The 144,179-nt window shown below is 41.7% G+C and overlaps 2 protein-coding genes across 2 annotated transcripts; one reads left to right on the top strand and one right to left on the bottom strand.

Annotated features, from left to right (window-relative positions):
* Positions 1 to 8,281: 8,281 nt before the first annotated feature.
* Positions 8,282 to 10,897, bottom strand: LOC131683876 (uncharacterized). Its single transcript, XM_058966251.1, has 2 exons — positions 10,669 to 10,897; positions 8,282 to 10,098 (listed from the first exon to the last, which is right to left on the bottom strand). Exons 1-2 carry the CDS (start codon positions 10,802 to 10,804, stop codon positions 8,354 to 8,356), a joined length of 1,881 nt encoding a protein of 626 aa, XP_058822234.1. The 5' UTR covers positions 10,805 to 10,897; the 3' UTR covers positions 8,282 to 8,353.
* Positions 10,898 to 30,197: 19,300 nt separating this feature from the next.
* On the top strand, positions 30,198 to 109,475 carry LOC131683892 (uncharacterized). Its single transcript, XM_058966277.1, has 6 exons — positions 30,198 to 31,360; positions 45,620 to 45,773; positions 45,996 to 46,210; positions 67,098 to 67,231; positions 67,305 to 67,560; positions 85,876 to 109,475. The coding sequence occupies exons 1-6, from the start codon at positions 31,315 to 31,317 to the stop codon at positions 85,977 to 85,979; spliced, it is 909 nt and encodes a 302-aa protein (XP_058822260.1). The 5' UTR covers positions 30,198 to 31,314; the 3' UTR covers positions 85,980 to 109,475.
* Positions 109,476 to 144,179: the final 34,704 nt, after the last annotated feature.

Here is a 144,179-nt window from a genome sequence, read left to right on the forward strand (position 1 = left end):
TTTGCTCTAGTTCCAATTACGGAAAAGATGTAGGGCGGTTAATACTTTGGAGTATTTTAAATACCTCTTCGAATGTTTTAGCAACTTTGGCCATTTTTGTCCTTTGGAGAGTTTTTGACATCTGTCAGTCGGTTCAACTAGCGAATCAAACAGTAATTCACAACTGTAAACAATTTAAAATCAAATGTATAATCGAGAAAAATCAAAACAGCGCCTATAAAAATTGATAAAAGAAAACAGGAAACAAGACAAATTGCAAAGATTAAAGAAGTCGAACATTATCGAACAAAAAGGGTGAAATTAATAAAACATCGGTAAAAGCAGACAAATTTTGAGAATCAAAGAAAACTACTGAAAAGAATAATATAAAAAAATGCATAAAACTGAAAAACTCGATAAATAAAAAATAATAAAATTTAAGAACAAGTAATATTTAAAGCAATAGTAAAAATGAACAAAACTTTAGGAATGAAGAAAATTAGAGGAATAGATATAAAAGACAAACATAAAATAACCATAGAGAAATAAAAAATGGATGAACTGGAAACTTTTGTAAAATTGGAATGATGAAAAGACCAAAAAATAAAGAAATTTGGTAGGTATGGATTGAACCAAAACCAAAATGGTGTATAGAAATACACAAAAAAGACAACAAAGAAAAAGACAACAAGAAGAAATTTAAAAAAAAATGGAATAAATTATTTAAAGATTGAAAAGATCATTAGAAATGAAATTTGAAGTAAATTAGAACTTGAAATGCTTGTAGAAATGCAAAGAATTAGAAGAAAAAAAGAAAATAGAAAAATGGTATGATAAAAATAAATGTAGCAAATAGATAAATTTTAAAAAACGGATACAATAACAAAAGCAATAAATAAAAAATCAGGGTTTTAAAACGTAAAAAATAGAAAAAATAAACCACCAAAAAATAGCAATTAAAATGGAATTCTAGAGAAAGATTAGAAATTAAAATAAATGGTAGATAAAAATGGCAGAATGCTGAAATATCAGAAAAACAAAAAAAAATCACAACTTTAAAAATTTCATATTAAAGTGATTACTCGACAGAATTTTGGAACGCTTCCATTGCTTTTTATTTTATAAAAAACTTAAAATCAAATAAATATGCTCTGCTTTATTTCTGGTGCAACTCGTAGCACAAGGAGGAAAAATATCATATTTTCTTCACATTCACCGTAGAGTGTAATGTTTTGAAAAAGCACACCACTTTTATGTACCGGTCACATTTGGGTGTATTTTTCGCATTTGTGAACAGTTTTGTTCAATTAGTTGGGTGTAGTATTTCGGTTCCTCGGAGATCGACAAAAAATCCAAAAGCACCAGCTACTCGCGCTGTGAAGGATTACCCGAACGAGCTTTGCTCTGCTCCACAGTAAACAAACACGGGGCGTGAATTAGCACTTCAGTGTTTTTCGTGAATCTTTGTCAAAGCGGGCAGGCATAGCGTAGTTGGTAAATGGCTTGCCTTGCACGCAGCTCTCCTGGGTTCGATTCCCAACCCCGCACATAAGGTTAGTGATTATTCCAAAAGAGATTTTCTCTAGCCCGAAAAGAGGCGAATAGCGCCAAGGTTAAATCCTCTATAATCAAAATATCTTTGTGAGGAGCATATAATCCGTTAATCCATGGAAGCGAAGGTCCTGTGGGGTAAAGTAAATCTGAACCCAAATGGTGGTGAACACTTTTTAAATATATTGGTCAACACCGACAATTCTCGATAAGGATGACTGTTTTCTGGACGATTTACAAAATGATGCTGAGAGTTCCTGTTGAAGAAAACGGACAACGCAAAATTGCAAAAAATATCCACTGGATTCTTCCGGGCGAAATCCGAATTATCTGAATGAAGACCTGCTGTTCCCTTTCAAAAACCGGTGTGGCAAACCCTAAACAGAAGGTTGAGAATTTTTCTTTTTTCTTTCTAATAATTACTTTCGATAATAATCCAGCAATTGCGAAGACAGGAAATTCAATAATTCAAAAAAATCTATTTGGTATTGGCGAAATTTGAAGACAACATCATGACTTCTAATCAAACCAATTATTTTTTAACTCGTGTAAGTCTGATCTTATTTTTGTTATGATTATAGAAATTATAATAGTATTTGTCAAAATTTCAGTTTCTGCTGAAAATCCGTGCCCCCTTCAGAACTCCGGGCCGGGGGGGAAACATCCCGTACCACCTCCCCTTTCGGTGGCCCTGCATGTATATATTCAACGCGAACTAGTTGTTTGGAAACACAAATAGTTTCATGAATGCGAGTTTTATTATTCATAATTTTAGAAAATTGGTTACGGGTTTCGTAAATCCTTCAGATCGCGAAATCGTGATCTTGTTTTCACGAATTTGTGAATGGATTTTTTTCCGTTTGGTCATCCTAACCACAATTATCTGATCTGTAATGTCGTGATTTTTGTTTGGTGCTTGAACATAATTGTTGGGCTCCATGGTTGGCTGCTCGTTATGATGTCCGAAAAAGCCACCTGCGTTTGTTAGCGCGTTGCTGCTAGGCAACGGTTGTTATTGCTGCTAGACCGCTGCACCGTTGCTCTGCTGGTAAGCTCCTGCTCTGCCGGTGGACTGCTGTTCTGCTGGTGGACTGCTTTCCTTGACGTCCGAGTATCCAATGAGTCCAAAACCAAAAGGACCCTTGGTTTTATAAGCGCGTTCGAACCTCTCGTTGCTGCTGCTAGGCAACGGTTGTTATTTCTGCTTTGCTGATAGACCGCTACTCTGCTGGTAGGCTACTGCTCTGCTAGTGGACTGCTGCTCTGCTGGTAGACTGCTCGTCTCGACGTCAGAGTTTAGAATGCGTTTCCAATCGAAACACATGTGCTTTTATAGATACGATCGTGTATCGGAAGACTCCACCCTTTTTTGTTATTACTAACGAATCGATACAACATGGGATTCAGCTTGCTAAGTTAATACGAATTATTTTATATTTGGGAATCACAATATTGGCTGTTTTATTATTATCCCATCCTAACTCTACATGTAACTCATCGGAGTTAGAAAAAAAGATCATTTCCCTTTTGTTACACGAATTGGGATACTCGTACCAAATACAAATTAAATACGCCAAGGTCCCATACAAAAGGGTCATCATTTTTTGGCTCACCAAGGAGGCGAATTAAATAACCCAATTCGTTTTAACAGGTAAAAGGCGCCGGAAAAAATGAAGCTGGCATCTCTACCTGATCAAAGTGCGCTTTTTGTTTTAATTTTTTTTTTTTCAGTTTATTTATGTGGCTAGTAAAGGATTCGCTCTAGGGGGAAATCGCTCTAAACTTAGTCTGATTCCGAACCCTACCAAAAAAGTTTAAGCGGGATTAGAAAAGTTTAATTCGGGATGTTTCAGGATTAAAATAGTTTAGCGAAATGTTTATGCGGGTGTTATTTTCAACTGACAGTAACAGCTCTTATAGTAAACAGCTGATCAATTTAGTAAACAAAGAGCGTAGAAAATGTCGTGTGATTTATTAAATCCTACGGAAACGATGAAGAAAACTATCGTAAGAAGCATCGACATGATTTTCCGGCATGGTTCTGGTTCCTTCTCATTATGTACGGCTTGATTCCTTCTCATTATGTACGGCTTGTGTTAATATATTTCAACATCAGCGAACAAGTGTGAAGATCGAGACTCCGGAATCCACACAGATGCAATCAGCTGATAATCACGATTTCGACAACAAAAGTCTGTTGGATAATATGTACAGGTATGCAATGATTCTTTTTAAAGACAAAAGCTTATCTTTTTCTTTTTAAAGCACTGGCGCTGATAGGATCCCATCATTATTGATGTCACAGTCGGAGTTTAGGTATCAGACAGACATTTCTTTGGAAGCAAATTGGCTGTAATGTATGCGGAGTTTCGTCAGTATCATCACATGGAGCGGCACGTTGCTCTTCACGGAAGTGAGCGGCCAAATAAATGCGAAATATGCAACAAAGTATTCTTTCAAGAGCGTAGCCATCAACAACAAATGTCATGTATGTGGTAAATCGGGTAAATCATTTAGCCAGCAGCGTCTCATAATGTTGCGCTGACAAACAATACATTCACAACGTTACCTGCAGGGACACGATGGATTCCATACTGGCGAGTGTTTGTGATATATGTGGCAAAGCATTTAACATTGCATAAACTTATTCATAGTAGTAAGCTGCCGCATAAGTGCGAGGTATGTGACGACAAATTCCTTCACAAGCGTTCCCTACAGCGACCCAGCATGTTCAAATGTAAAGTGTGTGACAAAGAATTCGGACTGATTAAACACGCACAGCAGCATGTTTTTATTCACAGTGATGAGCGACCGCACAATTGTGGTATATGTAACAAAGATTTCAAATTACAGCGTAACTTGATTTCGCACAGACAGGTTCACAGTAGTGAGCGACAGCATAAGTGTAGGATATGTGACAAAGAATCTATACACAAGGATAGCTTACAGGAGCACAGTTCAACTCATACTGGCGAGCGTAAAGAATACTTTCAGAAGTACGACCTGTTCCAATCCACACTGGCGAGCACCCGTTCAAACGCATGGTGTAACAAAGATTTTCGACGAAAGAAACACCTTAAGCACTGGGGAACAACGCTGCAAATGTGATGTAAGTGGTGATGCATTTAACTATCAGAGTAACTTGAACTCGCACCAACTCATTCACAATGGTAAACGGCGACATAAATGCGAGAGTTATACACACTGGCAAGCGTTCATAGGACCTACTAAACGAAAGTGTCAATGAAACAAATAATTCTGAGGAGCACATGTTTTGTAACCGTTGTTACATTAATGCCACAATCAGAATAGGTAGAATTACTCAAGGCGGAGCAAAAGTATTTTTTTATATTTCGTTTGTTTGACACGGCTAGGCGTTAACAGTCGCGGATCTTTTAATATTAACAATGTATAATAGAAATAAATAAATCGATTTTTTTATGTGTCCATCGGATCTCGTGTACGCGTTTTGTTACTTGACGTTAAGATCTTTCTCGTTGGAGATCCTGCATCAACTGCTGTTGCTTGGGGGTCACCATGTCTGCTCTCTCTTGATTTATCGTTTTCATCCATGCTTTGTTGGAACTACGAGTCACGATCGTATGTTTTTATCATTGATTTTATCGTTGGTGCTATTGGTTGTTGATTTGGAGGTAGTATGCGCATCACAATGACTCTTCACGCGCGCTAAGCTATCAAGCAAAATACGCTGTGTTATATAGCGGTACTTCCCTACCCCAGCACGAACGGAATGTCATATGGTGCGCTGGTCTTTAAAAAACCAGTCAAGAAAGCAAAGAGCGCAACAAATGTCATTCCGGCCGAGCAGGGGCTCGGAAAGTATCACTATGTAACTGTGTTGCCCGCAGTGCATGAACGGGGCGATTCTGAGATTAGATTTGACGATGATCCAAACTTCCTTAAAACCTACGGTAATCTGCTCAGAGAAATGCCTCGAAGGAGAAAAGTGCACCCAGAAGGACAAGTGCGAATGTACTAAGACTTACTACGGGTTGCTATGTGAGTTCTGTTAGTATACGGGGTTTCAATTGCTGTTGATTACTCTAGTTCTAACCGTTTACCATTTTCATCCAGCGAAGTGTGTCATCTTTTGTCTGCACGACGAAAGGTGTAAAGGAATAAATAAATGCCGTTGTAATTAGCCTGCAAAAGACCCTGCAAACATGGGACCTGTATGCCGGATCCCAAATGTAATTGCGATGGGGATGGTTCGGGAAATTTTATAATAGATGTGAGTTATGCTATTAAATGCAGTGGCGGATTTCGAATATATTATTTTAAATTTTAAGGAGAGAAGAAAAAACAAGCAACAGTTCCAAGCTACTGAAGATAATTGTTGATTTCCAAGAGAGATTAAAGTTGCATGTTTATATGTTTGTGATGAACAAAAAATTACAATTTCTTAGTATTCATCAAGTGCACTTCTAACTAGTCGCAACCACTTCTAACTTAATCGTATTTGTATTTGTATTGTATTTATACCCGTTCGGCTATATTCATTGCTGCACGTCGTTCCGTCATTTGGTCATGACCGCAAGCAGCTACTGTCCCTTTACAATTTGGACCCACCATTAGCTAACGCAGCTGGTCATTGTAGTGTCCAACGCTTGTCGATTGGACGGCCACTGTACAGGCCATGGCCGCTTTATCGCCTATCAGAGAGCTGCCGGCACCCAACGCGAATTCGGCCACGTTCCACAACGGGAGCAAATCTGTCGGGCGTCCCCGGTGTTTGCACATCACTTGATCGAATTCGGCTTTGTAGACCTTTTCCTGCTCCCACTTGTGCTCGATGGTACGACCCATCTTGGTGTGATCTGTATGTGCAACCGGGAAAGACATGCTGTTAATCACGGTTAACGGTCAATGTGGTGCGAAATCGCAAACTCAAATTTGTTTAACGAGACCAGCATTAAGTTTCAATATCTCACATTTTTTTATATATATATCAACTCCTCTGTCGTGCCATAGTGGCTACTGTCAGCGAAGAAACTTGTTATCTGATGCCATAATTGGCATACTCCATTATGACCATCATCTATGTTATCTGCAATGGTTTTAAATGTTCCAATAATAAGTTCTTCAGTGCCGATGGCTACCTGGCACTCTTATATACAAAACACTCCTCGGGGTCTGGCCGGTTTATTATGTCGGAACATATATGTTTCATGAGCTGGTGGATACCACATCCGCTGCTGATAGTTGACACCCGAAGATCTCGGTGTAGGAACGATATACTTTGACCATGGCGATAGTCGACCAACTAGCTGACCATCTTATTTGCACGCTATCACCTTTATTTTGGACAAGTGCTTTATAGCACAGGACTCATCAGCTGAGTTCCCATTTGCTAAATAGAAGTTTTTTGTAGCAATTTGTCCATTCAATCGCAACCGAACACTCGCATCAATTTTCTAATACCGCACGGAACGTTTAATTCATTAAATGCATTTCTATGGAAGCCTGTGCACCAGACATAGCGATCCAGGCAACATCCGGCTTTCCTGGACATTCTTTTAACGGACGGATTGATCATGAGTTTTTTTTTACCAGTACACATTATGGATTAGTGTAGATAGCACTTAAATCGACCTTTCGTACTACCTTACCTCGATGCAAAAACGGTGTTTTCATGTAAGACTAATAAGTTTTCAGCAGACAAAAAGTTATATTTTTTCAATTTTTCCAATACTAAACAGTATCTATGGTAACGTTCAAGATTTGTTTTTGTTCGACTCCAGCGATGCTAGTTTTTACAATATTTCATCGAAGTACGCTGTCAATCTGACAGTGTACCTTTATCGGTGTACCTGGGTTATAAAATGTGTCCACGAAAAATCATCAGAGCATTCCGTATTAACATATTTGTATTTGCTCGTACTGCAGACGGTCGTTGAAACTAATGACATCCCACCAATCGTCTCGTTACCCTCTTAATAGGATGATAAAGTCCTGCTTCCGTTTTTTTTCCAACCACCCTCCACTATTCCCTTCCATTCGATACCGGATCATAGTTCGTAGGAAATTAAACAAATGGCAGTTCGTTAGCTAGCCCGGAAAAGAGTACGACTGCGACGCTTCCAGAAGTAACCGAATCTCGGTTCCACACAGCACTATGTACAATCCAAAATGCCAGCTCTTCTCCATCATCCGCATAGTTATGATTGGTGACGGTGGACATATTTTAAAAATATCTGACATGGTGCAGCCGGGAAAGTGAGGTAAAATATTTGGAACTTTCGTCACCTTCCACCGGCGGGTGGGTGGCTGAACTAAAAACAACACCGAAGCTACATCCTGCGAAAAACACGATGATAAATATCCTTCCCCTTGTACCCGACATCAATCACCACGACCGAGAGGAAAATTTCCCGTCGAGTTCCGACTGGTTAAGCTCGGTTTATAGAAGAGGTTAATCACGTCTTTCAGCAGCGCATTCTGGTCGGGTGGCGTGCGCATACCGGAATGTTCCCGTGCATTGCGACTCGTCTGGCGTCTGGTTTTACCGAAAAGAAAAGTTCGTCCCATATTCCCTTGTCCTTTTTGCTAATTAATACCGACTTATGACAAGGGTCGGTGTTATTAATTTTGTCCGCAAAAACTTGTGATCCCTGTCGTCTGTTGGAATGCAAAGGTCGTTGTTGGACGAATCAAAAAAAAAAACATCGGTGTCGCGTTGCATAAGCGGTGACAGTTCTCAGGATAGAAAAAAAAAACAAACTTGTTATGGTTTTACATTGTGTATTGGACGCGTTTATTAAGCAGAATAGAACAAGATAGAAACATTCACCAGCAATTTAGGCTAATCCCAAAAGACATCATCTTCTAGGGTGATATCCAACTCCGCGTCTGTCGGCATTCGGATGTAATCCCTTCGTTTATATCTAGAGAACGTTATTGGCGGGACGGGCAAGCTGCGTACTACCGGAATTGGAAGTTTCCGTCCCCCAGGCGGATTCCACGGTTGATGCATAAACCTAGACGGGGGCCCAGATCTCGGCGGCGGACGCACAGTTCTCAACTCAGTCGTAAATCTCGGCGGATATGGATTCGATGGCGGACTCGTATTCTTCGGTGGTTGGGCCTTTTTCGGTGGAGATGCCTTCTTGGGTGGATTCCTTGGCGTAGGCGACCTGTTGCCCTTGAGTGCTTCATGTAACGTTAAAAACGGGCTACCGCTGCATACTGGAGGTGGTGGTAATGGTTCCAGTTGATCTCCCAGTAGTGCCTCATGCATCGACAAATCATACTCCCACAACTCTTTGTGCATGTTGCCTAGAACTTCTTCCCATTCTTCGGGGGTAAGTTTGTTTGGCCTTGAATCTTCGTTGTCTGACGACTCAAAGGTAAGGACTGCAAAGGAAGGAAGCTCCGATGGGGAATTCATCGGACTCTGAAGCATGGTCGGTCTGGGAGGCGAATCTGGTATGTGAATTGTCCGTGATTCCTCCAGGGCCGATATGTCGATTGAGGCATATTTTCGACGAGACAGATCTTCATCTGGATAACTTGGAGACATTGGTTGGAATTGTCGAAAATGGCTCACTGGTGGGCTAGGTGGCACGTATTGACGTGGCTTAGGAGGGGGGTCTGGTGATGGTGGTGTAAATGGAAGTGGCATGAATCTCGGCGGCGATATTACTCCACTATCTTCTCTTGGGGTCATCGGTGATGGTGGTGTAAACGGAGGTGTCATGATTCTCGGTAAGGATATGACTTCACTGTCTTCTGCGGGGGACATCACTGGAGATTTTATAGGCGTGCTATGTAAAGGCTGCCCCAACATAGTCGGTTCGTGTGATAGATCGAGGTTTGGTCTAACGGAATCTTGATCTGAAACAGGAGATTTGAACAAATGGGCTATTCGAAGAGACTCTTCTTCGTCACTGTCTTGATATATCTCGAAATTGGGCTGCTGTTGGTTGCTCATAGCCAGCTGTTCATTTTCCCTAATACTTTGGAGTTGCTGCCTACGAAAAAGTCCCAGCGGCGTCCTTGATCCGCCACTAGCAGATCGAGGGATTCCAGGTGCCGAAATTGGCGCAGCTTCGATATACGAACGGTCCACAACAGGAGTTCCCGGCGGACCATGTCGTCGTACTGGCACGGGAGGAGTTGTCGATCGACCCATCGATCTGATTCGAACTGGTTTTGGTGGTCCCTTTGGAGTGACGTACGAGGACTCCGGAAAATGTGTTGGCACAGGTGATCTTGGGGGACGGGCTATTCGAAAGGATTCCGCTTCGTCATTGTCTTGAGATATCACAATTTTGGGAACCTGTTGATCGTACATCATTCTTGGCTCACTGTGCCCAATCCGTTTCAGGTGTTGCTTGCGACGAACACCGAAAGGTGTCCTTATGCGGCCGCCAGCAGAATGAGGCGTTCCAGATATGACAGTCGGCATAGGTTCAAAATACGAACGATCCGCGTCAGGAGTGTCTGGCTGACCACGTCTTCGTACTGGCACGGAAGGACGTGACAATCGATAGGACTGTTCAGTTTTACCTAACGATCTGCTCATCTCTTCACGGAAGCTATCTGAAACTAATCGATATACTTGTATTAGTCTAAGTAGAATAGGGTTTGATTTTCGAATAATAACAGACTGTTCCGTCTGTTCGGGTTCTAACCCGAACTGCTGCTAAAATATTTGTAACGACAGTGCTAGCCCAGCTAAACCTATTCTGTAACTCCCAGGCCAAATACAAAAACCAATTCCGACTGAATCGGTTGTAGCACTTCGTTGTAATCCATGCTGAATTCATTTAGGGTCCCGAATCAAATTCCGAATGGTTTAACCGAGAGCGTTTTGAACCCGACTCAGTTCCGAAGTCAAGCAAAAACTGCATTACACTCTGATCTTGATCAGTCTCTTCTTACCGGAACCGGTTCGGATTTCTGAATGGAGTCAGTATGGTTTCCAACTCAAATGCGACAACCGATTGCGACTCAATCGGTTTCAGAATCGGTTGTTGCATTTGACTGACTCCATTCAGGACTCTTAACCAAATTCTGAATGATTTGACCGGGTACTGTATTCGGAACCGCTTAAGCCGATACTGTACGGGATTTTGAATATCAAATTCCGGATAGTTTAACAGCGTTGGAGCTTACCTTCATCAACCAGCGAATTGCTTGTTCTCTGCAAAAGTTCGTGCAATTCTTCACTTTCAGCCGACTGGTCGAGCAACAGGCTGGCAGCCATGGCTAGCACTGCCCTCGTAGCCGGTTCAAGGACTTCGTCGTTCATTTTGGCTATTGATAATTTCGATAACTGAAAATTTGGAAAACTTTCAGCGTCCGTTAAAAGAGTGAAATGAAATTAAATGTCTAACTAGCTAGTCATGGCTGACTACGATTGGGTCGGAGAACATAAAATCGCAAAAATGTGAGATTGTATCAAAAGTTATGGTTCCAGCAAATACACATAGTAATTGGCTCCAGTATCCACAGAAAAACTGAGGGAATAATTTGTAGTGCTGTCTGAGCACATTGCTAGGGCAAGGAGTACAAGGAGAGAATGCATTTCTATTTGCAAAGGATCGAATACAACTTACGAACGCTATCGGTTTACTTTATTCCAGACCTTAGACAGTTTCTGTGGGCTGACGTGAAAGGCACATTACCCTAAACACCATGCGATGGGAAAAATAACATTTTTTTTCCATTTTCCTAATTAGTTGATTCCTATAAAACAAATAAATATGTGATTCAATTTTCATTTATTTTTGCGGGATTCTCAAATAATAGTTAATGAAAATTATTATTGATTTTAATTCAAACCAAAAGACAGCAGACTAGCCAAGATGCACACAAGACAGGCACACAAATCAACACTATCTGGGTGCCCGAGCTTTCCGGTATTACTGGAAATGAATGTGTTGACGAATTGGAAGCGACTGACTTCGTTGGTCCTGAGCCCGCCCTCTAAGTAAGGTTGGTTTCAAAATCGTCCAATGAAGGATGTTCGTTGGACCAATTTGGACAACGTCCAAATAACCGTTCAACAAACGTCCATCGTTGGACCCGCGTTGAACGATTTTGAAACAATTTTTTGGACGTCTCAATTCAGACAAGTTGACAAGTTGGATAAGAGAAAAAATCCGGCCCTTGGTTTCGTCCAAGCACCGTAATTATTGGAGAATATCTACAAACATGTCGCCAAGCAAAGGAGTATCTAGAACAACCGTTCCACTGTGGCATGCTGACCGGGGTGTAGATTCGGACCATTACCTTGTTGCAGTATGCATGCGCTCAAAACTCTCGACAGTGTACAACACTCGTCGTAGTCGGACGCCAAGGCCAAACATCACACAATTTCGGGACGCCGGGATTGCACAGCGGCTGGAAGCAGCACTACCCACGGAAGAAAGTTGGGCGCAGCTACTCTTGAAGGTGGCTGGAGATCCGCTCCGCCATAGAAAGTACTGCTATATCGGCACTAGATACAGCGATTCCGATTCGATGAAACGACTGGTTCGATGACGAATATATGCAGTTATTAGAGGAGAAGAATGCAGCATGGGGGAGGATGCTGCAGCACGGAATGTGGAGCGATACAAACAAGCACGGAACAGGCAAACCTCGGTCCTCCGGATAAAGAAGCACCAACAGGAGGAACGAGGTCGCGAAGCGATGGAACAACTGCACCGCGTAAACGACATACAGAAGTTCTACGAAAAGCTGAACAGTTCGCGCAAAGGCTACGCTCCGCAAGCCGATACGTGCAGGAACTTAGACGGCAACCTTCTTACGAACGAGTGTGAGGTGATTGAGAGGTAGAAGCAGTACTATAACGAGCACCTCAACGGTGAAGCAGCAGGGGACAAAGGCAGTATGGCAACGGATCTTGGAGCACGTGCAGAAGATATAGGTTGCCGGCCCCTGAGAAGTCAAGGAGGAGATCGGAGTTATTAAAATACGGTGGTGAAATACTGGCAAGAGCGCTGCACTGGGTAATCGCCAAAATTTGGGAGGAGGAGACTCTTCCGGAGGAGTGGATGGAGGGTGTCAAGTTGGATTGCTGCAACTACCGCGCGATCACACTACTTAGCGCCGCTGGCACGATCTTCAGGAAGTCCGTCCAGCTTCTTGGTTTCGCCGACGACATTAACATAATGACACGGAACTTTGTGGCGATGTCGGAAACGTACATCAGACTGAAAGCTGAAGTCAGGAGAATCGGACTTGCCATTAACGTTTCGAAGACAAAATGCATGAGAGGAAGAGGTTCTAGAGACGACAATGTGAACCTCCCATCCCGAGTTCGGATTGACGGTAACGAAATCGAGATGGTCAACAAATTCTTGTATTTGGGCTCACTGGTAACCGCCGACAATGATACCAGCAGAGAAATTCAGAAACGGATCTCGGCGGGAAATCGTGCCTACTTTGAACTCCGGAGGACGCCGCACAAAGTTGATTATCACAAGATGCTGATTATACCTGGACTATGCTCGTGTGGCGTGCAGATGGAAGACGGAACGTGGCGCAGGTGAATGAACCATGAGTTGCATCAGCTGCTGGAAGAACTATCCATCGCGCATACCGAAAAAATAGGACGTTTGCGGTTGGCTGGATACGTCGTAAGAATGTCGGACGACGACACGGTGAAGATGGTTCTTGAGGCGCACGCGAGCACGGTGGATCGACCAGATAGGGGACGACCTGCGGACTTCGAAGACTGCGAGGCTGGCGACAAGCAGCAATGGACCGAGTGGAGTGGATACGGCTTCTGCATACAGTAAGAGGCAACAAGGCTCTAGTCTGAACGGTAGGATAAGTAAGTCAGCTTAGTGCATGCTGAGCTAATTGCAGCAGTCCTAATGATAGGATGACAACTAATGGGTGAGCGTAGAGGAACGTTACTAGCAGCCTCAGAAATTCGCTGGCTGGTTAAAATGTCATCAGAAAAAACTTGTTCTGAACTTGTACTGGAGGCGACGTTGGAAGGCATAGTGAAGTGTTTGTTCAACCGTTTGTATTGATTGTTTAGGTATAAGTGCTTGGTGAATTTTTTCAATGCTTGTCGCTTAGAGCATTTGTAGCGTTTTAAAATGAAGTTCTACTTTTGAAGCGATAATATTTCCGGTTGCCTTAGTTACAACATATCTGGATAAGTAGTAACCTGTGTCCGCATCTAGGGGCAGATCACTCTAAGAATGTATAACAAATTTGCATCAAATTAGAAAAAATGCATTTAATTTCCATTTTTGCATCAGCTTTGCACTCCCTCGCAGAAAAGTTTGTTTAACAAACGTCCTACGCGGATCCACTTTGTTCGACGTTTTGTTAAATGTAGGGCTAGTTTTTCTGTTGGGTTTTGACGTCTTACACGCAACGCAAACAATATTGCACGCAACGCAAAAACATTGCACGCAACGCAAAATACATTATGAATTTCTATTTTGATGGAAATAAATCTAGACAAACATATGATTACGGCCTAAAAGCCAACTGTCAAAATCCACTTTAAATGGAAATTCCGGAAAAACCGTTACACGCCAATCACAGATGTTGGTAGTAAACGAAAGAGAAAAGTTTTCTCTTTCATAAACTGTTGTGAACTGTGTTCGACTAACAACGGTTTGTCTGGAATTTCCATTCGAAGTGGACTTTGACAGCTGGCTTTTAGGCCGTAATCATATGTTTGTCGAGAAATGCATTTAATTTCGCTGATTTTTAAAAATGCATCACAAGTGATCTGCCCCTAGGTCCGCATACTAAATATCTTATCGAAAGATTCCCGCTACAGACGATGGTTTAAATGGGTCATATATTTGCTGGTACAGATGATCAGCATGACATAGTACTATTAAGTTTAGATGTTCAGCAAACTCGCTGTGCACGGTTAATGAAAATTCAACCAATGAATTTGAATAGTCGATTAATGATTCGTAACGTCCAACAAAATTCCGGTTCAGCATGAAACAAGTGAAATAATTTCACCTAATTGTTCTAATTCCAACTAAAATTTTGGTACAATTTCGTACACGAATACGAATATGTTCGAGAACTGAGCAAGGAGAATGTTTAGTGTCAGTAGAATTTAATCCATGAATGAATATCTATTGCACTCAAACTCGTGCAACTGACGAAGTAAACAAACCACCGAGAATTGTCAAACATGAACCTCATTCATTATGAGTTAATTCGTGTCGTCATCTTGTAGAACTCAATTGCGATTCACCACTTCATTAACGGTGTAGTCCTAACCTAAGAGAAGAGACGACAACCCGGTCAGCGTGGCAAGAAGAAAGTTAGCAAAAGTTGAGCAAAGCGAAATTGATGCTGGCAGAGTTTATTGTAGGTGATTACAACCTTCCCCATCTCAGATGGATATTCGACGATGATCTCAAATGTTACCTGCCTGAAAATGCCACAACCGAACAAGAGATAGCTATCACGGAAACGATAGTCGCTGGGGGACTGTGTCAAATCAACTCGCTCACTAACGCAAATGAACGGACGCTCGATCTGGCATTCGTGAACTACGACGATTTAGTCGAACTTCTCGAGCCTCCGACCTCTATACTCAATGTGGACGCTCACCATAAACCCTTCGTGCTGAGGTTTAACATGCAAGTTGAAACAGAAGACGCTTTTGCCGAATCCGTCGACGGTCTCAATTTTGACTTCAATCGCTGCAATTTTGAAGAAGTGTCTGCGGCCTTCGATGCTGTTGACTGGTTCGATCTGTTAAGTGGAAACGATCTGGATCATGCTGTCGCTGTGTTCTACGGAACTCTATACGAGATACTACGCCGCATAGTTCCTAAGAAACGTGTCAACAGAAAGACGGACTACAAGTATCCGTGGTGGGATTCCGAGCTTCGTCGTCTACGCAACATTCTCCGAAAACATCGCAAGCGTTACTTCCGTCATAAGACCGACGAAAACAAAGCTGTTCTTCGCCTAACCGAACTTCAATACGAAACAGCCCGGAATAGTGCATTCGGCGAGTATATAAGTCACGTCCAAAGCAACCTTCGGAACAACCCCTCGACGTTCTGGAACTTTGTGAACAGCAGAAAATGCGCTGGTGGCATTTCCGTAAATGTTTATCTTGGAGATGCCAGTGCGCAATCGACAGCCGAATCCGTAGACATTTTTGCAGAGCATTTTCGTGCGGTATTCACCAACCCAGCTATCTCTCCGTCACAAGAGTATATAGACACATTACCATCATACAATGTCAGTCTCCCTAGCTTGAATATGACTGAAGCAGACGTGTTGAAAGCTCTATCTAGTGTCGACCCATCGAAAGGACCAGGCCCGGATTGTTTGCCTCCGATATTCATAAAAGGATGTGCACGATCATTGTCATTGCCAGCATTATTTTTAACCGCTCAGTCACTGAAAGTGTCTTTCCGTGTGCATGGAAACAAGCGGCTATATTTCCAATTCACAAGACTGGAGACATTCATAATGTTGAAAATTACAGAGGAATCTCACTTTTAAACTTTTGGCTAAAGTCCTTGAAAAATTTGTTTACAATGAGAGTACGCTGCTACTTCTCACATCATCGACGAAAGTCAGCATGCATTTGTGAAGCAACGTTCTACAACTTCGAATTTGATGATGTACACTAGCATCCCCTCTGTTGAGAAGCGTCAACAAACCGATGCAATATACTGTGACTTCTCGAAAGCATTCGATAAAGTACCTCACAACATTGCTCTTCTGAAACTGCAAAGACTAGGATTTCCTGCGTGGTTAACTGGATGGTTGCAATCATATCTGTCTAGTCGGAGTGCTTTCGTTGAAATTGGTTCAACATGTTCTAGCTTGTTCGACATGCCAACCGGAGTCCCTCAAGGAAGTCACCTAGGGCCGCTAATTTTTATTTTATTTATAAACGACATTTGTGCTCTTATCAAATCTGGAAAACTATTCTTCGCCGACGATTTGAAGATTTTTCGTTCCATTGCTTCTGGACTTGACTCTGTTGCACTTCAAGATGATGTACTTAATATTGAACAATGGTGCCTGTTGAATGGTATGCAGATAAACGTTGACAAATGTAAAATGATAAGTTTCAGGCGATCATCCACTCTATCTCATTATGAGTACTTGCTCCAAGGCCGCGTCATCGAAAGAGTGGACTCCATTCGTGACTTGGGAGTGCTTTTTGATAGAAAGCTTAGCTTCTCGGATCACATCACCGCAACGACGGCGAAGGCATTCGCAATACTTGGTTTCCTGAAGCGAAATACCGCTGGCTTTAACGATTTCTACGCACTAAAATCTCTATATTGTGGATTGGTGCGAAGTATTTTGGAGTATGCTGTGCAAGTGTGGGCTCCACATCACAACGTTCAAATAAACCGATTAGAACGCGTACAAAGATGTTTCGTGCGATACGCTCCAAGAAATTTGCCGTAGAACGACCCTGCCCATCTACCACCTTACAACGATAGATGCATGCTGCTTGAGTTTCCGACGTTAGAGTTCCGCCGCACATTCTTGCAAAGAATGTTTATATTTGATATGTTGTGTAATAACATTAAGCCGTGTGGTGTCCGGCGGGCTGAAATCTTTTTGCACTATTTCAACCAAGAATAGAACCTCTGGGAACTGCTCCCATGTCGTAAGAGGCGACTAACAACATGCTAGGAGTTCCTAGGCCGACGTTTTGCTCCGTACCGAAGACTTAATCTGGACGGACCTTAAGGTTTTCCATATTACCCTCTTTCCAGTCTGTATTTAGTGAATCACTGACATATACTCACCTTTTCTGATTCGCCTTTCTTGATTGTGTACCAACGTTTTAAGTTTCTTCTGGCGGTTGTATATTAGCCGTAAATGACGAAATCTAATTCTACACTAAGTAACAGAATATATTAATATACCGGCACTTCCACGCCAAGGTTTAACTTCCAAAGCTTTGGTTTAAAAACCGTTTTTAAAAAATGGAAACTTTCATGTAGGAAATTTATTGAATTGGCCTAAGATGGAGCTGTCGAATTTCACAAAAAGCTTTTTATGTTGCAAGTGATCTGTAGTTGTGTTAAATTAGGTATTTTTCTATTATATTTGGAACCGTCTACTGACAAATCTACATTTACGAATACCTCCAAAAGTGACTCCTTGAGGTCTCATGAAGGCCTGACACTAGCTTTATGATACTTTTGCTTTTCTAAACAGTAATAAAAATCTCAACATTCAAGAACTTCACTTTGTCAGAAAATGTAGGGCCATCGGAAGCTAAAACTTCGTAAAATCGCACTCCTGGTCCTTTTTTCAGTGCAGTACTCTACGTCACTCGTTCAAATTTGCACCGCTCTTATGGTTGTCGGTATTTGCTAGTATTACTGTTCTCCCATCCATTCTGGTAGTCAAACGGTGGGATAGCAAAATTCTTACAAGTTTCCTATCTCATGCCTCCACGCGAGTCTAAGTCTATTGATGATATTTGGTCCTTAGACCGCAGAATGAGAGGGTGCGAACAGAATGAGAGGGTGCGAACAGATCTAGTCGAGAAAACATTGCCGTAAAAATGAATAGTTGATCGGAAATTAGCCCCAATACGACTAATCTGACTAGTATCTATGAACACGGGTCAATACGTATTGAAAATTCGCCGCGTCTGTTTTTATGAACCTAATTTAAAGCTCCGTTATTGCTAACAAGCCCGTGCATCAGGTTAACAATCCTTTATATTTCCCTTCAGTGTTCGGTATTATCGCTCGTATACTTGTATTCCACAAACAATCCGATATGGAAAATAAGAAATACTTTCCTTGATTTATAACATCTCGCGCTATTTTTGCCAGTATAATATGTTGTCACTTGGTAGTTTTCAAGCCAATAAATATATCGTAGAGAAGAAGTAGCAAGTTCTGTCCAAATACTGTTGCAATAAATAGTGATCCGGCCCATTACGCAGATAAGATTAGCTTTTCCAGGCAATACTCCCACGATCGGCTGTGTGGAGTTCAAATTGTTTTTGTTTAGGGAACATAGTATACTCTCGGTAGCCGGCTGCCCAGAGTTTAAAAATAACCAAAAACTAAACAAGGTCATCTCTTTTTCGAGTGATCGTGCACTCGAAGACTAACTAAACAACTACCTAATAAAATATGCTTTACAGGTCGCATCGTTTGCTTGGAGCGAATCCTAGACCTGATACCCTTCCAAACCACCAACTCCGCGACACCTATGGAAGAGTCTGATGAATCGTCGTCCTTCCGTTAAGTAGGTGGAGCATCAACACTTCCCGTCTACCTTATCCTTTATCCTTCCCCGTGAACGATGGAGATGGGGGCGGCCGGCAATGATGGCTATCATGCTGTTGAGGTTTTAATATGGGTCGGATTGGTATGAATTCCTACTTACCACTTCCTAAGCAACTCTTATTAGATAATCAGCAGTCAAACATGATGAAGTCAGTGTGCAATCCGCCAAAATCATCGTCACAACGCAACGCAACGCAACGCAACGATATGTTGTGTAATAACATTGACTGTCCAGATATTCTTGCACGGATTAATGTGTTTGTATCTCCTCGCGCTCTAAGGAACCGTCCTCTTTTGTGGATTCCTAGACATCGTACTGTTTACGGTCAAAACAATCCTGTGGATAGATGTTGCTACAAATTCAACGAAACTTCACATCTGTTCGATTTTAATGTTACCAAATCTAGTAATAAGTTAGCTATTAGGATTTTTTAATTAATTTAGAAAGTATGTTCTATTTTTTTTAATAATCTATACGGTATCTACCGAAGATCGAACAAATAAATAATAAATAAATAATAATAAATAATAAAAGTTTCTGCGAGCATTTTGCGCGATTTGTGCGAGAATTCTGGCAAAGAATTCGCTCAAATGCAACAACCGTTTCTGACAGAAGCGGTTAAACCAACCGATGCTGCTCAATTTTATCCAGAATCGAGCCAGAAATGTACGGCCAAGATCTCTGCACGGTTCCTGCCACATCTTTGTCAGATGTTTTGCTCGATTCGTGCTAAATTCTACCAGGTAGGAATTGTCAGGATTTTTGCACAGTTTATGTCCGAGTTATGCCAGGGTTTAGCTCGGTTCCTGTCAAAATCTGCCAGAAAACGCGAGCGAAACCGAGTTCGCCCTAGCTCAACTAACCCGACAGGATACGCGTAGAAATCTGATAGGGCTGCCAAACCAAGAATTATAGAAATCTAGCAGAGCGGTCTCTGCCAGAAAATTTGCTCACTGGGGAGAGTTATGGTACGAACAAGGTGGTGTCCATGTTGTACTGTACAGGATGTAACCCGCCAGGGTAACAATTTAGCACTGGGTGGAAATATACCTTTTTTGTGTATAAACTCCGTAGAGTGTATTTGTTTACGTAAAATTATGCTCACCGCTGTTCGGTACCGTTCACATTTAGTTGTAAATTTTTGTTCATTTTCGCGTTTGTGAACGGTTTTGTTCGTGCAGATAGGTTAGATAATTTTTGTTTTATGTTTGTGAAATAGTAGCATAGGGCCACAGCTCTCCTCTTGCGAAAATACATGTGCGCTTGTTATGTTGCTCATAGTTGACGGTTATGCGATGAGGCGGATTGTGTTTATGATAGTCGAGTGTGGAAAGCGGCCATCGAGTTTTGAGGAAAGAGTGACGGACCACGGCATCAAACAGACGTCGGGACAGTTCCCCGCCACTAGAAGCAAGGATTCAGTGCGCGCTTGCAACGGCGATATAAAACCGTCGAATGGTGCCGGCCCGTAGTTCGGGCACTAGTGCAGTGAGTGGTGTTGGTTCGCCGAAGTGCCACAGCTAATCGTAAATGAGCATTCTCGCGTCCCCAGGTAAAACCCAAGGAACCGAACACCGACCGTTTTCGCTATAGAGGATAAGTCAAACGAGCCTAGCTCTCCTCTATAGCTAAAAGCCAAGCAGAACGAAGCAGGGTGGAAAAGGTTCCCCTTGGAAGTGCACTGCGGTGACTTCCGGGATCGTTTACGGCGAGTAGACGATCCGGCAATTCGTCGTCAACGTCGCTAGGGAGGTTCCGACAAAGGAGCCAAGCTCTCCTCTCTAGCTAAACGCCAAAGACCGCTGCCGGAGCAGCCAACGACAATCCGGGAGGCCCGAATTTGATGAAAACTTCACATTAGGGTAATTTTGTGACGCTGAATTCATATTTGATGTTTATTTGTTGTTTTTTAAATCCTCAAAATTTTGGCACTTAGGGTGGTTCGAAAATTCAACATTTACGAATATAAAGTGCACTATTTCCGAAAATTCATTTTCAAAAAATTAGGTTCGGTGAATTTTTTAGCAGAATACACATTTTTTCAATTGTTGATACTGGTAAGACACATCTATAAATTATATTGCGAACCCTGGGTAGTCAAAGGCTACCATGCGTCTCCTTCAGACGTATCATGAAAAATCACCTTTTTTCATACCTCGGGGCAGAAAGGGGCAAAACAAGATATTCATTTTCGGAAAGTACACTAATTTTCAAGTATAATGAACAACAGGCGATCTTTCCGAACCGTTTCAAAAAAAGTACAGCCACTTTGAACATTATAACTTTAATCTATTGCTCGATTTATTATTTGTTTTTCATGTCTGAGCGAGAAGAAAGGCTTGTATCGACTAAATCGAATGGCAGCTATAAATCCAGCGAATAACCTTTCAAATGAAATCAGTTTGACCCCAATCAGAATCTTAACTAAAAAGATATATTCATTTGAATAACTTAGGTTTGAAAAGAGTTTTCCTCAGAATTCATCATCTATTTCACCTTAGAAGTTCTGTAAAAAATTGAACTCTCGTCTTCGGGACTTAATATTTTGAGAAGACTCTATTCAACCTGTTAAGAATAGAAGAGAAAAATGTTAAATCACGAAAAATCTAAAATAAAATTTTGAGGTTTTGTCCGGCTAGGCGACACTGTGGGCCGGTCGGACAAAACCGTCGGCTACCCGTCGTCAGCAGCAGCGGATTATTAGGAACGACCAGCATAGGAGAGTTTCTGTGGAAGAAGAATTTAATTTAGAAGTTAGAATTTTATTTGTTTGTTCACCTTTTATTTGTTGTGTTACGAAAGTCCGAAATTCCTGTATGAGCACCCCGCCGGGCAAACAAGAACCCGAGTAGTGGGCAAACCCCTACTTACATTGACTTACAAGAATTAGATATACACTCAGGTCGCGGGGGATACGTACCGCGTATAAAAACCGCGTAAAAAACCGCGTTAATTCGAAAATCCGCGCAAAAAAAAAACTCTCAGCAAAAGACTTAGAATATTTTTGAAATTTTTTTTGCGCGGATTCCGCAATTAACATGGTTTTTGCAAAAAAATATTCTAAGTCCTTTTGAATGCAAAAGACTTAGAAGATTTTCGGAAAGATGGAAGAGACGGGTCTGGAAGATTCCTTATGGCCTGCACCCCAACAATATGGGTATTTTCGGAATGGTCTTGAGGTAGGTGCCAGAAATTGATTTTTGACGCCATTTTGAAATCAAAGATGGCGACTTCCGGTTTACCGAAATTCTCGCATGAAAAATTTGGGCAATCATTTAAATCACCCTCAAATATAAGATCTAATCATAAACCAGCAAAATGCAAAATATTTTTATGTGTTCACCCAGGAAAGTGCGGTGAGAATGGAAGAGCGAGAAGAAAGAGACGTATGTGGTGTGAATTGCGGGTTTGAATTTATTCAAATTAAACATATTGCTTAAATTTAAGTAAATTCAACTGTTTTTTTTTTTTTTTTTTTTTACAATGGAGAAGACCTTTATGTCCTAGCCCAGTACACGTGCTAACGGTAGGGTCCAATCTACCACACGGGGTGCACTGGGGGCGTGTCGGACTCAAATGGTGACCAGCCATTAATACCGACTAAACTCCATTGGGCTCCGCCATCATTCCTCCCAGGAACTACCTCTCGGTATTACTTCTGGGGGGATGGCTGTACTGAATGTACTCATTCACTCTCACTCGCGCGATCATACATCCTGTATGAGGCTTACTTGGGTGCTCTCTAAATCACACTTTGATTCACTCTCAAACACTCCCACATGAGGCTGACTTTTGTGCTCACCTTTTACGTTCCATGCGAGGCTGACTTGTGTGCTCACCTTACTCATTCCTTGCTAGGCTTACTTTTGTGCTCGCCCTACCCATCCATGTGAGGCTGACTTGGGTGCTCACCCTATCACCTGATTCACTCTCAATCGTGCCACTCTATTGTACCTTTATCACTCCCTCTGGCATCCCATGTGGGACATTTTCCTTAGGCCCCACTTCTGACATACCATGCGAGGCTGACTTTTGTGCTCACCTTTTTCATTCCTTGCTAGGCTGACTTTTGTGCTAGCCTCTACCAACCTGTGAGGCTGACTTTTATGCTCACCCTTAACATGCAATGTGAGACTGACTTGGATGCTCACCCTTTCACTCCTCTGCCACGCCATGAGGCATCGATAGCTTAGTTCCAACATACTACGCTACGACCCTCCCGTCTTGGCATGAGGCAGTCCACTTATACGCCTATACACTCACTCTTCTGTCTTGCTTCGGGGTGGCTGGGTTTACCCCTTACGCGGTTGCCATTCGCTGCGCCAACCAACCTCGGCATGAACAGACCATTCACTCTCTTATTTTGCGCTTGGCCTTTTTCGCTCCAACTAACCAATCACTAGTTAGCCGTGCCCGCCGTCTGTTGCTCGGTTCGCCAGATTACCTGTAGCCTACTGGCAATCTGGATGGTAGCAGCCGAGACTGCGTTCCACTTCTCCACCGTTTGACACATCCGCTGGATAAGGGTATCCGGGGTTGTGTCCCAGCCACAGACGTCAAGCATTGCTCTTCTTTCGACGTCGAACCGATGACATACGAACAGTATGTGTTCGGCAGTTTCATCTACACCTGGGCAGTCCGGGCAGACTGGGACCTCCGCGTGTCCGAACCTGTGGAGGTACTGACGGAAACAGCCATGGCCTGACAGGAATTGTGTCAGGTGGAAGTGAACTTCCCCATGGGGTCTTCCCACCCAGCTCGATATGCTAGGTATCAGCCGGTGGGTCCACCTACCTTTCGAGGAGTTGTCCCACTCACGCTGCCATCTGGCGACCGAGGTCACCCTGGTGCGCTCGCGGGCTCCCCTATTTCCACGTAGCTCAAAGCACTCCTCATCTTCCCGAATGACCAGCCCGACTGGCATCATGCTCGCTATCACGCAGGATGCATCGTGTGATACCGTGCGGTAGGCAGATATCACTCTGAGGCACATCACGCGGTAGGTGCTCTCCAGTTTCTGTAGGTAACTGGTTACCCTCAGTGCTCTTGACCATGACGGGCCGCCGTACCTGAGGATAGATACGGCAACGCCTGCCAGTAACCTACGTCTACTGGCGCACACCTTTGAGCTGTTGGACATCATTCTCGATAGTGCCGCAACAGCAGTCGACGCTCTCTTGCACGTATAGTCGACATGGCTGCCGAAGGTCAGCTTGTCGTCTATGATGACTCCGAGAGACTTCAGACTTCGCTGTGAAGTGATCGCGACTTCTCCCACATGGATAACTGCATGTTGTGCCGACTTGCGGTTGTTGACGATAACTACCTCCGTCTTATGATGAGCGAGCTCCAGGCCTCTCGCGCTCATCCATTCCTCCACCGTGCTAATCGCGTGTTCTGCGGTTAGTTCTACCTCAGGAATTGACTCCCCGTAGACCTCCAAGGTTACGTCGTCGGCAAAGCCGACGATCTTGACCCCAGGAGGGAACTTCAGTCTCACAACCCCGTCATACATGAGGTTCCATAACACCGGGCCTAGGATCGAGCCCTGCGGGACTCCGGCGGTAATCGGAACCCTTTTCTGACCGGCATCGGTCTCGTATAGCAGTACGCGGTTTTGGAAGTAACTTTCCAGGATCCGGTACAGACCCACCGGTAGGCTAAGCCGGTGTAACGAGAGCGCGATGGCATCCCAGCTTGCGCTGTTGAATGCATTCTTCACGTCAAGTGTCACTAACGCACAGTATCGAATACCTCGCCTTTTTCGTTGGATCGCTATCTCGGCAGTATTTATCACTGAGTTGAGAGCGTCCACTGTGGACTTACCCTTCCGAAAGCCAAACTGGTTGCTTGACAGACCGTCCGTACCTTCCGCGTACGGGGTGAGCCTGTTGAGGATGATCCTCTCAAGCAGTTTGCCAGTCGTGTCTATCAGACAGATTGGTCTGTACGCCGATGGGTCGCCTGGCGGCTTCCCGGGCTTCGGCAACAGCACCAGTTTCTGCCTTTTCCATCTATCGGGGAAACGGCACTCGTCAAGGCATCTCTGCATAGCTAGCCTGAACATGTTCGGGTTCGCTATGATCGCTGCCTTGAGAGCGTTGTTCGGGACTCCATCCGGCCCTGGAGCTTTGTTCATTGCTAGGGATTTAGCCACTGCGAGTAGTTCTTCGTTCGTCACTGGAGCCACCATTTCGACCGTGCCCGCACTGTCTCGTAGTGCAGGTGGCCAGGGGCTTGTGGCTCGAGACGGGAAGAGTACTTCGATAATCGTTGCCAACCGGTCCGGAGACCGTTCAGGGGGTGAGGAGCCCCCTTTGGTCTTGGCCATCACAATCCGGTAGGCGTCACCCCACGGATTCGCGTTGGCACTCTCACACAGGTTGTCGAAACACGCTCTCTTGCTGCTTTTAATAGCCTTGTTAAGGGCTAATTTCGCAGCTCGAAACGCTTCACGGCGGTTCTCTCTTGCATCCTCGGTGCGAGCTCTTTGCATCCTACGTCTAGCTCTGAGACAGGCTGACCGTAGAGCTGCAATCTCGGCACTCCACCAGTATACCGGGCATCTACCGTTTCTTGGCAGTGTTTTTCTCGGCATAGTGGCGTCGCACGCGCGTGATAGAACAGCTACCAGCGCATCCCCGCTTAGACTGTCGGTGTTGGCCTCCAGTCCCAGGGCCGCGGTGAAAGCTTCGCTGTCGAAGTGATTGGACTTCCACCCGCGTACCTGACAGGGATCTCCCGCCCTCGGATGCTGCACACCATAGTTGATCTTAAAGCGGATTGCTAAATGATCGCTATGGGTGTAGCCTTCGTCTACCCTCCATTCCATGCCTGGAGCCAGACTCGGGCTGGCAAAGGTCAAATCAATCCACGCCTCCACTCCGTTTCTACGGAATGTAAAATTCAACTGTTTAATTAAAACTATTTGTACTACAACTTCAACTTCCAAAAATACCAATATTGGTTGGGTTATAGCGAATTTCGCGAAATCGGAAATCGCCATCTTGGATTTAATAATGGCGCCAAAAATCAATTTTTGGAACCTACTCGTTAAGATCATTCCAAAAACACTCATATTGTCTGGGTTATAGTGAATGTGGCTAACTCGGAAGTCGCCATCTTGGAATTCAAAATGGCGTCAAACATCGCTCTTTATCTACTACTCGTCAAGACCATTCCGAAAATATCCATATTGCATGGGTTGTAGGGAATTTCCGCTAAACCAGATGTCGCCATTGGATTTCAAAATGGCGTCAAACATAAATTTCTAGTACCTACTTGTCAATACCATTCCGAAAATACCCGTATTAATTGGGTTATAGCGAATTTCGCTAAACCGGAAGTCGCCATTTTTTATTTCAAAATGGCGTCAAAAATCAATTCCTACTACCTACTCTTCAAGACCATTCCGAAAATACCCATATTGTTGGGGTGCGGGCCATAAGGAATCTTCCAGACCCGTCTCTTCGATCTTTCCGAAATCTTCTAAGTCTTTTGCATTCAATATTTTTTTGCAAAAACCGTGTTAATTGCGAAATCCACGCAAAACAAAAACTGCCAAAATTCTTCTAAGTTGTTTGCATTTAAAAGCACTTAGAATTTTTTTCAGAAAAAAGTCTAAGTCTTTTACATTCAAAAGGACTTAGAATATTTTTGCAAAAACCGCGTTAATTGGAAAATCCGCGTAAAAAAACCTCGTAAAAAACCGCACAAAAAAACCGCGTAAAAAACCTGGGTGTACAACAAGCCTTGTGGTTATGATGCTTCGGAAATAACCACAACGGAGACGCATGGTTGCTATGGATGTAGTCACACGAAGGATTTCCTGAAATAATTTGCCCGTTCACATTTTTTTTAAATCTTAAAAAAATTAAGAAAATGCGTTAAAGTAGTTTTTAATAAGACAAAAGAATAACAACTGTTTTGAAATGAAAAAAATTATTTGCGAGCTTTTCTGATCTCAGAAGTGGCTTTTGATTTAAGTAACAAAACGTGATTTTATAAAATATTTTTACACCCGAAGATTTCTTAAAAATAAATATAAAAAATTAAGAAAGAAACCACCCCAAGGCTCGCTATAGAATAGCTAAAGGATTAAAATTTTGAAAAATTTCATGTTGCTTTGCGTTGCGTTGTGACGATGATTTTGGCGGATTGCACACTGACTTCATCATATTTGACTGCTGATTATCTAATAAGAGTTGCTTAGGAAATGGTAAGTAGGAATTCATACCAATCCGACCCACATTAAAACCTTAACATCATGATAGCCATCATTGCCGACCGCCCCCATCTTCATCGTTCACGGGAAAGGGTAAAGGATAAGGTAGACAGGAAGTGTTGATGCTCCACCTACTTAACGGAAGGACGACGATTCATCTTCCACTCTTCCATAGGTGTCGCGTAGTTGGTAGTTTGAAAGGGTATCAGGTCTAGGATTAACTTCAAGCAAGCGATGCGACCTATATATTTTATTAGGTAGTAGTTTAGTTAGTCTTCGAGTGCACGATGACTCGAAAAAGAAAAGATCTTTTTGGAGAGTTTTTGGTGCCTTTTAAACTCTGGGCAGCCGGCTACCGAGAGTATCCTATGTTCCCTAAACAAAAGCAATTTGAACTCCATACAGCCGACCGTGGGAGTATTGCCTAGGTAAGCTAATCTCATCTGCGTAATGGGCCGGATCACTATTTATTGAAACAGTATTTAGACGGAATTGGTTACTTCGCCTCTACGATATATTTATTGGCTTGAAAACTACCGAGTGATAACACATTACACAGGCAAAGATAGCGCGAGATGTTATAAATCATGGAAAGTATTTTTTATTTTCCATATCGGATTATTTTTGGAATACAAGTATACGAGCGATAATAACGAACACTGAAGGGAAATATAAAGGACTAGCTAATACCCATCGCGCGTTGCTGCGACTTTCAACGTAATTGTAGGAAAACACAATTTGTTCTGTAGCGCCATCTGGTGGTAAGATAATCCCCAACCAATAGCACACAAACACGCTCCATAACAAATGCCTACTGTATGTAAATTTTTACGAAAATCTGTTAAGCCGTTTCGGAGTCTATAAATCATATACATACAAACTTTGACTTTTATATATATAGACTAGCTATTACCCATCGCGCGTTGCTGCGACTTTCGTCGAAATATGAGGAAAACACAATTTGTTCAGAAGCGCCATCTGTCGGGCAGATAATCCCCAAGCAATAGCACATAAACACGCTCCATAACAAACGGCTACTATGTACAAATTCTTACGGTAATCGGTTAAGCCGTTTGGGAGTCTATAAATCATATACATACAAACATTGACTTTTATATAGATAGATATATAATATATATATAGATATAGATAGATAGATAGATATATAGATTGTTAACCTGATGCACGGGCTTGTTAGCAATAACGGAGCTTGAAATTAGGTTCATAAAAACAGACGCGGCGAATTTTCAATACGTATTGACCCGTGATCATAGATACTAGTCAGATTAGTCGTATTGGGGTTAATTTCCGATCAACTATTCATTTTTACGGCAATGTTTTCTCGACTAGATCTGTTCGCACCCTCTCATTCTGCTACTATCGGCAGAAGGCTGATAGCACCCAGTCGTCGCCGGTGTAAGGACCAAATGTCATCAATAGACTTAGACTCTCGTGGAGGCATGAGATAGGAAACCTGTGAGAATTTTGTTATCCCTACTAAAATCTTTACTAAAATCTAAAATAGAGCTCTAAAATGTTGAAAAAATTCATATTGGAGACAAACTGTTTCAAACAGTTATTTAAAATTTAATTTTTGATTAATGTCAACTTTGAAACGTTTTACCCGACCGGACCCTTTGGGAAAATGTGGCATCCTAACTGCACGACAGATGTTTCTAGGCGTCAACATGTTTCAAAAGAGTCTAAAATAATAAGTTTCAAAATTCAAAAAACTCTGATTTCGACTAGCTTATTCTGCTAAGAGTTGGGTAACAAACGTATAAACTGCCGAGTTATTAGCGAAAGAGAAAGTAAACAAAGAGAAACTACCATTTGCATTTGGGACCATTTGACATGTTTGGCTAGATGTATTTTTCACAAGGAAAAAAAATGGATGAAACAACTTGCGTATGAGGGCACAACAGCTAACTTAGAACAGAATGTTTCGTGTTCTACTTGTCAGTAACAGCAGTAAGTTGGTGTCAGTTACTGACGAGTGAATTACGAAACATTCGAATCCGACTTTTCTAAGTTAGGTGTTGTGCCCTCATGCGCTAGTTGGTTCATCCTATTTTTTTGTCGGGAAAATATAGGTTGCATATTTGTAGGCGTTTGACTGTCATGCCAAAAGTTCGTTCTCCTATGCTCGTCAGTGACCCAGAGCTTGGTTAACCGAGACATCACTCGGTGCAAGCCAGTTTCTTTAGACTTTACATATGTTGTGTGAACTGTTTGGATGTAGTGTATAACTGGCGCCGATTTGGTGTTAGTTTAGATATATAGTCTAATTAGCGGCAAGATTTTCCCTTACCGGGTCAACTTTGACTTTCGTCGGAATCTGATTGTAGGTTAGATTCTTTTCAGTTCAACAAGTGTGTAGACTATTTTAGTCTCGATTTCTGTCCGCAACAAATCGTTTAAAAGGCAAATAAGTATTCACCTAAATTTTAAAAATAATCAAAGCGACCTAATAATGCATTTATATGAGAATGATAAATGCCTTTTTATTTGAATGGGTGAATCATTTTTGAAAATCGATGCCACCGATTCGACAACGTGACAGACACAGAACCCACAATATGAATAAATTTATTTTTCGTAACCTTGATTACACACCCCTTCCAATGTGGCAACCATCATCAACATTATCCCATTAAGTCATAACTGGAAAGAACGTCGTAACACTCTTCAAGAACAATGCTTTACACCACGAGAAGAATTTTTACCAGTGACGGATGAGCCGTGAGTCGTGAGCAAATTGTTCTCGAACAGCATCAATTTCGAGACCTTCTCTCGCAGGAGAGAACAACACGGTACGAGATCCAGCGCAGACTCCCTTTCAAGCTGGGTCAGTTCTCTTCCAGATTCTCGCGCTACCGCTCGGTGATATGGTGACACACCAGACGATGATTGCATCTGGTCGTCATCGATGACTGTAAGCCATCTGGTCATCATCGAATCATTTCCCCCCCTGCGCCGGAGAGAATGTTGACAAGGATGCTGATGATGATGATGATGACAATGATGATAATGACAGGAGCATTTTCCACAGCATCCCTGCCCAGAACGTGAGAGAGAAAGAGAGTGCCAAGATACATCAGGATCCTATCTGCTACTGGGTGGCATCCCGAGCCATCGCTCGGTCAACTCGGTTTTCAGTTAATACTACGACTCGGGCGCGGATAGGCTAGAAGCAAAAATCGCGGTTGATCCGTTCGGTGGACTTTTCAGCATTAGCCTGTGGTTTCGCTTTTGTCCAGTGCGGGTGCGAGTTTGTCTGCCGTTTCGCCTGACGGCGGTGCGTGCGTGTATGCCCGAATCCCGTTACGGAATCCTGTCCTGGTACATGGTGTCCTAATTGATCCAAACCCCGACGACGACGACGACGACGGCGTGTGCGTTTGTGTGTTTGTTGGGTTTTTGTGGGTAAACTCGTAAAATTGTTTTGCAAACCAACCGTACCACACCCCGAAACGGGTGGTCCAGGGCAAATTAATCATCGCGTGTACTCCGCTCCGTACAGGGCAAACCTAACCTAGGATTGTGGCCCCGCCAATGAAGCTGTGAGAAGATGCGGTGATGTGCGGTGCTCGGTCGTGTCACTACCGGTGGCAGTGAGCAGTGTTGTGTGTATGTGGGCAGGAGGAAAATGATAACGCGAAAAACACTGGAAAAATATCCGTCGTTGCTTCCGCAGCCGTGAGCGGAAGCCGTAGAAAATAACCAGCCATAATCATAATAAAGGGATTAAGTCGCCCCCAGTGGGATGCTTTTTTGCTGGCATCTTACAGCGCCCGTTGGTTCGTTCGCGTGTTTTCCAGCACGGTAATTGAGACGGTGTGGGTGAGCAATCGGGTTTTTTCCCACGAGTGCCCGGAAGAAAACCACAAAGAAATTGGGAAATAATTCGGTGGAAATAAAATACTTTGGTCAATCTGTTTATCGGGGGCCTTTGGCCGGGTGGAAAAGTGTGGTATCAAATGGGGCAAGTGTCGCCGAATAGTGCTTAATAATTATGTGGATACGTGGTTTTGGAGCTTCATAGTTTTGTGGTTTGACGTGTAAGGTACAAGTTTGACACTATAGAAAAGTGAATAGTTAAATGGTTAGAGGAATAGGTACGTGTGTGTACGGGTGTTGAATTGTTAATGTTGGTATCTTCAAAAAGTTGGTTAGTTGATTTTATTCAGTGATTCTTCTGCCGTATTGTTTCTTTGACTCAACTGAAAGCTGTTTTTCGCTCTGCTCGAAGCAGTAGGAATCATTCAAGGATAATCAGGCAGTGCTCATAACTCAGAATGTATCAGCGGGGAGTGATTTTGCCGTTCATCTGTACTCTGCTATGTAAGTGAAAATTTTTAAAAGCACGGTTTCCATTACAGTTAACATGATAATAAACAAAACTCAACAATACTGAAACTTAGTAGATAAATTTAGAATGGGTGTTTCGAAATTATCTCTTCAGTAACTAGCACCAACTTGGGAGCGGATAAGATCCAAAGTAGCTGGCTAATCGCATGTAATGTCTCCGGAAGCAAATATAGAAGCTCTGGTTTGCTGATAAGTAAGCTAAATCAAACTTTACATAGTAAAGTTAAAGGTATTGTACCATGCTGTACAAAATGGTTTCAACTTATTTTCTTCTCAGGGAGAGATATAGAAAAGTGCATTCGCAATGGCCTACTAGGGGAACCATGTTTCGTTCTTGCTACGATATTATCATTATCGGAATCAAAACATCTGTTCTAATGAGATATCATCCCTGCGCAGATACTAAACTAGTATTTCATTGTTGGATTTCGTGCCTATGTGTGCTGGTCAAGTAGACTACACCATCAGTAGCGTCTGGCTCAAATGGCACGTTCCCCATGTTGATCGGAGATTTGTGCCTAAGAATAGGTTAACGATAGCTTCTGAGAATTTTGTAAACGTAAACAGGATTGTCGTATAAAACTGTGTTGCTACTTATCGATCTCTTTAAAAGTGAGATATTTTTCAAAGTTTCTTTGTTATTTATTTTTATCAATTTTACTTTGGAAACAACTTAGCTGGAAGTACGTGGTCCTCCATCTTAAATACTGCGAAAGTTAGGGTTGTGGTTTGTGTTCAGCGTCAACTCGTCATAACAGTTTTTTTAATATCATTACTGCAGAATTGGTACATTCTGAAAAAGGTGTTTGAATCATTAAAATACAAAAAAAAATCCAAGATAATACATAACGCTACTTATAATATGTTCTATTTACTTTAAAATGACCAAGAAAGAAGCCAATATGGTTGCAAAAAAAAATACGCAAGACAAAATATTGTAGCGATGTCAAAGTCAAGTGATTGTCGATCTTTTTACTAAAACTTACCCTTAAAATTGATCCTTTAACGGGTTAATGATGGAGCTTGACTGCCTTCAATAAAGTAGCAAAAAAACACATTCGAGACAAATTTGCTGAAGACTGTGAAGACACAGGCGGCTGGCAAAAGGGGTGGCACTTCTACGTGACAAAACATATCTTAGTCAGGATCTCAAATTTAGAAAACCCAGAAAGTTTGAAATTTTGCAGGTACGGTTTGTATGTAGAGAGTAATGAATAGTTGGGTAAACCACGCTCTTCTTGAACGCTATAACTGTAGAAGATCCGTCCGAAAATCTTTGAAATCGTGAACGACCATCTAAGATTTCAATGAAACTTTACACGTTTCACAGGCATGAAAGAATTAACATTTTCTTCAGTCAATTAGATCATTTTGACTCAAGAGCAATTTTGCAAAAGGGCGTATAAGTTTTTGCATGCTGCATTTTCTAGAAAATTTTAACATATTTTTTAATTCATGCTATTTGCAGTAGTTTTCGAGATATTTTAAATCTTGTTTTAACAAAAGAATTATTTTGTTTTATTACGACCTTTTTATAAATTGTTCGCGTTTCTCCATCACTAACAAAAAGTTTTTCAAATTGCTTGAAATATTTTCTGTAACTTTCTTTTTAACATCAAGGCGTTATTTTAAATCATTTAAAAGCTACATAAAAACAATAAAAATAAGATTCGACTAAATAGTTCAATCAGCCTTGATGTCAAAGAAAAAATTACAGGATATTTTATGAGCATTTTGGAATACCTATTCTGCCGCTCTAAGCATAATTGTCCCATGTATATAGGGAATCCCATAGAACATGGGACAAATATGCTTATAACCGCAGTATTGTTCTATGATGAAGAAACGCAAATAACTTATTGAAAGGTTGTAGTAAAACCAAATAATTGTTTTCGTTAAAATAAAAATGAAACTTTCACGAAAACTACTACATTTTCGATTTTTTATGAACATTTTAATATCATTTCAAATATTTGGAATATGAAAATTGTATTTTTAACTGCAATTGGTATCAATTATAAAAAAAACTTTCGATCAGGAATTTTTTTATTGAAAGCTTCTCCTTGATCCAAATACACTAAAAAGCTTTCTTACGTCTTTAAAACGATAAACATTTGACTATTGATAGATTACGATGGAGAAACGCGAATAACTTTGAGAAAGGGCATAATTTCACAAATTAATTATTTTTATTGCAGCAAAAGTCCAAATAGCTCGACAATTATCGCACTTTGTTGAGTGAAGTTTGATTTGAAATGACACTTAGAGTCATATTCTGCAATAAAATTACAGTTTTGTCTGTCAATTAGTATGAAATTAGAGAAAATGTATAAAGTTATAGTTAGAAAACTTTTTTACTTTGTTACGGGCGGGCATAGCGTAGTTAGTAAATCGATTACCTTGTACGCTGCTCACCTGGGTTCAAGTCCCAACCCCGTACATAGGGTTAGAAATTTGTCCTAAGAGATTTTTCTAAACCGAAGAGGCGAATGACCTAAGGTTGAAGCCTCTGTAATAAAAAAACTGATTTTTACTGATAAGTTCTCCATCATACAGTCACACTGGAGACGTCTCTTTTTCCTTTAGGTTTTTGTTGACAAAATATAAAAAAATTAAAAAATGGGTTTTCTCACAAATTAAATTTTTTACATTTTTTTTTTATTTTAAGAAATGACAACTTATTTTTTCAGTGTTTATGTTTTCGTGCAGAAGTCTTCATTCCGTGTAACTCGTTCGCAGATCATTTTACTGTATAAAAGATGGTAAGTGAACACAAAAAATGGAAAATTGGGCCCGCAAAAATGACTAGGCCCCATTCAAAATTACTCTCCCCAGTCAAAAAGGGCAAGTTGCTGGCTAGCGGGGGGCTATTTGCCAACTCGGATGTGCTAATTGCCCTACAATTTGCCAGTAATTTGCTGGCAATTAGGGGGCTATTTTATATGCAACATTTGGGCGATTCGCCGCCGTCATTTTTTTGCCGCTCTACCCGCCCTTAAATCGCACCTAAATCGCCCAGGGAACGCGCCATTTAATCGCCCTTAATTGCCTGATATGAAAATAAAAAATATTAATTATTTTCGGATTCACTATCTACTCACATAAATTTATCGGTACACTGGGTAATCACCACCAGACTATAGGAAGAATCGATGGTGAAAGTCGTATTGCGCACCAAAACTTACCACAATCTGACTTTCATTTAGACTCAGAGATCTTGTTCCACTATACTTTCACACGATTCCACAATTTTCCACATTCGTTGGCTAAATTAGGTGTACTAAACAAACAAAATACCAGCGGAAACACGCCAATTGTTTAAAAAAAAAACAATTTTAAACTTAAGCCAAACATGAACCACCATGTTTGAAAAACGCAAAAAACAACCAAGTCCATTTCAGCCGCCAGAAAATTTGTCTAAGTATTGAAATTGCCTTTAAATTGCATTTGTTCCTAGGGGCAATTAGCAAAGGCGAGTTGAGTCAAACGTCACACTTTTTAAATCGCCTAACCATGTTCGTCCGCATTTTTTTGACAGAGTCGTATCAAAATGTTGCCTTTGCCAGAGAAAATCATGGAGAGCAAACACAGCTGCAAAGTTTTGTTCGAATCGACGATGGTTATATTTTGTGATCGGCCGGTTACTCATGGAATCCCTTTGTAATTGAATCTTATACACTTTTTAGAGAGTTGCCATTGTTTCTTTTAGCGTTCAAAATGATTTACTCGACTATATGAGGCTACGGCTAGGTTAAATCTAAAATCCGTATCAATAAATTCTAGTGTGATTTTAAACGATTACAGACTTTTGATGAATTTCGATTATGCAGTTCGGACACTACCAGCAGCTTTATGTTAGTCTTTCAATAGTACACTTTTGAAAAATCTGTAAAATTGTGGAAATGTGAGAAAACTTAAAAAGTTGCTCACTTTGGACTCCCTAGAAATGGGTGGCATGTTTCTTTTCGCTCGGGTGCTGTCAGTTTAATCGAATATGGCGTCGAAACGGCAAGCACTCCGCGAGCGTGTTGAACGGTTTTACGAAACGCATGGTTATTGTGGAAAAAAGTTTACGGTAGACACTCTTTCGAGATGAAAACGTGCCCGTAAGTACAGTTTACCGGAACCTGGCATCCCTGAGCGTGAAACGGAAGGCCGGTAGTGGCCGTCCGGCGAAGATAATTACGAACAAGAAGAAGGAGGCGTTGAAAAAGCTGTTCGACAACAAGGACGGATCGAGTTTGCGTGACGCCGGCGGAAAATATGACTGCTCCCATACCTTGATTAACGGAATCCTCAAGATGGAGGACATCATCATCATCTGTCGGGAGAAGACTCGGTCCCCCCGGAGTACACGGACGAGCAGATAGCGATCGTGAAATCGCAGTGGCGGTGGATGACGAAGAACTTCCGTGGGACGTCATTCGTGCTGGACGACGGAAGTTACTTTCTGCTCAAGCAGATCTACATTCCAGGGAATGACAGCTACTATTCCAGCGACAAGTCGGCTACATTCTCAGGAGTAAAATATAAGTATAAGCATAAATTTAAAAAAAAAGTTATGCTGTGCATCGCTTTATCGGACAGACAACTCTTTAACAACATTTCTTTCAACTTAAGAAAATTTGCTTAGGAGATCAACAAATATGTTGTGACATCGATACACTATACATTTTCTCAATCGATTTCCAGTTCGTTCGGAATCTATCGTACTAGAAATGCCGATAGGTGCCACTCAAGGAATTCACTTAACATGTCCGAATAAAATTGCTCTATGTCGATGACTTGGATATACTTAGTTATATTAGATAGCATTTCCGTCATGTCGTTCTTCCAAATCAATGTTAATCATTGGTGAAGGTTAAAATGAAAATGAGGTCTTCAGATGACACTGACATGAGTTTGTTGCGGATAATCAGTTCGGTTCAGTTTCAGGATTACAGTCCGAAAGAAAAGCTTAGCTTTTACGACCATAACTGAAGGATATTTAGCACCATTGATTTGGCAGGGCTCCAGAAATGAATGTGTATCATAATATTATAGAGATATGAAATGTGCATAAAAATTTTAAATATATTTATCTGATTTTTAGATATTTTGAATGGACATGTCTGCAAGAATAATAGTTCCTTTTTAACTATTAAAAATGCAAATATTGTTGCGAACAGGAGCGCTTGTTTTACGTAACAGCATGAAGCGATTTGTTGAGTGTGAGAATGTTAAAGTCTCCGAGAACGTTTAAGGTAATACCGTTGAAGTAAAGTATATCCATAAACACCTGATACTGAATTAAACAAATATGTCACAATATGGTGAAGTTGCCTCTGCCAAGAAGGATGAATGGAGAAATTGTCCCATGTATTTTCTATGGTGCTCGAGTGGTGAGAATGCGGTTGACATACCCGAATACTTCCTTTGTTACGCTGGAAAAATAAATCACAGCAACGAACAATATCCAAAACACCAGCTGAAACAATGGCATGGACGAAAGCGGCAGCCGATAAAGCGGACCGAATTACAATCAGTCGTTATCAGCTGATGCAGAAAATGTTTTATCGCCACGGAAAACAGTCTCCACACGCAATGGCTTGATTGCGTTAGAGGAATTCGATGGGCACACAAGTATTTATGTTATTATTTATTTGTTGTAAATAAATAAACGACAAACGGCTCCGTTAAGCTCATGCCGTGTCAAAAAGCCCGTCAGCGCTTCCAGCGAAAGAGTAGACGTCGATAAAGACAGATCCATCCATAAGTACAAAAAGTAAACAAGAATAAGCTTGGTCGAAGGCAGCGATGACGACATGGGATAATTATAGTTACCATATTCATAATTAGGCGGACACTCAGCGGAGCCAATTGAACACGTCAGTTGCCGGAGCCAATCGAGCATGACGTCACATAACATGTCCCCTTCGGATGTACACGTAGAAGAATAAGACCTTTTTGAATTAACAAAACGTTTAGTTGAATCTAAAACGTGGCGAATGACTGTTTCAAACTGAAATGGGCGTTTTTCGAAAGCATGTATTTGGTTTAGTTAAAAAAATATTTCTGCTTACATTTAAAATGAACATTGTTGAATCAAAATAAAATTTGTTAGATCTAACTGATCCCTTTGTGAAAAACCAACAGAATCTTTGTTTAAATTCAACTAAATTTGAGTTGTTCTCTCCTTTGGTTAATACAAAAGATTTGTTTTTGTTCCTTCGAACTTGATTTTGTTGTTTCAAACGATATATTTGTTGAAACTACTCAAAAGCCAACATATGAATTTGTTGGTAATTTCAAGCAACAGCATTGATTGAAACAAACCTGAATCTTGTTTGTCACTATATCAAACGGGAAAATTTTTATTTGAAACCAAAATTTGTTTATCTTTACTAATTTTTTTTCTGCGATATCTTGTCAAATAAGTATTGAAGTATTGCATTTTCGCCTACGACTTGGAGTAAAATAGATTCGTTTTCAATGTCTACGATGAAGTTGGTGTTACGTTGTTCAAAGTCGCCATAAATATGCAGTTTTACTTTAGGCTCCATGTTTGACATGATAGATTCTACAGTTGGAAAAAATAGCTCAAATGCTTTTTGGTGAGCATTTTCAGGTGAAAAATTCACTGATGAGAACATGTGCACTTCTGATATTACTGCTTTTGCCCATATTTGTTCATTTCTATGTTCTTCGTGGTTTCTATTTCTTCTGAAGGAAAGTTTGCAATTTTGGCTATGAGAACTCCTACTCCAGACTATTTCTGACAAAAAGATAAATTACGGTCATGATTGATTTTCACAAATTTCTTCACTTCTTACGCTTTCATCCCAGCTAGTTTCTGTTCCAAGAATTATAATAAAAGAGGATGAAATTATATTCTGATGAATTTCTTTCATTTTCGCTTTTCAAACGGTTAAAATTTTGGCAATTTCAATCGAATTCTGCTGGGGCTGCGAAGAAGTTTTTGGAATATTTAAATTATAGTAAAATTTACATTATAGTAGTGGCCTATAGTGCCCCCAAGCGGCTGATCTATCGTTTCCCCAAGCGTGTTTTTCATGTTAATGTCCGTTTTTTTTCAACAACAAAACTATCGAAAAACAAACACAAAACTCGTGTTCAGCACTAATTTTTACGCAAGAAAAAAGGCAGTTGACATTTTTTATATTGATTAACGTTCAACTGAGAATGCTTGGAAAAGCGGCCATCTTGGATAACGAAAAAAGCAGTTTTTCCTGACACCGAAAAAAATGAAAAAAATCAGTAATACTCTACCAATGCCCCGAATACATTGATTCATTTGCATAAAGATTTTCCCAAAGCTGTGAGAAAAAACTACCTTCATCGTTTTCCAAGATGGCCGCTTATTGAGGCGTTTTTAGTTGAACCTTAAATGTACTGTACTGAGCACGAAAGACAGTGCGTTTTCGCCAACCCAGGGACAACTTGACAGATAGTGCTTGTTTCATATATGTACCACCGTTTTGATGGTGGCGCTAGTATGTCTTCTCTGTACGAGTACCACGAACAACGAAACGAATAAGCTTCAAGAGAAAAGCGTGTTTCGTTACGTGTGTTATGAACGCCGTCAATGCGGCTAGAACAACATTTAGAAAAAGTGTATTCCAAAATGTGGACAAAGAAAACTATTATTAGAGAATAAATTTATCCCTAACTGGAAACCGTCAGCAATGTTATATAAATCTTACTATAAATTTGGCTGGAAGTCGTTGTTTTTTGCAACCGGTTCACCTTCTTCCTAACAATGTTTTAGTTTTCTTGTTGTGTGAAGTTTGTAGTTGGTAAATCATTGGTGCTTTTTTCTCGAGAAATATAAATGAAAAACATTTTGGCCAATGAAAGCACATCACCAAGCTTAACAATTCGCTAACCCACGGCACCTTGTTTCTAGTATTTTGATCGGAAAATAAACAATATATGTAGGATTTTCTACCTATTCTGCAAAATGAGTTTTAAATAGAATTTGTAATTTGTTTGACTTTTGCAATTATTCTGTCCGGTAGAGATTGCGATGGTTTTGGTACAGATCCCTTCAGAATTATTCTGGCAATTTATTCCAGTCTGAAAGAAACCTAACGGAACGGCATATACCGGAGGATTTCTTGCCTGGGGAAATGTTGATTCGATCCGGGAGATTTTCGGGAATTCCAATATGAGTGGAAGTGGCTTGATTTTGAATGTCATCTGCTTGTATTTCCGAAAATCGAATTTATTTTATTTTGGATTTTTTAAATTCAAAATGGAATCTGTGTTTCTGTTTAAGTATAGCGGAATGAGAACAGCTTCTAATTTGAACAGCGAAATAAATTTGATGATAGAAATGCTTAAATTGTTTATTTTTTACAGATATGTAAAATAATATATGGGTTGCGTCTTTTTCAAATTTCGCTCCATTCGAGCCGCCATCACATCACCAAATCACCACAAAATTTGCTTATGAGTTCAATATGTGGGAGCTGTCAAGTTGTCCCCGGGCTGGTTTTCGCAGACCAACACGCGAAAACATAAATGATGCCGTAACTAATACAGCTGGTCCACGGTAACAGCCGAAATGACATTCGTCAACGACGTTCTCTACCGTATATCTAATTCATGTAACACGAGCGACCTCTGCAATAACGTAGCAAAGATAATGTCCAATTGATATTGTTCCCACATACATATTTGACCCCATTCTACTCAACTTATAAGAATATAATCACATCTTAATAAAACAAACTTCAAATAGTGTGTTCCATTTTGATTATCAATATTGATCGAATTTTTCCCATCTTATAATGAAGAAAAAAACGTGCTTGCATAAATGACCATTCATTGAGTTCTTGGCGGCCGGTCTCACGAACACCAATGCAGTTTCTTGGTTGAAAGCAATCCCATCTGCTTTTGCCGTCTTTGTTTATTATTTTCCACCAGCTCTTGATGTAGTATTAGTGTCATGTGACGTGTACGTACGTGAGCCGTAGAAAAGTCTATTATCTATTACATTGTGAAAATTTTTTGCATAAAATGATATTCCATTGCCATCTAGCTTCAGGTTGGCCAGTTTTTTGACTCAAATGACATAACATCCATTGACGTCAATCCTCTTATCTAGCATGCTAATTGAAAACGGTTTATATCTATTTTTGAAAATCCGTACCATGATAAATATGAAATGATTGATTTCTTGACCAACATGATTACGGCTTAAAAGCCAACTGTCAAAATGCTCTTTGAAAGAAAATTCCGGACAAACCGTTACTCACCAATCACAGATGTTGGTAGTAAACAAAAGAGAAAAGTTTTCTCTTTCATTGACTGCTGTGAGCTGTGTTTGGCCAGTAACGGTTTGTCCGGAATTTCATTTCAAAGAGAATTTTGACAGTTGGCTTTTAAGCCGTAATCATATTTTTGTCGAGATTTGTTAATTTTTCATATCCTTAAAAAATGTAATATTGAGCAGTGAACATGAACACTAATGATGGAGTATAATGAAAATGTGGAGCTGTTACCAACATAAATTAGTGTCAGAAGTACAACCGTAAGCAGTTGTCTTACTATCGGATTAATGACAGGCAGCTTTTATATCTGTCCTGAATAAACAGTCGAAACAAAACTACAGTCCTGTAAAACTGCATGTGACGTTACTTTAAATTTCGATGGATTTGGTTGATCTTCTTACACTTCAGGTGAATCAGGAATCAGAATACATTGGCTCAAATGGTACGTTCCTTGTATGTAGTTGGGGATTTGTGCCTAACTGTGAGAGTTGTTAAATTACATGTCTTCAAGTTACTTTATAGCTGTTATAACGATCGCAACGCGTTTTCCCCCATCTATCACCAATAGGGAGAAAGTTCGTAGGACAATATCAAGCGGGTTTCATATGTTTCAAAAATTCCACTTGATATGATCATCTCAGACACAGAAAACTCGTGTAAGTATTTGTTACATATCACCATTGCACTCAATTTCGCACATGTAGGAGAATAACCATTGTATCCATGTTTGCACGCAAGGTTGGAATACAGATTGCCGAAAGTCTGCTAGCCGATTGTAGCGTTGGTTAGCGGTAATTTATTTTTGCTGATGTCATTTTAAAACCACAGATAGGGGAAACTTAGCCAATTCGGACCTAGTAAGGGTTTAAGAGCTATAGAACTGGAACATGTCAACCGATTCACAAATAAATATTGTTTTCCTGAAACCCTGATCCAGGGATGCGAACGGTACCGGTAAACTACATATTTTCCGGTATATTTACATTTGCACAAGCCGTACAGCACGGTACAGCGACGCATCACTGCTGCTCCCGCCAGAAAGGTAGCCAAACCGAGTACACTTTTCCGTACAGCAGTAAAATACATTTTTGTGTTGCTGCCGTACTTCGACTGCTCGGTCAGAGTGTGGCGCAATAAAGTTTGCCCTCTCGCTTTGTACACTCTTCTCTGCACATTCAAAGATAGAGGGCCGCACACGAAAGCGTTGATGCCGGTCGTGGCGTAAATGAACCGCATTTATTGTCGTTGTTCGTGGTTAAATATATTAAATAGATTAAAATTATTTAAAAGTTTAAAATAAGGAAAAAGAATCTGTACCGCTCGCGTCCGGTGGCTGTACTAGGGGTAGTATTTTTTGACATGTTACTGCAGTAGCGAACCGCAGCTGGGCCGTAGGAGAAGGGAAAATGTAAGCAAACATATTATAGCCGAAGAAAAGGTAGGTATTTTGCATCCTTGGCCTGATCAATTGCGCATATTTTTTTCTAAGATGGTCCGGTATTTTACCGTATTGTGTATAAACGGTTCTGCGCAAAATTACATGAAAGGTCCGAGTTACCCCACCCCTGTTCAAATTCGGACCACCCATTTCTTATCGATTTTTTGCAATAGAAATGAATTCCTATTTTGGCCTAAGTTATTCCAATTTTTGGAATTGTCAAATGAAAAGTTCTATTTGATATATAAAACTTTGTAGTGAATATACATTAAAAAGTAAGAGCTGGACCAAATTACCTAAAAATAGGTTAAGCGCTATAACGTCGGAATCTGTCAACCGATTTGCGAAAAATTATGCTTTCCTGGAAGTTCGACCGACAGCGTATACTTTTCTCTAACGGTTTTTCGCGATCGCGTATCAGATCGTGTATACGGTAAAAGGTCCGAATAGCTGAGAAATAGCTAGGGGTCCGAATTGGCCCACTTCCCCCTTCTTACACACACTAATCAAACTAATTAAATCACATAATGTTTCGACCAGTGTTAGCCAACCATCCCATTAAAGTTCAGCCGTTAAATACGCCGGAATTCCGGATTTGGTTCATTCAAATAAAAAAAGATTTCTGGGTAATATCAAAGACATAACTGAGGTGAAGTAGAATTCACTTTAGGCTGTTAATTCGAACTTTTGCAACTTTTACTATCTCCGGAAAGGTGGTATTAAAATTAGTTATTTCGGTATATCTAATGGAAACACAGCGAAGATTTATTTTTATCAGCCCCTTTGTTTATTTTAGGTTGATTTTTTTCTTTCTTTTTAACCCGTTAATGCCCAACTTTTTTCTAGCGCTTGTAGGGTTTCAAAATTATTTTTCCTTGAAAACGGTGGGGTCAAGAAACACGAAAAGCTTATTTTTATAAAGATAGGTGCTTCCATGGCAGTGGTAGAAGCTGGCCAATTTTTACCTTCTAATGCTCAATACAATTCTCCTAGAATAGTTACAATAGTCCAATTACGTGGAAAACGTAGCCAACTACAGTCCAAATTGCTAAGTTTTATCAGTTTTCAATAATATTGCACCATAACGAAGATATATGAAAAAATCATTTTCCGTCGTCAAGGTAAACTATCCCTGCTCCATCGGAATCCAATCAGACTAATTGCAATAACTTCAGTTCTAGAGCTGATCCTTGTAACTGTTAATACTCAAATTAAAGGCAATAATCACATTAATGAGCCTTACTTGTTTTTGTGAGCAAATCTCGCATCAATCAAAAGTTATAGCTGTTTAAAAACGTTGTTGTCTACAAACAACTTGGGCATGAATGGGTTAACTTTAACAAAATAAAGACAGCAATCAAACCATAATATAATTTTTTTCAGATAATGGCTTCATCAAACCTTGATCCGGGATACGAAATATTAAAGGAATAAAATAAATTAACAAGAAGCCATTTTCATTAATAAAAATAGCAACACTGTTCGGAAGACTTCGGCAGAGCAGTGCGAAGAGAAGAATGTTGAAGGAAAAATTAGAAGCTGTTTGTCAAGTCTTGTCTTATGTCAGAATCACGGCTCACAGAAACGAGGCTTGCTATTCCGCGAATTGACAGTTTCGGTGACGTTAGAGAAATCGTTGAGATAAACAAACGAATTTCTTGAAAGTTGCTAATTGACAATATTTGAACTCTTATGGTGGAAAAAAATAGTGTGCAATGGATTCTTGACGTAAATTACGCCATAATTACACTAGACACAGTGGATAATCAGTGCATCTATGTGATTATTAGCTTAAATCGGGAATTAAGCTGCATGCCATAGAAAACATATCCCACCGTAGTTTTCTGTTCACAGCAAAGGTATTGGACATCGGCATAGCTTCCTTGTAATTTATCAGGTGTCGATCTTTCGTTAGCAGCCAACAATATATGAATTTCATGTAATTGTTTTTGCCGACCATTTCTATGACGCGCGCTCGTCAAATGTTTACACTTTAACGAGCTAGCCTAGTATATGTAAGCCGTGTGTCAGAATAATCAAAGTAGCCAACAGTGTTCCTAGAATACTTTCGCTGGCCAAGCATTTTTTTTTATTTAAGTGGTCCCTTAAATGATTGGTTTTGCAGATCAAAGTATCTCGAGAATGCCGCCTACTACATTGAAATAAAAAAGATGGGTGGGTAATGTCAAACACATAAATTAAGTAAAAAGAAATACAGCGATTTTATTACATTTGGATTGGAAAAACTCTAGAAAGAGAACTGCGGAGACTCCATTTTGGATCGATTGGATTCGGGTTTAGCTGTCAAATAACGAATCCAATCGAACATTTCCTATCTTTGTAACATTGGACGTGTTGCCATAAGCCGGGGCATACGTTGCCAAAAATGTTGTTTTTCTCTCCGCAGTACTCTTTCTATAGTTTTTCCAATTTTTATCAGCCTCTTTGTTTATTTTAGGCTGATTTTTTTTCTTTCTTTTTAATGAACCTGTTAAAATATTCTTTTGTGGTCTGTGGATGTAGCCCCATAACCCTTTCTGATTATTTGGTATAAATTTCTCTTTATGCAAAATTCAAATTAAATTAAAGTAACGCGGGTTCCGTCGTGATACCTGAAGTTGACAACAACTTAAAGCAACATCTGATGCTGTTACAAACGTTTATGATTCATGACTAATCTGGATGCTCCATTCAGCGTTGTATAAGCTAAATTCACTGTTGTCCATAAATAGTAACAAATAAAAACTTGAACGTTGAGTAATTCGCATTGAGTTTTCAGCACGTACTAAGGTTAAAATTACTTGCAAACGTCAACAAGTTACGAGCCCAGCTTGTAATAAGTAAGGCAGTCGAAGAAAAACTACCATTTTATTTGCCCTCGTTTCCGGGTATCCGTTAACATTTGTTTTCAGCAAGTTGATTCACTTTTTTTTAATTATAGATGCAAAACTCATCAACAGAGCAAAACAAAAAGTATTATTGGATTAACACAGTGTACTCTGGAAAAAAATGGTTGCTATGAATAATTCAAACGATAATTAATTACCTCTCATATGTTATATCGTTCGTTTGATGAGTTTCCAATCAACAACAGTTCACAGGAAACGATTGTACCTAACGCAATATCATCTGCTATAACTGAGTAAAATGTAGGGGAAACTGTTCTATCTGGAGGCTAAACCAGCAAATCTTGGAAGAATTTTCGACTAACTTATGATTAGGGCGTAAAAGCCGACTGTCAAAATTTGCATTGCGAGAGAATTCCGGAGAAACTGCTATTGGTCAGGCACAGTTCACAGCAGCCACGGCAAGAGATTTTTTTTTGTTTACTATCAACGGCTGTGTTTGGTTCAAAGTGCATACACCACTCTCCCCTTAAGTTTGACATACGCACCATCACTATAGCCAAGCAGTAGTCAACAAACATCTTCACCGAGACCGGTCCGTCGTCCGCACGGCCGATGCGTTTTCGATTTGCATTAATAACCGTTGGTTCTTCTCTTTTCATTTCGTCCACAGATTTCAAGCTGATCCGAACGCTGCAACTGACGGAAATCATCGTACCGGATGTGGTGGATGTCCGCGACACACCCACACTGTCCTGCAGCTACGATATGGGCACACACAAGCTGAACTCGGTCAAGTGGTACAAAGACGAGCGGGAGTTCTTCAGGTATGCATCATCTCTGCTGAAACTCTGCCCCACCCCGGAGGCTCAATACGACCGAGTGCTGTTCCGCACCACCTGTAGGGTCTAATAATTCCAACTGCTGTGCTTGATTGGATTTTTCGATAATTGCCTGTCGCGTTCATCCCCCATCCCTATCCCCCTCATCTGTTCGAAAGGTGATATGATAATGGTGATGTCTGTTTCTGTCTTCGGTTCCCGTCGCAGGTACTCGCCCCTAATGGAACAGAATGTGATGATATTTCCGGTGGACGGTGTTGCGGTGGTGAGGAAATCGCCGACCCATTTCTGCAACCGCTTCATGTGCAGCATCCAGCTGCAGCAGCTCAACATCAAATCGAGCGGTTCGTATCGGTGCGAGATATCCGGTGACGCACCGGAATTCAAGCTGGCCCACGGAGTCGGGAATATGAGTGTGGCAGGTGAGTGCGTGTGGGTATTTGAAATCATGAAGCGGTCAAGGATTTGCGGTGTGATTCATTCCGCAATGGCAAACATTCTTTGTCATGGAAAACATACAAGACTCAATTGAAAAGATGGTGATCTATCCGCGAAAAATGGTCTCAAGTTTCATAACATTAAATAAAAAATCATGGTTGAATTAAATGAATTAACGTTTCAATTTCGTTGCTTCAGTATCTGGCAGATCGACTTGGTCAGCAGATACACGCTAAATCCAAAACAAAAATAGTCACATTAAATCTAAAAGAAAGGAATAATATTTCATCTGGACAAAAAGCTCAAATTTTAAGACAAATGTCCATGATTTAATATTTGTTTGTTTTTATTTTTTATTATCCAACCGATAATAAACTGACTAGAAAGATAATTTTAGATCCGCCATTTTGAAAAATATCATTTGAAATTGAATGATTCAGCTAGTAACGAGTTTGCAGCACACATTTCCACGGCTGATTCCAATTTCGTTGAGTGGTTCGTGTAGGATGGCGGCCGTGAGGTGGAAGAGCTAATGCCAAGTGCACACAGTTGTATAGAAAGAAGCAAAACCAGCGCAAAGCTTATTCATGATGTAAAAAAACAGGAACGCTCTACGAATAGAGACGATGAAGCCTTGGTGTGTACACGATTCAGGAGCTAAGAGCTGTGCATTGTGGATTTGTAAAAGAAATTATCATTCGAGCAATGTATATATGTTTGTATGTATGTATGCACATATGTCTGGGCTTGTTTTGTGACGCTGTAACGAGGACGCTAGCTCGGAACAAAAGAGTCGGTATGAAATCTTAAACGGAACTTGACCTTCATCTTCAAAAAGCAGTTGAAGGTTGAACACTGTAAAATTTAAGAACTATGAATTTAGTTTGATAGTTACACGTTTCATTATTTGTGTCTTTTTTCATCTCTTGCTGAGAGCAGCTGACATCTCAGCAACCAGGTATTTTTGCTAAGATCTGAATAAAACAGACACTTTTTGCGGATACTCGGATAGTGTTTTGTTGACAATCAGTAAACAAATGTCACTTTGATGAGATGGCAGTCTGAATTAAAATTTAAAAAATAATTATTAAAAAATATCTGTAAACGTTTGTAGATAATTGGTAAATTAAAAATAGAATACTATTTTGAAAGGAAAATTCACATTCGAATACAGTCATTCCAGTGCAATTTCGCTAAACGCTATTACTATTTTAAAAGTTTGTAGATGTAAAATACAGACATGTCTGTTAATCTGGCATCGCTGCCATTATGTCAGATTTTGCTCCAAAGGAGGACTCTATTATTTAATCAGTTCTAGGTGTATTTGTATTAGGTCTGTGTAGCATCAACAAATGAATTTTCATCAAATGTCAGACAGAAAAAACACTGCATTGGAAGCGAAATCAATAAACAAAGTTAAAAGCTTTTGCCTGAAAGGCCCCCCACACTCGGGGTGTAATAATATTTCTCCGTAAAGGCTGATCATATTGATGTTGATAATTTCCACAACAGCTGTTGTTCGCAAACACAGTCCGTTCCCTTCACTGAATGGCTTCATCTGTTTTGGCTATTTAGCTTTTCTCGGATTTTTTTCTGCAATACCTTTTCCACGAGGAGGATCGAGGATTGGGAGGTTTGTTGCTTTAAAAATTTCCCCTTATAATGGTGTTGAATGAATGATGAATGCCATTGCCCGTCCGCACTGTACTGAGTTTGTTTGCACAAACAGCACTCGATTCATTTAGTTCAGGAACCTTCTCTGCTTTCGCGGAATCCATTAAAATGTAGGTATTCAAATTACTCGGTATGGCTACGCCTTTCGAAAGCTGTTTCATTTTGTGCGAGATGCTCTATTTTACTGATTTTACTACTATAATTGAAACCAACTTTCTGGCAACCGCATTTTAGCTCGTCAGCTATTCACGTGCCATAATGGCGGGCTACTTTGTTTGTATTTTGACAGTGTTTGTATACGTCAGTTTGACAGCAAAATTTTCAAATCTTTTATCACATTATTGTTTATTCGTTTCACTCTGAGCTTGTGTCAGTAATACTCCAGGGAGAGATGTGCGGAGACGCCATTCTGAGCCAGCTAAACTGTCAAATTTTTGAGCCAATTTAGGATAAGGTAGGGCAAATTCGACCTAGTAAATGGTTTTGGCTGTAAAATGCTCATTTTGCATCAGATCAAGTCATTATATATACCAAATTGAAGGTTAGGCTTTAGCGCAACTTTTTATGCATAGCATTTCGTTTATGTTTTGGAAAATTTATGAAATCGACCGTTGTTTTTGGTTGATTTAGTAGAGTTATTACCTAAATTGAATGATTTTTCAATGATAAATCAATGAATGTTATGGTATTGAATGGTAATGAAAGAATGGAATTTAATGTTGTAACCCGTCAGGGTAACAATTTAGCACTGGGTGGAAATATACCTTTTTTACGTATACACTCCGTAGAGTGTATTGTTTACGTAAAGTTATGCTCACCACTGTTCCATATGATCGATCGCTTTTTACGTTAAATTTTGTTTATATGTTTGTTTGTGAACGATTTTGTTGGATCAGATAGGTGTAGTAATTTTTGTTAAATATTTGTATATTAATAACAGGGTTTAGTCAGGTAACCGCTCTTCTCTCGCTGCGAAAAGTGTGCGGACTATGCTGTACCATAGCGATGACAGCTATGCGGGATGTGCGTTTTTTTGGTGTTGGTTGTCTGACGGAAGAAAAAGTTAGATAGTGACAGACCACGGTACAATACAGACGTCCCCGTTACACCAGTTCGGGACAGTTTCCAGCCACAATAGCCGTAGTGCGAAGTGCGCGTGTGTGACGGAAAGTTATCCGCCGTAAAGTGCTGGCCCGTGGTTTGTGCGCTTGTTTATTTTGTGGTGCTGGATCGCCGTCGGGGGAAGCTAATCATCAAGGAATTTTCGCTTCCCCGGCTAACCGCAAAGGATCCAGATGCACCAATCCGCCCTCGCTGGGAAGGATAAGCCGAACGAGCTTTCCTCTCCTTCCCAGCTAATAGCCAAGGAGGGTGAAGCAGGGTGGACAACGGCTCCCCCTGGGAAGAACACTGCGGTGTCTTCCGGGATTCTTTGCGGGGAGCGAAGAATCCGGTGATTCATCACCACCGTCGCTAGGGAGGTTCCAACAAAGGAGCCAAGCTCACCTCCCTAGCTAAAAGACAAGGACCGTTGCCGGAGCAGCCAACGAAGATACGACCGAAGGAGAACGCGGCCGTCGGAGTCCCGGCCGGTCGGATAAATTCCCGCCTTCCGCCTACATCAAAAGCAGCAGCGGCAGCAGTGAAGTGGAGAAGCGGCGAAATAAAAGTCGGTAAATGTAGTAAATTACTTGTTTGTTTACTTTTGTTTTTGGTTGTTACGAGAATCCGAAATTCTGTAGAGGCACCTAGGCCGCCCTGAAAAGAAGGGTTCGTCGGGCAAACAAGAACCCGAGTAGTGGGCAAACCCCATACTTACAATGTCAATCTCGGAATGTCAAAATCTCGAGCAGCAGCACTAAAGATATTCCTATTTGCTACTCAGCAGCTGCTCAACGAATACTATATTCATCACGTTTTTGTGTTTTTCGTTTGTAATAACGAACCATTGTGCTAAAAAATAATAAAAATACATTTTAATTTGGTAAATAAACAATTTCAAATCAAAAAAATTGGTCGGATTTACTCCACTATCTAGAGGTCGGATTTGCTCCAGCGCGTCATTTTTCATTACGACGCAATTAAAAAAATATATGAAAAAATAGAACCAAATTCATCTATGCACTTTGTAGGACTTTAATCAAAGAATCTTAATGCACTTACTATTTGATTCGATCACTTTCACAATCAGAAATATCCCGTGGTAAATTATGTATAAAAATGAAATGAAAAGTTGTAAAAACACACTTGTTGTCGTTTAAGCATCTCAATGTAGCTGTCACGCTACTAGTATGATTATTTTCGATGCTCTACATGACAACAGTGATATTAGTTTGTGTAGTGCTTCCGATTTTCGATAACAGAGGACGGTCGGTTTTACCCACACGGTCGGATTTGCCCCTTACTTTTTTTTGGGGAGTGCTGCTAGATTTTAACAATTGAATCAACGGCTGCCATTTTACCTGCATTTCTCGCCTCACATCTCTCTCTCTCTCTGGAGGATAACTACTTGTGTCAAAGTCTCATCGGATCAACGAAGCAGAGAACACATTTTTGGTAGTGTGCCCATAGCGGGTGGTCTTGGGGCAGCCTTTGTAATCTTTATCTTTATCTTTATTTGTTGTACCTTCACCAACAGACCCCTTGGCCCCAATGATGGTTGCTTAAACTAATTACATTTCAGAATAGACATTATATTAGCTCCGGTACCAGCGCTCCGGTACCCATAATTGGTTTTCTTGAACGGTAATCGCAGAAAAAAGTTATTGCATAGACCTCGAACGCGGGCTCGAAGATCTAGGCGTCCGAGGATTGTTGGGCAATCCACCATGACAGACGTAAGCCAGAGACGAACTGGGCTCGAGAGCAGTCTCTGCGGATGCCTAGAGTATTAACTGACAACGGTTTTTGGAGCTCGGCAGCTAAAATCTGTTTTGCCAAGGAAGATGTCGCAGTGCAAAGCGTATGAGCCGGCGTAGAACGACTTCGATTCTATCAACGCCATTCTGGTAGTACGGATTCCAAACAACAGAACAATATATTAACGTTGAGCGGACCAACGTGCAATGAAACGATTTATGACAGTATACGTTCCTGAAGTTTTTCGTTATTCGGAAGATGTGTTCAAGCTGTCTCGATGCCGAATCCATGATAACTCCGAGATCCTTGACGTGAGAGTGTCTTGGAAAGCTCGAGTCGAAGAAATGGTAGTTAAACCGAATCGGATGGCTTTGCAGCGTGATCGTAACGATTGTGCATTTACTCGGGTTTAAAACCATTCTGTGTAGATCACACCACATACTAAAGCTCTACAGTTCACTCTGAAAAAACACGGTATCGGCGAAAGAAAAGCGGGGCCCTTGGAATTTGATACTGACCGAACTGACGTCATTGAAGTAGAGGAAGAATATTACTGGACCAAGATGGCTTCCTTGTGGGATGTTCGATTTGCTTCCTTTTTTTAACTGGAAACATGTGCGCTGCTTTCCAGCAGGAAGGGAATGTTCCAGTAGTGAGTGATAGCTCGAAGACTCGTCAAAATGGTTCAAGAAGCTCGCTGATGCACTTTGTGACAAAAATCACGGGAACGCTTTCAGTTTGAAGTTGGCTGCAAGGCCCGGGCACTTACAAAACAGAGGTCCAATGTAGGATCATTCTCGTTGACGACATTATTGATTTGTCGAAGAGTTGCTCTATTGTAGCTGTCCAAAATACAACTGGCATTGTCGATAAGTGCAGATTTTTCGATATCCAGTCGTAGAAATCCATTACTTGCTGGGTACCAGGTCAAGCCAGGTAAGTTGAAGTCGCCCAGTATAACGATATCATCAGACGGGGCGGCGATCGAGGCGATAAAAGAAACGGAGGAAAGATGTACATCGATCAGGCTGGAATCACGAATTTGGTCAGGTGGAAAATACACGACACACAGGAAGAGATTGCGATCGGCAAGTTTCACGGATATCCACACTTGCTCGGAGCTCTCCCACCGCTCATCGTTGATCACTCGGGCTTTTATACCATGGCGAACGGTGATAAGCACACCACCGCCTGATGTCTTGTGGCTGTTGAGGGGATTGCGATCTTAGCGGAAGACATCAAATGTTGAACCAAACACCTGGTGAGACAGAGTACGGTTGTCGAGCCACGTCTCGGTTAAGGCGATGACGTCATAACAGCAGCCCGTGGCGAGCAAATAGCTGTCCGTTGATGAATTTAAGCCACCAACATTCTGGCAGTAAATCTCGATGTTATTGGATGACGGATCAGGTTCTGCAGAGAGCGAATCAACTGCATCGCGCCCCAAAATGTAGCGATCATCATCGGCGAGAGAAATGGTTGACATCTGGTCACAAGATGTTAGAGCAAAAGGCAAATTACTGGAAGCGAAGAATACATCAGCGCTTGAAGTGTTCGGATCAGATGTATACTTGCCATTTGTGGTGGGTTGGAAGACCCTTTCACCCATCCCACACACAGGACCGGGACGACTGATGATCGCTGGCTGCAATTGCTCGACTGTGGCGGGGGGATCGAGGGCTTCCATAGTGTCAACTGCGGTGCGTCCCAGTATGCGTTGAACCCCGATGGCGTGAGGTGGAGAGCAGGAACGGGACGACAGTAGCTTACGGCGAGAGTCAGACGATGAGCTAAAAGCGTTGATCGGTTCAACCGTTGCATCGTTATAATTTGTATGATACTTGTCGAGAAAAGCGGCTTGGAAGAACCCTTCCCCACCCACACATAGCGGGACCGGGACGACTGCTGAACGCTGGCGGCAAGGGCTCGACTGTAGCGGGAGGTTCGAGGGCTCCCTTAGTACCGACTGCGTTGCGTTCCAGTATGTGATCAGCATCGAAACTCCTTCACAATAGCGGTGTAGCTTGGTATAAAGGCATTGGCAATCGTTGCGGAGCCCTCTGTAGCGTCGTTGATGACCCGGGCTGCATTAGCGGAGTACATGTGAATTCTGAATGCGGAGGAAAATTAGTCGGCGGGCACCAAATCTTCTGGGTACGGCTATACTCTAATTCCCTGAACAGTATGCCTTGCGGCCGAGTGTCAGGGTTTGAATTCTTTGGATGAACTACAACTTTCAAGGATATGAAGTTTTAAGTACCGACGTCTATGCCTTTTTTAACAAGCGGAATAACCCGTATCTTCTCGTTGCAATTTGGTCCTTCTTTGGACATTTGTTCGATAGTCTCCTTGCAAACGCTGGGATGAAATTTAGAAAGATGCAGCCAGAGCAACGGCGCGGGAGGTTGAACCTTGAGAATGTTTCTATTATCGACTAGCTTTCGACCACTGACAAGAATACTGCTCGGTCAGGACCATTCTCGCGGAGACATTTCTGAGGTGGTCGAGAGATACCGGATTCCCTGTCGTTTGATACTATTAACAACGATAAAACTTCAAAAATCTCGTCGAAAATTAAAAATAACTGGAGCGATTGATGTAAACAACTAATCATTAAGAATAAACTGAACCAATGGGTGATTTCCTCGAACAACTTTCACGTCCGTTGCTCGTACTGGACGACCTCAACGCGCACCATATTTGCCTGGGTTCCAACAAATTAACCGCACTATGCCACTTCATCGCAGAAAAAACACACAACGGTCACATAACCGAATTGATCCAGCTTCCGATACCGCATCAGCCATCGATCTCACAATCTGCTCCGAAACTGTGGCCTCGAAATTCATTTGGCGAACGCTTCCGGATACCCACAACAGTGCCCTCTTCCCCATAGTCGTCTCAATCCTTGGTTTGTCTCAGGCTCCAACAAAGAGGCAGCAATGGCTGTACAACCAAGCGGATTGGACAGCTTATGAACGACTGACTGCCAGCGCTATGCGACCGGGTGTCGATATATCAACAGAGCGTTTTGTTGAGCAGTTGATCACTGCTGCAAATACTGCAATACCACGCACTACTGGTAAGGTAGGGCCTAAAGCTGTTCCATAGTGGTGTCCGGAGGTGAAACCAGCCATCAAAAAACGTAGGAAAACACTCAGAGCACTGAAATGTATCCATGCAGAAGACCCACGAAAAGCTTCCAAGAATCGCGGGCGGCAGCGAGAGTCAATCCAGGACATCAAGCAGCGATCATGGGAAGACTTTGTCGCGAAGATTTCCCCAAGTTCCACTACGTCAGAAATGTGGCAGACAGTGAACACACTGAGAGGGAAACGTAAGCATAGCTGTCATTCAACGGTCCAGTGGACACACTGAAAAACCGGAAGAAGTAGCTGATGGACTGGCACAACACTACAGCAAAATATCCGCAACCTCCAACTATCCACAACTGTTCCAACGGAAGAAGTGAAAGGCCGAACGAAACCGAATACATTTTTCGCCAGACACCGACGATATATATATAATTCCGACTTCACACAGAATTAGTTGCTGTGGGCACTCGCCAGAGGGCGGAGCGGGTCTTCAGGACCGGACTGCATCGATTATCCAATGCTTCAGCGACTGCCATTGTCGGTGAAAATTGCTATGCTAGAGCTCTTCAACAGAATATGGTGCAGTGGTGTATTCCCATCCTGTTGGAGAACTGGAATCATTGTGCCAATCCCAAAACCAAATTCGACCGACAAGGGTCCATCTGCTTTCTGACCAATCACGTTAACGAGTTGTATGGCAAAGGTATTCGAGCGGATGAAGAATCGACGTTTGACTACCGAGCTAGAGTCTAACGGGCGTCTCGACAAACGACAACAGGTTCGATCGGGGTACTGACACATACTTCGCGGAACTAGAGAGGTATCTCACTGACAGCGATGAACACTGTTTGATAGCGTCGCTTGATTTGTCGAAGGCTTACGACACTACCTGGAGATATGGCATACTACGCACACTAAGGACATGGCAGATACGTGGAAGAATGATAAACATCCTGAACAGCTTTCTGGCCGACAGAACGTTCCAGGTCAACGTGGAGGGGCATTTGTCGCCAGCGTATCCGCTGGACAACGGTGTGCCGCAGGGCTCAGCGCTCTATGTTACGCCATTTCTCGTCGCTAAGCAACCCATCTTCTGCGTGGTTCCGAATTCCGTACACTGCCTATGATCGCAAGTCAGTCCCATAATGATAGGAAATCCCACGGAAAACGGGACAAATATGCGATCATGAGTAGTACAGGTCTTGCTGTACGCCGACGATATTCTACTTCCAGTATGGGAGAAGAAGGACCAATCGCTCTACTGAAAACTTCAGTCGGCAGTAAAAGCCGTCGATAAATCGTCTAGAAGTGTTGGATTTACGATATCTGCAACGAAATTCAGCATGTTCCATTGCAGCCCTAACGTACGCCGTGAACCCTTGCAGGCGATACAGGTAGATGGTGTAGCCCTTCCAACCCATACGCAACTAAGATCCCTTGGTGTCACTCTCGACCGATCGCTCAATTTTAAAGCTCACTGTAAAATTACGAAAAAGACGTGCGAATCCAGGCTGCGTATCCTGAAGATGATCGGTGCGAAATTACCCCGTGGTCATCGTGCGTGTCTATTGCAAATCGGGTCAGCAATTGTTACCTCTTGACTGGTTTACGGCATGGAGCTTGTAAGCAGAGGAGGAGATGCCGCATCCAAACTCTCGCACCTGCATACAACAGGATGATAAGGTTCGAATCCGGAGCATACGTCACGACTCCAATTTTAGCCATTATGGATGAATTAGGTACTTTGCCATTCTACCTGCTCGTCCTCCAAAATCATTGCTCGATTGGCTATCCGAATGTTAGAAAAAAGTAGGGATAGTTCTGCTCTTCCCCTGGTAAATCGAGCCTCCGGTCGTTTAGTGGAGATGGTCAGAACCCCTCTTTCAGACATTTGCACTCGTATGCGTCCTGCATTTCAGGAGCTCCTGGCACGTCGTCGCTTCAGCCGCTCAACAGTTGTTTACACGGATGGCCCAAAAGACGACAGGACAGTAGGTGCGGGAGTGTTTGGAGAACATCTTTAACAATCGGTTGGCCTTCCATCGTATACAACACGGCCAGAGATTTGGTAATCATGTCCGACTCGGCTAGTATCTTATCGGCATTAGAAGCTGGCACATCGCAACACCCGTTGATTCAGCAGATTAAAACATGCTGCGAAACCGTCCAATCAATCTTTGCTGGATTCCAGGACACGCAGACATTCGCGGCAATGAAGAACAGCAGACCGCATCGCAGGAGAAGCCAGTAGCCAGTGCCCCACTAGAAATACCCGTTCCGGGAGCAAACGCTGTAAACCAAATCTGAAACCAATGGTACCAGCGGTGGTCAGCATCCACTGAAGTGAAACTACGAGAAATCAAATTTGACACGGTGAAGTGGACGGACCGCGAGAACTCGGCTGATCAGCGTGTAAAGTGTCGTTAATAAACAACAACAACAACTGAACCAATAGTCGAATAACTACTGATTAACCGTTTCCAGCAATCGACTGTATTATACACCGATAGCTTCAAATGTGATGATACAGTGGGAGCCGGACTCCATAGTACTGGTGTAGCGGAAACACGCAATCTTCTGCAACACTGTAGCGTGTTCTCTGTGGAATCGTGTGTCATCATGATGTTCATGTTCATTTTACGACGGAGGTGTATTGTGTTACCTTGATATCGCATCAAACAATCGAAGGAGAAAGTTTGTAAACGATATCCCCCATATAAGTAAGATTGGACTTGCCAGTACACCCTGAACCGAGCTATAGGGTGATCTCCTCGGTCCCCAAAGAAATCCAATAACTGAGATCTGGCGAGAACATAACACGATGCATGCCCAGACAATATGTTCGATGTCGTGATAACTGTTGCCCCTGTTGCAGATACCACTACTCGCGAGCCCAATACGTCGAAGATGAGCGTCTAACGTGTAGTGATCGAACATGATCCGATACCATAAACGAATCAAATCCCGACCCACATCCATTCCTCTGAATAAATATTTCGTTGATATCTTCAGGATAATAGAATGTAGCCACCGTCCTAACTCTCCATTGCTTCACGATATCCGCCATCTTTCTGGCGTCCTTTGACGAAAGGTGTTTGAAAATTAATTGAAGCAGGTTGGTATTTCGTAGATGCAACCTTCTAAAGAGCTCTTAGCTAGAGAGTCCGCTTTTTCACTACCCGGGATGGAGTAATGCGAGGGGACCCAAACTAAGGTAATCTTGTGCGATCTCACCGATAAGGCACGCAAGAGCTTCCATATTTTCTTATTAAATACGGAAAGGGATTTCTAGGTTTCACCGGACGAAGAGTCTCTATTGAGCTGAGGCCGTTCGAAACGATAAAGTAAGTAATCGATTCCATAATCGATTTTCAGCGAATGAACGCTCGCCAACAATAAATTTGACAAAATTTTAATAGTATTTTAATGAAAAAATTCAACCAAGTTCCAATTTTCGGCAAAGTTGTTAACCACATTCTGGACAAACCTTTTTATAGGAATGGTTTGGGTAAATCTGAGAAGCAATAGGGTAAAACACATTTTCATTTATTTCACACGCAAGAAAAATCCTTTTACCGGTACTTGTACTGATTGGTATTAAATCGCTGTCCAAATCGTCACCCCATGTGGATTCAGAATTAAATATTCAGATGACGTGCGATAAAAATCTTGTTTCACTCCTGACACTAAGATAAAAAAAAAACTATTCGCTTCAATCTGATTCTTGCTCCATCAGCTACCGGATGACGAACGAATGAAAGTGGACAGGGAAGAGCCACCGGTACAAGAGCTAGGTATCTGTTGTTGATGGTCCGAGACTTTTACGAGCTCATCACTGAGTGATGAGCAAAGTATTCGGAGAAGGCGAAGAATAACACGAAGAAGGAGAACTGACGTCCATTTATCACACCGAGCGGGTGGGAAAATGTGAGCGTTTGTTTTAATGGCTGCTAAGCGCACAGACGGGATACTGTATCCTACTTTATGCTGACGTCATAAATGAATTCGATGTTCATTTTTGACGCTTCTACTGTTTACATTGAGTCGCCCGGTCTCACGAACACTTCTGCCACTATTGAATACTTTACGCTGACGTCATAAATGAACTGAGTGTTCATTTTTGACAGTTCGCTTGTACTGTTTACATGGACTTAGAAAAATGCTTGACGATTTTCTTTAAGCGAATCTTGTTGTCCACAAATTTTTCTAAGTTCATGTAAACAGTACAAGCGAACTGTCAAGAAAAGTGAGGTTAACTGTTTCAGTAAAGAACCTAATAGCGATATGAAATTTTACGGAAATTCATCATTCATGTGACCCAGTCAAATTTACAACATTAAAGTATTCCGGCACCCATTCAACCATCTCGCTAGCACCAGTGATTGATCAGCGCCAAAGACATAATGAACAGTTACAATGCCACCGACTGACTTCGCAGAAATCCATCATTACGCCAACTCATTCGCCTGCTTCCGAGAATCGTAGCAATTTAACGAGTACACGTATCTTCATATTATTTCCCTCGCATCCTACGTCACAGCAGATGAGCTTATTCCAACCCGCAGGGGCCTCCCATTCTTTCCAGCTCCAGAAGGATAAAATCAGCACAAAAGCGACGAATAGAAAAGAAACAATAAATTTTCCACAACATTAAGCTTCTTTCCCGAGCCCACTAACCGCCCCCAAGGGGGTCACATGCGGCAGAGCGACAGCAAAGACGCACCCAGCATCGCTCTGTGCTTTGCCATCTTACGGTGGCTTATTTCAATCGGGAAATTGCTGCAGGCGTAAACCAGGATGAGACACATTCCGGGATGACAATAAAAAGATAACCATGAAAATGCAGAAAATCTTCCGGCATTCACGAGCCCTTCTTTCTATCTCTCTGACGGACGGACGGACGTACTGCAAACCGCTGCCGCCGCCGCCGCCGGCCGAGCTGCGGGAGGGTTGATGGCAACAACAGCATCAAGCATTCTTGCGTTCGTAGATTGTGGACGGGATGAGACCAAGCGAAGAAAATCTCTGACCAGTCATGCCGATGTGATAATAATAATCAAATCTTTCCGTCCGTGGTCGGTTCCACCTACCATCGTTTGCCGTTACCGCTTCAGCCAGATGTTCCGGATCATCAGCTGCCAGAACGTAGCAGAACGGAATAAAGCCGTTCGATAGAATTAATTGGATCGATTGTGGTTCTCATAGAATTTGAATAATTTGCAGATTAAATTTTTACCGCATTTCCAAGCGTCTTAATTTTCTCGGTTCGCTGGCGCTCGACGGCGAGTCCTTCTCGGATCATGAATTTCGGAGCGTCTCTGTTTGCGATGTCGTTCAATATGATTATTATTTACATCTTTGAAGTGGAACATATGAAGCAATTCGATATAGAAGCTCTGCTTCAAAATTTCGTTTGGCGAGATTTAGATCGCTAATAACTCTCGTTGTACTCAGTCAGTGCTTTTTGTTTTTGCCAGAATTGGAGCTACAAGTAAATAAACAACAACTCTAGCCAAACATTTCAAATTGTCCTAAGTGCAAATGACAGTTTCTCATTGTTTACTTTCTCTTTCGCTAATAACTCGGCAGTTTATACGTCTGTTACTCAACTCTTAGCAGAATAAACTAGTCAAAATCAGAGTTTTTCGATATATCCTGAAACAATATTGAAAAGTTTTAAGATGACGCCGTAATAATCGAAAGAGAAAGTAAACAAAGAGAGGCTCTCATTTGCACTTACGACCATTTGACATGTTTGTCGAGAACTGTCAGTCGCTCGATCCAGTGTGCATTGTGTTAAGAGCGTACTCCGGCTCCTTAAAATTTTGTATTATTCAACCGAGCATTTGGGAGGTGCAAAAATTACTAGAGGTGTATATGGTGCCACTCACGGAAGTCGCCTTTATTCAATTCCATCATTTACACTATTTTGTAGGGGTATCATTCAATACGTTAACCAAACCAGAAAGTTTCGTTTAGCAAAACAACCAAAACACATGGTTGAAAGTAATGGAGTTGAAATTCAAATGTCCGTGTATTATGACAAAGAGGACAAAAACGAGGAATAACTTCTTTGGTATTCCTAACGGTGTTCTTGCTCTACGTCGTAGTGAAATTCCGAAGCCGGGAAATTCTTCGTCGGTCCACCGCCGGGGACCAGTTGAGTAGTACGCGACGTAGCACCGGGTTCTGGTCGTCGGGCTGCCAGTGAACCGGACGTCAGGATTCACCGGAATCGTCGGACCGACCTTAACATCCTACTAAGTAGCCTAGTTCCACAGCCGAGGCTAGAGCGAGTAGACCGCGTCGAATAGCTAGCAGTTGGGGTGCCAGTGAACTGGAAGTTACGCTCCACCCGGAATCGCTGGACAGACCTCAGCACCTACTCAGGATGGTCCGTTTGGCAGGCTAGGTCCACCGCCGGGGACTAGATCGAATAGATCGGGGCGAAGCGGGGAGCTAACTGGATCACGGAAACGAACATCGACATCGGGAGAAATCTCCCGCAGGAAAATTCACAGTAGGATAATTTTACCGACTATATCGTGACAAAAATGGGATCTAATGGGCTCACGAAACAAACATCGGTACCAAGCGAAATTCCGCTACCAGGGAACTCTCAGTCCGAGTAAGGTAGCTTACCGCCGGATTATATCTAAGTAGATCTCGATATAAATGGGAGCTAAATGGCTCAAGGAAGTGGATATCGGTGTAGGGAGAAATTCTTCCGTCGAAGAACTCTCAGTCGGAGTAGGGTGAGTTAACCGTCGGGGACTAACCAAATAGATTGTGATAAGGCTGGGAGCTGAATGACTCACGGAAACAGGAGCCCAATGGCTCGTGGAATCAGTATCTAAACGGGTCGCGGGGCAAGAGCTACAATGGTGGCATAATAAATGGTGACAAGAATGGAGAGTTAAATCATAGCTTAAAGATCGAGGTTTCATGAACCAAGTGAGGCTCCGAGATAGATCAGAAGAAAGAGATACGACGAATGCACAACGACCCCCCTCCCCGCTCTACGAAGTAATACCTTGATGTAGTTCCGTGGGGAAGAAGGGCGACAAAAGAGTAAGTAGTGTTTTTAGTGGTTAGGCACGATCGCGAGTCGTGAGTCCCACACAGTGCCACTATACTACAGGCCAGGCTTTCGAAGCTTTTTAAACCTTACTATTAAAAAACACACACACCAGTTCCCGTGACTCCAAAGAGGAAAGAAACCTCGCCAGAACACGGAAGATCAGGCGGGCCCAAGAGACAGACACTCGAGGACGCTGTCGTTGTCGAAGGAAAGGACGTCACCCAACAGGGAGAAAGTTGGACTACCGTTGTAGGTCGGAAGGAGTAACACGGGAAGCGGCATAAACGGAAAGAAGAGATAAAAGTCAAGTAGAAGAGGAAAGGAAAACCTCCGGCTCGTCAAAAAACATCAAAGGGAGAAGCCGTGCTCGTCAAAGTCAATGACGCAACGACTTATGCAGCGCTGCTCAAGAAGATCAGAGAGGACCCGGAGCTGAAGGATTTTGGGGGGAAACGTGGTAAGAGTCAGGCGTATCCAAAAAGGCGAGATGCTTCTCGAACTGAAGAAGAATTCCACGACTAGCAGCTCGACCTTGTAGGAGACCATTACCAAATTAATGGGTGAAAAGGCAGAAGTTAAAGCCATAAACCCGGAGATGGTGATTGTGTGCAAGGACCTTGTTGAAATCACGACGGAAGACGAACTGAGAGATGCACTGAAGCACTAACTTGACGATCCGGTCAAAGAAGGGATACGGAGGAACTCAGACAGCGATGATTCGTTCACCGGTAACCGCTGCCGACAAGGCGCTGGAGGTAGGCAAAGTTACGGTTGGATGCTCGAGATGCCTATTGAGAGCTGTCCACGAGTGAATGAACAAGCGGAGAAATGCTTGGGCTTTGGAGATTTGGCAGGGGCTTGCAAAGGCCCGGATAGATCCGGGATGTGCTGTAATTGCGGGGATAAAGGCCATCTTGCGAGACTCCACGCAGAGGCCGAAGTGCATGCTTAGCACTCCAGCGGACAAATGAGTGGCTTTAAACGCCCTGTCTACAAGATGGTGACTGCAGGCCAACGATAATGGAGATAACCCAGCGAAATCTGTTGTGGCAGTCTACGACAGAAACTAAGCGGGACTTCGCTTTGATTGCAGATCCGTATCAAGTCCCGTATCCTGATGACGGTAACTGGGTGGCGGATAGATCGGAGACGGCTGTTATACAAGTTATGGGCAGACTCCCCATTCAAGAAGTGGTAGAACACTCATACGAAGGCTTTGTGATCGCTAAAATCAACGGCGTCTTCGTGTGCAGCTGTTACGCTTCTCCAAGGCGGACAGTGAAGCAGTTCAACCTAATGCTGGAGCAGTTAATCGATCGAATATCGGTAATAATTTGCGGTGACTTCAAAGCCTGGGCTGTGGAGTGGGGTAGTAGAGTAACCAACACAAGATGGTGTATCCTGCAGGAAGCTATAACGAAGTTAGACGTTTCGAAGGTTTCGTTAGCACCTTTCTACGTCACATTCTGTAGCCCTTAATTGGCGGCGAACATGAATGCGAGAGGTATACCCAGACGATTCGCTACCGTATCGGTCAACGGAACCTTGCTGCAGTACGGAGTAAGGATGACCGGCGAGTTCATTCAGGTACTTCGGCCGAACGGTAGGTCCGAGAACATGGATGCGGTTGATCTAACAAGAAAGATTATGACGGCTTGTAACACTATAATGCCACCAAAACTAGAACCACACAAAAGACGGCGTCCAGCTTACTGGTGGAACGATACGCTTAGTACGCTATGCACTGCTTGTCGCAGAGCCAGAAGGCTGGCTCAGAGAGCAATATCGGAGCCTTAATTGAGAATAGCGCAAGGCCCCTGCCTTGCGGGAAGCCAGGGGCGCTTTAAAAGGGAGGCTTAGCAAGTTAGATCGCCACAAGGAGCTGTGCCGTGAAGTAAACGCCAATTACTGGGGCGAAGCGTACCGAGATGTGATGGCAAAAATGAAAGGCTTGAGGACGCCAGCGGAAATGTACCCGGATACACTGAAGAGAATCGTTGAGGGTGTCAGCACGATCCAACTACCTGGGTACCGACATTACCGTATGGCGAAGAAGAAGGACGATCGGCAAGTGACTAACGATGAGCTCGCAGCAGCATTGGAGAGCCTGAAATTAGAGAAAGCCCCCGGTCCGGATGGACTACCAAACTTGATCCTGAAAGCTGCGATCCTGGCATATCCGAACATGTTTAGGATGGTGCTCCAGAAGAGTTGAAATGAAGACTTCCCCAAAATGTGGAAGGTACAGAAGCTGGTGGTGCTGCCGAAGCCAGCGTAACCACCGGGCGATCAGGCTTCGAATAGACCCATATGTTTGCTGGGTACACTCTGAAAACTCCTGGAAAGAATCATTCTTAACAGGCTAACGAAATGTACGGAAAGTGAGCGCTGACAGTCCAAGATACAGTTCGGATTTCGCAAAAGAGCATCGACAGTGGAGGCAATTCGGACAATACTCGAGAGTGCCGAGAAAGCATCTAAACAGAAGCGAAGAGAAAATCGATACTGCGCTGTGGTTACGATGGATGTGAAGAATGCGTTCAGCAGATCCAGCTAGGAAGCCGTCGCCGCAGCGCTGCATACAAAGCGAGTTTCCGACTCTCTATGCCAGTTCCTGGGGAGCTACTACCAGAGCAGCTGCGGTACGAGACGAGCGAAGGGCAATGCGAGTCACAGCAGGTATTCCTCAGGGCTCCAGTCTCGGTTTAACTCTTTGGAACGGGAGGTGCCATGGGGTCTTAACACTGCGGCTGTCCAGGAAGGTCAAAATCGAGAGTTTCGCAAACGACGTGTCACTAACGGTGATGGGTGAGACACTTGAAGAAGTGGAGCTGTCGGTGACGGAGACAATAGACGCGATAGAGAACTGGATGAACGGGGTCAAGCTGCGAATAACTCACCACAAGACGGATGTGTTGTTGGTCAGTAATCGGATTCAGATCGACGTCGGACGGCACATGATTGCATAACAACGTACACTGTAGGAATTGGGAGTGATAACCGACGACCGGTTCAGCATCATTAACCACTCGACTACGCCAGCGAAAAGATGGCGCAGTTAACGAACGCAATAGCGGGAATCATGCCAAAACATCGGCGGTTCGAGAAGCAGCACAAGACGTCTACTATCTACTGTTTCGTCATCTATACTGCGATATGGGATACCTGCCTGGGGTGCTGCGCTGAAAACCAAGCAAACCGTGAAAAGCTGAACAGGACATTCCGGCTGTTGGCCAAATAAATCACGAGTACAATCTCGTCAGAGGCAATATGCATTATCGCCGGGACGATCCCCATCCGCATCATCCTGGCGGAGGATATCGTGTGTTACAATCGGTGAAACGCCAGAAATGTGAGGAAGATAGCGAGAAGCTCCTATCGGGCCAAGGCTGCTGCAGGAAGTATCTCCATCGGTTGGGACACGCAGCGTCACCGGTGTGCCCGAAGTGTGAAAACGTCGAGGAGACACCGGACGCTCTTTACCCCTCGTACTTCCATTCGTCAGATGAAACTGTAAATCCTAAAAACTTTAATAAGTGTGTCCTACGCACGCACGGTTCATTACGGATACCGTTAACCTCACTTTTCTTGACAGTTCACTTGTACTGTTTACACGGACTTAAAAAAAAATTGTGGGCGACTAGATTCGCTCGAAGCAAATCGCAAAGAATTTTCCATGTAAACAGTACAAGCGAACTGTCAAAAATGAACACTCGAGTTCATTTGTGACGTCAGCGTAAAGTATTCAATTGAATACTTTACGCTGACGTCACAAATGAACTAAGTGTTCATTTTTGACAGTTCGCCTGTACTGTTTACATGGACTTAGAAAAATTCTTTACGATTTGCTTCGAGCGAATCTAGTCATCCACAAATTTTTCTAAGTCCATGTAAGCAGTACAATCGAACTGTGAAGAAAAGTGAGGTTAACTGTTTCAGTAAAGAACCTATTTAATGGGCCTTCTTCACGATTCCGCTTTCTATTAAATACAGAAAACCAATTTCACAACGTGCTCCGCATTCATAAATAGGGGAATTGTGGGAAAAACCGACACCCCACAACTTTTCCTAGAAATCAAATTTTTATTCATTTCATAATGATACAATATTATTAGTACGTTTATTTAAAGCATTTGAAGAAAAATTGGATTTACGTTAGTGCGCCGAATGTCATAAAAATTAACAAAACATTCGACAGCAGCGTTCATACTCGTCTGGATGTAAAATTTCGTTGGTAGATTTTAAGGTTTTAACCGAACGAAAGCTTTTCAAATCACCCCATTTTTCAGTACCTATTATTATCGGCCTGTCCTATGATCAACTAGGTGCATTGAAGACGAGTTTGAAAAATTCAATATTTTTAATTGCTTTTATAAAAAAATGTGCGCTGTTGGGGTAAAACCGACACCCTATGGTTAGGGTAAAACCGACACCCTGTTAAGATGGTTGTGTATAGTTGCGATTCATTTCAAAATACTGGGGATCTTTGTGACACTTCAATTAGCCTATTAGAACACTATAGTATTAGCAGAAACACACAGAAATACTTTTATTGTGTTTATTTCTTGTAAGTCTCTTTAAAAATCAAAAATTGGAATTTTTGCTTATCTGATTCTAACGAAGCTTTTGCTATTTCTGCAAAAAGGTCATCAAACCGAATTTATAGTGTTCTCTTGGTTTGTCATAGACGAATTTTATCACAATGAGACAATGATATTATGTATACTCCAATAGATCGTTGATGATCAGAGTCTGAAAAATCAAATCTGAAAAAGATAGTTTTACTAAGAAGTGTGTGTGTCACTTATAAGTGAATGAATCCAATTAGCAGAACGTAGAACGCTTGAAAATCTTCTCTTATGAAATAAAATGACACTGGAGGTTGCAATGATGTGCGCAAGGATTATTTGGAAATACTCATATCAATAAATAATCCTATAGCATAAAATACTCTTATTTATAGTACTACGCTTTCGAACTTTCTTCCCCTCACTACATGATGAAGCAATAAAAAGCACATATTTGCATCATACATACTCACACTTTATTAATCAAGCATATATCTCATGTTTAATAAAGATAAAGATTTTAATAAAGTGGAGAGAAAATAAATTAAAGGGGTGTCGATCGTACCCCTATGGGGTGTCGGTTTTACCCGCAGTGCTTACAAAAAGTCACTTTGTTTTCCAAGTTTTACAACCAATATTTTTTAATGAAATTAATTTTTTGAAGTGCTGAAAAAATTAAGTCTTGTTAAGAATTTTCCGAAGAAGAATTCTGCATAAAAATTATAATTTTATTGGTTTTGTGGCAACTTAGAAAAAGTGTTAAGCTTAAGGTGTCGGTTTTAACCATAATTCCCCTAATATTGTTTTTTTCTGAGTGATTTCCTTCCTACGCAACGTGTTCCAAATATTTTCGCGATGTCATTGTTATAGCAACGACTACCACCAAGGCCACAGGTGTCTTTTTTTTGCCAAACAGCCAAATGCTTCTACAAGCTCTACCGGAGTCATGCTCCGGTAAAATTTATATTTTTCCAACCGTCATCCATTGCTATATAGTAGAACCATAACATGGAAAGAGATGCCTCCTCCTCCTCCTCCCGACCCGCGGTCGTTTCTTCCAATCCAAACTGGCTAGCTCATTAAGAGGATCCGCAAAGATTAATTATAAACAGCTGAGTGCGAGGAAAACTTTGCTTTCAGCAGCATCTTTGGACATCGATTCGAGGGAATAGGAGATCGGGGAAACTACCCCCAGCTGGAGAACAAATGGAAGCTGATGGCCAATAGTGTTGCCCTCCGGGACGAAAAGGAAGGAGGACAAGGAAAACTTTCTACCCTTCCGCGAAGTCACGAAGAAAAGGGCTCGCTTGCTGTCTTGGTATTGTGATACGGATGAGAAGGTTAATTTATCGCCGGTGATTGATCTCAAGAAGCGTGGGCTCCATTAGCCAGCTCAAATATACCGCGCGTCGCTTTTCCCAGTTGCCATTAATTAATAATTGTAATCAATTTGTTGCAGAAATTGGTTGGGGAGGGAGCTGCCGATGCCAGATAAAAGCTAATTTTAACGTTGTTTCTAGTTATTCGCCGATTGACCCGTTAAAATGAACGTAAATTAAAGCTATTTTCACGCATCTTGTTTCGTTCTTAACAGTGCTGCCGCAGTACGATCCAATCATCAATGGCTTACAGCATAACTACGCCCTGGGGGACTTTGTGGTGGCTAACTGTTCTTCGGACATGTCCAGCCCTCCCGCTAGGTTGTACTGGTTTATCAACGATCGGATTGTAAGTTGTTGAGTGTTTTCCAAATTGATAATAGTTAGTTTTAACCATTTTCCTTCGTCCTACTATTGCGCAGGTCCCATCGGACTACCTACAGCCGCAGCAGGAGACTACGATCGAGAACGATGGCTTCATCCTGCGCTATCGAACTCTGGAGATTCGGTTTCACATCGACGAGGACCGGCTGGGTAAGATCAAGGGCAAACTGGCCCTCAAGTGTCTGGCCCGGATCGATTCCATACCGCAGGGGACGCGGGAGGCCACGCAGATCATCTACATCCCGATGACGGATGAGCTGCGGAATCAGAAGCTCATCAATTGGCGCAGTTCGGGTGAGTTTAATGATAGGATTAGAGGTGATGGGGGTTGGTTGATAGCGAATTAGTACTGCTTTTCCTATACGGCGAAATGCGTTAGCTCAACAGCTGTACCGGTTTGATGAGGCCGCAATTGATTATTTCAGTACAACTTTCATGTTCTTGTGAAAAATGCCATTATTTCACAATTTTTTCTGGGTGAACCGTCATCCATGTTTCTAGTAGGTCGTCCTCCAAGCTCGAAATTATTGAATTATTGACTTTTCCTGGTTAACAGATTTAATGCAAACATGGGCTGCATTAAAACTCGGCGCTCAGTGAGAATATCTAGATCAATTTGATTGCAACAAACGTGGTATGGCGCCTTTATTCACATCACCTGTGGAATCCAATTGTGGAAAGCTCTCTTCGTCGAAGTCGCAAGCGGCTGACCTAGAACTGCAACACGCTACGATATCCAATGGAGCGTCCAAATGATCAAAGACTTTTCTTCCTTGGTTCTTAAAACGCCTTACCTGACATTGCCGTCTCAATTCTACAAATTCGGACACCCGCGAAAAGGACCGGTCGACCGGAGTTTTTATAAGGGTAATGGTAATGGAGTAAATTCATTTTGTTAGGTGCGAGCTAATTAGCTAACTGATGCGTAATGCTGTCAGAGCAGAGAGTTAGATCTAGCACGTCTCTCCTCCTAGTTCGCGCAAATGTTAGGCAATGGTCTGCATTGAGCGTTTACAGATATGTGCACTTAAGCTTTTTGTAACTTCAATGCTTCCAAATTGATATTTGAGGTGCCCCAAATAAAGTGTCCCAAATTTGTATCACAGTGTGGAACAATCCCTTTAAAATCATCAAAAGTCATCTTGAAGCAATGCAAAGTTAAGTCCTGAGGTAATTGTAAGAAATATTTACAGATCATCATCGTAGAATAGTTTTCCAGACTTGAGGTGGGTGGGATCATTGATGAATAAGAGAATGATAAGTGGCCTTAGATGACTTCCTTGAGGGGCATCGGTTGGTAAATCAAATACGGTATTCTAAAAAGCGGATCGTTTGAAGAGCCAAGAATGCAGTTATCGTGTTATCCATGGAGGAAATCCATGGACCTAGCGCTTTCAAGGGATAAATCCTAGACAAAGCGCTAAATACTTACGTTAGGTCGAGGGAGGTTGTGTGTATAGTGTAATTGATAAATTGATTGCCCTGTACACAGCTCACCTGGGTTAGATTCCCAAACCCCGCTAAGAGACGGATGACCATAAGGTTAACCATAAGCCACCAACTCGACTGCGAACTGCGAACTTTTATCTCGAAGATAAACATTTCCTGGAATACCCTCGGATCGTTTTCTGTCTATTGAACATATTTTTAATACACATGATTTATGTTCATGGTCCTGTATTCGTAACGTGAAAACGTGCACTTTATTCACGACTTTTGGGGTATTTTTTCCGTGCAGCCCAGCGACACGGCTTGCTTTCAAATAATTTCAGTTTGTTTAGTTTTACAAATGTATTTCAAACTATTTTTATATCGCTCATTGGTATGAGAAAAAGCTTGGAATTTGGGAATTTGGGTTACATTTCCAGTCTAGGGCAGATCACTCGAGAAATGTATTACAAATAGGCATCAATTTTCACTCCCTCGCAGAAAAGTTTGTTCCCTGATCTATTTTGTACGACGTTTTGTTGAATGTAGGGCTAGTTCCCAGTTAAGCTCAGCCGGAAATGAACTGGAATTCTGGCTGGTTCCAGTTCGCATTCCGGCTCCAGTGACACAACCGATTCTAGTTAGAATCGGTTGTGTCACTGGAGCCCGTATGCGAACTGGAACCAGCCAGAATTCCAGTTCATTTCCGGTTGAACTTTACTGGGTTGTGTTGTAGTGTTTTGGCGTCTTACACGCAACGCAAAATACATTATGAATTTCTATTTTGGCGGAAAAGAATGCATTTAATTTATCTGATTTTTAAAAATGCTTCACCAGTGATCTGCCCCTAGTTTCCAGTACAGTATTGATGGATCATACTTATTTATAACACGAAGATGAACATTGGCTCTTAACTTCACCTTTTTGTGACTAATTCAGAATGGGGCCAATAGCTTCGCCATTTATGGTAAAAGTAACAACTGACACACATTTTGGTTAAAGTTAAGGGAATTTTGTTTTGATAGTTGTGCAGATTGTTCTTTTACGTTAGAATGCCAGCATCGAAAAAATGTCAGAACAGGAGTATCGATTAAACGAAATATCAACCTTATGGAGATAAATTCCAAATCATGATATTCTGACTGCAAAGTATCGATATTCTATATAACAGTACAGTATCGCCCAATATTGGAACAGAGAATGGTGCAAAAAAGGAAAACGAAAAATAGCTATTTTATTTACCGAATCTTTACACACGTGCTTACCGAGACCGAAACAGTGAAACTGGCAACCATGAATATAAACGAGCATGATCCCACCCACTGAGACGTCCAAAAAATTGTTTCAAAATCGTTCAACGCGGGTCCAACGGTGGACGTTTGTTGAGGGTTATTTGGACGTTGTTCAACGAACGTCCTTCATTGAACGATTTTGAAACCAACCGTTCTTAAAGGGCAGTCACCAAATTTTCTGGCAGAGACCGTTCTGCTAGATTTCTGTCAGTCTTGGTTTGGCAGCCCTGTCCAATTTCTGCGCGCATGCTGTCGGGTTAGTTGACAGGAACCGAGCAAAACCCTGGCATAACTCGGAAATAAATCGTGCAAAGATCCTGGCAATTCCTACCAGGTATAATTTTAGTACGAATCGAGCAAAACATCTGACAAAGTTGTGACAGAGAGCGTACAGAAATCCTGGCCGTACATACCTGGCTGGATTCTGGTTAAAAGCGAGCAGCATCGGTTAATTTAACCGCTTCTGTCAGAAACGGTTATTGCATTTGAGCGAATTCGCTGCCAGAATTCTCGCGCTGAGGTCGTTTTTCTAGAAGCGCACGAGAGTCTATGTTGTCTATCAGAAGGTCGAAAATGAACAGTCGTTGCAGAAAGATCCGTCTGTTTCGCAGCCAGGGTGACCAGACCTAACGATTTATCGGTAGTCATGCCGATTTTAGTCTTCCCTACCGATTCACAGACGACCAAGACAAAACTACCGATATTTTCTTATCCCTACCGAAAACTACCGATTTTTATTGATTTTGGACACATCCTACTCAACATTCATTTTTGAGTTGGATTTGCTCTGAGATCTGTGTTTTCAGTATTTTGCAATTCTATGTCAACACTGCGTTGACAATACACATAATTGAAATCACGAGTGTTGCGTTTGATGAGTCCAAGTACAGCGTAGGCTTTAGCTATAACGGAAGAGTAATGTGCGGTAAAGAAAGTATTGAGTATTTGGACTTAATGCTGCATTTTTGAATATTCACACTCATTTGTAGTAACAGGATTTCGGAACTGAAGATTACTAGCACTTGATCTATTAGCTTCTGTGTAAGCACAATATATTTGACGTCTATCTCGTAACAAGTATCACACTACTCTGCCACGAAAGTCATGGCTAGCTTATTTTGTACGATACCACACTCCCCCTTTACTTAGTATCTATTTTAAAATACTTGAAACATAATTCTTTAGATGCTCTGGTCGTTTCACTTCTCGTCGACTTTTTCGAATTTCAACATTATCACCGATGTTCCTGTTTAAAGATGGTCTTGAGGTTTGGTTGTCCGTAATAGGGTTATACTGTACTACATCTGATTTATTGATTTGTGAAGTATCCGTTGATGATTCCTCTGTAGGTAGTTTCGTATCTAGATGTATACGTTTAAGGTGACAAACGTTTCTACGATATATTTTCCCCGTGACTTTTGAGCGAATTTCCACATCTGAACCATTCCTTTTCACGATTTCAAACTTCTCAGGCGCGTAATTGCTGGATAGCTTGTTCTTCTTAACAATGCGTTTAGCCACCACAATATCACCTTCTACAAGATCGCTTGATCTTGCCTGCCTTCGGATGTCTGTCACTCCAGCTGTTCTAATTTTTCTTTCCCAATCTTGATCTTGGATAGCTTCCGTTAAACGTCCTAATCGACTGTGGACACTTGGCAATTTATCTCGCAATACTCTGCCAAACATAAGAGCCGATGGCGCAATACCTGATGTCGAATGTGGCGTCGAGTTGTACATCAGCAAGAAGCTTCGTAAATCCCATTTCCACTTTGAACGATTCTCCTCCTGGCTTATACGGAGACGTTTTAGAATGGTGTTATTCATGCGTTCCACTTCACCATTGGCCTGTGGCCAATATGGTATTGTCTTCTGATGCTCTATACCGAACTCCTGGCAAAATGCTTTGAATGGTTCACTTATGAACTGTGGTCCATTATCAGATCGTAAGGTTTCGGGCACCCCAAAACGACTAAATGACTCGAACAGAGCTTGCACAGTAAGGTCTGTAGTTGTTTGTTTCATTATGATTACTTCAGTGAATCGACTAAAATAGTCTACTAAAACAAGAAGATAATGTCCTGATGGCAATGGGCCCAAGAAATCAATCGCTACATCTGACCAGGGCTTGTCTGGCATCTTGGTCCTGAGCATTGGTTCAGGAGGACTGATAGCGGAAACTAGCGTACATGAACCGCAGCTCTTTACGAGCTTTTCCACCTGTTCGTCCATCTTTGGCCACCAAACTTTTTGTCTAAGACGACGTTTCATAACACTCATTCCCGGATGGCCTTCATGAGCACAGGTTAGCACTTGTTGACGTAGTTTCTCGGGAATAACTAGGCGATCGTCTCTCATTAACACCCCTTTGGCTGCGTGTAATTCTGTTTTGAAACAATTGAAACCTTTAGTCGTCTCTGTCCAGCAGCCAGTCTGTAAGGCTCTTATTACATCTTGCAGCGTCGTGGTAACTTTGTCCAGAGTCACAGCTTCAGGAACTGCAAAATCAACTAGTTGATGAATATAGGATTCCACTGATTTGTCGAATGGTTTAGCTGTTGCGACAGATAGCCGGAATAGCGCATCTGCCAGATTCGTTGCTCCAGGTTCGTAAATAATTTCATAATTGAATGATTGAATTCGCAATACCCAACGTTCAATCCTTGGGCACGGTCTAGATCGAGCATTGAATAAGAATTTCAGGGCCTTACAGTCAGTTATAAGTTGAAATTTGGTTCCCAGCAAGTATAAGCTGAACCTCTCTACACCCCACACTATGGCTAAAGCCTCACGTTCGGTTTGAAAATATTTCTGTTCTAATTCAGTAAGTGCTTTACTTGCAAAAGCTATAATTCTGTGTTGTCCGTCCTCATTTACTTGTAGCAGAACAGCTCCCAACCCTTCAGGACTTGCATCAACAGCTTAGCTTTATCTTTCTTATCAAAAAATCCTAAATAGCTAATATCGCTAACTGCCTCCTTGATTGATTCAAAAGCCCTATGTTGTTGATTTTGCCATTTAAACACCGAACCAGTTCGAAGAAGAGATCGTAGAGGTGCCGTTTTCGAAGCGAGATGTGGAATGAAGCGACCGACGTAGGTAATAAGGCCAAGAAAACTTCTTAATTCAGCGACTGTCCTCGGTTCCCTAAAACTTTGTATAGCTTTCATGCGACTTTCTGTGGGACTTACTCCTTTTTTACTCAAGACGTGACCCAAAAATTCCAACTAGCTTACTCCATATATGCATTTCTGATGATTCAATAAAACTCCGTATTCCTCCAAACGCTTGAGGAGGGTTTGTAATCGATTATCGTGTTCCTGTTTTGAAGATCCAAACACAACTATGTCATCCAGATACACTATGATCCCTTCTAGACCCGCCAGAATCGTCTCCATCGTTTTCTGGAAAATCTCTGGGGCACAGCTCACACCAAACATTAGCCTTTTATATCTGAGTACAATCGTGTCATGAAAATAAAAATATTTGAAATATATATATTTTTTATTCTCTGTATTTTATTTGAATTCAGTTTTCCATCTAAATGCTTAATATTTAATTAAATGCAAATGTTAAAAATCATTCCTCTGAATTACCTGAACAAGCCGCTTTTTGTAATGAATGTGGTAATGGGACGAGATCTTTCCGAAATTTCCAATTGGTGATACACATCTTTGATGTCCACTTTAGAAAAAGTCGTAGCACCATTTACCGATCCGAGTAATTCGTCTACTAAAGGAAGTGGATGTGTCTCCCGTATTACAGCCTGATTTGCTCGACGCATGTCAATGCACAGTCGAATATCGCCTGACTCCTTTAAAACCGGAACCATTGGTGAAACCCAAGGTGATGGTCCAGAAACCCGTTCTATGATTCCTTGTACAAGCAATGTTTCAAGTTTCTCGTTTACTTTGTCTTCTAGAGCGTATGGAGCACGTCGGAATGCTTGTTGAACAGGCTGGATAGATTCATTAATAGGAATTTCTACAGTGACTCCTTTAATTTTCGGAAACTCATGAGATGTTTGGGAAACATTTCCAACGTCGAATCCAACCTTCAAAACCTGCAGCGATTTAGCCGTCTGTTCTCCCAAAAGGCACTGTTGGCCATCCTTGGCGACATAGAACTTGGCATCAATTTTTTTTCCTCCGCCTTCTACTGTTGCCATAAACGTTCCCGTTATCTCCATGGGTACGTTTGATGCATAGCACGTGAAGTTTCTGTCCGCCTCAGTAGACATATCCCAAACAGAAACTTTCATTTGTTTCATATGATTCCACGTTTTCTGACTAATGATGTTGGCCGCTGCTCCCGAATCAATGATCATCGGTATATTTATGCCACCGACTTTGAACAAAAATGTGTTCTTTCCCATCGCATAGAAAATGTATTTTTCATCATTTTCCTGTTCAACATCCTCATGAATAGCTCGAATACGTTTTGGTGCTGCTTCTGCTCTAACTTCATTGTTCGCACGTTTTAGACATTGTCTAGCGAAATGCCCTGGTTCTCTACACTTCAAACACGTAGCAGCTCGTGCTGGACATATGTCAGCTCCTTTCACGTGACCTCGTTTACCACAAGCAAAACATACCGGGTCGGACCGCTTATTCATTCTGTGGACTGGTATCGAGAAACGACCAACTGGATGGTGAAATGATCGTATATCTCTAGAAATACCTGATTGAAGTATTGTTTTCCCTTTTTTGCCATCTGCCTTCCAATTCGATACATTACTGATTGGAGCATCGTACAAATTTCCAAATTCCTTTAGCTTCCGTTCGCTCTCTTCAAGACTTACACCCAAACCTTCTACTTCACTCAATGGCATATCTCGCTTAAGCATCTTTTGTCTCAGCTTGCTAGAAGAACACTTCTCAACTATTTGTTCTAAGATCATCTCATCAGGCTTATCATATTCGCATCTTTTAACTTGGGTCCTCAACCGCAGTACAAAATCAGAAAAACGCTCAGATGGTTTCTGAGTAATTTGGCGGAACAAATGACGTTCGTAAGTACGTCTACGGTACGGCTCAAAATGAGCGTCAAGTTTGGCAATTGGTAAATTATCATATATATCCCGTAGATCAGAACCGCCTAGGTACAACAATTTCGACCGTTTGTCGTACTGAGATTCAATTTTCTCAGACTCAAAGTAACATTCCAAATCGCGTTTCCATTTGACCCATGCCAAGGGCAATTGGGATGACTCTATTGAAGTTAAAAACTGTTTAATCCGAATTTCTCCACCAGCCCTATTATTTCATTGAACAAAATGCAGAAAAAACAAAACAAATTCATAAATATTTCATGCCAAATAAAAAACTTGAAAGGGACAAAAATAATTCACGCACCATTCATTTTTTTCTGTCAAGCTATAGCCAAACCGCAATAAAATATGACGATACCGCCTTATCAAATTATTTTGCATGACGAACCCGCCTTCTTAATGTTGGCGATCCCGCCTTTCTCGGTTTTAACATTTTGGCGAACCCGCCTTCCTCAGTTTTCATATTGTAGCGAACCCGCCTATCTTATTTATCATTTTGGCGAACTGACATTCTCAATGGAATTTGTGTGGCGAACCCGCCTTCTTCAATTTACACATATGTGGCTAACCCAATTTCACATACTGTGGCGAACCCGCCTTTCGTACTTCATGTAACTTGGTGACTCATTTTCACCTAATAGTTGTACCGTGGCGAACCCGCTTTCCACTTGATAAAGTATGGCGATTCCGCCTTACAATTTTTCTTATGTATATTTTTTTAGCGAACAGTTCTTCAATTGTGAATAAAAATCAGTTTTCACACGCATTTTTTTATTTCGTATCATTAATTTCAAATGTTAACATGAATCTTATACATACATACCTGAAACCAACTGCATTTAAGTTATCGTTTTCTGTCTCTTGTGTACAGATAACATGATCATCTGTAGCAGGATAATATACCATTCGTAGTCGGAACAACCCACCGAATAACACATAACACCACAATACCACCGTTAATGATTTCATCTTACATTAGTATGTCGAACTCAATCATAACAAACACGTTTTTTTTCTTAACGGCTGTTCAGAAATATATAGCAAACCATGCAAGTTTGTAGTTTCGCGGTTGCCATGGAAGTATTTCGTTTGAAACTTTGCGCGCTTGAAAATTCCGGGTGGCGTAGCTACCGTATTGAACTCGATTTGAATGGTGCGTGGAATTTTGGAGACGATCAATGTAACCAAATGAAAATTTTCCACATATAATGCATGTACTCACATTTTCTCCTCGTCGCCAATGTAGTAACAGGATTTCGGAACTGAAGATTACTAGCACTTGATCTATTAGCTTCTGTGTAAGCACAATATATTTGACGTCTATCTCGTAACAAGTATTACACTACTCTGCCACGAAAGTCATGGCTAGCTTATTTCGTACGATACCACATCATTCCGTTTCTGTCGCTCCAGTCAATGATCCTATCGACGTCCATTTGCAATGCACAACAGTCTACCATAGTTGTTATGACACGATCAATTTTCAGATCATCAGCATACATGACTTTAGAAGACGATAATTCACTGCAGAGGTCGTTAACAAAGAGCACAAATAGAAGAGGTCCGAGGTGACTCCCTTGAGGAACGCCCGATGAAATGTGGAAAGGATCCGAGAGTGTACTTCCATGTCGCACCGAGGCACTACGGTTCGCAAAGTACGAGGAGATCCAATTAGTCAGCCAGTCCGGCAGTCCAGTCCGCCTTTCCACAGCAAGCTGATGAGGAACACGGTCGAAAGCTTTCAAGAAGTCGATGTATACCGCATCCGCATCGATCTCTTGTCGTTTTTTTTTCCAATTTATCAATTAGCGACAACGCGTAGCTCATCAGATTTGTAGTTGTCGAGTGCTTTTTTACAAAACCATGCTGGTCCAAAGTGTTGATGTGTTTTAACGCGGGGTAGATAACATCTAACAACATACTCTCGAAGATTTTAGGGAGGTAGTTTAAGATTGAAATTCCTCTATAATTGGTGACATCATGTACGTTGCCGGTTTTGTGGATTGGAGTTATCGACCCAAAATGGAGTCTCCGCAGTTCTCTTTTTAGAGTTTTTCTACTTCTTTCCACTTCGTGGGGAAAACATTTTCAGCAAGAGAGCGATTGAATAATAGAGATGCTGGTAGTGCCCAAGATGAAGAGCAATTCTTGATGAACGATGGTTGTAGCCCGTCGGACCCCGGACCCTTGGAACTGTCAATCCCTCGAAGATTAATATGTACCTGATGTTCGGTGAATGATGTTGCAGGCAAATTCAGAGTGAACATTGGCATTCCGGGATTCCACCGGAGCACGTTTTGTTCCGCAGGTAAGACCAAAACTGCTTTGGGTTGTCCTTCGTGTTGCATTCAATTCGGGAAACATATGAGCGAAAGTATGTTGCATTCACGAGTTCGAATTGACGTTCTAATTCCCGCACGGACGTTTTGTCGGCTTCGCCTCTTGTTCTAAAAAATCGTTTTCGAGCCTTCCTGAGACGATTTCGAAGATTTCGTAACTCAGCATTCCACCAAGGTCGTTTGTTATTCGGGCAGCGCGTGCGTTTCCTCCTAGGCACAAGTTGAAATATTGATTCCAGTTCGTGATAAAATCTATTCACAGATTCATCCAGAGTATGCAGCGTTAATATCACAACCCAATTTATTCGTGAAATTTCAGTGTTTAATTCATCATAATCGCATTGATTAAAATCGTAGAATAAATCAACATCGTCATTCATAGACACGGGAAACAGAGCGTATTGCAATGGTTTTGGTACGGCTCCCATTAGAATTTTTCTCGCGTTTTACTCGATTCCGACCTGACAGAAACCGGCTTCTGGGCTTCTACCGGAGGATTTGGTGTCTGGGGAAGTGTTGGTGCGATATCGAAGATTTTCGTAAATACTGCTTTCAAATTCGATCCAATATAAGTGGATCGAATTTGAAAGTCATCTTCTTGTATTTCCGAAAAGCGATTTGTTTTATTTTGGATTTTTTAGACACAAAATAGAATCCATGTTATGTTTCTGTTTAGGTATGGTGGAATGAGGACAGTTTCTAATTTAAACAGCAAAATAAATTTGGTGATGGAAGCGTTAAAATAATTTTTTTGCGAGTACGGAAAATAATTCATGAAATGTGCCTTTTTTAAATATTACTCTATTCGATCCGCCATGACATCATAAAATCACCCAGGCAGATTAATCTGTGTTTCACAGATATTCAATATGCTGCACAAATTTCAAAAACTGTACAGATTTCCACAGTTTCTGTTTTAATGCACAGATTTGCACAGTTTTCTTGTTTAATGCACAGATTAGCACAGATTTCTCAATTTTTTTTCCTTGCACTTAATGTTTGCCTCGCGCGAAAACCAAAAAAAGTCGACATCTTGTTTTCAGACAAATGTGTACGTTTTACGTAACACAGATAGACACAGATTTTTAAATCGGCCGCGCACAGATTTTTTTAAATTTCACCTCGCATTCCTAAAATCACCACAAAATTTGCTTATTAGTTTAACCCTACAACGGTTTCGTGACTTTTTCTATACGTAAACGATTTTTTGGGGTACATTTGTACCCCAGAACTAAAATCGGTTAAAAAAACACTGCTCTTTTAAAAAATAAATAAATTTATCAACTCTCCACAGCTAACCAATCGTTTGTCTTTCATATTGAATTGATAGATTGAAAAGCAAATTGCAATACTTGAAGATATTTAGGTTTCAAGAAATCCATTTTTGTTGTAAAAATCACTAGTAACTGTCCAAACAAGAGGGATTGAAACATCAGTGCTAAAAATGTGCTCCAATGAATGTTCCTAAAATCTCTAGAACAATGCTTTTGCGAAAAATTAACACATCAAAAGATAACATAAGCAACCCGATTTTTCAAGAGCCACCCTACCTCAAATCTTAAAAATAAATTATGACAAATCAACCATTATAGATAGCCTTGTTTATTCAGCAAACTTGCTTCAATTTTTTTGTGTTATTATATTGTAGGGCATTGCGCAGGTAAACTTCACTTCACACATCTGAACAGTCGATACTTTGAACACTTTAACCACAAGGACTACCCTAATTCCAGCCATTTGAAAAAAATCGGAAAAAAACTAACAAATTTACCAAAGACATCATAAAGCTGAAACGAATTATTTGGGAGCCAGCAGTTTTGTATTCTTAAATACGGCTTTGGGACGCACTATGGTCAGCTTTCGATATGTACTGAAAATTTAATGCCAAGTTTTGTAGTGACGTCGAATTAATCGAAAGAGGCTCGCAATGTTACTAAGGTTCAATTGAAAATTTTCTCCAGAACTAATCTTAGTAGGGGAATTGTGGGAAAAACCGACACTGTGGGTAAAACCGACACCCCACAACATTTCCTAGAAATCAAATTTTTATTCATTTCATAATGATACAATATTATTAGTACGTTTATTTAGAGCATTTGAAGAAAAATTGGATTTACGTTAGTGCGCCGAATGTCATAAAAATTAACAAAACATTCGACAGCAGCGTTCATACTCGTCTGGATGTAAAATTTCGTTGGTAGATTTTAAGGTTTTAACCGAACGAAAGCTTTTCAAATCACCCCATTTTTCAGTACCTATTATTATCGGCCTGTCCTATGATCAACTAGGTGCATTGAAGACGAGTTTGAAAAATTCAATATTTTTAATTGCTTTTATAAAAAAATGTGCGCTGTTGGGGTAAAACCGACACCCTATGGTTAGGGTAAAACCGACACCCTGTTAAGATGGTTGTGTATAGTTGCGATTCATTTCAAAATACTGGGGATCTTTGTGACACTTCAATTAGCCTATTAGAACACTATAGTATTAGCAGAAACACACAGAAATACTTTTATTGTGTTTATTTCTTGTAAGTCTCTTTAAAAATCAAAAATTGGAATTTTTGCTTATCTGATTCTAACGAAGCTTTTGCTATTTCTGCAAAAAGGTCATCAAACCGAATTTATAGTGTTCTCTTGGTTTGTCATAGACGAATTTTATCACAATGAGACAATGATATTATGTATACTCCAATAGATCGTTGATGATCAGAGTCCGAAAAATCAAATCTGAAAAAGATAGTTTTACTAAGAAGTGTGTGTGTCACTTATAAGTGAATGAATCCAATTAGCAGAACGTAGAACGCTTGAAAATCTTCTCTTATGAAATAAAATGACACTGGAGGTTGCAATGATGTGCGCAAGGATTATTTGGAAATACTCATATCAATAAATAATCCTATAGCATAAAATACTCTTATTTATAGTACTACGCTTTCGAACTTTCTTCCCCTCACTACATGATGAAGCAATAAAAAGCACATATTTGCATCATACATACTCACACTTTATTAATCAAGCATATATCTCATGTTTAATAAAGATAAAGATTTTAATAAAGTGGAGAGAAAATAAATTAAAGGGGGTGTCGATCGTACCCCTATGGGGTGTCGGTTTTACCCGCAGTGCTTACAAAAAGTCACTTTGTTTTCCAAGTTTTACAACCAATATTTTTTAATGAAATTAATTTTTTGAAGCGCTGAAAAAATTAAGTCTTGTTAAGAATTTTCTGAAGAAGAATTCTGCATAAAAATTATAATTTTATTGGTTTTGTGGCAACTTAGAAAAAGTGTTAAGCTTAAGGTGTCGGTTTTAACCATAATTCCCCTATGCAGTGTAGCGCATTCCTCTGTACTTGACTCTTCAAATCTCAGGCTCTGGGTCTTAGTATAAAAATTGATTCCGTCAGACACTAGTAACACTTTTTTTTTATCCCTTTATGGGCAGCTAGGGCCGAGGGTGGTGGCTAGCGGGTTTCATACATCCTTGACCTGACGGACAAAGCTATGGTGCCTTGAACACAGGCAACGCAGATCCAAGGCCATCATTGAAATGATAAGTTCTGCGTTTGAGATGTACTTCCCCCGGTTGCCAGACGAATACCTGTAATTATTACTTGTTGCTTTGTATGTATGAATCTAATGTTCAGTCCTGGGTGGTGTATGCGTAGAAGGTGTGGTTTTTAGCGTTCGAGTCCAGGAGTGCATATCTGTCTGGGTTAGCGGGGGTGTTTACTAATTGTGTAATAGTGTGATCGCCAAAGGCTCGAGCATTTGAATGCTAGCGTGTCTCTAACTTTGCGTGCATAGATTCGATTTTAGATTCGTGTGGCCATTCGCATATTCACGTGTATTCTTGAACGATCGCGCGCGGACCGTGAATATGATAATTAATTTTTAGTGTACGGTAGAGGAACGTGTTGTCTGGAAAATATGAGCATCATTCTTGATTGGTCCAACTGAAGGCATGAGTCGAGAGTAGAGAATTCCGAACGTAGCCGGTCTATGATCGCGCGAGTGGTGGGTTAATGCTTGCGACCGCGGTTGTAAAGTTATAGGTGCTGAAAAGTTCACTTAAGTAAGGGGGTGTTTTAATGTTGGCGAAATTGCGAGCGTAGGTGTGTGTGGATGATTGAAATTGTAATGTAAGTTCGCGTTTTGACCAGGTTTGTGTTATCGCGAAAGTTAGGGGCGTTTGTGCGTTTTGGATGTGAGTGTATATGAGAGAATATGCACTTGATTGTGTTAGTGAGTATGAGTATGAACCTAACTTAACATATAGTAATAAAAGGAAAAATAACATGCCGAATGTTTCTTTTTAGGCCACTAACCGTGCATTGCAGAATGCCCAAAAACTCTGAACTAGGCCTCGTCGAGTCCAGTCTGTCCGTCTCGTCCTGTCGTGTCTGGGGTTTCCAGGTTACATGCATTCACCAGATGAGACTAGCTTATGTCAGTTTACTTGTGCACTGGTTTCGTGGAATCGAGGCGATCATCGAAATGATAGATCCTACGAGTGAATGCAGTTGGCCCAGTCACCTGTCAAGCATTTGTGTATTTGTTTGTGTTGAGATATATGTGGAGCCTGTAAATAATATTTTAATACGAATATTATTGTATTTGTTAAAATAAGAAACGTGTACTACTTGCAGTTTGTTGATCGTTCCTACTTATCTGATTCCATCGAGTATGAGAATACATCTCCATTGTTCTAAAACCTGGCGACGTCTGATGACAGAGAAGAATCATTGTTGGCAGCAATGTTGCTCTTCTTGGATGTATGAGCTCGAAAAGGTCATCACAAGAATATAACGCATGAGACCGAAAATAAATAAAAATAAAATAAAAAGAAGAGTTAGTATTGTTATTGAGTATTAATAATGTGCCGATTTTTTTCGAGAGTTGTCTTACTGGAGCTGTCGAGCTAATTGATTCAATTAAGGCATGGACCTAGACTTCTGGAATCGAGGATAGAGACTTCAGAACATGAACGACTCATGAATGCGCGAGAGCGGGGGACTGTAGGTTCACGCTTAAGACTGCATTTGAGTGCTGAGACGTTCATATTATCAGCGAGATGTTATAATGTCTGGAAGAGCGCGAGTATAGGTTGCGTGGATGGTCGCGAAGGACTCAAGCATTTTTATATTTGTTTGTCACGTGTATGTGACTTTGTGTGTATACATTCGATTTTTATGTAGTTTAGTGAATATGAGCATTATATTTTGATTGGTCCACCGGACGGCATTGGACTTATGCTACTAGGGCCTAGAATAGGGGATTCCGGACGAAACCGATGCATGATCGCGCGAACACGGGCATTTGGAGGTTCACTCTCGAGACCGGGATTGTTAATTTAAAAGTGCTAAACCATTCACTTAGTCACCGGGGTGTTATACTTTTTACGAGATCGTGAGTGTGGTCGTGCGTGGATGATCGCGAAGGACTCGAGCGTTTGTATGTAGACGTTTTTGTCGCGTGTGCTAGTATGTAACTTCGCGTGGACACATTACTTTTGTAAGCGTGTGGCCATTCGCATGTTCGCGTATTATTCAATGACCGCGCGTGGACGTCTTATCTAGTTTTTTTTCTATTGGTCCAACTAAAGGCATGAATTTGGGCTGCTAGGATTAAGGGCGGAGACTTCCGGACGTGACCGATTCATGATTACGCGAGCTTAGGTTCTTAGGTTCCAACGTTCACCTAATCAATCGGGATGTTTGAATATTGGCGAGAACGCGGGCGTTCGTATTTGTGACCGGGTTTGTGTTATCGTGTAGGCCACGTTTGTACGTTTGGAATGAGAGATTGATGGTGTATATGAAAGAATAAGAAATTTGCTTGCAGAGAGAATTGGGCCCTAAACCCACATTGTATATTATTTGACCATGGCAGTGGATAATAAAGGTCGCCAAGTTAAGTACTAAAATTGATCACAATGTAGCTTAACTAAAAAGAAAATATTAGTATCCCAAGTTTCTGTGATATAATCACTGTAATACTGCTTTGGTGGAAAAGCCCCCGGACCACATCAAGGTACAGTATCATGCCGAGGGGATTCCGTCAGACACTAGTAACACTGTAACTAAATATACATAAATAATACATTTCAATTTTTATTGTAATCATTAAATACGACATGTATAAGGTAAAATATAGTTAACCCTTAAATGCATAAAAAAATAATATTGCGAAAATCATCTTAAAAATATCACAGCAATGTATTGAAACTATGACACAATTTTAACAAAATTTAAAAAAAAAAAGATTTGCCCCTTTGAGGGTTAATATGACTCCCATGTTTGGAAATAAAGTCAAATGTAATGTAAATTGGTTCAAAAAATATCTATTGCATATTTTTAAAAGACTTATTATGTACAACAAGAATATTGCCAAAAAACGGAACCAAAATCGGAGGGTACCAAATTGGGAGCATGCCAAAATCGGAATCTTACTGTATTGCTATAACATTGGTAGTTTCTATCCGATTTTGAGCATCTATACGGCGTTGTGAAGATTATTAAATTGCCTTTTGATGAAGTAGTCAGTTATTTAAAACTGGTCAAAAACTGTATTTATTCCGATGCTTTTTTGAACACCAAACGCCAATACAAATAGTAAAAATACAACAATATGCAGTAACGGTGATAAAACAGGAAGGCATCGAAGGAAGAGGTAGAGCCGTATAAAAAGTAAGAATGTTCCAGAGCCTGGGCTACAGAAGATGACGAATCGAGTGGTGCTTGGTGTATATTATATACAAATCATATTCACGAAAGTATTTTGCCTCTTTTATCCGCAAAAGCAAAATATGCGATAACGATCCAAGCGCATTTTCTAGTCACTTTGCTATAGTAGTTTTATTATATCAAATACCTGATTCGATTGTTCAGCAATATTGAAGTTTTTCACAATTTCATACAAGTTTCTAACTTACCATGTATTGATATTTTGCTTTTAAAAAAGATATATTAAATTTTCAGAAACATGTACACATGACAAAACACTAGCCTAAATGGTTTTGCGGGGCACATTTGTACCCCAGACAAACTTTAAGCGGGCACTGTTAAGTTGGTCAAGTGAAAGAAATAGTTTGCACCTACTTTTATGGAAGTTTAATGACCAAATTGATTTATGATAAGGATTGCTTGCAGTTAAAATAAACCGTAACGGAATAACAGGGAACCGTTCTAGGGTTAATAAATATGGCAGCTGTCAAATTGTCCCCGAGCTGATGAAAATTAACGCCACTGAATCCCTCTGGATAAAGACTCGCTGTCTCCATCTTTTTTTTATTATTTATCTGTAAGTGTCATTGCAATCAAGCACGAGACCTGTCAAAAGCGCTCAATCCAAACAATATCGCTTCGAATCCTTCTGGAACGAGGTCCATCGACAGGTCTCGTGCTGGATTGGAATGACACTGACAGATAAATGGTAAACAAACAATAGACGTATCGAGTCTGCATCCAGAGGGATAATACAGCGTCTTTAATCTTTGATCTAAACGAGAACAATAAATGTTATATTTGGTAACGAAGTGTCGATTTTTTTTTTAATCGAATGGTATCTAATCATCCCGCAAGATGCAGAACGTTGCTTGGAATGCTTGATTTTTGTACATAGCGCCGAAAACAATTGTTTGTTTGTTTGGGGCTTTACAGTTATCACGCCCCTTACGCTGTCAAACCCTGAATGTTGGAATAGGGTTGCCAGAGGGCTGAATCGACTATCCCCAAACACGAAATCAAATGCATTTCTTTCCATCAAAATGGAAATCCATAATGCATTTTGCGTCGCGTGTAAGACGTCAAATCCTTCAAAAACTAGCCCTACATTCAACAAAACGTCGAACAAAGTGGATCAGCGTAGGACGTTTATCGAACAGATTTTTCTGCGAGGGACTACAAAGTTAAGGCAAAAATGGAAATGAAATGCATTTTTTCTAATTTGATACAATTTTTTATACATTCCTAGTGTAACTTGCCACTGGACCTATCCTCCTAGCATTGGACGTGTTGCCATAAATGCCGGGTCATACGTTATTAAAAAAGATGTTTAGCTCTCCGCAGATGTCTTTCTAGAGTTTTTCTACATTGGCCCACCGTTGGACCGTTGCATGTGTCAAGAATTCAAAGAATCGCCGCTGGACGATGATAGAACGCAATTTAAAACTAAAATAGTATTCAGTAAACTGTTCTCGGTGTCATGTATGGCAAGTCTGTGCTAAAAAAAGTGTGCAATCCAACCAAGTTGCTCGCAAAAAACTTAATCTCCATTTTACCATGCAAAGTTTTTACTTGAAGCAAGTTAGTTCCCGGATAAGCACGAACAGTTCCCCACAGTGGTCCTGATTTTTGCCACCATAGTTGGGGGGAGTTCTTTTTGATATTTAAAAAAAGCAATCTTCAAACTTATTCCAGTTCCAGTGAAATAACCCAGAAACCACGAAACCAAGTTCCATCTCCGTACTAACTCATTTTCCCAATTTGCTCCCCGCAGCGCAATCTCTACACCGCCATCGGTCCTATCATCATCAGCAACTGTTCGTACCCTTGCTGGTTCTTCTGTCCTTTCTGGTGATAACTTCATTCGTCGCCCTGTAAGGACCAATCTAAGCTGACAGCGACGGGTTGGATCTTTTTTACCCGCGGCAAATGTGGTAACAACAATCTTCGTAATCGAGGGATAGCTGAAAATCAAGTAAGTAACAAGAAGCGTGATAGTGACCTCTACAGAACAAGATAAAAAAAACAAAACTATAGCTGTTAATTTTGCGAAGCAATTTCTGTTGATCCTTTTTATATAAATAGTAATCCCACTCGGCACATAGAACGAATTGAAACTCGTTTACTCGTTATAGTGTGTATTTTTTTTTCATTCAATCCGGATTGTTGTATAATACAAAAAAGGGGGGAATAGCAGAAAATAAAATGATGATTCTTGTAAATAGCAAAATTCCCCCATCCTTTCCCAAACAAAAAAAATCCTACACCAAAAATAGCAAATTGGGGAAGAAATCCAGCGTGGATCCGACACATGTTATTACACCTCCCCTCTTTCTGGCGTAAGATTAAGATAAACCGATCCTATTGAGTGCTAAGCAGCAACAAAAAAAAACACAAAAGAAAACGAGAAAATGTAGCGCCATAACATGAATGAAAGATGAGCAGCAGGAGAAAAGTTAGATAGTTTTTATAAATATTTTTGTAACGTTTAGTTAACAGCATATTTATACAGAGACAAGCTTGGAAGAAAACAATGGGAGGGAACCGTCAGCATCAGCAGAAGCCGAAGGTCACACATAAGCGCGGCCTGGCACTGACGGGAGTGAAACCCTATCTCTTCGAAGCAGCTGCGAAAGTGTAACTAGAAAAAAGGGAAAGCATAAAAGTTAAACAATTGCGAAATCAAAGCCAAAGGCGTTCGTGTTGGTTGGTTCAGGGTGGCAAAGTACGACAGCGCCAAACCCAGCAGCCAGACGACTACAGAGTACATATACCTTCATACAACTGAAACAAAAAACCCAAGCATTAGAGCAAAGAAAAAAAAATAGATACACAGAAAAAAAAACAAAGCAAAAGGATTTTTCTCATCATCTCTGTTGCTGTCGTAATCTATTTCCCTCGTTTCGGTTTCGTTTTCATTCATATTTCATTCCGCTTCCCCACATATTGCTCCGCGACCTCCCATTCAGGGAGGGAGGGAGGGAACACAGTCAAATACAGCTAGCTTCCAGCGAGATTGCAGCCAACCAACTCCATAAGCAGCTGGCGTCGCGACGCTTCTGCCTGCCTGCCTACAGTCAACAGTCAGTGGGCTGTCCTCACTCGCTGGTACTCACCAGTAGTAGGTAGGTATAACCCCATCCGAAAGATTCACAAAACAATTTTCGCGCGCTCTGTCAGCTATTTATGCTAGTGAACACTGCCCGTAATCACAACTTACAATGAGCGCCATCTACTGCGAGAATGCTTATCTAGTTGCCGAGTTGACTGACTGACTCGGTTGGGTTGGAAAGGGGGTAGTATAAACGTAAGAATAGCACGCGCGAACTATAGCCAGCACGAGCTGTCTTCATTGCTGTCGTCATAGCTGTCCGGGGCAGAGTACGAGATTCTTTTGGTGGTTATTCCGCCGGAGAGCTGGTTTTAAGTACGGGGGATCGGGAAATGTTTCATTATAAACCGAGGTAGCTGAATTTAAATTTGCTGTCAGCACTCGTTTTTGCACAGTAGCACTCGTTTAAAACGTGAAAGGAAAACATTGGTTAGAAAATTTTAGATGTTTTAAACGTCATTGAATGCCAAATAAATGTACAGAGTTAGTTTAAATAATTGATGCAGTTCTGTTTACTAATGTGTGTGTTTATACAATCCGTCTTCCACTAAACGGCAGTACGTTTATGGAAGAAACTTGTCTACATCTATTTAATGGTATATTTGGTATTATCCATAGATGTTTAGTCCTGGAGATGGAAGGTGATAGCTCTACTGTACATCCAACGACCCATTTCAAGAATACCTGTTCATACATGTACATTCTGAGGCCGCCTTCATATACAATGCGTGAATGCGTCCTCATATTAATTGGATATTTGTAATATTTTTGTACTTCCAGAATTAAATATTATATTTTTGATTTTGGCTTGTAAGGAAAAAAGATTATTATTATTATTTATTTATTGGGCTTTAACCGCACAGGGTCATTCGCCATAAGAAGGGAGATAGTTGTAAAACATTTCACAGAATTAAGTTTATCTTCTTTGAGTTCAATTGGCTATTGGATCGATGAGGTGTTGAGCTCCGGAATGAAGGCAGCTTGTCAGGGCCACGGGAGAGCCTCCCCAGCGCCCGGTTTTGGTATGTCGGTGGACCCGCTGAACGATGGTTTATTTGCGGTTAGTCGAGAGACCTTCCCAGCACCCGGTTCGGATGTGGCGAAGGACCCCGCTGGGCGTTGATAGCAATTGGGCTGACGGATTGCGGTTGTAGAAGGGCCACGGGAGAACCTCCCCAGCACCCGGTCTGGGTGTGGCGGAGGGTCCGCTGAGCAGTAGTGGTAGTAGTTGCAGCAGAGGATGGTTTGAAGTTAGCCGGTTCGCGGATAGATTCGAGAAAATTGGCATCTTTCAGGAAGGCAAGTAGTGCCTCTTCGTGCACTGGGTCGTTTGCCAGTGTTTCTCGAATCGAGAAGGGCAAGTTGTGATGTCGCCGTAGGTTGTCGAACTCCCTGCAGTTTATTAGTAGGTGCTCCACCGTGAGTCTAGTGCTGCAAGATGTACATATTGGAGGGTCGACGCGGGTAATGGTGTGGGCATGGGTAAGCCTCGTATGTCCCTCAACTCGGCTGTTCAACTCGGTTTTCGCGGTCTGTCCACTTTTCGAGGTCTCACTTTACCTTCTCAGGGGAAGCCTCGGATAGTCCTCCAGTGAGTGATGAAGTGCTCAGAGGTCTTCGCCTTGAATTCCCTGATGATGTCGGATGATGGTACCTCATTAGAGAATAGGGCGCGAGAGCGTCGACCAAGCGCGGCCAAGTGGTCAGCATCCTCGTTACCGCGGATTCCGCTGTGTCCGGGTACCCAGCATATGGTAGTTAATGAGTCACAGGATTGTTCTATGGCTTGGACATAGGGGTGCTTGGACTCCCCTGATTCCAGCGCTTTGATGACTGAGAGGGAATCGGAGAAGATCACTGTCGGTGTGTCTTCGGGTTTGTTGGTAACCGCAATGGCGATGACGGCGGCTTCCGCGGAGAACACGGAACACACGGAGAGTAGACGACGGGCGGGGCCCGTTCCGATTCCGCTCACACCCGCGCCCATCCCCTCGCCAAGTTTCGAGCCGTCGGTGTAGATGTGCAGATGGTTTGAGTATTTTTGTTCGACCATCTGTAGGAATTTGGCTCTGGCAGCCCGGGGAGGATCTCCTGCTCTGCGTGCTACTGTGAATAAATAATTTCATGGCATTTCTGCGAGCGTTCTCCTCCATCCTCAATAAAATCATTGAATCAACTAGTCGGATTGAGATGGCGCTTTAGACGCTAAGTGGAACTGATGGGCGTAATTTTTGGCGGCTTGGCTTAAAACACGTACACAGCAAAATTATTGGCGATAAAATCACTAAGAAACATCTTACTATTCTCGCGAAATTTTATCTAATCAACACATAACTATACAGAAGAATCGGCCTACTAAACGATTGACTACGATTTCCTGTTAACTATTGTATATCTCACAACGAAACTTCGAAAAATATTGGACGAACACAAAGCCACGTCCGAGCGATTCGGCAGTGCTCCCAATCATCTGATGCAGTTTTGTTTATGAGTGTAGATGTAATCTAGGCAATTTGACCGGTGTCTAACTTAGAGTGATTATACGTCCTGGTTTCCCAGGACATGTTCTGGTTTTTAGCGGACTATTCTGGTGTCCTAGGATATCGAGGAAAATGCTTGATTTGTTCTGGTTTGTTTTCCTCTGTGTATAAAACATTTTTACATCTTAGGTCTTCCTTGCATTCACTCTGGTTCCGATCGCAGTAACGGTCGACTACAATCGTAACTGCAACGTGTAAGTCCACCCTCAAGTAGAGTACGAGAAACAAAGCCCTACACACTTGAACCATTTCTGGGCCAAATCCTAGGAACTATCGATCTCGATGAAATGATGATTACCAGTGCTTCAGCTTGGCTTAAATCGAGATAGTTGACAATGGAGGTTTCCAAGCACTCGCATTTACTTCTTCGTCAAGAATATCCCGGGGAAGTTACTTGGGATCCTTGCTGTTTCTGCTTTACTTCAATGACGTGTATTTTGCGCTGAAGACTGCTCGCCGGTCCTTCGCAGATGATCTCCAAATGTTTCGTCTCAACCGCTCAATTGAGGAATTGCAGCTTCCTCCATCAACGACTTGAAGCCTTCGCTGATAGTTTCTTTATAGTAGGGCTAAAAAGCTTCAAAAGCATGGACTGTAGTGTGTTGGTGGTTTGGCACTGCGTGGGACTCGCGACTCACGTTCGTGTCTAACCACTAAAACACTGCTTACTTTTTTCGCCCTTCTTCCCCACGGAACTACATCAAGGTATTACTGCTTGGGAGGGCTCGTTGTGCTTTCATCACACCTTTTTCTTCTACTCTATCTCGGAGTCTCACTTGGTTCATGAAATTGCTTGACCTTCGAGCTTTGATTTAACTATCGACTCTTCGCCTTTATAGCTCTCGTCTCCGTGAGCCGTTTGGATGCTGTTTTCGTGAGTCGTTCAGCTCCCGGTCTTATCAACGGGCTCTGGTATCTGGGATCTTGATCCTTCACTCTGGAATCTGAACTCTAGACTCTGGACTCTGAACTTTAGGCTCTGCACTTGGGTCTCAGGATTCTGGACTGTAGGCTCTCTACTCGGGACTCTGTTCTCTGGACTCTGGGATCTGGACTCCGGGCTCTGAACCCGGGACACTGGACTTAGTATTTTGGGTTGAGGACTCTGTTCTCTGGACTCTGAACCCTGGTTTCAGGATTGTCGTGTTTGGACTCTGAGCTCTAGATTCTGGGCTTTGAGCTCTGTGTTATGGACTCTGGATTCTGGACTCTGGGTTCTATGATCTTGTGTCTGAATCCTTGCCTCAGTATTTTGGATTAAGTACTTCGGGCTCTGGATTCTGGTCTCAGAGCTCTGGACTCTGGCCACAGTAATTTGAGTTGAGGACTCTTGGCTCTGGACCTAGGATTCTCGACTCTGTTCTCTGCACTCTGAACTCTAGACTCTGAATTTTTAACTCTGGAACTGAGCTTTCGTCTCGATATTCTGTGTTATGGACTCTGGACTGTAGACTGTGGTCTCTGAGCTATGGACTCTGGGTCTTGATTCTGGACTTCTGACTCGGAACTATGGACTCTGGACTATGCACTCTGCACTCGAGACTCTGGAGTCTGGACTCCGGACTCTGGACTCTCTCCTCGGGACTCTGGGTTGTGCTCGCTGGGAGATGAAAACTAAAATCTGGATTATCGAATCTGAACTCTGGATTCTAGACTCTGAGCTCTGGAATCTGAAATCTAAACTGTGGTCACACTATTTTGGGTTAGGGGCTCTGGACTTTGGGCTCTGAGCTCTAGATTATGCGCTGCGGATTCTGGGCTCAGTATTTTGGGATAACAACTCTACACTTTGGGTTCTCCGAAGGAGTAATTTCTCCCAACACCGATACCCGCTGCCTTGAGCTATTTAGCTACCAGCTTTATCAAGATCTACTCGAATATTATCCGGTGGTGAACTACCCTACTTCGACTGAGAGCTCCCCGGCAGCGGAATTTCTCTCGGTACCGGAGTTTGTTTCGTAAACCAATTAGCTCACATTTTTGTCACGATTCCGTCGGATAATCATCGGCGGCAAATCTACCCTACTGTGAATTCCTCGGCGGTAGATTTCTACCCGATATCGATGTTGGTTTCAGTGAGCCATTTAGCTCATTACTTCGTCTCGATCTAGTCCCCGACGGTGGACCTAGGTTACTAAACGGGCCAATCAGTAGGTACTGAGGTCTATCTAGCGATTCCGAGGAGAGCTTAGCTTCCGGTTCACTGATGGCTGTTCGACGCGGTCTACTCGCTCTAATTTCTGGTGGTGGATCTAGCCTACTCACGAGCTACCCGGTAGGATGCCGAGGTCGATCCGGCGATTCCGGTGAAGCTTGACGTCCGATTCACTGACTCCCGAACCCGGTGCTACGTCGCATACTATTCGACTGGTCTCCGGCGGTGGACCTAGTCTACACTGATGGAGAGTACCCCGGCGGCGGAATTTCTCCCGAAACCCGATTTGTGGTTCCACGGTGGCTACTTTGTTGGTCCCTTCGCCACTTTCTCCTTAGCTCGGACCTCGTAAGCATTCTATTGACAGCGTCCCAGGTATGCTCGTCGTGGCACATATCTTCAACAATATATCCAACTATCACACCAGGCATACCCCTTCGAAGCTATGGCATTCGAAGACCACGTGTTCCGGTGTCTCCTACACGTTCACACACTCCGGGCAAAGGGGTGACGAAGCATATCCAAACAAGTTCTTCCGGAAGCATCCGTGCCCGGACAAAAAACTGAATCAAATGGAAATTCACCTCTTCATGCTTCCTAAGCCGAAACATTTGGCATGAGTCGGTAGGTCCACCTTCCTTTATCCGAGTTGTCCTACTCTTGCTGCCACTTAGCCAGCGATTCCGCTCGTGCCAGTCCCCTTGCATTTCGTGCATTCCTCCGCTGGTAGGATTCCACGTCCTCAACCAGAGTGATGCAGATGGTAGCCATCCCGGCAATTACGCATACCACCTCTGACGATATCGTTCTGTACGCACTGGCGACACGAACAGCCGATTGAGGTTTAACAAGAACCGTGAGCGTGTTTTTAGAGGGCAGAAAAAAACTTTCAAAAAAGTCCTGAGTAAGCAGAAAAAAATGTACAAAACCCAAAGTCTCAAGGAACGGGTTTGGGCTGCCACCAGACCCGCTAAAACCTCTACTCTTATCTAGAACCTGACTCCTCTCCGGCACTATCTTACGGCATTATTTCGGTGAGGGGTTTTTTATGCGCATAGCATCCACTCAAATCCGACTACTTAGTAGTTAGTTAGTAAGGTTACAGCACCACTCATCGACAAACGACCAGTTCTCGACCATCCACACAGACTGGCAGTCTCGGCATGGCTAGCTGTGGGTTGAGACTTAGTGCTCTTCCCCTACATTGTCTAATCTATCGAGCCCTTCGGCTGCCTTGTGCCATTCAGCATCAGGAGTCGGCTCCCTTGTGCCATTCAGCACCAAAACTCCCTTCTCGTACCATTTAGCACTACTTACTCGGTGACCTCCTAAGAAAATACTCGGTCAAGTCCCCGACGATGAAACTAGCCTACTCCGACGGAGAAGACCTCGGCGTGAGAAGTTCTCCCGAAACCGAACCAACCAACCAAGTGTCGAGGTCAGTTCGGCGATTCCGGTGGAGCAGGGCGTCCGGTTTGCTGGTGCTCCGATGACCCGCGACTGGTGGTGTCCCGTCGCGATCTACTCAGTCTAGTCCCGGAGGTGAATCTAGCTTACGCCGACGGAGAGTTCCCCGGCGAAGGAAGTTCTCCCGATACCGATTCTACTTTGGTTTTAGCACCACAACTTCTTGAGCCCTTTGACTCTCTGTCCGGTGCCATTTAGCACCACAACTCCTTTAGGCCCCTTGGTTCCCTTCTCGTTCCATTTCGCCCCACTCCCCAAATGAACCTTTCAGCTCGCGATTTCACTAAAATCTTGTTCGCGAACTTCTCGTTCTAGTCCCCGACGCTGGAACGAGCCTACTCCGAAGGAGAATTCCCCGGCGAGAGAAGTTCTCCCGAAACCGAGTCAACCGACCAGATGTCGAGGTCAGTGGAACAGGTCGTCCGGTTCGCAGGTGCCCCGACGATCCGCGACTGGTAGTTTCTCGTCGCGGTCTACTCAATCTAGTCATCGGAGGTGAATCTAGCTTACACCGGCGGAGAGTTCCACGATGAAGGAAGTTCTTCTGATACAGTCTAAAATTTAGCTTTTCTTTGCTTTTTGGAATAGTTTCTTCTGAAGGGGGTGGTTGTCTATTCGGTTGAACGGGGTCGCGGGAGACCTTTCCAGTACCCGGCCGGGGTATGGCTCGGTTAGTTGGTTTTCACTTCGGTGGTGACTGTGGTTGTTCCAGATTGGGTCGTCACTTCAGTAGGTGAGCAGACCGGCTGCAGGCGATCCACTGCTCCAAAGGACCATGGGCGACCACTCCAGCATCGCAAGAATGTGGCGGCAGTGGGCCCATAGATAGTGTGGCTGTGGTATACTTCTGTTGAGATGCCTTCGAGGGTTCGGTCTTGACTGAATGGGTCGTGTTGGTGGCGATTTGCTGGAAAATTCTTTCGGTTTATGGTGGTCTTGCAGGGACATGGACGTCCTCTCCATTGCCGTTGCGTGGCGTGGCAGAAGGCTCATTGCTGGTGTGACTGTAGTTGTTTGAGGTTGGCTCGTCGTTTCTCCATTGAGATGACTTCGAGGGTTCGGTCTTGCCTGATCGGGGTCGTGGGAGACCTCCAGCACCTGGTGGGGGGTGAATCAGAGGGCCCACAGTCGTGGTGGGATTGATTGTAGTTAACTGGTGACGGCCGCGGAAAACCTCTACATCAGCTGGCGAAGGTGTGGCGTTTGGTCTGGCGTCCTTCAAAAATAGAAGAAGTACTTCCTCCTGGACCGGGTCATTAGACAGCCCGTCTCGGATTTAATTGGTCAGATCATACTGTCGCCGGAAGTCCTCGAGTTCCCTGCAGTTGCATAGGAGGTGCCCAACAGAGAGTCGGTTGGATCGTCTGAGTCTCTTTTGGCCATTGTCACTGCGATAGTTGCAGCTTCCGCTGTGATGACTGAGCAATAGGATGGGAGACGGAAGGAGAGCCCGTTCTCAGTCCGCTGATACTCGGTGTATAATTTAATGTGTTGTTGGTATTTTCGGTTGATGCATTGACTATATTTTGGTATGATACTGCTCGGGGAGTCTCCGGCATTTATTGTACGGGTGAGGCTGTCGTCAATGTTAGGTCCAGGGTCGTGGCCAAGCTCGTGGTCTTATTCGATGTAGTCGGGCGATAGTTGGGAGGGGTTTGTTGGTGAGTTGGATGTTGTCTGCGATGGTAAGATGGTATTCGTCTTCCGCTGTCCTCTTTAGAAAGTTTAGTGCTCGTTTGAGGCATACCCTCTCCTGATACTGATTCTTCTTTTGTTTTCGCTCGTACTCTCTCGGTAGGGTGCCTTGGCCAGTCCGGCGATTCCAGCTGGAGCGTGGAATCCGGGTCGCTGGCAACCCGACGACCCATACCTGGTGCTCTGTTGCGGTCTACTAGACTAGTTCCCTGAGGTGGATTCAGTCTACTCCGGTGGAGAGTTTCCCAGCGGTGATTGTTCTCCCGAAACCGCTGCTCGCTGTTCTTCTCGCCATTTCCGCTGCAAGGTGGTCATGATCTGCGTCACCACTCTGTTGACCGCGTTCCACGTATTTACGTCGCTTGTCGTTCTGTAGATGACATTATCCGGGTTGATGTCCGATCCTCCCGTTTCAAGCATCTCGCACTCGAAGACGACATGTCTCCGGTGTTTCCTAGACGTTCTCACACTCCGCCCACAACGATGGTGTTGCGTGCCCGAACCGATGCAGATACTTCCTCAAGCAGCCGTGGCCTGACAGGAACTGTGTCAGGTGGAAGTTTACCTCTCTGGGCCATTTATTGACCCACGTTAACAGGATTGGGATGAGCCGGCAAATCCACCTTTCTTTATCCAGATTGTCCCATTCCTGCTGCCGCCTTGCCTTCGAATCGATTCTCACCATCTTCCTCACGTTTCTGGTGTTTCTCCGATTGTAGCACTCGATATCTTCCGCCACGGTGATCATTCCGGTGATAACACATACTGCCTCTGACGAGATTGTTCTGTACCCGCACGCGACTCGTACGACCATCAGCTAGAACATATTGTATAGCTTTTCACGGTTCCGCTTGGTTTCCAGCGCGGCTGCTCACATCGCAGTATCGACGACGAAACACTAGATAGCAAACGTCTGCTTCTCGAACCGCCGACGTTTGGCATGACTGTCGCTATTGCGTTCGTTGCCTTCGCTGACTTTTCGCAGGCGTAGTCGATGTGATTGTTGAAGCTCAACCGACTTGCCCCCCGACGTCGATCTGCATCTGCTGAACTGCTTTGCTGTTCCTGATCAACAAAACCTCTCCGTCTTGTGGTGAGCTATCAGCAGCTTGACCCCGTTCATCCAGCTCTCGATTGCGACTATTGTCTCCGTCATCGACACTTCCGCTTCTTCAAGTGTCTCACGCATCACCGTTAGTAACACGTCGCCCGGGAAACGCACGTTTTACACTTGCCTGGGTAACCACACTGTCAAGACACCATCGTACATCCCGTTCCAAAGAGGAACGACCGCTGTGACTCGCATTGACGTACAGCAGCACTTTGTTCTGGAAGTAACTATTCAGAATCTGGCTTAGATAGACGGGGACCTTCATTCTGTGCAGCGCTAGCTTCCCATCTGTTGGCGTATTCTCCACATCCATCGTAATCACGGCGCAGTTTCGATCTCCTCTTCGCTTCTGTTTAGATGCCTTCTCAGCACTCTTGAGTATTTTCCGAATTGCCTCCACTGTCGATACTCCTTTGCGGATTCCAAACTGCATCTTGAACAGTTCGCGCTAGCTCTACGTGCATTTCGTCAGCCTGTTGAGGACGATTTCTTCCAGGAGTTTTTCGAGTGTATCCAGCAGACATATAGGCCTATATGAGACTGGATCGGATTGGCAACAACACCAGCTTCTGCACATTTCGGGGAAAATGTCATCTTCTAGACACTTCTGCAGCATCATACTGAACATGTCCGGGAATGGTAGGATTGCAGCCTTCAACACTCCGTTTGGTATTCCATCTGGACGCTACGCGTCCCTTGGAATGGCGTCTCCCTTGCTACTTTTCGGCACAGCTTCTTGTGGCTATCTGACTTGCTATGCTTGATCTCCCGTTTTAAGGCAGCTTTAGCTTCCCGAAACGGTGCTTTGAGCCCCTTATATCTGGCTCCGATATTGCTCTATGAACCTGCCTTTAGACGCTGATACAGGGAGCGCCTAGCACACTGAGCTTCTCGTTCCACCAGTAAGCTGGACACCATCAGCTTCCACGGCATAGTGGCGTCACAAGCTGTCATTATCCTTCTTGTTAGATCAGTCGCATGAACGTTCTCTGTCCTGCCGTCCGTCCAAAACTTCTCTACGAAAAGATCTTTGTTGAAAGCTTTCATCTCCCACTTTTGCTCGCCGGACATCCTTCTCCGTGCTGCAGCAGGGTTTCGTTGACCGATACGGTAGTGAATTGCCTGGTGGTCACTATGGGTATACTTCTCGCATACTCTCCAATCCATGTTCGTCGTCAGCGAAGGGCTACAGAATGTGACATCAATGGTAGTAGAGAATGGACTCTTGGAAATGTTCTAACGAAATCTTCATTGCACAATCGTACGTCTATTTTCGCTAGAGCTTCTTTCGGGATATACCCACTTGTGTTGGTTACTCTACTAATCCACTCCACAACACACTGCTCCAGCATTTGGCTGAATTGCTCCACTGTCCACCTTGGAGAAGCGCATCAGCTGCACATGAAGACTCCGTTGATTTTGGTGATCACGAAGCCCTCGTATGAGCGTTCTACTACTTCTTGAATGAGGGAATCTATCCATAACTTGTATCACAGCCGTTCCCGGGAACCTTGTGGTCAAGGGGGACTTGATACTGCTCTGCAATCAAAATGATGTCACACATTGTTTCTGTCGTAGACTGCCACAACAGTAACCGTGCGGTATCTCAGTGATTCAGATTTATCTGGGTTATCTCCATTTCCATTGGCATGTAGTCACCTTCTGGTAGGCACGACATTTGAAGCCACCCGTTTGATGGTCGCTTCCGCCCGTTGGAGTGCACTTCGGCCTCTGCGTGCAGTCTGTCGAAAGATGGCCCGTCTACCCGCATTTCCAGCTCATCCTGGATCTATGCGGATCTTTGCAAGCCCCTGCCAAATGTCCAAAGCACAAGCACTTGAAGCATTTCTCCGCTTGTTTATTCACTCGAGGGCCGGCTCTCAATGGGCATCTCGACCATCCAGCCATAACTTTGTCTAGCTCCAGCACATTGTCAGCAGTGGTTACCAGTAAACAAATCATCGCTGTCTGAGTTCCTCCGTATCCCTTCTTTAACCGGATCGTCATGTGCACCTTACCCAGGTTGCACTGCTGCTTCAGCGCACCTCTCAGTCGTCTTCCGTCGTGATCTCATCCAGGTTCTTGCACACAATCGCCGTCTCCGTGCTTAACACTTTAACATCTCCTTCAACTTAAAGACCATCTCACCTTTTTGGGTTCGCCTGGTTCTTATCACGTTTCCCCAAAAATTCCACACCTCCGGTTCCTCTCTGACCTTCTTGAACAACGCTACACACGTCGTCATTGGCTTTGACGAGCACGGCTTCACCTTTTGATGCCTTCTAACGAGCCGGATGTTTCCTTTTCCTATTCTGCTTAACTTTTCTCTCTTCCTTTCGCTTTTGCTGTTTCCCGTGTTTCTTCTTCCGACCTACAATGGTATTCCTCCCGGCTTTCTCCCGGTTGAGTGGCGTCCGTTTAACGGAAACAGGGCTATTCTATTCTAACCCTTACACAGCCAGTATTGAAAAGCATCCTGGAAAAGAACCGCAGTTATTCTTTAGTGTTTTTCTTGTCAACATTAATATTGGAAGCATATTATTTGTAATATGTCGCAAATATCAAAACGGTTAGGCCTACTGTGCAGAGTTGGGTTAAAAGGTGTTTCAAAACTATATAGTAATTAATTTATTCATTTAATGAAACTAACGAATCGCTTTGAATCTTAAATGAGGAAGAAACGAGGACAACCGTACCGACCGTTTCAGTTTATAGTGGATTGGGATATATCGTTGGGAGCGACTTGGCTAAAAAGGTTATTGTCACTCCTTTGGTCCTTGGGGATGGGGCAGAGGTATTTACTCCTTGCCCTGGCGAATAAGCCTAAGTTAAAGCGCCTTTACTCGCTCCCGTTTAACGGAAACAGGGCTAAGCTAAATAAATAAGCGTGGCACAAACTCTGCTTCCTCACAGATAACATACAATCAAGATGAAATCCTTGAATTAAAAGCCATTCTTCCAAGACCTGAAATGCTCCTATTATGATCAGCGATGGAAAAGTCCAGTGACGTATTATTTGTAACATCATTATATAGAAGTACGAGTTGATTCAATCCCCCTGAAAAAAAGAAATTCAACCCATGTATTATTCAAAAAATCCATGATGAACGGAAAGCGTCCGAACAAAACTGACGATATCAACAGTCGCAGTAGGCCGCACTATTTTGCGCTTTTCCAACGGCACTCATCATCTTCTACGGGGGAAAGTGAATCGTTGCATATTTAATGCTGACAGGAGTCAAACTTGCCACACTGACACACTGAAAGCTGTAGATGCTTTATGCATGAGCTTGCCTACGACTTACTGAATTGTTATTCTTGTGGCGACCGATTGGGCAGTTGTAGTAGCGCAACATTTTCGTGATTGTCGTGTCGTGACGTAGCGGAGTTAAGAAGTTGTCGATGTTCGATGTCCTGAACGATGAACGTTTAGGTGCATGATTAAGGAGTTCAGTTCCGTCTTTTTTGGACAAATAAAACACGGAGCAGGAAGCTATCTGTAATTGACTGTCGTGTCGTTCTGTTGGGAGTGAATCTCTGATAAACAACTAGCATTATTTTTTACGAGAGCTATTCAATCTTACAAAGAAATATAGATAACTACATAGATACACAGTTGACATCACATATACATTGACGAGAAGAAGATAAAAAGAGGCCTTATAATTTGTACATTTAGTATGAAATTAACAAACAAAACACGTGAGAAATGTAAGAATTCTATAGAAAGCGAAGCACTTAAATGTGTGCCAACACAAAAAAAAACGAAAGAGTATTCACAAAAATAGATCAAGATTAGCATAAAAAAACAAGTTCGAAACCCTTAACTAAAATGATGTATGTATTAATTGCGCAACCCTAATGGAGGATTTTTGTTTCACTCGGAAAGAAAACAAACGAAATGAAATGTCAAATTAAAGTGTACTGAACTAACTACTAGATTCTCTATCACACATACACAGACGGTTTGTCACACAGTTTAAACTGCGATCGGCCGGTAAGAGCCAAGACGAAACGATTATAACCAAAGCAATTCTATTTGTTTAAAATACAAGGAAGAAGAAGAAAAAATAAACGCTACGAAGTATCGTCGATATAATTCATGGAATACTATTCAAAAATCTTAAAAGAGCAAAACACAGTTCATGCACGGGATAATTTTGTAAGATAATAAAGCAACCTAAGAGTAAATGAGAAGAAGAAAAAATGAAACAGCTGACGCTATTTAGTATAGGAGTGAATTAACACACAAACACATACACACAAATTGCTACTTAGACTAATGATAACGGTGAATAAGTGTAAACTATAGTGACTAAGGCTTGAACAAAGAAAACAAAACAAAAAAATGATAACCATTCTGGGTAATTTGTTACACTTCTTTCTCTTTCATTTGTTTCGATCGATCGAATGCACTGGTGAATGGTGGGGGGAGGGTGAAGGGACCCGCGAAATAATGTGACATTGAAAAATGAATACTCGGAAAACCGGCTGAAAGGGCATAGTGAGCACACGCGTGTATGGCGAGAACCAGAAAAAAATAACAATTAAATTAACTGTAAAAGTAATTAAACATATCAGAAAGCAAAAATAATACTGTGCATAATTGATAGGTTCGATGAATTTCAATTAGGTTCTTACGCCGATGAGAGAGAGAGAGTAGCGCCGAAGCGAGTCGAGTGATGCTGTGGAAAAAAGAAACAGAAGAAAAAAAACAACGGAAGAGTTGGTGGGAAACTGGAAAATCAACGGTGAATATTGAGGGAGAGCGAGAGAAGTAGGCCGTTCACTGTGTCACTTTTGATAGCGTTTGTTTTCACTTGTGTCAGCTCGGTTGTTCGCAATTTTTGTATTCTATTTTGGAGTTGGCGCTGCTGCCGCTTGCATGTGGGAAGGGGCTGTTTGCTCATCAGGTCATTCCGATTTGATTGTCATCGAAACTGTTTTCTTTTTTTGAGAAGAATTAATCGGACACTCGTACTGATGCTGCGATGAATATACGAGGAAAGTGTTATTGAAGGTTTGTAGATGCCGGGAAGATTATGTTTCAGTTAATGTTATTGTTGGCTGGCGAAGAATGGTCCAAAAAGCGACCGAATAGTACAGATTGTTTTCGCTCTGATAAAATATCTGAAAATCCTCCATCTGATTATCTGATATGTAGATAACAAATCAATAAAGGAGATCAAAAAACGATTCGTCATGATGCAGAATAAGGCTGTTTAACACAAATATCCCGCGTAGCAATATATAGGCGACGAAAATTCAGAGTGTCTTCTTTTTATTGCACCGTCCGACTGCTAATCAACAAGCTTCTCATTCGACTAGCGAACGGTGAATGAAGCAAAAAAATATATGCGGAGCTTATATAGTTTGCTAACATTTGATAAGGCCTCTTAGATGCCCCATATTGACAGCTTAATCCGAAATATACGAAAACATTTCGGTTTTCCGCGTCACTTCCGAAAGGTTTTTTTAAAAACGATTTTTGTTTTGTTTATAAGGACATAACTCACAATTTAGTACGAAGCTGGTGCACATTTTTCCATCTAACTGGTGCAGACATTGTGTAATTTCTTTCAGTTATTGTTTCAAATTTTTCAATTTTTTCCTGCCTGTTTCTTCCGAAATGTTGAGAAGGGGCCATATATTGACAGATAAGTCGCAGTCACGACAAAACAGAAATCAATGATAAAGAAAACCAGAATGACGGTAATATAGAACAGCAGAAGTTTGTGATACATAAAAAACAGAATAAGAAACCTATTTGGCTATTTATAAAAAAAAGCTTGAAAATAAATGGATAAATAGACAAATAAACATCAGAAAACATGGAAATGGACGACAGCCGATAAAATTGTTGAAACAGAAAAACTGAAAAATAGGATGACAGAAAAAGAGTCTTGGGACCCAAAAAGTTTTCGAATTTCTTCGAGGTCCCACCAAATTCATGGTGTTATCACAGCAGCCGTTCACGGGCTTAGCTTTATGTAAGACGAGTTCACTTTTCATTTGATAGAAATGATTGGGCCAGTGGACAAATCTGATTCGAGATACAAATGCACGATGCCGAATTCAAAATAAAGCACTTAAAATCAGAAAACATTGGACTGATAAATTAAGACCCGTAAATTCTGCAAAAACAGGAAAATAGAATACAAGAAGTAGAAAAAATTGCAACATAAAGTACAGATTTATAGAAAAATAAAACGGTACAAAGAAAAGGCAGACAAGTAACAAAAATAATCAGGTTAAGATAAAACAGGAAAACAGAAAACCAGAACAGCAGCAGAACAGAACTTCAGAGATACAGTAAAACAAAAAAAAGGGAAAACACAGTAACAGAAAAAAGACATAAAAAACAAGCGAATAAGAAGGTGGCATAGAAAACTTGAAAAAAAAAACCTGAATGATAGAAATACAGGATAACAGAAAATTTAAAAACAAACAAAATCAGAAAAAACTATAATCAAAGAGACGTGAGAGAAATAAAAAAATGGAACAGGGCATACTACAAAACTGAACAAAACGAAAGTCGAACACCCAAAATTAGTGGGACAGAAAAACTGAGAAACAAACGATAGGAATAAAAAACAAGCAACCAGAAACATATAAAAAGAGAAAAACGTAAAAACAGAGCAAACAGGCTGATAAACTGAAGACCTGAGATTCAGAGAAAAAATACAGAAAATCAAATAAAGCCAGAAAAAAATAATAGTAAAGCAAAATACAAATAATTTGAAAACCGGAAAAATAAAACAGACAAATGAAGGAACAGAAAACGGACTAACTGGACGCAGAAAAACATAAAAAAATGGTACCAAAAAAATAGAAAAACACGGCCGCAGTACGATACAAAACTGGAACATTGCTAAAGAGAGTAGAAAAACATGGTAAACTACAATACTAATATAAAAATCAATGGCTGAGAAAAACAGGAAAAAAGGACAACAGAATCATATTAGACAAAAATGAAAAACTTGAAAAACAGCAAGAAAAGGAAAAGAGATGAATGGAGGAACAGAAAACAAAAAGCAGAACTCTGAAATCAGAAAACGGAAAACAGAAAACGAAAAACAGAAAACAGAAAACAGAAAACAGAAAACAGAAAACAGAAAACAGAAAACAGAAAACAGAAAACAGAAAACAGAAAACAGAAAACAGAAAACAGAAAACAGAAAACAGAAAACAGAAAACAGAAAACAGAAAACAGAAAACAGAAAACAGAAAACAGAAAACAGAAAACAGAAAACAGAAAACAGAAAACAGAAAACAGAAAACAGAAAACAGAAAACAGAAAACAGAAAACAGAAAACAGAAAACAGAAAACAGAAAACAGAAAACAGAAAACAGAAAACAGAAAACAGAAAACAGAAAACAGAAAACAGAAAACAGAAAACAGAAAACAGAAAACAGAAAACAGAAAACAGAAAACAGAAAACAGAAAACAGAAAACAGAAAAACAGCAAACAGAAAACAGAAAACAGAAAACAGAAAACAGAAAACAGAAAACAGAAAACAGAAAAACAGCAAACAGAAAACAGAAAACAGAAAACAGAAAACAGTAAAACAGAAAAACAGAAAAACAGAAAAACAGAAATACAGAAATACAGAAATACAGAAAAACAGAAAAATAAAAAAACAGAAAAACAGAAAAACAGAAAAACAGTAAAACAGAAAACCAGAAAATCAGAAAAACAGAAAAACAGAAAACAAAAGCAGAAAATAGAAAACAGAATATAGAAGAATAGAAGATCAGAAGAACAGAAGAACAGAAGAACAGAAGAACAGAAGAACAGAAGAACAGAAGAACAGAAGAACAGAAGAACAGAAGAACAGAAGAACAGAAGAACAGAAGAATAGAAGAACAGAAGAACAGAAAAACAGAAGAACGGAAGAACAAAAGAACAGACGAACAGAAAAACAGAAAACAGAAGATCAGAAGAACAGGAGAACAGAAGAACAGAAGACCAGAAGAACAGAAGAACAGAGGAACAGAAGAACAGAAAAACAGAAAAACAGAAAAAAAAACAGAAAAAACAGAAGAACAGAAAAAACAGAAGAACGGAAGAACAAAAGAACAAAAGAACAAAAGAACAAAAGAACAAAAGAACAAAAGAACAAAAGAACAAAAGAACAAAAGAACAAAAGAACAAAAGAACAAAAGAACAAAAGAACAAAAGAACAAAAGAACAAAAGAACAGAAGAACAAAAGAACAAAAGAACAAAAGAACAGAAGAACAGAAGAACAGAAGAACAGAAGAACAGAAGAACAGAAGAACAGAAGAACAGAAAAACAGAAAAACAGAAGAACAGAAGAACAGAAAAACAGAAAAACAGAAGAACAGAAGAACAAAACAGTAAACATTTAAAACGAAAATTTTCAAATTTACGAATTAAAAACTAAAATTAAAAGATTTAAACATTATGAGAGTCTAAAACTTGAAAATTTAAAGCTGAAAGTTTGAAAATTTGGGAATGCGAAAATATGGAAATTGAAAATTTTAGAATTCAAATGTTTGAAAATTCGAGCAAGCAGGAAAAATATAAAACGTCGAAAATTCTCTAGTTCGAAAAATCGAAAATTTTAGTATTCGAAAACTCTGGCATTCGAAAAATTTGAAATCTACGATTTTGAAGCCTAATTGAAAATTCGATAGTTTGGAAATTCAAGAATTTCGGATATTCGAAAATTCGATTATTAAAAATTTCGAAGACTTAGAAATGCCAAAGTTCAATAATTCAAAAATTTTAAAATTCCAATATACCAAAATGTTAAACTAAAAAAAATCGAAAATTGGAAAGGTTTAAAGTGCAAAATTCTGGAAAATTGATTCGAAAAGTCGAAAATTCATTGAGTTAAAAATGGGAGATTCAGAAATGCAGAAGTTCGAAAATTTTAAGATTTCAAAATTCGAAGGTTGATAATTTAAAATCGGTGAGGTTGAAAATGTGAAAGTTCTAAAAATTGTAAATTCAGGGAATCGAAAATTCAAAAGTTTTAAAAATCCGAACATTCAAAAATTTCCAATTTCGAAAATTAACCAAATTGAAAATTGTAAATATCGAAAATTTGAGGGTGAAATAATTCAAAAATTTAAAAATTTCGAGATTTCGAAAACTCTGAAATTCAAAAATTTCTAGGATATAAGAAATTTGAAAGCACTGCCAAATTTGGAAAAAAATTAAAACAAATTCAATGTGATTTTTGAAATTGAAATTCCAAAACTTGAAAATTTTAATTACGAAATTTAAGTTCCAAAATTCAAAAAACTTTGATTGAATATTCCAAAATTAGAAAATTCGAAGGTGCAAAATTTTGGAAAGCAGAAATAAACAGCTCAAGAATTCGAAATAATAAAACTCGAAAATAGAAAAATTACAAAATTAAAATTGAAAATTCGCGAATTCAAAAATTCCAGAATTTCAAATTTCGGAGTTTTGAAAAAAATTAAATTGAAATGTTTAGAACATAACTGAAAAGTCGATGGTTCGGTAATTCGAAACTTAAATGATACGAAAATTTGATGATTCAAAACTTCAAAAATTGAGAAATGGAAAAGCTCGAAAATTCGAAGGTTTAAAATTTCGAGAATTTGATACAATTTTTTAAATTTAGAAATTGAAAATTAAAAAGTTTTAAAATTTGAATGGCCAAAAATTCATAGATTCCAAATTACGAGTATTCCAATTTTGAAACAACAGGAAATTAGAAAATAAGAATCTTTGAAAATTATAAATTTCGAGGCCCCAAAATTCGAAAATGCAATGAGTCAAAAATTGAACATTCAGAAATGCGTTAAAAATTCGAGCGCACGAAATTGAAAAAATTGAAAATTAGAATTCAAAAGCCTAAAAATTTAATACATTGAAAAATTTTAAAAAAATTGAAAAAATTGGAAATTTTTTAAAAAGTTGAACAATTTGCAAAGTTTGAAAAATTTAAAAAGTGTACAAAAATTGAAAAATTTGAGAAATTCTAAAAATTTTAAATAAGTATTTTAAGCATTTGAAAATTTTGAAAACAGGAAAAGATTTGAAAAAATTTAAAAAATCGAAAAAAAATAGAAAAGAAATTTGAAAAAAAGAAAAAATTTCAAAATACGAAAAATTTGAAAAAAATTGAAAAAGAATTTAAAAATTTGAAATTTAAGCTATGAAATTTGAGATTTGAAAATAAAAATTGGGAATTGGAAATTGGACGTTGGACGTTGGAAGTTGGAAATTGGACATTGGACATTGGACATTGGACATTGGACATTGGACATTGGACATTGGGCATTGGACATTGGACATTGGACATTGGACATTGGACATTGGACATTGGACATTGGAATTTGGAAATTGGAAATTGGAAATTAGAGATTGGAAAATGGAAATCGGAAAATGGAAATTAGAAAATGGAAATTTGGAATTTGAGATTTGTAATTTACAAATGAAAAATTCAAAAACTCGAAATTTCAAAAAAAAATTAAAACTCGGATCAAAAATTTGTTAGTTTGAGAGTCTAAAAATTAAAAAATTCTAAAATTCAAATATTCGGAAATTTTCAAATCCAAATATTACAAAATTCGAAAACGAATATTCAAATATTTTAAAATTCTAAAACTCCAGTAACAAAAAATTAAAAAATGGTTCAAAGATTCAGAAATCATGCAGTCAAAAATTTAATTATTCGAGGAATTGAAGAATCAAAAATTTAAAAACTTGGAAATTGAAAACGTTTCTAAAATTTGAAGAATCAAGAATCCGAATATTCTATAATTCGAAAATCCAAAAATTCGATTACTAAAATTGAAAAACTCAAAAATTTGGAAATTCCGGAATTCAACGATACAAAAATTCGAAACTTTGAAATTTGGAGAATTCACAAATTTGTGAATTCGAAATTTCGAATATTGATAAATTCGAAAATTCAAGAATTAAAAAATTTGAAAATCCGAAAATATAAAAATTTTAAAATTCAAAAATTTGTAAAGTCGAAAATTCGAGAATTTAACCCTCAAAAGGTAAGGAGTCTCGGAGGCCTGGCTGTTTACAGTTCTCTAGTTCCAATGAAGTTGTAATTTAATATACAAATGACTGAACGTTTTCGGGCTTTCGATTCTCTCACTGATGAAACGAACGCTTCTTAAAGTCACAATTTTGGCTTGCCTTTTTGAGGGTTGAAAATTCGATAATTCAAGAATTCGAAAAATCGATTATTCAAAAATACAAATATACAAAAATTCGATCATTCGAAAATTCAAAAACTTGAAGATTCGAATATTCTACGATTCAAAAATTCCAGTATTCAAAAACTTGAAGGCTTAAGTGTTCGAAAATTCGAAATTTAAAAGATTCGAACGACGACAAATTTTAAAATTCATGATTTCCAAAATTCAAAATTGAATACGATGATAATTGTAGCATAAATTTTAAAAGGATCAAAAATACGAAAACTTGAGAACTTAAAGAAATTAAAATTTAAAATTTGAAAGCTTGAAAGTTCGAAAATACGAACATTCTAAAATTTGGTAATTTAAGATTTGAATATTAGGAATAAAAAAAATTGAAAATGCTAGTATTCGAACATTCGAATGTTAAAAAATCCTAAATCTTGAATATTCAAAAATTCGAAATTTCGCGAATTTGAAAATTAGAAGCGTCTGAAATTTGAAATATTTTTTGAAAATTTTTCGAATTTTCAAAAATTCAAAGATTAAAAAATTTAAAAAAAATTGAGATGTCGAAATTCGAAAAATTTGAATCTGAAATTTCGGAAACTCAAAAATATGAAAATTCGTCATTTCAAAGATTTGAAATTTGTGGATTTTGAAAATTCGACAATTCTACAATTCAAATTTGAATTTGAGTTTGCGAATTTTAAAACTTGAAAATTGGGAGATTCCGAAATTAAACAATCCCAAAATTCAAAAAAGTCGAAAGAAATATTTTCGAAAATGTAAAGATTCGAATATTCTAAATCTCAAGAGACGAAAATTGAAAGTCATTATTTTAGTAGAGCTCTCTTCCGGCATTCGCGCTGCGTGTCCAGTCTACTGTAGTCTACTGTGTTTACCAATCTACCGATGTCAGCATGTTGTATTCTTCGGCCTACTTTTGGTTCATATACGTCTGCACTATTTTCCATTTTCTAATGCGTCACCGAGTATAGAACGCAAACATTTTTCTCTCAAACACACTTCGATAGTCTATTTCCTTCCACCCCAATGTCTCGTTTTATTGCTTTCTTGATGACGCTTTTCTTGTGCGAAATATTTAAATGTATTCTGTACGTGTCTGTCTTGTTCCAAAAATGAATTTTACATTATCCGGTCCGTGCAAATATTCATGAATCCTGTGGGTTATTGCGGGGCGGGATCAGAGTAGAAATAAATTTCAATTTCAGGTCGTTATCTGATTTGAAAAAAAAATGTCACCCGACCAACTCTAATTAACACTAGTGTGGATTTTGCAAAATATTTGGTGACTGATCCACCTACAACTTACACATTCCAGTCGTTAAACCACTTGAAACCTATTTGTTGATACCAACCACTCTCTATTCATGAATACCATGGGAGCAATTTCAATGTAGTTATGTCAACACGTCGGCTAATTGTGAATTAACCCTTCATTTCGAATGCATACCAAAGGCCACATCAAAGTGGTGAAAGAGTACATACGCAAGCATCAGTAGGAGTAACCAGCCAGCCACCAACAAATTAACGCTACCGCGCCAACTCTCCTCGGCTACCCGACCGTACCCGTACCGGTATAATCGAACCGGTTGAATCTATGCGAGTATTCAATTTTTAATTTAATCACCGTTAATTGAATTTTGAATTCACGTCGAAATAAGAGAAAACCAAAACACACACACACAGACACACCTGCATTCACGCAATCAGTCCCCCTCTGCGTTCGGTGATAGCCAGTGCTGATAACGCCGGAAAAGACACCCACTATAAACCGAAATCCGAATTGATCCGGATTGGGGGGTGCGACATGTTGTGAAACAGGTAAAACTATTAAAATAATCACAATAAATGAGTAAAATGCATTAAGGGCGCCACTTTCGGAAGCCTATAGCGGGCAACAAAGGAAGGGTAGGAGAAAGAAAAAAAAGGTACGAATGTCATGTAGTAGGGCCGAAATTCACTGAAAATCGAGGGAAAAACCTGTGTACACAAGTGACAGACAGTCGTGTGCGACACACCAGCAACATAGAAGCGCATTAAAAAGCATTGAAATGAATAATGATAATTAAAAATAATTGTAATAAAAACTGATATATTTTACATTAACAGAAGCGTTTGAACATTTTTAATTTTGACTGTCCGAAATTTCCGTAATGGATGAGGATCTGGGGGTACACTTGAAATTTCAGCTCTTTACATGCTTATTTTCAACAACTCATTGCAACAAAAACTCGACAAACATATCTCGATAAACGTATGATTATGGCTTAAAAGCCAACTGTTAAAATTCTCACCGAAAGGAAATTCCGGGCAAACTGTTACTGGTCGAACACAGTTCACAGCAGTTAATGAAAGAGAAAACTTTTCTCGTTTGTTTACTACCTACGTCTACGAATTTTGACAGTTGGCTTTTACTCCGTAATCATATGTTTGTCGAGAAAAGCACTTTTTCTCATGTACGAGCAAAATTTTTATCAGATGTCACATTGAGTTATCGGACAAATCTGATTAATTGTTGGGTTTTTGTCACAATGAGTTGTCGAAGATAAACGTGAAGAGTTCTAAGTGGTTCGTCTTTGAAGCTTACCGAAACTCACTCAAACTTATCTACAAAACATGTGTCTATTATACCCCTAGTTCCCCTTGCTGAGTGATCAGTATTTCCACTGAAGCGGATTCGCAATTTCTGGTGGTCCAACTAAAAACTGTTGCGAATTTGGCGAGGGATTCGGCCAAGTAAGTATGAATTGAATTACTTATATATCGTTGAAATATGTAATGGGATTTTGCGGCTTTTTTGTTGTCAGCTTATAACTACCCAGAAAAAAACATTCGTTTTCTCCCGTGTCGACTTTAGTAATGTGATTCGATGACAATCGCTGTCGTTCGTGAAGGGTGGTAACAGGTTTTGGTTGAATTCGGAGATGATGTTTATAGAGATGCGCGAAGACTGAAGCCAAAGGTTCCAATCGAACCCAAAACAACGGTTCCAAACGAGCAATGTAAACAAATATGGCGGATATAGAAAGTAAAGCGTGGGGAGTATTGTGATTGAACTAAAAAGAAATTCTTGTAAATATGTTCACACACGAAGAGTTTAAACTTTATATTCATACATACTAAATAATTTTGATGATGCACATAAAATACGAGTAAATTTAAACACATTAACAATTACAAATCCATTGATCGACAGGCTGGTTCCTCATTACTGCATTCTCGAATATGTCCTCTCTAATTGAAAGAAAAACGTGTATACAGACTCCGTAACGTAAATCAATGCGTTTTTTTAATTGCACGATTGAGTATTTGGCAAAATATTTCAAAAAATAATTCGTCAAGCATTCATTAAAACTAAACGTCACTCGCTGTTTACACAATATTCCTGGTTGCCAAAACTAACAGACAACATAATTTGGTGAATCGTGCAGCCAAATTTACGGTTTTTCTCTCCGCGTGTCTTTGTATTTAAAGCACCGTCTTTGGTAGAATTCTGTTTTCAATTGACCATTGTATGAAATGCCTTAACCTCACAAATTTGACAAATGCTGGTCCTTTTGTTTACAGTTTGGACTTAACAAATTTGAATTCAATTAAAATAAACTTAGTGCTAATAATCAATTCCCAAGAAATTTTACAGCAAAACTACTTATCGATTCAGAGAACACCAGAAGTAATTGATAAACAATTAATTAGTTCACTTAAAGTTCTGAAAGTTCTAATATACATTTCCCCACAATAGAGAATAGCACAATTTAATTGTAAGACGTTCTAGAGTACATCTATACTTCCAAAAACATGATTCCCAATATATTTGAAATGTTTCCCAATAAATCATTTTGAGAATACGAATAATCTTTAAGTTCAAAATATAATCAACAGGACCACCACTTGTCACATTTAATGCATGACGTCACTATGCAGTGACCAATATGTGAATGGGAGAAAAATAACCCGAAAATCAGAGAAAATTGATTCAGTGTAATATTTTGGCCTCTTTCAAAATATGATCTATTTTTTGGCTGGATTTTGTTGGCTCGAATCAAAACTTGTCGAAAGTAAACAAAGTTCTTTAGCGTCAAACTGGCGTCCAGGTGGCGAAGTCAACTGGGTGTAGTAGCGTTGCCAGAAAATTTATATTGCCCAGATTAAATTTTAAGAAACTTTATAGATAAGCTAAGCCGAAATGCTGACTGGTTCTAATTCGTATTCCGGCTACAGTCGAGGTGTATACATGTGTACACATTTTTTTCTTCTATGTGTGCATCAGCTGTCACTTTTTTCGGGCAAACAAGAAGAAATGAAGAAGAAAACAGAAGCACGTGGTCCCATACTTCATTCTGATTGGTTAGTGATGTAAACATTTGCTCTTTTGCGATCCCGGACGCCATACTTATTTTTACCACGCGCTTACAAGCTTCGTTTCGATTGGTCGGTTTGTTGATTATGTGCTTCGCAGTCCTGGGCCGCCATGATTAATTTCACTAGCAACAAACCAACACACTCAAACTTGACGAATGTGAACACCTATACTATAATGCATCTCGGGCTACAGTGACGCAAGCGATTCTGCACTGAAAAATAAAACAACCCACAGAATAAGTTCTTTTAACTTAAATTTAAGTAGTTTTGAGTTTTGCGTCGCTTTCGCACTTATTAGTGTTGTCAAAAACAAAGAGAGAGATTCGACTCAGTCCGGGTCTTCCATGGAATAAGGTACTTTTAAGGTGTTTGAAGAATACTCCAAGTTAGGTAGATTCAACTTAAATTTAAGTATATTTAACTCAAGGGTGGGTATAAAAAACCTTTCAATGAGTTGTGATTGTTACCGTGGTTAACGGGAAACTACCTTCAACACGGTTTATTCTGGTTGCAGTTGAAAATCGAAATAGTGAACTTGCGCCTTTCGATTTTTTTCGTATTTGCAGAGTGGGCAACTAAAGCGCATCTTGTGTACATGATAGAGATTCAACTTGCGCATCATCTACACCAGTTGCGCTTTTGTTCCGCACGCTGAAAATAGGAGAAAAATCGAAAGGCGCAAGTTCACTATTTCAATTTTCAACTGCAACCAGAATACCTAATTTTACGTTATTCCACGATACCCCGAGATTGAGTCAAAAGAGCTCAACTTTTGGTAGTTTTTTTGTATCCGTGTAGTTAGAGTAGGTTGTGTCACTGGAGCGAATACGAATTAGAGCTAGCCAGAATTCCGGCTCATTTCCGGTTGAACTTTGCTGGGTTCGGGCACAGAGAACATACGTCCATCTTCAGAGGTTGCACGGTCTCTCGATCTTCATTGTCCCGACTTGAAGGAACAGTCTTTGACACTACTTTTAGATGAGCAGCGCTTCTGTTGTATGTTTTTCCCGAAGAGGACGACCGGATAGTAACGTCGGTACCTTGCTTATTTAACACTGTGAACTCTTCTGCCATGAACTCGGTGCTCAACTTATTCTCCTTTTTCATCTGTTTGGCCAATACTGTATCCCCTATTTCTATTCCGCTGGATTTTGCTTTTCGATGAGTATCTGCATATACTCTCCCTTTCTCCTTTTCCAGCATGTCGCGGTCTCTCACAACTTCATCTGGATCATATAGAGCAGGAACGTTGGGAAGTTTAGAACGCAATCGTCGCCCAAACATGAGTTCTGGAGGCGCCTTCCCAGTTGTGGAATGTGTTGCCGAATGGTACATTAATAAATATTGTCGTAATTCCTTACGCCTCTCATGTTCTAGTTCTCGAGCTATCTTTAGGCGCTTTAGAATGGAGCGATTCTGTCGCTCGACCTCTCCATTCATTTGAGGCCAGTAAGGAATTGTGCTCACCAAATGAATACCGTATTTCACACAGGACATGCGAAATTCCTCTGAAGCAAACTGAGGCCCTTTTTCCGCTCGGAGAGATTCGGGAATGCCGTATCGTGAAAATACACCCAACAGCTCTTGAACAGTCGATGCTGTCGAAATGTCGCTCATTTCAACAACTTCTAAATACCTACTGTAATAATCAACGCAAACTAGAAAATACACTCCTTCAGGTAGTGAACCCAGAAAATCGATGGCTATTTGCTCCCATGGACGAGATGGAAGTTTCATTCGAGTCATTGGTTCGGGCGAATTCGGTGCAGATACTAGTGAGCAGCCTCGACAGGACTTCACAAATTGTTCTACCTGCGTATCCATCTTAGACCACCACACATTAGCGCGCGAGTGTCCCTTCATTATGCGCATCCCCTTCGTGTGCTAGCTGAAGTACTCTTTGCTGAAGGCTTTGGGGAATCACTACACGATCTCCTCCTAACAATACATCATCTACCCGACAAAGCTCTGCAAATATCATTTTGTATGGTAATGGCAATTCATCAGATACTCTTGATTCTAGAGCTCGGAAAATTTTATGAATCACTTCATCTGCATTACTTGCTTCCTGTATTTCCTGCCATTTCAAAGCAACAGCTGTAGCAGCAGAATGCACTATTTCGCGGACCGTTAATTCTTCAGAAACGTCAAAAGCTCTAGGCTCCGATACGGACAGTCTGGACAGCACATCAGCAATATCCGAAGGGCCGGAAGTATAAACAACTTTATACTGAAACCCTTGTAAACGCAACACCCACCTTTCAATGCGAGCACATGGTGGCGGTATTATTGGCTCGAATCAAAACTCGTCGAAATGTCAATTGACGATAGGTTCATCCGGAGTGTTCATTTGTGTTTACATTTTGCTAACGTTGCCAATTTTATTTTGTGTCCACCATCCAATGTGGCTACGCCACATCGCTTTTGCGCGTGCTGTCCGACTGAGCGGTAGCGAACTATGGATAGCCCCTATGTTTGAGTAAGCCGGGTAAACGAGTGGATCACAGGTTCGCTTGCTTCCGACGGCGGGTCGGTGGCCACCTCGCCGGGCGGATCCTCAGCGGCTTTGCGCCGCTTCGGTTCCTAGGCCTCGGTTATGCTGCTAAGCCGCATCGAAATAGTACCCTTTAAACATTCTAACTTGAATCGGTTGTGTCACCGGAGCCGGAATACGAATTAGAACCAGCCAGCATTCCGGCTGAGTTAAACTGGCAAGTTTAGTAAAATTTAACCTGGAAATTAAAATCTTCTGGCAACGCTCCAGCACCCCGTTCAATTCTAACGATTTCACCACCTGGGCGCCAGGTTGACGATATGAAATGAACTTTGTTTACTTTCGACAAGTTTTGATTCGAGCCAACAACATCCAGCCCGTAAAATTGGAACAAAAATGACCCCTATTGTCCTGCACGGATACGAAAAACTACTAAAATTTGAGCTCTTTTGACTCAATCTCGGGGTATCGTGGAATAAGGTAAAATTAGGTAAAGCGTGTTGAAGGTAGTTTCCCTTTAACCACGGCAAAAACCACAACTCATTGACAGGTTTTTTATACTCAACCTTGAGTTAAATATGCCCAAATTTAAGTTGAATCACAGATAACAGACGTTTAGGCTAGAACAAAATTTCTTCAAAAACCTGTGTAAACTTTCAAATTGATATACGTTGAAAATCCGTGTTTCACTATTGCCATCTGCGCAACTGTTTGCTACACGTGTTTGACAGCTGCACTCTAACTGCATTGTAGTGATCACTGCGCCATCTGCAAACGTTTGCCAAACATGTTTCAGATGTCTGATTTATTCGGAATTTCAGCAGCGGGTATTTACACACGATTCAAATCAAGCCTAAACGTGTGTTATCTGTGGTTGAATCTACCTAATTTTGAGTATACCTCAAACAACTCAAAAGTACCTTATTCCATGGAAGGCCTCGACTGAGTCGAATCTCTCACTCTCTCTCTCTCTCTCTCTCTCTCTCTCTCTTTCTCTCTCTCTTTGCCCGGATAGAATTTTACAATAGCATTTACCCTACAAACAATCCTAAAACAATAAATATTATTGTTATTACTGTTTCAACATTGTTCGATACCAAGTTCTCACAGTAGATTTACAATAAAATTTCATGTAACAATAAATTTCACCGTTCAGCAAAAAACTGATACAGTGCATTCACATTAAATTTTATTGTTTTCGAGAAAACAATGTATGGAGAAAAATTGATTTTTTTAATGTTAAGATACATAACCACCCCCCTTTTTCACTGTAAAAGTCTATTTTACATTGAAATTTACTGTAAAAAAGTTAAAGTTTATTGTTTTTGTATTGTAGCATAACACTAAAACTTACTGTAAATTATTGTAAAATTACTGTACTGTCACAGTGAAAATCATGGTTTTGTTACTGTACATTTCTATTCGGGTGTTTTTGACAACACTAATAAGTGCGAAAGAGACGCAAGACTCAAAACTACCTAAATTTAAGTTAAAAGAACTTATTCTGCGGGTTGTTTTATTTTTCCGTGTGTCTTGTCTTAGATTTTGATTGATGCAAGTTGTCAAAACCTATCAATAGTGAACTGGAACATTATGATAGACAACGCCGGTGGTTGAGGGCTAGATGTAAATGGCTCGAAACAAAACTTGTCGAAAGCAAACAATGTTCTTTCCGTAGCGTCAAACTGGCGCCCAGGTGGCTAAATCGTTAGAATTAAACGGGGTGCTGGAGCGTTGCCATCGAATCTTTATTTCCCAGGTTAAATTTTAGGAAACTTCCGGTCAAGGATGCCAGGTACTTCTGTGTCATATTTGCAACGAAATTTAACCCCTTCATGCCCATGTTGTTTGTGGACAACAACGTTTTTAAACAGCTATAACTTTTGATTAACGCAAGATTTGATCACAAAAACAAGTAATTCTAATAAATGTGACTATTGCCTTTCATTTGAAGGATTCGCTCTAGAACTAAAGTTATTGCAGTTTGATTCGATTCCGATGAAGCAGTGCTGCCAGGTTTGTTCGTTGGTTTATTTTTTTAGGGCTTTAACCTTAAAAAGATTATAGTTACAGATTATTTTTATATAAGAATGTTTTGATATATGCTCAGGGTCAGTTAGTATCTAGTGGTTTGGGGCTGCGGAAAACCTATCCAGCATCCGATCCGGGAGTGGCAGAGAGCCCACGGTGGGAGAGTTGAGTTTGAGTGTATCCTGACCGGGATGGCTATTCCGATGTGGGGTGGGAGTTATCCGGCTCCTATGCCGTATATTGTTGTGCAGGCCCGTTGCTGGAATTGGACATGGCATCGCCAATGGAAGGTGGAATGTCGTGCCTAATCCGGGGGTCCTGGAGCTCCAAGCAGTTGGAGAAAATATGTTGGACTGTTTTTCGGGTCCCGGTACGTCTACAGGTGTCTTCGGGACACCCGCCAGTGACCGATGAAGTTGCTGTTGAGGGTCTCTGCGAAATGCCGGATGATGTCCGCGGCTGGCACTTCCTTTGTGAGGGTTGCTTCCACAGCGTCCAGGAATCCAACAAAGTGTGGCGAGAAAAGCTCGCTTTCCGTTGGTGTGCTGGGCAGTAACTTCGATGCGGTCCGGAAGGACCCGTGGTAGAGTGTGGCCAAAATGTTGTTAATCCCTTTCTGTGTTTTTTTTTCGGTGATATCCGTGATTCCATAATCTATCCGGCTAAGGATCAGTTCCTCACTTATTTGGCGTGCGGTGTTCCTATTGCACTTCGAATGCCGGGAACATATGGTTTGCACCAGTCTTATGCGGCTGTCGCATTCGGTCTCCACCCCATGAAAGTGGGGACAAAACAATTTTTCCGGTCCAGTGTGACTTAAAGGATGATCGATTTCTTTTAGTAGGCTAGTGAAGAATCGGCTATTTGAATTGAGCGGTCGGTGGCTCGATGGAATGTGTAGCAAAGGTGCTTTTAGAGGTGGATAGCCAGAAGCCGACTGAGGGTATAGTTCATTTGAACATGGCTGTATCTTGATACGAGTTCGGCCCTTGGTCCTTCCCTCTACAGCCACGAAGATGAATGTACGCTTGGGAAGGGAGGCAAATATGGAGTTCATGTTGATAAGGAAAAGGGTGAATGCCAGGAAGGATCCCTGGGGTAATTCGTTTGCCTCAGTGTAAGTTTCGGATTCGCTGCCGCCGACTTCGACCCGGAATTTGCAGTTTTGTAGGAAGCGCTGTATGCAGGGGCCAAGGTTTGATGTGAAGGCCATCCCTTTGGACCTGGTCAAAGATTTTCTTCAGGGATGCCAGGTATAATCCGATCCCTTTCCTAAAGGCGTGTTGGCAGCTGCCCAGCAGCTGGTGTTGTTCGTGTACGGTGGTTAACCGTCAATTGACCAGTCGCTCGAAGGTTTTACCAATGCAGGGAAGTAAACTGATGGGCCGGAAGTTTTAGGCCGTGCGAGTATCGGGTTTGCCACGAATTCGATTGTAGCACTGGAAAGCTTTTCTCCGCCCCTGGCTGAGGGCGCCGCTGCGTTCTGACCGAAAGAATGGCAGGTTCAATCTGCGACGAGTCGGGGGAGAATGTTTCGGAGGCAGCCTCCAGTAGGCTTTTTCGGTCTAGACCTTGGGGGGAGGGCTGAGCGGTCGTAGAGAGCGAGAATTATAGTCCTAGGTTGAGTTCTTGCGCCAACAATAACGTTAAGAAAACCGTTTTCTTTCTCATAAATTTTCACATATTCTTTTACTGAAAGAATATTGAGCATAGTGGTTGAAAGATGGCTGTTGCGCGGATCGTACCGGTACACCTTAAACAGAGGTTCCTGAAAGGTATCGGATGGTTACCGGAAGTTCCCTAAAACATAATCTGGGAAATACAACTACGCTTCTGCTCCCCGTTGAATTCGTAACAATTTCGCCACTTGGGCGCAAGTTGACGCTACAGGAAAAACTTTATTTACATTCGGCGAGTTTTGATTCGACCCAATAATAGGGCTGCTCATATTAAACAACAAATGAACAAATGTTAATTTTCAATGCTTCCTTCGGTGAATATAAATTCCAAAATTGTGAAGTCAACCAATCTAGATCGAGCATTTTGTAGACACTTAATAAATCCTTATCTAGTTAACAATTTGAGTAAAATATCGTTTCTGTAGCTCCCGAAGGTAAAAATTACTTACATTTTCCGCAACAAAACATCAGAAACCGTAGACAGGTAATGTATTGAAATGCACGGTCATAAATCATTGAAAATTTTCCCCTGCCTCCAGCCACCCCGTCCGGTCCCGCGCAAACGTTCTGAGAAGGGACACGGTTTGGTAGTGTTCTTTTATTGCGCAAATAAAATGATTTCTTTCATCTCTTTTGATCGAGCGAAGCAGCGTGCACATATTCCCCATGGAAGAAAGAAAAAAAAGATCCTGTCACCGGAACAATAGCCACAGAAGATAGAAGAAGCAGGCTCCATCTATTTTCCTCACTCAAAAAGATGGGGAAACTGTTTCGCCCATGTTGTTGTTGACAAATTACATTCAGCCTGCAAAAAATGGTTCATTTCACGATTCCTATTTTTTATTTTCCCACCTCGTCCCGGGCAAACAAACCGTCCCTGGTTCTACCAAACCTGACACAATCTCGCAGGCACAAATTTGCTCGGCACTTTATTTGCCGCTTGTCGTTCTGTGTGTGTGTGACACCATCGCTAATAATCACGCATCCAAAGTTCAGGGATTTTTTGCAAGCTGTGACTGTAACTCTGCTGTGGAACTTTAAAAAAAGGCAGACACCTAACTACGTGGGACAATCCAACCTAAGTCGCGAGATGAAATGTGACAGATTGGTTTTATGCGACGGGGTGTGAAAAAATGTCTGGTTTGTCTTAGAAACAAGTGGAAGTAAATAAATGAATAACTTGAAACTTGCATTATTCCATCCTGTTAGATGTCACCAACCAGACACATGCTACAAGCACATTTCAAAAACCAATCGGACAAACACACAAAAACGAAGATGCTAATGATTTTCTTCCTTGTAATCTGATTCTCATATGTGACGTACGTTGTTTGAGAGTATAATAGTTGTTGTGAACGTTGGTTCATCCTTAACATATGTTTGTCAGGTATTCTTCAAATTATGTGGCTAGCAAAAAGGGACAAAAATATCAAAATAAACCTACCCTAAAGAGGTAAAAACTACTTTGTCTGCATTTAATTTATTGTCATTTCCCTAATGATTGATGTAGAGTGAGGTATGGGAATATTTTTCCTTTCGGTTGGATTTTTTTCCCACGCCTAATTGGCCCCTTGATATATTTTTTCTGAATATTTCATCCCATGCTACAAAACCCCAAAATCTAAAATCAACCCATCAGGTATTGCGCCCACACTGGATGTATAGCGTGTGCAAATTCAATAGGAAACCTGTCTCGTAATGATTACCGTCATCAAACCTATCGACCTCTTCCGGTGCGGCGCCAAGCATCGAGAGGTTAGAATGTCAAGTTGCCTCACCCTCTACCACGCCAACAGAGGGGCAAGGGCTGGCTGTCGATATCATCCAGATCTGGCTCTGCTCGAACGATTCACGTCATTGAAGACGACCCCGAAGGCTTATTTCGATATATCCATCACCGGTGCCGCCGCCGCCGTCGCTAGTAGTCAGCATCGACGGTACATTCGTACGTATGTCTACTACTGCTCGTGCTATCTTGATTTATTTCGGGATAAATCCAATTTCTGATCCTTCAGATGTGTACATTTCAACGTGGATTTCGTGATGTCGGCAATATAGTAAACTGCCGGGCAGTTGTCCAACTTGATACCGAGCGGTTAAGATTTCTGCTTCAGCTAACACGCATCCCGGTGACTGTGACGTTTGTTTTGGTAGGTATCTACGTACATGGACTTTTGAATGCTTGAGCGAGCAGTATAGTTGGAATATTCCTAATAATTGATCTTTTAATAACCTTACCAGAGTTGCTTATACTTAAATGCTCTAACTCAGTTTATTAAATATATATGCACATAGAACTATTTGTCAGTTTTCTCTATTTTTTCTAATTAAAAATTATTCGTCCCTTATCGTAGTTTTTCACAGTTCAAGTTTTCATATTCCAAGTGATAGAGATGGTACTTTCATAGACAGACCAGTGGAACTAACCAGTCTATGAGAAGAATTCAAAGAAAGAACGGTAAGTACGCTGTACGGTTAGAAGCCAGTTTTTAGTGCCCCAAGCAATAATAATATATAAGGGTTGACTTAATTGACTTTTCAAATATGAACTTGAGCTATTTTATCAAACAAGAATGTATATTTTACTAGCTGATACCCATCGCGTGTTGCAGCGACACACTTTGTTCCGTAGCACCATCTGGCGGGCAGATAATCCCCAACATGTGAAATGTTTGCATAACCAAAGTCGATGTAAATAGTATTAGCGAACTGTCAAACATGAGAATTAGAACCAGCCAGCATTCTGGCTGAGCATTACTGGGATTTTTACTAAAATTTAATCTGGGAAATAGAAATTTTCTGGCAACGCTCCAGCACCCCGTTGAATTCTAACGATTTCACCACCTGGGCGCCAGGTTGACGATATGAAATGAACTTTGTTTACTTTCGACCCTAAGACAAGACGTGAGAATAAGGGGGGCCGTTTTTGTTCCAATTTTACGTCAGAATGGTCCAGCTCCTGATTGGTTGATTCTGACTTTTTGCACCTTACGCAATGTTACTGCAGTGATAGCGAAATGATGGCTGGATGTTGTTGGCTCGAATCAAAACTTGTCGAAAGTAAACAAAGTTCATTTCATATCGTCAACCTGGCGCCCAGGTGGTGAAATCGTTAGAATTAAACGGGGTGCTGGAGCGTTGCCAGAAAATTTATATTTCCAGATTAAATTTTACTAAACTTCCCACTTTAACTCAGCCGGAATGCTGACTGGTTCTAATTCGTATTCTGGCTCCGGTGACACAACCGATTCAAGTTAGAATGTTTAAGGGGTACCATTGCGGTGCGGCTTAGCCGCATAACCGAGGCCTAGGAACCGAAGCGGCGTAAAGCCGCTGAGGATCCGCCGGGCGAGGTGGCCACCGACCCGCCGTCGGAAGCAAGCGAACCTGTGATCCACTCGTTTGCTCGGATTACTAAAACATAGGGGCTATCCCTAGTTCAAGTCCGACTGAGCGGTAGCGAAGTCGGACAGCACAGGCAAAAGCGATGTGGCGTAGCCACATTGGGTGGTGTACACAAAATAAAATTGGCAACGCTAGCAAAATGTAAACACAAATGAACACTCCAAATGAACCTATTGTCAATTGACATTTCGACGAGTTTTGATTCGAGCCAATAATATGGGCCCGCTGGATGTTGTTGGCTCGAATCAAAACTTGTCGAAAGTAAACAAAGTTCATTTCATATCGTCAACCTGGCGCCCAGGTGGGGAAATCAGCGGAGTGCTGGAGCGTTGCCAAAAAAAATTTATTTCCAGATTAAATTTTACTAAACTTCCCAGTTTAACTCAGCCGGAATGCTGGCTGGTTCTAATTCGTATTCCGGCTCCTGTGACACAACCGATTCAAGTTAGAATGTTCAAGGGGTACCATTTCGATGCGGCTTAGCCGCATAACCGAGGCCTAGGAACTGAAGCGGCGCAAAGCCGCTGAGGATCCGCCGGGCGAGGTGGCCGCCGACCCGCCGTCGGAAGCAAGCGAACCTGTGACCCACTCGTTTGCCCGGCTTACTCAAACATAGGGGCTATCCCTAGTTTAAGTCCGACTGAGCGGTAGCGAAGTCGGACAGCACGCACAAAAGCGATGTGGCGTAGCCACATTGGGTGCTGGACACAAAATAAAATTGGCAACGCTAGTAAAATGTAAACACAAATGAACACTCCGGATGAACCTATCGTCAATTGACATTTCGACGAGTTTTGATTCGAGCCAATAATATGGGCCCGGTGGGTCCAAGATCCAAAAGATTCATCCAAGGCTCGAACCTGAAGTAGCAACATACACGGCCAATTATATCTGCCTACGGAGCACGAATTATTTGCTATTACAGAACGTCGAATTTGTAATATAGTGAGAAGGTTGAAAAACGTCGATATCTTAACCGAAAAGTAGGATAAATCGGCGCTAACGCATGGGGAAACAAGAGGCATAATGATGACAGATTCAAACAACCTTACCCATCGTACTTAACCAAAATTTCTTATTTTTAATCGAAAAAAACCATTCCTGCAAGAGCAGTTTTGTATAAGTTATTGTATGAATTAAATTAAGCTATGTCAATTAGCAATTCGTATTCGACAGTTTACACGACGTCACCCGCGTTACTGTTTGGTACGGTTCAACTTGTGTCGAACGGTCTCAATCATGATTCCCTGACGCGTTCTTGATATCTCATTATTAGATAGTACGGTATAAGCACCAGATTTTTCGACATCTCCAATGAAGTTCTCGGAACGACTCCAAACTTCTACAATGAAGGAATTCGGATCATGCAACGGCCCAGCTCGAGGACAATCTGACAGATAGCTCTTGCTTCATATATGTACCACTGATTTGATAGTGGCGCTAGTATACCATTATCATATAAGTGCCATTGTTGATAGATTGTCTCTACTTCCCGTAGATTTCTATTCACTTGAACCAATATTTGCCAACAAATTTACTTTGACTTAGTTTATTGATGATTACCGTGAAAATTAAATCGCATAAAGATTTTGGACGCAAAACACCTATTGTTCAATACTCTCTCATGAGTGCTCGTTTAAAAAATAAAACATTTCGGGCAGTTTGCAAATCAGAAAAGAAATTTTACACATGAATAAAAATACGATAATTGAATTAAATTTACAGGACCCGAACGCGACCCGAAACCCGTAAGCCGAAAAAAAACCTCGGTCGGACAGAAACGAGAAAATTTAATCGTACACATCACAAGTTTTCACTCATCCTGGAATGTAGTATTTGCTGGGAAATTACATATAATTTATATAAGAAATAAAAATGTCCACCATCACACTAGCGTACGTGCCAAGGTAGCACCGGCTGTACTCCAAACTGCTTATTTCATTTTCTGCATAAAGCTGTCTGTTTCCATGTGGCAGCTGCCCTATTACAATTCCCGAAGCGACTTCATTCCACTACCGTTTCCACTGAATATGATGGCTCCTTGTCTCAGTTTATCAAAACTTTATCTTCTGCGGAAAGTCTCTCCCCAAACGGCTCGGCATCGTGTTGAACTTTCTAAAAATGAAAGCCTCCTAGTGGAGTAGCAGCAAGAGGTAATTTTTGCTTTTGCATTTATTTCTCGAACAAATCAAGCTTAACGTTACTTAATCCAGTGAACGCTATTCCATCAGGGTATACTAACCTGCTGCAACTCGATCGATGTAGGTACCTTCAGTCAGAGAGAGACGCAACATCGTTTGCCCCTTTTTTTCCAACCGGTTTCAAAATTAAAGTACAAGATTACAACGACTCAGACAGCACCCGGACATGGATGCAATTTTCAGTTGCACCTTGCTACAATGTCACACTCATCCCGAAAAACGAGCTGAAACGGCTGAGACAGGATGCACCTGACGGGCTCATGGCTGACACACTACCTACCTACTAGTCTGCTGCAGTTGGCACTGTTTCAATCCCCAGCAACTGCGACGACGACGACGACGACGTTGACGGGCGAAAGGGCATCCGGCTTTGTTGCTGAGATGAACTGAGCTGCCAGTGACGCGACACGCTGAAGACTCGACTCGACGTTGTAACTTGACTTGCTTGCTTTCGGAGATGGAAAACCCATTTCCGTTCGGACATAAGCTAGAAAACATAGACACACACACTTGCACTTGCAAACGGGATGAATACGGATACGGCAAATTAAAATATGCACCCTGACAGTTCCTACTCATTTGTCCTGCAATGTCATCTGATGCTATTTGCCGGAGAACGAAAAAGTAGCATACAGTTACGGGCATTAAAATGGAACAAAAACAACTCTCTTTCATATCGAGTAGCGTTTTGACTTGCAGCCAACGATACGTACACACATTACTTGTGAACGTTGGTTCATTTCAGCATCTGCTTTTTTGTTGGTTTAGGTCGTGCACGTCAGAATAGCCGAAAGCAAAAAAAAAACACATTCAAATGTAGCTCTTTTTATGTCCGCTACTGTCGCATTGGTAACGCTCAACGTTACTGGATGGAGGAGAGATATGCACACACACCTAGCTTTACCGGGCGCTTGCACCTGCTTTGCAGTCACATTTATCAACAAGATTAGGGATTCTGTCGGTTAGGGGCGGTTGTCCTTCCTTCCTTCTTTAGGGGGTTGGATTTAGCAGTACACTGTTAGCAAGGACTTGAGGATTGAACAATTAGCAGAAAAAACAGATGCTAATTTATTGCGTTAAGGTGTGACTCCGAAGATATTTTCTCTGGCTTTTCGGATGTTCGATTTGAGGTGGAAGTTCTGTGTAAATGGAATCGTTTGGTAGCAAAGAAGTAGGCTGTGAGTATTGAACATTCCGGCAATCACAGGAGTTTTGAAAGGAAGTCTACGGGAAATGGCGATAGTGGCTCGTATTCTTACACGGTGAGTTTAGTTCTACCGATAAGCATGTAAAATTCACTTTAACAGCTGTCTAATAAGCATCAAAATCAGTTTAAATGCTGTTTCAAGCTATTTTTGGCACAATACGTTTAAAGAAAAAATATATAAAATTCGCCCGATTCGCTTGAGCTTTAGACAGCATCCCGTTCGACATCCTAGAGTAAGTGTAGAATCTTCCCGTTCATAGGGATGACACGTCTACTTCGAGATAATAGGGCGACTAAGGTGCTTCTACCAAGAATTTTCGTAACGCATCAAACAAAAAAGAGAAACTAAACAAATAAATTGCTATTTCCGCTTTATTTACTCCGATTCTCCGCTCCGCTCCTGATTCTCGATATTGGAGGTGCTTCGAACTGCATACACGCAATGCTTAGCAACCGACATCTGTGGTCATCGTTAAGACAAGTAGAGATAAGGAAACTGAATGTCTGCGGATGTCCTTAAAGTGGTGTGCTGTCACCACTTCTATGGAACCTTGTCGCCGATGGCTTGTTGAGGAAACTTAATGAGCTTGGGCTTCCGACGTATGGTTTCGCCGATGTTTATCACATCACCGGTATTTGCATTAACACACTTTTTGATTTGATGCAACAAGCCTTATGTGTTGTTGAGCGATGGTGTCTTCATGTTGGACTATCAGTTAATCCAAATAAAACATCAATGGTGCTTTTCATGCAACGAAGGATTGCAACCGGAGCTCGTCCATTGCAGTTCTTTTGACTCTGAAATTATTATCGCCGATTAAGTGAAGTATGTTGGGGTAATTCCTAAATCAAAACTTAATTGGACTGCTCACATCGATTTTAGGATCAAGTAGTAGCTTGCACCGTATTCCAAGCAGAAATCTTTGCGATTCTATGTGGCGTACAATCAGCAATTTGCGGTGAAAGAACCTATTTTTGCTCTGACAGCCAGGTTGCCTTGAAAGAACTTAGTTCGGCAGATTCGAGATCGAAAGTAGTAATCGAATGTCGAACTCAAATCAAAAAACTTAGCATTTCAAATGCTATCTACTTTCTATGGGTACCCGGTCATTCCGGTATTGCTGGAAATGAATGGGCGGACGAATTGGCTAGAGCTCGCGCTGCGACTAACATCGTTGGTCTAGAACCAGTTCTACCACTGTCGATAAGTTGGATAAACCACAAGATTAGCTCTTGGGCTGCATGCGAACATGCCAACTATTGGCATAGCTTGTGTTCAAACAAAGGCTTTTCTACCGGATGTCAGTCCGATAATGTCAAAGAATTTGTTGCATTTTTCCAAGCACAACTGCAGTATTCTAGTCAGGGTACTGACTGGACATTACTCAATTGTCATATGACTACTATACAGCGCGCTGAGTATTATTCATGTGATCTTTGTGAATCCAATTACGAAACATCATATCATTTGATATGCAACTGCCCTCATACATAGATGAAACTATGTACAGAGAGCTGAAACTGAAGGATATGCTATTGTTCCTAACCTGGCATCACTGTTTGGCATCACTGTTTGCTATATTCCGGTCGTCAGTAGAGCTGATAGTTTTTTTTTTGATTTTTTAGTGTTTTACACTCGCGATTATTTTTATTCTCGTTTTATCTGTATATCGTTTTATTCGGTAGTGCGTGTGCATTGAAATTTCGTGACTTCAAGCACGATTATATCTACCAGTGTGATTCGTGAAAGTGATTGTTTTTGGTTGTGATTTTTGTTTTCATTTGACATTATCACTGCACAGACGTTACGCTCAATTTTTTCGCCAAAAGCGACATCTGCTGGTGGGTAGTTGAGTTGTCGCACGTTGCGTGCAAGTTCGCTTCCATTGACGCACGTTACCCGTTAGCGTTTTCCTGCGCATATTGCATACCCGCTAGGCGTTATTTCTACATCAACAGCATGGCTTGTAAGAACTGCTCGAAAGTGGTTAATGATTCTGATCGAATCACATGTCGTGGATACTGCGGAAATTCGTTCCACATGATATGCGTCAAGATGGATTATGATGTTCGTGACGTCCTGGGAACCCACCCACGGAATCTATTCTGGATGTGCGACGGCTGTGCTGACTTATTCTCGAATGATAATTTTCGTAGAATGGCTTCGCGTTGTTGCGACATAGTGCCTGACAACAATTCTCTGAAATCTATAAAGAACGACATAGCTGATTTGAAAGATGTCGTCAAAGCTCTCTCGGATAAAGTTGACTCAAAACCGCTATCCCCAACTATAACGCCTTGGAATCGAATTGCTGAATATAATCCAGTTTCAAACACGCCTAAGCGCAAACGGGAAGATGATTCGCTCAAAACAAAAATTCCAAATATTCGTGGATCCAAAGCTGCGTTTGAAACAATAAAAACAATTTCACCACCTGAGGAGCTGTTATGGGTTTACTTGTCAGCATTCGATCCCAGCACGACGGATGATGAAGTTTCTACCCTTGTGAAAGATTGTCTGGGGGAGAATCTGCAACCGAGAATAGATCGTCTAGTTCCTAAGGACAAGGATCTCTCAACTTTGAGCTTCATTACTTTCAAAGTTGGCGTTAGCAAATCATACAGGGATAAGGCTCTGTCCAAAGACTCTTGGCCGGAGAACATCTACTTTCGTGAATTTGTGACCAATTCAAAAATCCAACGACCTATCATCAGGATTACGGCGGAGAAGAATCCATCTGGTGGTGAACAGTAGCGCCAAGCTGTTCCGGATAAACTCATCTGTCCAACTTCTTGTATCCCGGCGAGCGATTTAGGTTTACCTGGCGAATCGGCGACTTCTTCTGTGTCAGGTAAAGCCAAGAAGGGTATATGTCCTTCCGAAGCAATACAAGATGCTGCACGCCCTCAATGTAAATTTCACTTACAGTCTGCTGATGAACACAACTCTACCGCCGCTGTGAATCTTCAATGTCAAAAACAAAATTTGGATCCCATCGTAACGAGCACGTCTCTTCATAGCACATTCGGCTCTACAACGATCACAGAAGGACTAAGCACTCTATGCTATGTTGGTATGACTCATCGCACCCTGGGACGCACTGCAGCTATCACTATGGAAGCCCTTGATCCCCCTGCCACAGTCGAGCCATTGCAGCCAGCATTCACCAGTCGTCCCGGTCCTGTGTGCAGGAGTGGTGAAGGGGTCTTCCAAATCGATACCAACGGCAATCAATCGCGGCATTCAAACCTACAAATATATTACCAGAATGCCGGTGGTATGAATTCAGTAATCGAAGATTATTTGGTAGCAAGTTCGGATGAATGCTTCGACATAATCGCCCTCACAGAGACGTGGCTTAGCGATAGCACTCTGTCAGTGCAAGCATTTGGTGCCAACTACGATGTTTTCCGAACTGATCGCAGCTCACATAACAGTCTCAAGGCTACCGGCGGCGGGGTACTTGTGGCTATCCATCGTCGATTGAAAGCGCAACTGATTGACGATACTTTGGGGGTCTGTGTCGAGCAGGTGTGGGTGCGAATCAAACTGGCTGGCTACGCACTTTTTCTTTGCGTGGTTTATCTTCCACTCGCGATTCGACATTGATTGATTCACATACTGAGTCACTGGAACGGATTTCCGCTCAAGCAAGCCCGGTTGATGAGATCCTGATTGTTGGTGATTTCAATTTCTCCGGATTAAAATGGCGCTCTGCTTCTGACGGATTTATGTTCGCTGATCCCGAATTGTCATCTTTTCATGCTGGTATCACCAGTTTGCTTGACTGCTACAGTCTAATACTGCTGCGCCAAACGAATAATGTGGTGAACGAGAACAACAGAATCCTTGATCTCTGTTTTTCGAGCAAATCTGACTGCGCGCCAAAAGTTACCGCAGCACCGTTCCCCCTGGTAAAGACTGTTAGACATCACCCTCCCCTGCATATATTGCTTGAAGCGATTCGAGTGAAGCATGACTGCAATGCTTCTGACACCGTCAGCTATAATTTTAGAAAAGCCAACTATAATAGCATTATTGACTTCCTGTCGAATATCCACTGGACTGAAATTCTCGACAATGATGATGTCAACGTTGCAGTGCAGACCTTCTCCAATGTTATGAGCTATGCTATCGATCGCTATGTACCCAAAAGAAGTGGCCTTCAATCTAAGCACCCAGCGTGGCACACTGCCGAGCTGAGACGGTTAAAAGCGACTAAAAGAGCCGCTCTGAAGAAGTACTCCAAGTTTGGGGGCTACGTGCTGCGACATCACTACGTTCATGTTAACCAAGTCTATAAAAAGACATCGAAACGTTGCCATGCCGATTACTTGCGAAACGTGCAACGTAAGTTGAAGTCCGAACCTAAAACATTCTGGAAGCATGTAAACGAGCAAAGAAAGGAATCCGGGTTGCCTTCAACGATGAGCTATGGAGGACGTATGAGCTCTAGTTTACAGGAGATCTGCCAACTATTCTCTGAAAAGTTCGCGAGTGTTTTCTCCAACGAGAAACTGACACCGACCCAGGCTTCACGCGCGGCTCTCAATGTACCTCAATCATACCAGTCTTTGAACTCTATCAATATCGACAATAATATGGTACAACTGGCGATTAGCAAAATGAAGGCTTCAACCTCGGTAGGCCCAGATGGTATACCAACTATTATTCTAAAAAAATGCTCTGCCGGTCTAATTGAACCTCTTTGTCATCTGTTTCAATTGTCGCTATCAACCGGAGTATTTCCCGAACTCTGGAAATCCTCCTTCATGTTTCCAGTTCACAAAAAAGGTGATAAAAAGGTAGTTGACAACTACCGTGGTATTACAACGCTAAGCGCAGTTCCTAAGCTGTTTGAAATGGCTGTGTTGGAACCCATCTCCAGCCACTGCAAACAGTATATCTCCGAGACTCAGCATGGATTTATGCCGAAACGTTCAACATCTACGAATCTTCTGTCGTTCACAACATATGTTACAGATGCTATGTCGGACGGCCTTCAAACTGATGTTATCTACACGGATCTTTCAGCTGCTTTTGACAAGATAAATCACGCTATTGCAGTGGCAAAATTGGATAGACTTGGCTTTGGTACTAATATTCTCCGTTGGATGCAATCGTATCTCAGTGATCGTCGTCTAGCAGTCAAGATAGGTGATTGTGTATCCGAAGAGTTCTTTGCTTCATCTGGTATTCCGCAAGGCAGCCATCTCGGTCCATTGATTTTTCTTCTGTATTTCAACGACGTTAATTTTTGTTTAGAAGGACCACGGTTGTCTTTCGCCGACGACCTCAAGTTATACCATAGAATACGGAATACTGATGATGCAGCTTTCCTTCAACGCCAACTGGAAACCTTTGCGGAATGGTGCGAGATCAACCGAATGACCCTAAACCCCAAGAAATGTACGGTCATTACGTTCTCGAGGAAAAAAACGCCAATTCGATTCAATTACTGTCTAGCTGAATCCACAATTGACAGAGCGAATTGCGTCAAAGATCTCGGAGTTTTTCTCGATGAACAACTGACGTTTAAACAGCATATCAGCTATATTGTCGCAAAGGCATCACGCTGTTTGGGGTTCATAATGAGAATATCTAAGCACTTTTCAGATATTTACTGCTTGAAATCTCTCTACTGCTCACTCGTTCGATCAACTCTGGAATATTGTTCAGTTGTGTGGAACCCTCATTATCTCAACGGTGTCCATCGAATTGAGACAGTACAGCGCAGATTTGTTCGGTTTGCCCTTCGTCGATTGCCTTGGAGCAATCCTCACCAGCTGCCAAGTTATGAAAGCCGGGGTTTGCTTATTGGACTCGATACATTGCAAGTGCGACGGGATCTATTCCGTGCTATGACGATTTCGGATATTTTGCAAGATCGAATTGACTGCCCCGAGCTTCTCAGTGCGATAAATATGAATGTTCGCCCTCGCGCCCTTCGCAATAATTTATTCCTCCGATTACTTCTTCGCCGGACTAACTATGGAGTAAACGGTGCCATCATTGGTTTGCAGCGGACCTTCAACAGAGTGTCATCCGAGTTCGATCTTCACATTCCACGTAGCAGATTACATGTTGACTTTTTAAATAGATTAAGAAATTATCATTAGGACCACACTGTGTCTGTTGATATTAATTAATTATAAATAAATAAATAAATATATTCTTTTCCTAGTGTGGTAAAGAGCTATAGTTTTAGCCGTATTTTAATGACAATATCTCTTCGGGGGTGTCGTAGTTCTGTCATCTCAATATCCCCCCGGGAGTGTTGATATATCCGCTCACTGCTTAAATAAAAATTTTGAGATCCCTCCGAAGGTTGGAAGCTTAATTCCTGCTGTTGTAGCACCTGAAGATCGTTCAGCACCGCTTCGGGGGTGCAGAATGCTGTTTTAATTATTCTATGTCGTTATTTTCCTATATCCTAACCTTACCACTTCCCCAATCCTTCCCATCAGGAAATGATGAAAAGACGGATCTTGGCAAGGCACAAATCTCCGATCAACATGGGGAACGTGCCATATGAGCCAGACGCTACTGATTTCTGAAGTACACTGTAAGTGTTTACCCACTACTTGGGTTCTTCCCGCTCAGCAGACTCTAGATGATAGGGCGACTACGGTGCTTCTACCAAGAATTTTCGTAACGCATCGAACAAAAATTACTATTGCCGCTTTATTTACTCCGATTGTGTGCTCCTGCTGATACTGATGAAGGGAGGGCATGCGGTTCCTTCCGATAGACCGGAACAACACCGGCCACGTTCTCGTTCGGTTTCTGTTGGCTGCTCCGGCAGCGATCCTTGACTTCTAGCTAGTAAGATGAGCTTGGCTTCTCTGTTGGAACCTCCCTAGCGACGGTGGTGATAAATCACTGGATCATCTACTCGCCGTAAACGAACGCGGAAGTCAGCACAGTGAACCTTCCAGGGAGAACCTATGTCCGCTCTGCTTCGTTCCCCTTGGCGATTAACGGAAGAAAGCACCACTATTTTTCAAAGAAAATCTGGCATTTATACTAAAAATGTATGACAAAATCTGTCACGTGACAGCGACCTTAAAGTCATCGAGATTTGACATACATTTTGGTCTTCATAGAACGGGCATTAATCGATTTATTTTTAAATTTGAGAAAATATGACCCAAATTTCGAAAATTTGTGTTGAACAGCTTTTATAATTTAAAAATATGGCAGAACCCAAGTAACCAATAAGCATTATAACATAGCCTAATATCTGCTTTAGATTCACATATAAAGCTGTCTTTAAGAGCCGTGAAGCCCTAAACAGGGATGCCAAAGGTACCGATAAACTACATTTTTTCGGTATATTTACATTTGCACAAGCCGTACAGCCCGCTACAGCGACGTATCACTACAGCTCTTGCCAGAACGGTAGCCAAATCGAGTACATTTTCCCGGACAGCAGTTGAATACATTTTTGTTTTGCTGCTGTACTCCGACTGCTCGGTGAGAGTGTGGCGTAGTAAAGTTTGTTCTCTCGCTTTGTACATTTTTCTCTGCATAGTCAAAGGGAGAGGCCCGCACACGAAAGCGTTGATGCCGGCCGTGGCGTAAATGAGCCGCCTTCATTGTCGTCATTTTTGAATAAAAATATTAAAAAGATTGAAAATATTAAAAAATGTAAAATAAGGAAAGAGAAGCTGTACCGCTCGCGTTTGGTGGCTGTACTGGGGACAGTAGTTTTTTGTCATGTTACTGCTTTGCACACAGGCAGCCGTACAGCGCTGGGCGTCCTGCACTAGCGAATGACAGCAGCATCGAGAGAAAAATGAGAATGTAGGCAGAAAAATTACAGCCGCAGAAAAGGTAGGCATTTTGCATCCTTGGCCCTAAATACTTATATAATGCTGGTATTATGCCAGAAAAGGCGAAATATAGTGCTATTACTGTGCACAGATTGACAGCTTGTTTCTGCAGCACTAATGCTATTATATAGCACCAACGTGCAAATGTCAAATTTGAAAGCCTTATATTGGCATTACTAATGCTATTGAAAAGCTGCAGTTGGTTGCCATTGTCCGCCATGATTTTAAAACCATTTCTTATGTTTCCTTTCGGTATGATGAGCAAAAAGGAAAAATTTTAAATTAAAATGTTCTGTTTAAAACCGTAATTGACTCTCTTCTAATGCATTGTAATGAATATCCTTAATGGGGTTTCGTTCTCACATGATATTAAATGTTTTATGGAAATTACCTTTAGTAAGTCTCGAACTGAGGTACCTTGCCTCGTCCTTCACGGTAAGTGCGCTGCGTTTGCTCCCTGGACTATATTGCATATGTTCGATTGAAATGAAATATACCGAATATAATCTTCAAGAAGAGCTGCATAACAAATAAACCCACAGCATTACAATAGCATTATATCGGCATTTTATTTGCTCTATAATGGCACTAAATGCACTAGTAATGCTTACATGCTTTAAAGATCCTTGAAGCATGTACGCGTTATATCAGCTTTCTATACGCATATAGGGCAAGCGATAATGCTATATGTCGGATGTGCAGTTATGCATTATTGATGCTAATATAGAGCTTTATTGCATTGTTAATGCTGTAATACAGTTTCAATGCAACATTAGTGTAAATGTATAGCCAATATAGTGCAATGGATTAATGCTTATGGTTACTTGGGAATGAGCGGTTTGTCTTTTTATCTGGAAGCTGCTTAGAAGCCTGGCTGTGCCAGATAAATCTGGCATAATGGCATCCCTGCACACGAGTACCCGAACCACGAACTGGTACTTTTCGACAGGTATTTTCACTGTAGCACGCACGTACTTCATCTCACTGGTTAATCGTGGCGGAAAACTGTCCCGAAAAGATGAAATTTTGGAATGTCTGGCGTTGCCATGGTCTATCACTATCTCTCCTATCATTCCGATGGCCGTGTTTCACACGACCAAAAACAAAACGACGAACCGTCTCGCCGCATAGCGGTCAGCGTCGGAGAGAATGCGATTAGCACACTTATTGCAGCAAGAGGACAGTGTTGATCTACTTAAGCCCTGTGTTTTTTTTTTTTTTTTCAATTCGTTTATTTGATAAGGCAGGTTTGCGTTAGCTTAAAGGTGCCAATTTTTTTTTGTTTTACATTTTAAATTACTTAAAACTAGGGGCTTACATATTGTTTTTTGAAATTAAACTAAGGCTAATTTATAGCTATACATATACACAAGGGGGTAGTATAATTTTCGTAAGATTAGAGGGGTCATTTAGTTTTTATGGCAATATGGTTTGACATTTTTAGCAATGAGATTATTGGAGCAAATAATGTTTAACTAAGGGGGAAAATTTTTACGACTATCTTAAAAGTAGAAATAATTAGAGGGCGTGATTAAATTTTGTAAAGATTCGGAGACATTAATTAGAGTTATTTTATGTGGTAGTAGAGTTGGGCATTTTCAACGAGATCATATAATATAATAGTTAAAACTAGAAAAGGCAAGAAGAGCTAAATGCTTCATGAAGATATTTGGGGGGGGGGGAAGGGATGTTACTTCTGTGTATAAGAGTCAGGGGAAGTAGGGTGGACAAACATGGCAGGGGGAGAACATTATTTCAGTTTCAGACTTCGGGAGATCAACGGATGGATTACAGAATCAGGGTGGTCTTCATCAGGAAGAATCATGTACTGGGACGCCGGGTGGTCGTTCTCGAGATGGCAGGGGTTTCTCCAGACGATTTCGTAGTGCGGCTCAGATCTTGATCGGCTACATTTCGAGTTGTGCGTGTGATGTTCGTGCTTTAGGTCCCGTGTTTGTTGGCTCATTCGACAGGGATGTTTTGTGTCGCCTTGGAGTCGCATCAAACCATCGTGGGTGTATGGTACAGGTGGAAGAGAGCGCTTCTGAGAATGATAAGGAAAAAGGGGCAGTTAAAGTTGGATATTGATGGTTTTTATGAAGGTGTATATAAGGGACATATAGAGGACATCGCGGCTTGCCAACACATCTCGAACCGGGACGTTGGGTGGTCTTCCTCGGGCCCGGAGGGTGTCCATAAGCCGAGACCTGGCGGAACTGTACTCGGTGCACGCCCAGACTATGTGCTCTATATCGTGATAACCGTCGCCACAAGCGCAGATACCACTCTCCACGAGCCCAATACGTCGGAGATGTGCATCCAGCGTGTAATGGTTCGCCATGAGTCGGGACATCACACGAATGAAGTCACGACCCACATCCATCCCCTTGAACCAAGGTTTCGTCGATACCTTAGGGACTATCGAATGTAGCCACCTTCCTAGCTCCCCATTGCTCCACGAGGTTTGCCAACTTTCGAGGGTTCTCTGATGAGTAATACTGAAAAATTCGTGGAAGCAAATTGGTCTTTCAAAAACGTCACCTTCAATGGCACCCACCTTAGCTAAGGAGTCCGCCTTCTCATTGCCCGGAATGGAGCAATGAGAAGGGACCCACACCAAGGTAATCTGGAAAGATTTGTCAGATAAAGCACTCAGTAGCTCCCGTATTTTCCCCAAAAAATACGAGGAATGCTTTCCATGTTTCATCGAGCGAATAGCGTCAATAGAACTCAGACTATCCGAGACGATGAAGTAATGGTCTGCGGGTAATGTGTCAATGACTCCAAGGGTATACTGAATAGCAGCTAGTTCTGCGGCGTAAACTGAAGCAGGGTCACTGAGTTTGTAGGAGGCGGTGAACTTTTGATTGAAGATACCGAAGCCGGTGGACCCTTCGAGGTTTGATCCGTCAGTATAAAACATCTTAGAACAGTCGACTTCTCGGAATTTATTATAAAAAATATTTGGAACCACTTGTGGGCGTATATGGTCCGGAATTCCAATAATCTCATCTTTCATGGATGTGTCGAAGAAAACAGTAGATTCAGAAGTATTTATGAAATGCACACGGTTGGGATTGTAAGAAGAAGGATTAATATTTTGCGCCATGTAGTCAAAGTACAGGGACATAAAACGGGTCTGAGAATTGAGCTCAACAAGCCTTTCGAAATTTTCAATCACCAACGGGTTCAAGATATCGCATCGAATGAGCAATCGATATGAGAGTTCCCAAAATCGATTTTTCAGCGGGAGAACGCCCGACAGGACTTCGAGACTCATCGTATGGGTCGACTGCATGCACCCTAAGGCGATACGCAAACAACGATACTGAATTCTTTCGAGTTTGATAAAATGTATGTTCGCGGCGGAGCGAAAGCAGAAGCATCCGTATTCCATTACCGACAGTATCGTTGTTTGATACAACCTAATTAGGTCTCCTGGGTGGGCACCCCACCATGTTCCGGTTATTGTACGAAGAAAGTTGATCCTTTGCTGGCATTTCTGTTTCAGATACCGAATATGGCATCCCCAAGTACCTTTCGAGTCGAACCAGACCCCTAGATATTTTACTGTGAAGACCTGAGCTATAGTTTGACCCATTAATAGAAGCTGTAGTTGTGCTGGTTCACGCTCCCTAGAAAATACAACTAGCTCAGTTTTCTCCGTGGAGAATTCGATACCCAGCTTAATAGCCCATGCAGACAAATTGTCCAAGGTATTCTGTAATGGTCCTTGTAGATCGACAGCTTTGGGTCCCGTAACAGACACCACGCCATCGTCTGCAAGTTGTCTTAACGTGCAGGAATTGTCAAGACATTCATCAATGTCGTTGACGTAGAAATTGTATAACAGGGGGCTTAGACATGAGCCCTGGGGAAGGCCCATGTAGCTAAATCGTGATGTCGATAAGTCACCATGCGAAAAATGCATGTGCTTTTCCGACAACAAGTTTAGTAAAAAGTTGTTTAAAGTCGCTGAAAGACCATGCTGGTGCAGCTTCTCCGAAAGAATGTTGATAGAAACTGAATCAAAAGCCCCCTTTATATCTAGGAACACTGATGCCATCTGCTCTTTACTAGCATAGGCCATTTGAATTTCGGTTGAGAGCAACGCAAGACAATCATTCGTCCCTTTGCCTTTGCGAAAGCCAAATTGTGTATCTGACAGTAAGCCATTTGCTTCGACCCAATTGTCGAGGCGGGATAGGATCATTTTCTCGAACAACTTCCGGATACAAGATAGCATTGCGATCGGTCGATACGAATTGTGGTCGGAGGCTGGTTTTCCTGGTTTTTGGATGGCGATGACCTTCACTTGCCTCCAATCGTGTGGGACAATGTTAGCCTCAAGAAACTTATTAAATAAGTTCAACAAGCGTCTCTTGGCAGAGTCTGGCAGATTCTTCAACAAGTTGAATTTGATTCTGTCTGGCCCTGGAGCTTTATTGTTACACGACAAGAGAGCAAGTGAGAACTCCACCATCGAAAAAGGTGTTTCGTTCGCGTTATCGTGACGGGACGCGGCGCGGTAGATCTTCTGTGCCGGGGCGGAATCCGGACAAACCTTCTTGGCGAAATCGAATATCCAACGGTTTGAATATTCCACGCTCTCATTAGTACTGTTTCGATTTCGCATACGTCGGGCTGTTCCCCAAAGAGTGCTCATCGATGTTTCTCTCGTTAATCCGTCGACGAACCGGCGCCAATAACCGCGTTTTTTGGCTTTCATCAAACTCTTCATTCGCTTGTCTAACGTCGCGTACTGTCGAAAACTAGCGGGTAACCCGTCGTTCCGGAAGGTCTTAAACGCGGCGGCCTTCTCTGCGTACACGTCTGAGCACTCTTTATCCCACCAGGGATTGGGAGAACGTTTTTGTATGTTCGCGCCGGGTACTGGCTTAGCCTGAGCTTGATTCGCGCTGTCGAGAATCAAGCCAGCCAAAAAGCTGTACTCTTCCTCCGGAGGAAGTTCTTGAGTAGATTCGATGTTGTCGGATATCGCGGCAGCATAGCTCTTCCAATCGATATTTCGTGTGAGGTCATACGAAATATTGATTGTTTCCAATGGCCTTGAGCCGTTATTGATTGAGACTATGATCGGCAGATGGTCGCTACCGTGGGGATCAGGGATTACCTTCCACGCGCATTCTAACTTTAGCGAGGTCGAGCAAAGGGATAAATCTAATGCGCTTGGGCGCGCTGGTGGGGGAGGAATCCGTGTCATTTCACCCGTGTTAAGAATTGTCATGTTGAAGTTGTCGCAAATATTGTGAATTAAAGAGGAACGGTTATCATCATAAAGGCAACCCCATTCCGTACCGTGAGAGTTAAAGTCGCCTAAAACTAGTCGCGGTGCAGGCAGGGATTCTATGATGTCATGTAGCCGGCGATGCCCAATCGCGGTGTTGGGGGGAATATATATGGAAGCTATGCAAAGATCTTTGCCTTTGGTTGTTACTTGACAAGCGACAACTTCAATACCTGTTATCGAGGGAAGGTTAATTCTGTAGAAGGAATAGCGCTTTTTGATCCCCAAAAGCACTCCTCCATAGGGGGTGTCTCGATCCAGGCGAATAATATTAAAGTCGTGGAAGTTGAGATCTATGTCGGAAGTTAACCAAGTTTCACATAATGCAAATGCATCGCAACTCAAATTATTTATTAAAATTTTGAAGGAATCGATTTTCGGGATGATACTTCTGCAATTCCACTGTAGAACAGTGATCAAATCCGTGACCTCGTTCGATGAGTTAGCCATCGAAGGATACAATCGCTGAGAGGAGGGGCCATTTAGCAGTCAACTGCTTCAAAAATGTTCTTACTGTAGGGAGAAAAGCTAACATAAGACTTTTAATTGGATCAGTTATATTGAATGTTTTTATTATCCAGTCCACAATGTCCGAGAGTTTGATAATTCCAGTGCCGCGATTATTCTCGAACTGAAACAGAGGAACACTTGGGATTTTTGATGTTCCGGGAAGTGCTGGGAACTCCTTCTCTGAGTTTAATCCTCCGAGACCAGGAGCTAATTGCTTCGGTTTGGTTGCAACACTTCCAATAGAGGTGACTTTTGGAGTCCCGTCAAGGGATACCTTCTGGCCTTTACAACGAACTTTAGGAGAGGAAATGTTCCTCCTCTTCCTATAACTTCTAGGCGCCCTAGTAGATGTTCCCTCTTGTGGGTCATCAGCCTCGCCCTCGTTAGGAGGCAAGTGAGCATAGATGTTTGTTGAGGTTGGTGGTGTAGCTTTCTTTAGCATTTCTGCAAAAGAACGTTCGGATCGTCCAGCAAGGGAACGTTTTAGTTTATCCCCGCGTAGTTTGTACGCGGGACATGCCGAGATATCATGCAGATTCTCTGCACAGTAAGGACACTTCTCAGCATTCTTACTGCACGAATCATCTAGATGATTCTCCCCGCATTTTTCACAGCGGGCCTTATTGCTACAATGGGTGGCTGTGTGACCCAATTGTTTACACTTTGTGCAATTCATGACCCGCGGCACAAACAGACGCACAGGCAGACGAACCTTGTGCAAGAGGACGTAATTTGGCAAAGCGGTACCAGCGAAGGTCAACCGATAAGAGTTTGATTGGGGGTATGTTTTTGAACCATCCCCCGCAACTACTACTGAGTGCAAACGCTTGCACTCGAGTATTTTCACTGGCTGAAGTAAGCGGTCTCTGAAACGGCCAACCCCGTACTGCAGCAGATCCTTGCATGTCAAACTGTCATCGGTGACAACGCCTTCAGACTGTACTTTCACAGCTGGAATATACACGTGATAGTCCTTCGTAAAGTGCTCGCAGCAAGCAATATCGTTTGCCTGCTTTGAGTTAGTCAGCACGACCCTCAGCCTGTCTGAGCGGACCTTTTTTATTTCGATCACAGCCGAGAACCGTTCCGTTAGGTCTTTTGAAATCTGTAATAGATTCAGCGATTTTGTTTTGGGCCGAAAGAAGACCACAAAGCGACCGGTCGAGAGCTCTGGATATTGTTTGGGTCGGGGGAGAGCCTTAGGAGTCGACTCGATCTCCATTTGGCCATCCGGGGAGGAAGCCATCGACACCGTCAACGCACGGGGTCAGCACCCGCGCAGACGGGAAAAAGCCGTAAATGTATCAAAAAGGTGAATTTCACTTATCTGTCTACTCGTTTCCCACGACGCACCAGTCCAGCTTAAATAGCTGGTTATTGTTCAATCCTCGCTTTACGAACAAAAGGTTGAGGAATGTGGCCTAACGGTTAACACACGCACAAAAGAAAATAAAAGTCCAAACCTCGAAGAGGCAGAGAATGGCAAAATAACCTTGAACGCGGATTACTGCACTGTTCTTTTTCCAACAGACCGAAAACAAAACACTTCTATCTCGATCGAGCGATGCGTAGAGACGAAGCCCTGTGTTATTTATATTTAGAAATACAACAAAAAAATACTACACTTATGAGGACTAATAACAACGTCACTGTATTGAATACTTTACACTGACGTCACAAATGAACTGAGTGTTCATTTTTGACAGTTCGCCTGTACTGTTTACATGGACTTAGAAAAATTGTTTGCGATTTTCTTCGAGCGAATCTAGTCATCCACAAATTTTTCTAAGTCCATGTAAACAGCACAAGCGAACTGTCAAGAAAAGTGAGGTTAACTGTGCCAGTACAGAACCTAATTACGTTCTTTACTGAAACAGTTAACCTCACATTTCTTGACAGTTTCGATTGTACTGTTTACATGGACTTAGAAGAAGAATTTTTCATGTAAACTGCACAAGCGAACTGTCAAAAATGAACACTTAGTTCGTTTGTGACGTTCAATAAAAATTTGAACAAAATTCAACTCAAGAACGTGAACGAGTGTACTAAACAAATACACTCTACGGAGTGCATAATCAAATGTAGATATTTTTCCACCCAGTGGTAAATTCTAACCCTGATGGGGTAACAATGAACGACTTTGACAATCTTACACATGTAGACAATGATGTAGATTTTGAGGAATTGCGATCGAATATAGCAGATAGGCGTTCACACATAGATTTATTATTTAGTGAATATTTCAGAATGACTTCATTTCAGTCCTCATTACAGTATCCAACACTGTAAAAAGCAGCTAAAACCTTCTATATATCTACCCACCAAATTCACATTAAAAATTCAGCCAACGCATTTAAAACCCGCAGCATCTAGAACAGATCCCCTCTAGTCTTCACCTTGGCGTTATATTGGATCGACAGACAAACTTGAATCTAAATTCACCTCACATTTGTGTGCGGGATGGTTGGAAGTCATTTGAGTGCATATAATGATCATAATAATAATCACCTTTTCTGCTAGGAGAAAGGAAATACTTCCTGCTTCAAGGATATTGAGAATTTTGCCCCTGCTGAATGAGGAAACGTCTTCGCGCGGCTATTCGAGCAGAATAAATTATTACAGCGCCTCCCTCGTCGCCTGTGTAGACGAACTGTAGTTACATGAATTTTTAATTTTTAAATCTATATTCAATCCACTGGCCACTTATGCTTCTTGGGTGGACCGGGGGCAAACATTGGTATAAATATAATGACGATAGTTTAATGCTGCTGCGTTACAATAGTCAGTTTTGTACGGTTTAATTTGGAGAAAAACAAACATTGAAGAAAATGGCGATAGTGTGGAAGTAGGAGATCTCGGTGGCCAGGGCCAGCGTTACACTTTTTGCACGAGTGGGTAGTAAGCATGGGGTGAGGGTAATAGAATAGTGATTTGGCTCATTTTCGCAATTCACACGCTTGCATTACATTTACATTAAATCACTTGCAGTGTGTTTGTGCAAATGAAGTTGTCGTGCATCGATATTTTCAAGTGTGTGCCCGAGATACATACGTGGCAGATTTCGAATTTAAGAAAATGTCCAAAAATTTCGAGTGGGTAATTACCCACTCGGTTATTTTCGAGTGGGTCGTACTACCCATGCTATCCGCCGGCCCTGTCGGTGGCCAGTGTGTATCTTTTGCGCACCAGTTGTCTATATTAGGATCCTTACTCATACAATTAATCTCATTTTTTCTGATAGTTCACTAGTACGGTTAAAATAGACTTAGAAAAATTTTGTGGATGACTCGATTCACTCGTAGCAAATCGCGAGGAATTTTCCTAAGTTGAAGTCATAATAATGCGGGACGCGCTCAAAAACCTGTTAAAAATGTACGTTTCCGAAATGTTTGCCAGACTGAGAATGCAACGAGCCAGAGTTCTGGCTGGTTCCAATTCGTATTCCAGTTCTAGTGACACAACCGATTCTAACTAGAATCGGTTGTGTCACTGCAGTCGGAATACTAATTAGAACCCGCCAACATTCCGGCTGAGCTTAACTAGGAACAGGGATGTCAGGTGATATTTTGAAAAATCTGTGCGGGGCCTATTTTAAAATCTGTGTCTATCTGTGTCAAAACGTACAAATTAGGCGAAAACAAGATCTGGTGACCTTTCTTTTTTTTGGTTTTCGCGCGAGTCAAAAATTAAGCGCAAGATAAAAAATTTAGAAATCTGTGCTTATCTGTGCATTCTAGAAGAAAGCTGTGGGATCTGTACAGTTCTTGCAATCTGTGGAGCATATTGAAAATCTGTGAAACACAGATAAATCTGTGCACCTGGCATCCCTGACTAGGAAGTTTCCTCAAATTCTGGGAAATAAAATTTTTCTGGCAGCATCACGGGCCCCTATTATTGGCTCGAATCACAACTATTCGAAATGTCATTTGACGATTGGTTCATCAGCAGTGTTCATTTGTGTTTACATTCTGTTAGTGCTGCCAATTTAAGGTTGGATGTTGTTGGCTCGAATCAAAACTTGTCGAAAGTAAACAAAGTTCATTTCATATCGTCATCCTGGCGCCCAGGTGATGAAATCATTTGAATTCAACGGGGTGCTGGAGCGTTGCCAGAAAATTTTAATTTCCAGGTTAAATTTTACTAAACTTCCCAGTTAAGCTCAGCCGGAACGCTTGCTGGTTCTAATCCGTATTCCGGCTCCAGTGACACAACCGATTCTAGTTAGAATGTTTAAGGGGTACCATTTCGATGCGGCTTAGCCGCATAACCGAGGCCTAGGAACCGAAGCGGCGCAAAGCCGCTGAGGATCCGCCGGGCGAGGTGGCCACCGACCCGCCGTCGGAAGCACTGTGATCCACTCGTTTGCCCGGCTTACTCAAACATAGGGGCTATCCCTAGTTTAAGTCCGACTGAGCGGTAGCGAATTCGGACAGCACGCGCAAAAGCGATGTGGGTGGTGGACACAAAATAAAATTGGCAACGCTAGCAAAATGTAAACACAAAGGCTGGATGTTGTTGGCTCGAATCAAAACTTGTCGAAAGTAAACAAAGTTCATTTCATATCGTCAACCTGGCGCCCAGGTGGTGAAATCAACGGGGTGCTGGAGCGTCGCCAAAAAAATTTTATTTCCAGATTAAATTTTACTAAACTTCCCAGTTTAACTCAGCCGGAATGCTGGCTGGATCTAATTCGTATTCCGGCTCCGGTGACACAACCGATTCAAGTTAGAACCCAGTAAATCTCAGCCGGAATTGAACTGGAATTCTGGCTGGTTCCAGTTCGTACACGGGCTCCAGTGACACAACCGATTCTAACTAGAATCGGTTGTGTCACTGGAGCTCTTGTACGAACTGGAACCAGCCAGAATTCCAGTTCAATTCCGGCTGAGCTTAACTGGGAATGTTTAAGGGGTACCATTTCGATGCGGCTTAGCCGCATAACAGAGGCCCGGGCGAGGTGGCCACCGACCCGCCGTCGGAAGCAAGCGAACCTGTGATCCACTCGTTTGCCCGGCTTACTCAAACATAGGGGCTATTCCTAGTTTAAGTCCGACTGAGCGGTAGCGAAGTCGGACAGCACGCGCAAAAGCGATGTGGCGTAGCCACATTGGGTGCTGGACACAAAATAAAATTGGCAACGCTAGCAAAAGGTAAACACAAATGAACACTCCGGATGAACCTATCGTCAATTGACATTTCGACGAGTTTTGATTCGAGCCAATAATATGGGCCCCTGCAGCAAAGTTGGATTCTAATTTTGCTCGATAGGTAGACTTTTTTCGGCTTCATTTTCTGCACGCTCTTTGCGTACCTTTATACTAGGGCCTTTATATGGAATAACATTGTTTACTTTCGACAAGTTTTGATTCGAGCCAACAACATCCAGTTTAGGGTCATGTTATGTTTTACACCAACCGACATAACCCCACAAAAAGAGCCGGATGAACTTCGGGTCATGTTATGTTTTACACCAACCGACATAACCCCACAAAAAGAGCCGGATGAACTTCGTTTGACAATTTTCGGTGGTTTGTTTACATGGAAGTTACGTGAGTTCGAATGTAACAGATAGATGAGCACCCATTGCACTTGCACTCACGCAACTGCCAAAGTAAACAAACCACCGAGAATTGTCAAACATGATTTTTATTCATCATGAGTTCGTTCGTGTCGTCATCTTGTAGAACTCAATTTACGGTGGTTTGTTTACTTCGTGAGCTGCGTGAGTGCGAGTGCAATGGGTGTTTATCTGCTGCATTCCAGTTCATCTGGCTAATTTTGT

This window comes from Topomyia yanbarensis, chromosome 1 (assembly GCF_030247195.1).
Source record: "Topomyia yanbarensis strain Yona2022 chromosome 1, ASM3024719v1, whole genome shotgun sequence".
Taxonomy (NCBI): domain Eukaryota; kingdom Metazoa; phylum Arthropoda; class Insecta; order Diptera; family Culicidae; genus Topomyia; species Topomyia yanbarensis.

Coding starts and splice junctions, on each gene's coding strand:
- LOC131683876 (XM_058966251.1), bottom strand. CDS start 10,804: ATGAACGACGAAGTCCTTGAACCGGCTACGAGGGCAGTGCTAGCCATG. Junction 10,099..10,668: donor CAATTCGCTGGTTGATGAAG/GTAAGCTCCAAC, acceptor TATATCGATTAG/TTTCAGATAGCTTCCGTGAA.
- LOC131683892 (XM_058966277.1), top strand. CDS start 31,315: ATGTATCAGCGGGGAGTGATTTTGCCGTTCATCTGTACTCTGCTAT. Junction 46,211..67,097: donor CGGGAATATGAGTGTGGCAG/GTGAGTGCGTGT, acceptor CGTTCTTAACAG/TGCTGCCGCAGTACGATCCA. Junction 67,232..67,304: donor GGTTTATCAACGATCGGATT/GTAAGTTGTTGA, acceptor ACTATTGCGCAG/GTCCCATCGGACTACCTACA.